Raw genomic sequence first — 144,179 nt, 5'->3', positions numbered from 1 at the left:
CCAGAACCAAAAGGGGGAACAAAGAGACTGTAGGCAACAATGCACATTTTCTAATCAAATTATGATACCGAGAATGTTATGATATGCACAAGAATGAGGGTTTGTGGGATAAGCATAAGAGAAAAGCTGAAACAAGCTGAGTACTTCAACCCCTCTGCTGCCCTTAGGTTGTATGTGCCGTAGCCTTAGGAGACGTGTTTGGAAAGGGCCGTTTAAAAACTATGCAGACGTGATCTGCACCCGGACTAGACAAAGCAGTGCTCACCATACCACAATCTTGATGATTTGCATTTGTGGCCCAGCAACAAATGTCACACTTAGCATCGCTAATGTGTTTATGGTTATATACTGATGTTCTTTCTTACTGGCTCCTTGGTAATTTGTTTACAGGATTGAGGGCCACTGTTACTGCCACAACTCTGAAGTTCAAACAAGCACATGTATAACTAATGCAATATGCCAAACTGAAGCCCCTGAGAGACCCCTACAATGTGATTCCTGGAACAAAAATGTCATTAATGTCCCTTTAAATAAATGTACAGTGGAAGTGTTTATAAAAAATGTTTTTCAGTTGGGGATAAATATAGCTTTAACTATTGTCATTGACCTTTTATAAATATATATATAATATCTTACATTATTCAAGACGTGTTAGTGGATAGCCTGACAGACTGCAAAATTATAAATGTGATAAATAATTACTGCAAAATGGTGCTGTTATCAAAATTTTCTTTTTTTAGACATATCATACATAACGTGCAGTGGACCTCGTTTTACACTACACATCCATAATACCAGGTGTAATACCATAATAACAGGTGATAAAAAGATTGGCAGGTTGGTTTCTTTGTCACACTTGTATACATACTGTACATATGGAACAATGTGGTGGAGAGAGGCTTCAGACAGTATAATAAAGGCCTACAATGACATTTCAGTAGATACAATACCAGTGGAGATGATGTTAAACCCTGAGTCAAGTAAGTGTTTGCCATTGTGAAACCTTTGTTTTCAGTACATACCATGTCAATCACACGATATCAACGACAGGAATCTATTTTAGAATGTCACTGTTTAATCATAGAACAAAAGTATTATGCTTCCCACACCTTTGGTATTAAAATCGTATTTTCAAATGCCATTCTCAGACACTTTACCGCTGGGGGTAACGGAGGAATGAGACGATTTGGAAGCGGATGCTGTTTTTGGTTGCCACTGGTGGAATCTGAACACTGAATTCTTTACAAGCAGCACAGAAATTCAGTGCTTGGAGCAAAGTGAATGCCACCCAAGCAATGAGTGCACAATTTTCAACATACACAAGATTACAGGACATGTATTAATCTTGAGTGCCTTTATTTCGACAAACCACACCTGTCAAACTCAACACAAAACAGGAGTGGAAGCATGTTACTGTATTGGCGAGTTTAGAATCTAATTTCATGTGCATTGTTGCAATACATGACTGTGGGAATATTGTAAAATAAATACACAAAGAAGTATTGTACATTGGGGAAGGAAACATTTACATTACACGGCCTGAATGGACCCAGCCAGCACATTTGGTTCATGGGAAGTTGTGGGAACGTAAGGTTTCCGTTTGGTTCTGGGAATGAAGCCATACATTTCCTGACTGATATAACAGAGCATTTTTTTACTTTCTGAGAACGGACGTGAAAATGTAGCTGGCTCTGGGAACGTATATTTTTATTGATGTTCTGAGAACATTTTACTGTGGTTCCTTTAAAGTTTTCCTGGGAGGTTTTATTCATTTATGCAGTAGAATATTTGGAGGTTTTTGAATGACTTCCTCAATACGAGTTTTAACATTAATTGCTTATTTTAGGTATATTATACTTTTGTATACTCCAAGCACATATAGGACACATGGAAATGTGTTTCCTTAGGCATTAATCATGCAAACACATTTCTTTTTTAATGTAACACAGAGATTTGAACCTATAATCTTCAGTTCTCTATCCATGGAATTAGTCCACTGCGTCACCTGGATGGAGCTACAGAAACATGACATGTTTTTTTACTCATACAATGCAGATGATTTTAGTCTATTCAAACAGACTCAATTTCAAAGGAAACAAGCACTCATTAACATCAGCTGAGGCCAATTAGTGGGTGCGGCCAACACACCTGAACACACTTACAAAGATAGAGTTCGTATATGTTGTATATGTATATGTTGTACAGTATATGTACAGTTGAAGTCGGAAGTTTACATACACCTTAGCCAAAAACATTTAAACTCAGTTTTTCACCATTTCTGACATTTAATCCTAGTAAATATTCCCTGTCTTAGGTCAGTTAGGATCACCACTTTATTTTAAGAATGTGAAATGTCAGAATAATAGTAGAGAGAGTGATTTATTTCAGTTTTTATTTCTTTCATCACATTCCTAATGGGTCAGAAGTTTACATACACTCAATTAGTATTTGGTAGCATTGCCTTTAAATTGTTTAAATTGGGTCAAATGTTTTGGGTAGCCTTCCACAAGCTTCCCACAATAAGTTGGGTGAATTTCGGCCCATTCCTCCTGACAGAGCTGGTGTAACTGAGTCAGGTTTGTAGGCCTCCTTGCTCGCACACGCTTTTTCAGTTCTGCCCACAAATGTTCTATAGGATTGAGGTCAGGGCTTTGTGATGGCCACTCCAATACCTTGACTTTGTTGTCCTTAAGTCATTTTGCCACAACTTTGGAAGTATGCTTGGGGTCAATGTCCATTTGGAAGACCCTTGTGACCAAGCTTTAACTTCCTGACTGATGTCTTGAGGTACGATCTTTGTCATCATGTGAAGTATCCCCAAACCGTAGTCTGGCTTTTTTTATGGCGGGTTTGGAGCAGTAGCTTCTTCCTTGCTGAGCTACCTTTCAGGTTATGTCGATATAAGACTCCATTTTTTTATTGAGATACGTTTGTACCCATTGCCTCCAGCATCTTCACAAGGTCCTTTGCTGTTGTTCTGGGATTGATTTGCACTTTTCGCACCAAAGTACGTTCATCTCTAGGAGACAGAAAGCATCTCCCTCCTGATCGGTATGACGGCTGCGTGGTCCCAAGGTGTTTATACTTGCGTACTATTGTTTGTAAAGATGAACATGGTAGCTTCAGGCGTTTGGAAATTGCTCCCAAGGATGAACCAGACTTGTAGAGGTCTACAATTTTTGTTTGAGGTCTTGGCTGATTTCTTTTGATTTCCCCATAATGTCAAGCAAAGAGGCACTGAGTTTGAAGGTAGGCCTTGAAATAAATCCACAGGTACACCGTCGATTGACTCAAATGATGTCAATTAGCCAATCAGAAGCTTCTAAAGCCATGACATAATTTTCTAGAATTTTCCAAGCTGTTTAAAGGCACAGTCAACAGTATGTAAACTTCTGACCCACTGGAATTGGCATACAGTGAATTGTAAGTGAAATAATCTGTCTGTAAACAATTTTTGGAAAAATGACTTGTGTCATGCACAAAATAGATGTCCTAACCAACTTGCCAAAACTGTAGTTTGTTAACAATACATTTGTAGAGTGGTTGAAAAACGAGTTTTAATGACTCCAACCTAAGTGTATGTAAACTTCCGTCTTCAAATGTGTTATTTAAAAACATTCTTAAAATATATTCTTAAAACGTTCTATGAACGTTACTAACGTTTTTCTTGTGTTTTTTAATAGAAAGTTTTCATAATGGTCTCTTAAAAATTTGAGAACCTGACTTTAAATAGAACCATGAGGAAGCCTGTATGAAAGTTATGCTGAAGTACTGAAATTCTTACGGAAGAACGTTGTTTCTTAACGTTCTTGGAACAATTTGAGAACATGGCTTTAAAAAGAACCACGAGGAAACATGTAGGAAATGTTATGCTAAAGTACTGAAATATAAAAATGAAATTGGGGGGTCAAGTTCCTTAATTGTGCTGCGAATGTTCCCAGAACACTGTGGGAAAGTTGTATGCAAAATAACCATAGGACAACCATGCTCTCGCCAAGCTCTAAGAAGCATATGGTTCTCAGAACATTGTGTGCTAGCTGGGGAGCCCATATTCCTTTATGTCAATGTGCATCATGGCCTCTATAGAAGAGAATAAAATAAAATGACAAGTGCTGGTAGCTTTAATCAATGGCTTGGGACACAAATACGATTTAGCTTCCATTCATTAGAGGTAGAAGAAGGAGGCGATTAATTTGTTTCCCCACAGTAAATGTTTCACCAGTGGAATTAGGTGAAGGGTGCCAAACCAATAGCCAGAGCTGTTTGTCAGCGTTGGTTTGTACTCCGTGTGATATGGAGACATTGCAGGAAAACAGCAGTCCATCAAAAATGTATCTTGTCAATCCCCTGTGTATTTTCATATCAAGCTGAAACGGAGGCCTTCTTTGTATGCAGGTGTTGAATGGGATTAGGCCTGCGCAGGTATTCGTCTCCTCTCCAGCAGGGCCGGGGGAATGGAGAAGTGAAGCACTGAGTTGCCATGGTTTCCAGCTCAGCTCTGCCTCTCTAACCAGCCCTGCTCTATGGGACTTGTGTATCAGCACATCCTGAGCAAGAGACCTGAGGATAACAGAAAATATTTGTTGATACCATGAGGTGAAATGCTGTCGCAAAACATATTTTCAACAATCGATCATGACAGATGCGGACTTTAATGACAACATAACACTGATCATTCCTTCGTATAGGCCTTTCTTTTGAACTCTGAATTAGCTAACAGCCTCCCATCAAGACACCACCTGTTATCTGATGTGTTAAGAAGACGGGGTGAGGAGGGAAAAATGACAACATTCTCTCCTCTCTAGAGAGAGAGTCAATATATTTCAAATGCAACCTTTTGGCTATAAGTCAGCAAAGATGTGTGCATATTAATAGCATCAAATCAAATGAGAAGCTCTGGGAAATGACTACTCTCGTGATGCATAGTTTTATCCCTGTGCCTGTGCTTGGATTCACAAGAGCATCTTAATGTGAATATTAACATTTGAACCCTCTGGGTCATAAAATGATTCTGTGCAGTATGAAGTCATCAAGACATTAAACACTAGGGAGAACCCTGGCTATGCTTACATTATTGCAGTTATCTCCGGAATGTTGTCTGAAAGGAGGTCACAATGTAGGAGGTCAGAATACTGATAGAGGGGCAGTTTGTCCATAATGAGAGGATGGTACCACGAAAAAAAGATGGATTTAGGGACCCCTTTAACAATGCAATAACTCCAAGCTTTGCTATGTCTCACAATTTGCCTCTCATTTCTCATGTGGTTTTTCGCAAATACACACAAGATGAAACTTACCGTCTATCAACTCAATGAAGGGAGGAACATAAATGCATAACAATAATATTGCTTTATCTTGTCATCACTTTGAAAAGCAAGATCATTAAGTTTGATCATACGCACATGAACAGCATGCATGTCAGAAGGTGAGTGTAGCTGGTGCATGAAGTCAGGCGCAGGAGAGCAGAATGAGTGAGCAACATACTTTACTCAACAAGGCACAAGGTAACAATTACACTAGACCAAAACAAGACGGTAAAGATAACGCACGGGTGAACACAGCACCCGTTAACAAAACAGCCATCAAAAATAACCCAAACTGAATATGAAATAATCCCGCACAGCACCATGGGGGAAACCGAGGGTTCAAATACAGGAACATGTCATTGTGAAATGGAAAACAGGTGTGTGAAAACAAAGACAAAACCAAAGGGAAAAGAGAAGTGGATCGGCGATGGCTAGTAGGCCGGCGACGCCGACCGCCGAGTGCCGCCAGAACAAGGAGAGGCACCGACTTCGCCGGAAGTCGTGACAATGCATCAATTCTTCAGCTTTGAGCAAGAAACAGATTATCATATTCAAAATTGCTGTGGTTTTACAAGAAACGGCCTTGTTTTTGGCTAAAATTATCATAACTCTAATAGAGGCAGCATTGACCTAACAATGTTCCTCTCATTTCCTCTCACAGTTGATTTCTAATTTGCTGAATGTAAATTGATTCAGAGAAAATTACTTACCATTCTACTATGATTTTCTGCAAGAAAATGTTGTATTTTTAATTTTTTGACCAAATGTTTTTTGGTTTTGTAATTTTTTGTTGGGGGGGAAATACATACAGAGTTTAAGTAATAATAAATACAATTTAACAGGAAAAGAAAACAAAAAAGAAGTGGGCCTCCACCCCACCCCCACCCTCACTTCCCTTATCCCAACCCCACCCAGACATAAATAAAGAGGCTCTTTAAGAGGAGCTCTGTTGATAGTCTCCAGAGGAGCTACAGGAAACATGTCTTAAACTGTGAGTAGAATTGCTTTCCCGTGTCCTCAGTGGCCCTTGTGGAGTTCTTTCTGTTCTCCACTCGCAGGAGAAAAAGAACGTGTAAAATTTTCACTGTTGAGTACACAAGGACGGGCCAGATTTTGCTCCTAAACAAAAGCAAACAATCTTTAAAATAAAGTGTATCGCCTTTATATTTTTCCTTAACATTGGCTGGTTTGTCTTGTCATATCTCAGATATGAAGACACTTGGTTTTCCCATGACTCACTTCTGACTTGAGATAGGACAAGGATTGTGCAAATTTCTCCCAAAGGTTTTCTCCATATCTAACAATCTTCTGGCAACATACCCAGAATTAATGCACTTTTATTTTGTTGATCCATTTAGCAATGTCATACCAACCCTGCATTTGCAATAATATGAGTAACCCATCAGTAAAGATATATTTGAGATGTCATTTATTCATTGCAGAGTTCATTCATTTCCACCATCATTTCAAGTGTTCTGTTTTGGACTCCTTGAACAGTGCGTGACATCATACAGACCAAAATAGTGCCACATAAAGTAGAAAGACACACAGGAGACATGCCTCCGTCCACTTCTGAGCCTCTGTATCACATGGAGGGGAAGGACATGAAACCTCTAGCTGATGGAGAGACCACGGTTGGATTGAGGAGCCGGGCTAAGTGTTTGTGTCCCTGCCGTAGCCGAGACGGCAGGGGGAGGCACAGAAGCTTTCTGTTTGTTAGTATGGTCTCAAGATGGTTTACAGGGAAGCACATCCCACCAGTAATGGAATGAATAAAATGATTTATTTAGTACATGCTTCCAGGATATTTGATATGCTTGGCTACGTTTAGCCCATAGCCTCATCATAATGAAACAGCAAGCAGTCAGACTTGCAGCAGAGGCATTTCACTGGAAGAGGAGAGAAACTCTGTGCCCCAGGCTCTGTTAAATGATGCTCCTCGTCCACAGTCACTCCCTCATTTCTCTTCTTGTCAATACCCTTCTGAACGCTTGGTCGGATCTTTGTCTGTTCTCGTTCCTCTGTACAGACAAGGCAATGGCAATGATAAATTAGATTTAGGTATATATTGGATATTTGGGTATAAATGAATTTGTGTGTCTCCCCTCCACAACGGTATTCATAGTTTTGGGAAATGCGCAGCGTCTGACTGTCATAAGAATATATTGTATTGTTATTGTTGCCCTGGTGACTTGTTGTGGATACACCTGTAAACCATAGAATGGAATTGTCAAAGCTTGACCTTCTGTCGCCTAACATTTTGTTGTATTCACTGATGCGGTGCAGATTATTGTTGAGATGTGTAGATGCTGCAACAGGATAAAAGAAGGTCTTGGGCTGTTTTTCAGATATGCCTTGGCAATTCTCCAGGCTTATTCTTCCCTTGTAAAACATGAATAAATTGGGTGTGTTAGCTGAAACTAATCTATAAGGCATAATTATGGCAATGTTTTAATTAACTGTAATTACTAGCACTGTGTCTAGTTATTTCTCCTAGTGCTAACAGAACTGGACGAGGTCGCTGTTCAATTAAGGAATGAAATGCTCCTCTAAACAGTTAAAGATGAAAATAAGGACCCATTCCCCTTGAGCAATAGTGAACTTTCTCTGGGTTCATACTGTGTTTCTTTAAAACAAGAGTCCCCAAATGCATGTGGTGAGGGGGTTTTGTAACATCTAGTAGGAACACATCAATTGCAATGTTTCTACCATTATCATGCTTTCCTTTATTGGCCTTGACCTCAAGACAGTGGGAGTGGCCATATTTGAAGTGGCTCTCCATTGGTTGTGTTTTTTCCACAGTAATGTAGGAACAAATAACCATTTCATTGTTCATTGTTGTGTTTACGTTTGTGCCATTTTAATCTTTCAAGTTTAGTTAAATATTTCCCTGCCACTATAAAAAGTTGTAGTGAATATGAAATATGCTTTCCCTTGGTTTCGGTTGCATATTATACATGAAGAAAAATATCTGTATCTGAGAGCAAACTAAGAAATTATACATGCTTAGATCAAATATTTGTTTTCTCTCCTGATGTTTTTGCAATAATATGTTGTATTCTCTTTAAATTTAATGTTGTATTCTCTTTGCACATTACCCAATGGGCACAGACGTCAATTCAACAAATATTCCAAGTTGGTTCAACCTAATTTAATTGAAATTACGTGGAAACAACATTGATTCAACCAGTGTGTGTGCCCAGTGGGTAGCTGCAGTGATTAGGTTGATAGATACTGTACTTTAGTTTTGATTTTTTAGCTTTAAAACTGCAACATTGTCTCTCCAACCCATGGCAAAATATAGAATTTCAGGAAATATGCTTTAAACCTGCCAAATGTTCTCTCAGCCAACAAGAGGAGTCTGAATAGTTTGTGTTGTGTGTGTGTTGTGTGTGTGTGTTGTGTGTGTGTGTGTGTGTGTGTGTGTGTGTGTGTGTGTGTGTGTGTGTGTGTGTGTGTGTGTGTGTGTGTGTGTGTGTGTGTGTGTGTGTGTGTGTGTGTGTGTGTGTGTGTGTGTGTGTGTGTGTGTGTGTGTGAGAGAGGGGGGGTCACGAGGAGGGGGTTAGTTACTACGCCAATAAATTAGAATATCCATCCGGACCTTTGCCTCCTAGGAAATTTGTGTGACTGGACATTCTCAAATTGTATTTGAGTACCACCTGCTGTAAACAGTAGGCCTACTTGAGTGAATGGACTTACGAACAGCCACTGTTAATTCGTCAATATCAGATTTTCACCAGTGACAGCTTGGTAGCTGGGTAGTGGGACATAATAGAGCTGTGTGTACCTCACAGACTGCCAGTTCCATTTCACAGGGTTCACAGAATACATTTTCAAAGTCATTGCTTTTATTTACTCCATACAGTGTTTGTAAAGGTGGTCAGTAGGTCAGTTGCCCTGTATATTATTTAGTCAGTTAAGAACAAATTCTTATTTTCAATGACAGCCTAGGAACAGTGGGTTAACTGCCTTGTTCAGGGGCAGAACGACAGATTTTTACCTTGTCAGCTCGGGGATTGCGATCTTGCAACCTTCCGGTTACTAGTCCAATGCTCTAACCACTAGGCTACCTGCCATATATGTGAGACGAATAGTTCTACAGAGAGGGAGAGGGATGAAAAGTTTATTTAAGAGGCACAAATTTGCCTTTTCATCACATATTATTTGTTATTTTTATTACAGGCACAGGTGGAAGTATAAGCAAATGCTCTTTATTATGAGAACCTTGACGACCTTGTACCTAGACGGTAGGGATTCTGGTGGGGTGCCCCCACCCACCCAGGCAGTGGCAGTGCTGGCAACACTAGCTGCAGTAACCCATGGGGGGGGGATCACACTTGGACATTCAGAGAGGGGGTATATTATTGTGGCCCTGGTGGCACAAAATCCAAAGTTTAACTGTATGGAGATGCTTGGGAATATGGTCAATACGGGGAACTGTGTTGTGGGTGTTTCAGGGAAAAGGTGTACATTTGACCTCCATCAGTTAGGACGTGACAATGGTTCATAAAATCTCTCCATTTCTTCCCATTTTTTTGCACGGTCTTGCAGGCCTTCTCATACAGCTGCAACTGTATATGCATTCGTAAATCAAGACCTTTCTTGAGTTGGGCTCTGGGATGGTGCAACTGTCGAGAATGTGAGCCTATGGTTGTGTGGGGAGAAAGGGTTGAGTGTGTATGAGTGTGTGGGTGTATGTGCGTATCCCCCCACTGTTGCGAAGGAGTAAAAGATGTTAGGGACAATAGAGGATGATTCACAACAACTGTTTGCTAATATAATAATTGCTTGTTATAATTTAATTTTGGTAATGGCGTGACTGGTGAGAGGTAAAATCCTTTGCATAAATTGCCTACATTACTACAAATATTAGTAGCAAATTATGGAAAATAAGAAACTGGATTTTAAAAATATATATATTTTTTTTTTGATGGCTATATATAACACAAATCGGGGTGAGGGCGATGGAAATGCATTTGGCAGTTGATCTACTTCTGTTCTGTAAATGGCACTGTGTGCTCTTTTCAAAGGATGGATCCCAGTCTTTTCAGGGCTATGGGGTACAGGGGGTGGGGGTGGTCTGCCGGGCATTGGGATTTGTCACGGCCGTTGAAAGAACTTGACCAAAGCGCAGCGTGGTGAGTGTACATTTTCTTTTTATTTGAAAAGACGCCGAACAAAACAATAAACACTACAAAACAAACCGTGAAGCTAAATGCTATGTGCCATAAACAAAGTCAACTTCCCACAAAGACAGGTGGGAAAAAGGGTTACCTAAGTATGGTTCTCAATCAGTGACAACGATAGACAGCTGTCCCTGATTGAGAACCCTACCCGGCCAAAACATAGAAATACAAATAATAGAACATAGAATACCAACCCCAACTCACACCCTGACCAAACCAAAACAGAGACATAAAAAGGATCTCTAAGGTCAGGGCGTGACAGGTTGACAACCCAACTCGGGATGAGGAGGGCTTTTAGCGGGTGGAATAGTAGGGACCAATTGGAGGTTTACTTAGTAGCAATGCAAATATCATGGCACAGCTATATAGACACTCGATCATCATGTTACTTTTTAATGGTACGTTTACAAACATAGATTTTGATAAATAGAATTGAATGTTGTGTCTCATTATGGTAAGTGGTGAAATAAGTATAGCCAGTTACAATTGTAATGGCCTAGCAGATAATAAGAAAAGACGATCAGTATTTACCTGTCTAAAAAAGAATGAATATAATACCTATTGTCACGATCGTGTGGAGGATTGATGGACCAAAACGCAGCATTTGGAAAGTAAGCCATCTTCTTTTATTTTAAAAGATGACGAAAAATAAACACGAAACACTTAATACAAACTAACAAAACAACAAACGATCGTGAAGCTAATAAACGATGTGCACACACTGGCTACAAACGTTCTACATAGACAATTACCCACAACCAATGAGAGCCTATGGCTACCCTAAATAAGGCTCCCAATCAGAGACAACCGAAATCAGCTGTCTCTAATTGGGAACTCATTCAGGTAACCATAGACTCTCCTAGACAACTAAACATACATAGACAACGCTAGACACCTGAACTCCACACAAACCCATATACTACACAACAACCCCTTTACCATAAAAAACACCCAAAACCAACAAAACACAAACATTCCCCATGTCACACCCTGACCTAACTAAAATAATAAAAAAAACAAAGAATACTAAGGCCAGGGCGTGACATAACCCCCCCCTTAAGGTGCGAACTCCGGGCGCACCATTACACAGTCTAGGGGAGGGTCTGGGTGGGCTTCCATCCACGGTGGCGGCTCCGGCTCTGGTCGTGGTCCCCACGTCACCACAGTCCCTAACCACCTCCTTAGCTTCTTCAAAATGACCCCTCTCCACATTAACCCCATTGCATTAAGGGGCAGTTCCGGACTAAGGGACAGCTCCGGACTAAGGGCCAGTACCAGGGTAATGGGCAGTACCAGGGTCAGGGGCAGTACCAGGGTAAGGGGCAGTACCAGGGTAAGGGGCAGCACCAGGGTAAGGGGCAGCACCAGGGTAAGGGGCAGCTCCGGACTGAGGAATGGCAGCTCCGGACTGAGGAATGGCAGCTCCGGACTGAGGGACTGCAGCTCCGGACTGAGGGACTGCAGCTCCGGACTGAGGGACTGCAGCTCCGGACTGAGGGACGGCCCATGGCTGGCTGACAGATCTGGCTGCTCATGGCTGGCTAACGGATCTGGCTGCTCATGGCTGGCTGACTGATCTGGCTGCTCATGGCTGGCTGACTGATCTGGCTGCTCATGGCTGGCTGACTGATCTGGCTGCTCATGGCTGGCTGACGGATCTGGCTGCTCATGGCTGGCTGACGGATCTGGCTGCTCATGGCTAGCTGACGGATCTGGCTGCTCATTGCTAGCTGACGGATCTGGCTGCTCATGGCTAGCTGACGGATCTGGCTGCTCATGGCTAGCTGACGGATCTGGCTGCTCATGGCTAGCTGACGGATCTGGCTGCTCATGGCTAGCTGACGGATCTGGCTGCTCATGGCTAGCTGACGGATCTGGCTGCTCATGGCTAGCTGACGGATCTGGCTGCTCATGGCTAGCTGACGGATCTGGCTGCTCATGGCTAGCTGACGGATCTGGCTGCTCATGGCTAGCTGACGGATCTGGCTGCTCATGGCTAGCTGACGGATCTGGCTGCTCATGGCTGGCTGACGGATCTGGCTGCTCATGGCTGGCTGACGGATCTGGCTGCTCCTGTCTGGTTGGCGGCTCTGGCAGATCCTGTCTGGTTGGCGGCTCTGGCAGATCCTGTCTGGTTGGCGGCTCTGGCAGATCCTGTCTGACGGACGGCTCTAGCGGCTCCTGTCTGGCTGGCGGCTCTAGCGGCTCCTGTCTGGCGGACGGCTCAGTGGGCTCATGGCAGACGGGCGGCTTTGCAGGCTCATGGCAGACGGGCGGCTTTGCAGGCTCATGGCAGACGGGCGGCTTTGCAGGCTCATTGCAGACGGATGGCTCAGATGGCGCTGGGGAGACGGATGGCTCAGATGGCGCTGGGGAGACGGATGGCTCAGATGGCGCTTGGCAGACGGGCAGTTCAGTCATCGCTGTGCAGACGGCAGACTCCTGCCGGCTGAGGCGCACTGTAGGCCTGGTGCGTGGTGCCGGGACTGGTGGCACCGGGCTGGGGACACGCATCTCAGGGCTAGTGCGGGGAGCAGGAACAGGGCATACTGGACCCTGGAGACGCACATTAGGCCTAGTGCGTGGTGCCGGAACTGGTGGTACCGGGCTAGGGACACGCATCTCAAGGCTAGTGCGGGGAGCAACAACAGGGCACACTGGACTCTCAAGGCGTACTATAGGCCTTGTGCGTGGTACCGGTACTGGTGGTACCGGGCTGAGGACCCGCACATCAGGGCGAGTACGGGGAGAAGGAACAGTGCGTACAGGACTCTGGAGACACACAGAGGGCTTGGTGCGTGGTGTAGGCACTGGTGGTAATGTGCTGGAGACACGCACCACAGGGCTAGTACGTGGAGGAAGAACAGGGCTCTGGAGACACCCAGGAAGCTTGATGCGTGGTGAAGGCACTGGTGGTAATGGGCTGGAAACACGCACCTCAAAGCTAGTGCGGGGAGCAGGAACAGTGCGTAAAGGGCTCTGGAGACGCACCTTAGACCTAGTGCTTGGTGCCGGAACTAGTGGTACAGGGCTGGGGACATGCATCTCAGGATGAGTGCAAAAAGTAGGAACAGGACACACCGGGTTGTGAAGGTGTACTGGAGACCTGGTGTGTATAGCCGGCATCAAATCTTCCGGAACTTTAACACAAGTTTCAGGCTGAGTACGAGGAACTGACACAGGTGGCATCGGACAGCTAATACGCTCCTCAGGGAGAATGCATTGCATACTCTGCCAAACCAACAGCTCTCTCTCTTCACTCTCCTCCAATTTCGTCAACAACTCTTCGAATGTCTCATAATCTCCCCTTCATTCACTCTCCTCCAATCTGTCCAATAACTCCTCGACACACTCAGACTCACCCCTCAACTTCGCCGACTGCTCCAAGTGCCCCCCTCCAAAAAAAAATTTGTGCTGTCTCTTGGGCTTCCTCCCGTGTCGCCGTGCTGCCTCCATCTCTGCCTTGGGGCAGTGATATTCCCCTGGCTGTGACCAGGGTCCTCTCCCGTCTAGAATTTCCTCCCATGTCCAGGAGTCTTGACATTGCTGCTGTTGCTTTGTTTTCCGCTGCTTGGTCCGATGGTGGGTAATTCTGTCACGATCGTGTGGAGGATTGATGGACCAAAACGCAGCATTTGGAAAGTAAGCCATCTTCTTTTATTTTAAAAGATGACGAAAAATAAACACGAAACACTTAATACAAACTAACAAAACAACAAACGATCGTGAAGCTAATAAACGATGTGCACACACTGGCTACAAACGTTCTACATAGACAATTACCCACAACCAATGAGAGCCTATGGCTACCCTAAATAAGGCTCCCAATCAGAGACAACTGAAATCAGCTGTCTCTAATTGGGAACTCATTCAGGTAACCATAGACTCTCCTAGACAACTAAACATACATAGACAACGCTAGACACCTGAACTCCACACAAACCCATATACTACACAACAACCCCTTTACCATAAAAAACACCCAAAACCAACAAAACACAAACATTCCCCATGTCACACCCTGACCTAACTAAAATAATAAAGAAAACAAAGAATACTAAGGCCAGGGCGTGACACCTATTGTTTACAGGAAACTCATTCAACAATTTTAGATGAAGTTGTGGAAAAACGATAAATATATTTCTCCCATGGGCAAAGAAATTCAAAAGGGGTGATGGTTTTAATTAACAGTAAATTTGATCCAAATGTGCAAATTGTCCAAACAGATCATCAAGGTAGATGGATTATTTTAAATATGTTATTGGACAAAAAACAGATATGGCTAATTAACCTAAATGGTCCAAATAATGATGATCCAAGCTTTTTTGAAAATATATATAATCATTTATCAACTCTACAAGCAACACTAGACTCTATTATTATGGTGGGAGATTTTAATACGGTCTTAAATACCTCTATGGACACTTTTAGAGGCCATGCAATTCAGTACTCATCTATAAAACAAAAGCAATTTAGATCAAAAGAGTCCATATTAACAAAGTAAATTGAAGGACTAACAGTACAGTTGGATAGCAATTAAAAACTGTACCATAGAGGCACAGAATAAGTTAGAGTAAAAACAAAAAGAAATGGAGGAACTTATTCAAGAAAGATCCAGTGTAATATAGTATAAAAAATAAGCAAACTGGATGGAATATGGGGAAAAATGCACCAAATTCTTTTTCAATCTTCAATATAGAAATGCTACCAAAGAAAATTATTGAAACTTGTTACAAATGATGGAGTCATGGATGATTCACTGAATGATATTTTGAAAGAGGAAGTAAAGTACTTAAAGAATATGTTTTCATTTCAGTCTCCTCCATCTCCACTAACTTAAAGAATATGTTTTCATTTCAGTCTCCTCCATCTCCACTAACTGAAACTAATTGTATGGATTTTTTTCCCTAATAATAATGTAAAATTAACATCGGTACAGAAAGACTCATGTGAAGGTCAAACTACAGAGGAGGAACTTCTTGATGCAATTGGGGCCTTTAAGGCTGGGAAAACTCCAGGGCTGGATGGCATACCAGTGGAAGTATACAAAACTTTTTTGATGTACTCAAGGGACCATTATTAGCATGTTTTAACCACTCCTGTATAAATGGTAGATTATTAGACACAAAACAAGAAGGTCTGATATCATTATTACGGAAACAGGACCCAAGTGGTATATAATATAAAGATACAGTCCATTTAAAAAAGTGGAGACCTCTTACACTTCAGTGTTGTGATGTCAGATATTATTCATCCTAATCAGACAGTTTTTTTTACATGGACGATACATTGGAGATAATATAAGACAAGTACTGGAAACAATAGAATACTATGATATATCGGGGACACCAGACCTGGTTTTCATAGCTGATTTTGAAAAGGCTTTTGATAAAGTATAACTGGAGTTTATATATAAATGCCTAGAATATTTCAATTTTGGGAAATCTCTTATAAAATGGGTTAAACTTATGTATAGTAACCCTAGGTGGAAGATAGTAAATAATGGCTACATCTCAGAAAGTTTTAAACTATCTAGAGGAGTAAAACAAGGTTGTCCACTAACGGCATATCTATTTATTATTGCCATCGAAATGTTTGCTGTTAAAATTAGATCAAACAATAATATTAAGGGATTAGAAATCCGTGGCTTAAAAACGAAGGTGTCATTGCAGGCTGATGATTCATGTTTTCTTTTAAAACCACAATTAGAATCTCTCCACGGCCTCATAGAGGATCTAGATACTTTTGCTATCCTCTCTGGATTAGAACCAAATGATGATAAGTGTACTATATTACGTATTGGATCACAAAAAAATGCAAATTTTACATTACCATGTAGTTTACCAAATAAATGGTCTGACGGATATGTGGACATACACGGTATACAAATCCCAAAAGAAAGAAATTATCTCACTCCAATACATTTTTATAGAAAGTTAGCAAAAATAGATAAGATCTTGCTACCATGAAAAGGAAAATACCTGTCTATTTATGGAAAAATAACCCTGATTAACTCTTTAGTCATATCACAGTTTACCTATTTGATTATGGTTTTGCCTACTTTTTAAATTATATGAACAAAAAATATTCAATTTTATTTGGAATGGCAAGCCAGACAAAATTAAAAGGGCCTATTTATATAATGAATATGAATTCGGAGGGCAGAAATGATTAAATAAAGCATTAGACCTCTCACTAAAGGCCTCAGTCATACAAAAGTTATACTTAAATCCAAACTGGTTCTCTAGTAAATTGGTAGGAATGTCTCACCCTACGTTCAAGAATGGCCTTTTTCCCCTTTATTCAGATTACACCTGCTCACTTTCGGTTGTTTGAAAAGGAAATAATCTCCAAAATATGGTTATTTTTTAAACAAGCCTTATAAAGTTGGCTGCAATTTCAGTTTAATCCACCTGAAAAGACAGAACAAATAATACAACAAATATTGTGGGTAAACCCAAATATACTAATTGATAAAAAAAAACGTATTTTTCAAAATATTATTTTTAAAAGTATAATTTTAGTGAATGATATCATAAATAGGACTGGTGGAGTTGTCACACATACAGCTAACACAAACATATGGACATGTCTGCTCTACCCAAAATTACAACCAATTAATTGCAGCATTACCACAAAAATGGAAGAGGCAAGTAGAAGGGGAAAAAGTAAGGAACTTGTATGTCGGCCCTGTATTAAAGAACATAAATGGTTAAAGAAACGTGTGATAAATAAAAACATATACCAATTTCATATAAGGCCCAAAAAACTGACAACTGTGCCATATAAATTGCAAAATACTTGGGAAGAGAATTTCGATGTACCCATTCAATGGCACATTTTTCCATTTAAATTACTATACAAAATTCTTGCAACCAATAGAGAATGTTATATATATGGGGGATATAATCTTCCCAGCTCTGCAGATTCTGCTGTGTGGAGGCAGAGTCATTAGATCATTTATTTTGGTATTGTCCATATGTAGCTCGTTTTTGGTGACAGGTTCAGGAATGGCTGAAGAATTGTAACATTTGCCTAGAACTAACGCTGCAGATAGCAATACTGGGTGATTTGAAAAGCCATAGTCAATCAATCAATAATATAATTATTATTTTAGCAAAACATTTTTTTTTCAATTTACAATCTGTAGAAGCTATGAGAATAGAAAGGTTCAGTATTTTTGTGAAGCATCACAGCACAGTTGAAAAATATATGGCAAATAGAAATCCAAAATGGATGGTGTTGAGAGATAGATGGGAGGGGTTGAATGGAGCTGAAGGGTGGGACTAATAACAAAATAACCAATGTGAAACATACGGGGTCTGTAAAATGTATATAGGTTCAGAAATTTTGTGAAATAGCTACAGTTACAAATAAAAATCAACCTGGGTGGACATCAGAAATAGAGGAAGGACTAAAAACAAACAAAATATAACTATTGTAAAATAGATTGTCTGTAAAATGTGTATAAGATGTGTAAACTGAAGGTAGAAGCCTAAGTGTTTATTAGTTTACTCCAATTGGGGGAAGGGTGGTAGGGTCTGTGGGGAATAATAAAGGTATATTCTTTAAAAAGTATGTATATCTATGTAGGTATGTGTATGTATATATGTGTATATGTATGCATACGTGTATGTATATGGATATATTTACCAAAAATATATGGGGGATTGGAAATGATGCAGACAATTACATTGATGAAAGCAACAATCTTTCCGCAATATTAAGCTGATCCATCCCTTAATTATTATTTTAAAAAGCAAAAAAAAATAAGTAAATGCTTTTTATTAAAGCGGCACAATACCAATTTTACATATTTAAAAAAGATATATCATATGCAGTGACTTTCAATGCAGATACGCTAATCAGGGGTGCGAGTTACAGTGCACTAGTATTATTGGCTCAACATGTTAGTATGATCAGTACCTAGATAACATACTGGAGTAGGTAATAGCAGTTCTTGGTGGGAGTGCAAAGCTTGTGATTCCTCTGTTCATTAGGAAAGAAAAACAGAATATACATCAACTTGACACAAACAGAAGTCTCGCGTTCTGGCATAATGAATCACACTCTGGCATAGTTTCACATTTAATGAGAAATGTAAAATTGGTAACAGCTGATCATGAACATGTGTTTTAAATGTACATTCTGCATAAGTGTATCATGAATGTCACATTTGTATAAACTTTTTCAACAACTGATAAATAAAATATTTACCTTGCAGTTGTACAGACAATGTGAATAAATCTCAGGAAAAAGCTATTAAAACAATTGTAAGTATTGTAAATAATGTGGGAAATATTAGCGTTACAGTGCAAGAGGAAGTGAGGGCACAGGATTGTGAATGAATGCTAGGATATGAATGTGTAATTTGTCAGATAAAGAGTTATTCCAGAAGAGGTAGCAGTAGTTACCAGGTGGAACAACATATGAAAAAATGTAAATAGTACTATAGAAAACTATAACTTCAGCAATGACAGACAGTCATTGTCTAGGTTATGAGAAAGGCTATTAACCCTCCTGCTGTGTTCCGGTCCAATTGGACCAATTTACAAGTTTTCTCTCTAAAAAATGTAGTTCATTTAATCTGATTGTCATAAGGTTCCATGAGTTTGTCCACACAGGTCATCTGAACACACAAAATAAATTTAGATGATTTTCATGAAATTTTGGGTGTTTTATTTAACTTTTGTACACCTGTGGTGTTCCCGGTCATTAGAAATGAATGGGTGAGACTACAATTAATGTAATAAATTCAGTTCAGTCACATGCCCATTCATCAGATGGACACACTTCCTCTCCCAGACCCCCACATGCATGTGTGTTTTCGAGCACACACACACACACACACACACACACACACACACACACACACACACACACACACACACACACACACACACACACACACACACACACACACACACACACACACACACACACACACACACATACATACACCTCACTCCCTTTCTTGGCTTCCATGGCAACCCCCACGGGAACCTTTCCCCAATAGAATCTATCCCCCACGGGAACCACACCTGTTGGCATTCTCACAAACAATCGCAACATTGTTTCAATAATATATAGAACTTTTCTAGCAGCTCTGGTATATAAAGCTTTTTTAAGGCCTTGCTCACAATTCATTCTGTGGCAGCACAATGACCAAACGATATACTGTATGTGAGGCTCTTGATCATATCTTTGATCATGACACTGGTGAGGAGGAGAGAGTCCTTCTTGAACTTTGACACAAAGTAGTCTGTGATAAATAGTACAATATGTTTCATCTGAGTATTTGTTATTGTCAAAATAATCCATACATTATGCTTGTTTTACTCAAAAATGAGTTGTATGAGCTCAGGTCAATGATGCCTTCGTCAATGATGCCTACAGGCCATAAATAGCAAATAGAAGTTCAAAACTTGTAATGTTCACAAGAACTTGAGATTGATAAAAAAAAGATCTAACACAACATTAGGAGATAATATGTGTATTATTATGGATTTATAATCAGCTATAATGGGGCGGTCATTTTGGACCGGGACCACAGAATGAATTACCATAAAACGAACACAACAGGATGGGTAAGAGTGGCTGTACTCAGAGTCCAAAATTCTTCACAAATTAAGACATTTAAATATTTATACTGGTTACAATATCAAGTTTCAGTTGATGCCTCTATATTAACCTTTCCAACAGCAGACCAAATATACTGTAACTGATACTATAATTGTATTTTGTTCAACGTGTATATAAATATACATATATATATATATATATATTATAGCAGGTCTTTGACTTTAAGAATAGGGCATAATACGTGTAGGGAAATGTATCTAAATGACTTACAATTAAGAGTCCTAACAAGACAATGTCCTGGGGATTAGCTATTGATTTGTTGCAAAACGTAATTAGTACACACTTGTCAGGCATTTCAAGGATGAGAAAATACAGTATGACAGATCCCACTGAATGTCAATGAGTTCTCTGTCTAATTCTTTTTGGCTACTCAAATACCAAAATTAAAAATTAAAAAAACTGAAGAATAACAATGACAAGTTGGTGAAACGAGGGACTCAAACGATGGTCTCAAAGTCATGATGCTTCAGGCGTAAATGGCAAACTCACTATGACAGTACTATGATTGACATATCGTGAGAGGATTCCCTAGGAGCAACCTGTTGAAATACTGTCTGTTACATTCGGAAAAGGGGGCAGTAGTGATTGCAGTTAAAGGCCTAAGATTGACTGCTGAGTCATACGGACAAACAAGAAACCTGTCTTGGCAAGTAGCATACAGTCACACAATCTTATGGTCTTGTCTAGCAGCTCTGGGTGTAGTTAGTGTAGGGGCAGGGCACCTCCAAAGATTCAACATAGACCCCCTTTCAACAAATTGTATAGATGTCTCTCTCAGGTAAAAGGAACCATAATATTGTAGTTACAGGACAGGTGTCTTATAAGAAAGGATCCCTATCAAATGAGATGTTAAAGAAAATGTCCTGGTGCATTGTGATCATTAATAATCCCATTCCACATAGGAGGAATCTGAGCCCATGAAGAAAGTCCACCCTTTGTATTATTAGCTGAATAAATCATTGCTACTGCCAAGCGTGCAAAGCAACCAGCCGTGTAAGAGTTTTCTAATGCAAAAGCAGTGGGCCTGTGTCTGAATTTACTATGCGTACTATCCAGGCTCTAGGATTTCACTATGCTAAAATGGGTTGAGAGTTAGAATAAAGATATTGTAATATGATATAATCCATCTGAACACCAAAACAACGGCTGTCAAACTTCCGAGTTTCTGTCAAATATTTTTCTACACGGTTGAGACACACAGTGTTTATGCTTGGCCACATGGATGGAGAATTTTAGCCAGGGAAATTCAAGTTGCTTGTGTGCCAATGGGAGAGCCTCTGGTGCAAATACTGTAAATCCCAATATCACTGTACAGAACAAGGAGACACTGCTTTAGCCTTCACAAATGTGCCGTGGAAATGCAGTCATTACTGTGTTTCAGAGGAGGAAAGAGGATTTTGTGTTGCATAAAAAAAAATCTAAACAGTTCTTTGTGCAAAGCAGAAAAAAATTCAATAAAGACATTTAGTAGGCCCCGACATGACAAATCCAAACACACAAATTCAGCAAAAAAAAATGACAAGCACAGAATAGGCACAAACCAAAATTTACGGAGACAAGACAGAGCAGCATTGAGAACAGACCTCAGAGAAGCAAGGCCATGGGCTGCCGTTCCCTCCAGATATGCCAATGACAGCCTCAACGTCTCCAAGACTCAGTGAGAGGGAACCAAAATATCTTGGATGGCGACCACAATAAGGGGACGGAGGGGGTAGATACTGGGCACAAAATGAGGTTGAGCCACCCTGGAGCTTTCAGCACTGCATGGAGAGCAACAGACCGTGTGCATGAAACTTGGTGAAAACAGAGCATTTGGCAGGAAACCTTACCCTGGGAGCATTGCTGGACTCTATGCAAAATACCTTGGAGGACAATGGAGGAAGAATCCGGTGGAAAGAAAACGGTGGAGAATTTCCAGGCATGCTAACGTAAAAGAATCTGAAATCAGCATCATTACTGGTGCATCTACCACATATCAATGTATTGACATTGGTTTCACCATCCAGGCTGTGCACCGTTTTGACCAACAGGTTGTACACAACATCTATTTCACAATCTATTCACAGCTCTCGAAATGAGAAAGTCTCCTCCCCCAACAGTGGGTATCAGTGACCGAGTGGGACAAGCAAATTACTGTATATCACTTATGGCATGTATGAATTATTAGATTGCTGTATTAGAATTGTTATTTATTAGGAATGAAGCCAGCTAGCTTGCCATATAACTGTCCATTTAGAACTGGTGCTGGAAAAAGTATCCAATTATCGTACTTGAGTAAAGATACTTAATAGAAAATGAAAAAAGTCACCCAGTAAAATACTACTTGAGTAAAAGTCTAAAAGTATTTGGTTTTACATATAGTTAAGTATCAAAAGTAAATGTAATTGCTAAAATATACTTATCTATCAAAAGTAAAAGTATAAATCATTTCAAATTCCTCATACTAAGCAAACCAGACGCCACCATTTTCTTGTTTTTTTTTTATTTACGGATAGCCAGGGGCATACTCAAACACTCAGAAATAATTTACAAATGAAGCATGTGTTTAGTGAGTACGCCAGATTAGAGCCAGTAGGGATGACCAGGGATGTTCTCTTGATAAGTGTGTGAATTAGACAATTTTCTCGTGCTAAGCATTCAAAATGTAAAAAGTACTTTTGGGTGTTAGGAAAATGCATGGAGTAAAATGTACATAATTTTCTTTAGGAATCTAGTGAAGTAAAAGTAAAAGTAGTCAAAAATATAAATAGTAAAGCAAAGTACAGATACTCCAAAAAGTAGTACCTTCAAGTATTTTTACTTAATAAGTACTTTACACCACTGTTTAGAACCATATGCCTCCCATAGATTTGGTGCCATGCCTGCCCTCAGTCCTCAAAACAGTTTTGGGATGGCACTTTGGCCAGGACGGCAGGTAGCCTAGCGGTTAAGAGCATTGGGCCAGTAACCAAAAAATCTTCTGTTCTGCCCTTGAGCAAGGCAGTTAAACAACAGCTGATCCCCGGGCTCCGATGATGTTGATTAAGGCAGCGCCCCGCACCCCTCTGATTCAGAGGGTTAAATGCGGAAAGTCACATTTCGGTTGAATGCATTCAGTTGTGCAACTGACTAGGTATCCACTTTGTACTTGAATTTCACCATAAATGGATAGTTTGGGATTTTGTCAATGAAGCCCTTTACAGTATCTACCTCCCCAGAGTCAGATGAACTTGTAGATACCACTTGTATGTCTCTGTGTCTAAAATGAAGAAAGGTATGCACAAGTTCATCTGCCTCTGGGGAAGTGGATTTAATTGCCAAAAGCCCCAACTATCCATATTGAAATTAACAGAAAACACAGGGAAATATGAATTAGAATGTACCAGATATTTTATAAATGAATGAATATGCCTGACTGAAGTAGTTTTCAATGAGTCACCTTCCTAACCTGGTGAAGGAATGCATTCAGAAAGAAAACATTTCTAATGCACAAACACAAACCAAGATGAACAGAGCAAGACAGAAATTGTAATTGTTCATGCATGACACTTGACTTCTGCTGCTCTATCGAAAGCCATCATCTGCTATATGCGTTTTGTTTTGTCTACATTTTTAAACTGCGGTTGCCTTACTTTCATATTGGTGTTTTGTCAATTGATGTCAGAGAAGACCGCTTGTCTGAAAATAAGTTATGCAAATGAGAGACAACCACACATTGGTACAGGGACACTACAGTTGAAGCAGTAAAGCACCAGTGACAAATAGATGGATCAATTTCTACCGGCTTGTTGCGCTCGGCTGACATTCAGTAGCACGAGGCCTTGATGGAAGGGAGAATTAGAGTAAATTATCACGCACTGACTCTTGTTTCTCCACCAAAGATGGTAATCTACTGTAAATCAATAGGCCCCATACCATCTGCATGCCTGCCCGCTGACACGGCTTAATAACCAGCCAGTCTGTGCCTTAAATCACACCAATGAGATCAAATAAATAATGACCAGTTAAAGTGCCGCTGTCCAAGTGCTTCCATCAAAATCGGCAAGCGCAAATAAACTGCACATTTATGGAAATGCAACAAGCTCCGGAGGAACGTCCTGCGTTTTAGGTGACAAATTGAAAGAGGGGGAATGCCCAGGAACCTTCTGCCTCACTGCCAAGTGAGACAGTTAATATCTACAGAGTCCTAAGTCGCTTAATTCTAACTGAAATGCCGGCGACTTCTCTCCCTCTTTCTCCCTCTTTTCTTCTCCCACCTACCTCTGTTTTTTAGTTTCATTTGGAGTACCTTGATGGTAGCAATTATGACAGAACTTTATTTGCTATTCCTCTGCAGGCTGGTAGCTTACAGTCCTCAGGCAAGGAAAGGAATCGGTATGAAAGGGGGGATATTTGCTCTGTTACATAGATGCCTGAATATCATAGAGTCCTGGCTGTGAACAAGTCTACATAGAGAGATAACAACCTCTATATCATGCAGAATAGCGATGAGTAGATTTCCGCTTTTTTCCCTCCTCCTCCTCCTCCTCCTCCTCCTCCTCCTCCTACATAGTCTGGTGTGCGTTTGTGGTCATTAGACTGCATTTACTGCAAAACTCCAAGATCACATTTGCTGCTCTTGAGAACCAGTTGACAACATGATTTAGCTTAGTTGGTGCAATGGATCCTGAGCTTGAAGTTTGTCAACCGGGCTGCAAACTCAATTTGCAGAACTACATTGATTTTTTTTCTCCCTCCTTTCACACATTGCAAACGGATTTGTGAGGACTTCCATCCCTTTTAAAAGTGGGTCAGATATTGTTCAAGTTGCTGCAGCATGTTTCTGCAGCTGACAGGTTTATTGTGTCATTGTGGTATTTTACGCTAAACTCTCCTGTGCTGGTTTGCGTAATACATGTTCTGCCGAGATAAGTACTGCTCCTGTAATAAAACATAATTTTACCTTGTCTTGCGGACTGCCAGTTGCAAACATGACACACTGCAGCTGGCTTGGACCTGGCCTCAGCAATCCACATGATTTACTAAACACTACTAAACCAGTAGGGTCAAGAAATACAGACAATGGTGTAAAGTATTTAAGTAAAATACTTTAAAGTTATACTTAAGTAGTTTTGGGGGGTATCTGTACTTGACTTTACAATATATATTTTTGACAATGTTTACTTTTACTCCACTACATTCCTACAGAAAATATGTACTTTTTACTCCCATACATTTTCCCTGACACCAAAAAGCACACATTTACGTTTCGAATGCTTAGGCATGACAGAATTATTGTCCAATTCTGGCACCTATTAATAGAACGGGTTGTCATCCCTACTGCCTCTGATCTGGCAGACTCACTAAACACAAATACAGCGTTTGTAAATTATGTCTGAGTGTTGGAGTGTGCCCGTCAGTCAAAAAAAGAAAGAAAGACGTGCCCTCTGGTTTGCTTAATATAAGGAATTTGATGTATAACATTTACTTTTTACTTTTACTCAAGTATGACAATCAAGTACTTTTTCCACCACTGTACTTAAGTACATTTAAAACTAGAGACTTTTAAACTTTTACTCAAGTAGTATTTTATTCTGTGACTTACTTTTACTTGAGTCATTTTCTGTTAAGTTATCTTTGCTTTTACTCAAGTATGACAATGTAGTACTTTTTGCACCACTGTACTTAAGTATATTTAAAACTAAATCATTTTAGACTTCTACTCAAGTAGTATTTTATTGGGTGTCCTCTGCTTTTACATTAGTAATTTTCTATTAATATCTTTCCTCAAGTATGACAATTGAGTACTTTTTCCACCACTGCAGACATATATCACTGGGCACACATTGGTTGAGTCATTGTTGTTTCAACGTCATTTATCAACCTATTGTGAAGTGAAATCTACATGGAAAACCCATTTGTATTTGCAAAAAGTCATTAACCAGTACTGTTTTCGTCTCATTTCAACCAATGTTGTAAACATTGAAATTAAGGTAAATCTTAAACTTAAATTACTTAACCTGACTAACAGGTTCTTACATGCATTTAATTTTAACATACCCTTCAAAACTATTGCATTAAAAACTAATTGCATTGAAAATTCCACGTAGAAATATTCAGATTTTTCACCCTAATTTAAATATACAGGTAGCTGCCAAAATAAAGGAAACACTTGAGTAAATGAGGGATACAAAGTATATTGAAAGCAGTTGCTTCCACACAGGTGTGGTTTTTGAGTTAAATAAACAATTAACATCCCATGATGCTTAGGGCCATGCATCAAAATGCCCAGTTGCCCATTAATTTTGTTACCAGGCCTGAGAAAGAGAGATTGCAGGGACATTGAAAGAGAGGTCTCATAGCAGCATGTGGTGGGTGGGTGGTTGTGTGTGTGTATATGTGAGCTATCATGTCAACACATTTAGTCATTGATCAGCTTCCATCAGTGTTGGGGATTAGTGAACTACATGTAGGCCAACTTGTATTTAACTACATTTTGCAATAGCTTGGTGGGAGTTGAACTCAATTAAAATCTATGTCGTGTTTTCAGTAGTTAATGACTTTTTTGCCATGTAGCAGCTAACTACTGGAACTACACACTACTTCTTTGCAAATAGAAAATAACATGGGTGAAGTAGGCAATCTTTTTTTGTCATCAGACCTGCCTATTTCTCACATGAAACATTGTTTTTGTTTTTAATAGGCAAAATTGTACATTCTGTTAACATATATGACCCCAAAGTTTTTGCCATTTGTAGATTTACATGTGATCATTTTTCACTAAGTAGTTTGGATGTAGTGAATTACTTTTCAAAGTAACTTTAGCTAAATGAATTTTTTTGAAAACAGTATTGGTCAATTACTTTTTGAAAATCCAAATGGGTTTTCCACATAGATTCCACGTCACAATAGGTTGACAAATGACGTTGAAACAACGTTGATTCAACCATTGTTTGCCCAGTGGGATGTTACTCTAAGTATCATTAAGAATCAATTCTCAAAACATCTGGGCTGGGAAAATGATTTCTGGAAGCCAAAGGGACAGAAGAAACATGGTGAGGTGCCCATCCATCTTCCTCATAAAGACAGAAGACGCAAACAGCTGTTTCCTCTCAGGAAAGCCTGAGTAACAAGCCACAGACCTCAGTGTGTTGGGTAGAAAAGAGACACAAAGGTTTTCTGTAGACTCTAACACTCTAATCACGTTGCCACAGGACCCAGCAATTAACTAGTCCGGGACAAATGGCCATGACCGTGGAGAGGTGCAATTACACATGACGCCACATCATTTTTACACCGTTGACCGTAATTGAATGTTTCTGCAGTGCTTCTGTGACTCCCTATGCTTCCCTATGACTGCTCTCATGAGCCAAGTCACACAATGCACATTAGAGGGCCACACAGTGAGACAGTGCTATGTTGACTATTATCCAGTGGTAACAAAGTAAAGTGGAGAGCAGAAGCACCCTTTCATCTGCCCTGTGGGTCATTAAAAGCGCCCGAGGAAATGCCTCTGCCGTGCCCTCATTTATCCATTAATCCCCTGTAATTAATGATCTTTCATTTACCTTGGTTAGAAGAAATCAATACCACAGGTTTCACTTAATTTGACAAATGTTCTTTCTCTTAATCCCTTGGTGACTTATAGGATTTGTGAGAGTTTGAGTGTGTGCTTTTTTAAAGTGTTCCATGGTTAATGACTTAGGCCATCAATGTAACAGGCCACAAATTCCCTACATCTACCTTTTTAGTTGCTGTGGATCATTTTTGGTGCAAGACCTAACTGCTGACCCCTCCTATTGTGTACTTCCTCAAAAGAGAGGGCAGTATGGATAGCATAATTTCCATTGCAAAAGGAATGATTCAGCGTACCGCACTGTGCCACTGTGTGAGGCACTCTACCATTTGCTAACGCCTGCCGTTTGCCAAGTCCTGGCTGCTGCCTCAAAGTTCCTTATTGCATTGGATGAACACATTTTACCTTCAGAACTTTGAGAGAACTGTCACGATGAGAGTAACTGAAGTGGATGCAGTCTTCCTAAAGCTAATTGGTAATCCATATCATGTTTTCCAAATTATGACATTCATGGAAGAGAATATTTAACACTGAATTGAATAATTAGTCATGTTGTATTATGCAATGTTAAACATACATAACACATCATAAAGATTAAAACAGTACTAAAGATACTCTTACGTATACCTCTCATTGGTGAACAAAAGACAGAATCCAGCCATGTCCAATAAGAAGTGAAAAGTATTGTTTCTGATAGTTGGTATATTCCTGACAGGGGAAGGGGAGAGGTTGTAAAGTATTATTTATGATAGTTGGTATATTCCTGACAGGGGAAGGGGAGAGGTTGTAAAGTATTATTTATGATAGTTGGTATATTCCTGACAGGGGAAGGGGAGAGGTTGTAAAGTATTATTTATGATAGTTGGTATATTCCTGACAGGGGAAGGGGAGAGGTTGTAAAGTATTATTTATGATAGTTGGTATATTCCTGACAGGGGAAGGGGAGAGGTTGTAAAGTATTATTTCTGATAGTTGGTATATTCCTGACAGGGGAAGGGGAGAGGTTGTAAAGTATCGTTTCTGATAGTTGGTATATTCCTGACAGGGGAAGGGGAGAGGTTGTAAAGTATCGTTTCTGATAGTTGGTATATTCCTGACAGGGGAAGGGGAGATGTTGTAAAGTATTATTTATGATAGTTGGTATATTCCTGACAGGGGAAGGGGAGAGGTTGTAAAGTATTATTTATGACAGTTGGTATATTCCTGACAGGGGAAGGGGAGATGTTGTAAAGTATTATTTATGATAGTTGGTATATTCCTGACAGGGGAAGGGGAGAGGTTGTAAAGTATTATTTATGATAGTTGGTATATTCCTGACAGGGGAAGGGGAGAGGTTGTAAAGTATTGTTTATGATATTTGGTATATTCCTGACAGGGGAAGGGGAGAGGTTGGAAAGTATTATTTATGATAGTTGGTATATTCCTGACAGGGGAAGGGGAGAGGTTGTAAAGTGTTGTTTCTGATAGTTGGTATATTCCTGACAGGGGAAGGGGAGAGGTTGTAAAGTATTGTTTCTGATAGTTGGTATATTCCTGACAGGGGAAGGGGAAAGGTTGTAAAGTATTATTTATGATAGTTGGTATATTCCTGACAGGGGAAGGGGAGAGGTTGTAAAGTATTATTTATGATAGTTGGTATATTCCTGACAGGGGAAGGGGAGAGGTTGTAAAGTATTATTTATGATAGTTGGTATATTCCTGACAGGGGAAGGGGAGAGGTTGGAAAGTATTATTTATGATAGTTGGTATATTCCTGACAGGGGAAGCGGAGAGGTTGGAAAGTATTATTTATGATAGTTGGTATATTCCTGACAGGGGAAGGGGAGAGGTTGTAAAGTATCGTTTCTGATAGTTGGTATATTCCTGACAGGGGAAGGGGAGAGGTTGTAAAGTATCGTTTCTGATAGTTGGTATATTCCTGACAGGGGAAGGGGAGAGGTTGTAAAGTATTGTTTATGACAGTTGGTATATTCCTGACAGGGGAAGGGGAGATGTTGTAAAGTATTATTTATGATAGTTGGTATATTCCTGACAGGGGAAGGGGAGAGGTTGTAAAGTATTATTTATGATAGTTGGTATATTCCTGACAGGGGAAGGGGAGAGGTTGGAAAGTATTATTTATGATAGTTGGTATATTCCTGACAGGGGAAGCGGAGAGGTTGGAAAGTATTATTTATGATAGTTGGTATATTCCTGACAGGGGAAGGGGAGAGGTTGTAAAGTATCGTTTCTGATAGTTGGTATATTCCTGACAGGGGAAGGGGAGAGGTTGTAAAGTATCGTTTCTGATAGTTGGTATATTCCTGACAGGGGAAGGGGAGAGGTTGTAAAGTATCGTTTCTGATAGTTGGTATATTCCTGACAGGGGAAGGGGAGAGGTTGTAAAGTGTTGTTTCTGATAGTTGGTATATTCCTGACAGGGGAAGGGGAGAGGTTGTAAAGTATTATTTCTGATAGTTGGTATATTCCTGACAGGGGAAGGGGAGAGGTTGTAAAGTATTATTTATGATAGTTGGTATATTCCTGACAGGGGAAGGGGAGAGGTTGTAAAGTATTATTTATGATAGTTGGTATATTCCTGACAGGGGAAGGGGAGATGTTGTAAAGTATTATTTATGATAGTTGGTATATTCCTGACAGGGGAAGGGGAGAGGTTGTAAAGTATTGTTTATGATATTTGGTATATTCCTGACAGGGGAAGGGGAGAGGTTGTAAAGTATTATTTATGATATTTGGTATATTCCTGACAGGGGAAGGGGAGAGGTTGTAAAGTATTATTTATGATAGTTGGTATATTCCTGACAGGGGAAGGGGAGAGGTTGTCTCTTGGCCTCCTCTGCTACATTGTTTTCAACCAGGAAGATGGACTCTGATCTTTTGAGCTCTTTCATAACATTTACATGCTTTTTCTCAAAGCTCACAAAGTCAGTCCCAAAGGTTTCAATTAGAAAAATCGGAAGCATTGTAGTGTATTCACTTTAATATTAGAGACTGATCTCCTGAGTGTTGTGGAAGAGTATTGCTAGAAGTGTTCCTCTGCCTCTAACTAATTGGTGTCCTTTCAGCTTTAGCCAAAAAGAGCACAGAGGAAAAGGAAGAATCCTCTTATTATGGGTTGGAATTGTTAGCCAAGTGTGGAATTTACATTTATATTGTCAGTTCAGGATACAAGCCTCTAATATTCCACAAACGTTGGAAATAGTGTCACATACTTAACTCTGGGAAGGGAGCAGGGCTTTTGAATGCTCTCTGACCTCTTCTGACTTCATTATTTCTCTGTGTGTGTAGGCAGGAGAGACGGCTAAGCCATGCATAGATCCCTTGGGAGAGTTTGTTGAAGTTTTGTAACCAAGGAAAGGAAAGCATTTCTAAAAGTTGCCACAATGAGATGAGGGCTGTTTTCCTATGTTTCAAGGAAACTATTGGTGAATAACATAACCTCAGAGGGCCTGGACCCATCAATATTTATTTTACCTTTATTTAACCAGGCAAGTCAGTTAATAACAAATTCTTTTTTTCAATGGCAGCCTAGGAACAGTGGGTTAACTGCCTTGTTCAGGGGCAGAACAACATATTTTTACCTTGTCAGCTCAGGGATTCAATCTTGCAACCTTTCGGTTACTAGTCCAACGCTCTAACCACTAGGCTACCTGCCGCCCAATGATCTATCCCACTCCAGAGAACCTCTACTGTCAACAAGACAATACTACAGAGATGTGCTGTAAGTGTATCCCCAACTGATCTACAACTACAGTGACGTTTCTCAGACTGCACAACACAGGCAGTCCAGGTGAATAGCAATGTGGGGGAAACTTTTCCTATTTCACCTCTGATGTAAATCACATTCAAGTTCAGTCAAGCATATGACAATTTGAATTTATCATCATCATAGCTCCAGTGCCAAAAAATGGAATGCTTTAACAACGGGCCCGACAATCAGGAAATGTTTGGCAAAAATATAAAATGACAGACAGATTAATAAAATATTATATAACAGTATGTCTTCATGTTCAATTTTGTTTAAAGAGTGCCTTCAGGAACTATTCACACCCCTTGACTTTTTCCACATTTTGTTGTGTTACAAAGTGAGATTAAATTGGATTTAACTGACATTCTTTGTCAACGATCTACACATTACTCTGTAATGTCAAAGTGGAAGAAAAAATTATAACATTTGTAAAATAAAGTCATGAAAAATAAAACACTAATACACTGCTCAAAAAAATAAAGGGAACACTTAAACAACACATACCACCCTCATGGAGTCTGTTTCTGACCGTTTGAGCAGACACATGCACGATTTGTGGCCTGCTGGAGGTCATTTTGCAGGGCTCTGGCAGTGCACCTCCTTGCACAAAGGCGGAGGTAGCGGTCCTGCTGCTGGGTTGTTGCCCTCCTACGGCCTCCTCCACGTCTCCTGATGTACTGGCCTGTCTCCTGGTAGCGCCTCCATGCTCTGGACACTACGCTGACAGACACAGCAAACCTTTTTGCCACAGCTCGCATTGATGTGCCATCCTGGATTAACTGCACTACCTGAGCCACTTGTGTGGGTTGTAGACTCCGTCTCATGCTACCACTAGAGTGAGAGCACCGCCAGCATTCAAAAGTGACCAAAACATCAGCCAGGAAGCATAGGAACTGAGAAGTGGTCTGTGGTCACCACCTGCAGAATCACTCCTTTTTTGGGGGTGTCTTGCTAATTGCCTATAATTTCCACCTTTTGTCTATTCCATTTGCACAACAGCATGTGAAATTTATTGTCAATCAGTGTTGCTTCCTAAGTGGACAGTTTGATTTCACAGAAGTGTGATTGACTTGGAGTTACATTGTGTTGTTTAAGTGTTCCCTTTATTTTTTTGAGCAGTGTATATCTTGATTAGATAAGCTTTCAACACCCTGAGTCAACACATATTAGAATCCCCTTTGGCAGCGATTACAGCTGTGAGCGTTTCCGGGTGAGACTCCAAGAACTTTGCACACCTGGATTGTGCAATATTTGCCCATTATTATTTTCTAAATTCTTCAAGCTCTGTCAAATTGGTTGTTGATCATTGTTAGACAACCATTTGTAGGTCTTGCCATAGATTTTCAAGCAGATTTAAGCCAAAACTGTAACTCGGCCACTCAAGAACATTCACTGTCTTCTTGGTATGCAACTCCAATGTAGATTTGGCCTTGTGTGTTAGGTTATTGTCCTGCTGAAAGGTGGATTCATCTCCCAGTGTCTGGTGGAAAGCAGACAGAACCAGGTTTTCCTCTAGGATTTTGCCTGTGCTTAGCTCTTTTTTGTCCCTGAAAACTCCCCAGTCCTTAACGATTACAAGCATACCCATAACCTGATGCTTCCACCACAATGCTTGACAATATGGAGAGTGGTACTCAGTAATGTGTTGTACTTGATTTGCTCCAAAAATAACACTTTGAATTCAGGACAAAATGTTAATTGCTTTGCCACATTTCTTGCAAAATTACTTTAGTGCCTTGTTGCAAACAGGATGCAATTTTTGGAAAAAAATTATTCTGTACAGGCTTCCTTCTTTTCACTCTGTCAATTAAATCAAATCAAATATACATGGTTAGCAGATGTTAATGCGAGCGTAGCGAAATGCTTGTGCTTCTAGTTCCGACAATGCAGTAATATCCAACGAGTAATCTAACCTAATAATTTAACAGCAATTACCTTATACACACAAGTGTAAAGGAATGAATTAGAATATGTACATTAAAAAATATATGAATGAGTGATGGTATAGAACGGCATAGGCAAGATGCATTGGATGGTATAGAGTATAGTATATACGTATGAGATGAGTAATGTAGGGTATGTAAACATATAAAAGTGGCATTGTTTGAAGTGGCTAGTGATACATTACATCAAGATGGCAAGATGCAGTAGATGGTATAGAGTACAGTATATACATATGAGATGAGTAATGTAGGGTATGTAAACATTATATGAAGTGGCATTGTTTAAAGTGGCTAGTGCTACATTTATTACATACATTTTTCAAGTTGCTGGAGTTGAGTCAGTATGTTGGCAGCAGCCACTCAATGTTAGTGATGGCTGTTTAACAGTCTGATAGCCTTGAGATAGAAGCTGTTTTTCAGTCTCTCGGTCCCTGCTTTGATTAAGTTAGTATTGTGGAGTAACTACAATGTTGTTGATCCATCCTCAGTTTTCTCCTATCACAGCCATTAAACTCTGTAAATGTCACAATTGGCCTCATGGTGAAATCCCTGAGAGGTTTCCTTCCTCTCCAGCAACTGAGTTAGGAAGGACGCCTGTATCTTGCAGTGACTGGGTGTATTGATACACCATCCAAAGTGTAATTAATAACTTCACCATGCTCAAAGGGAAAGTCAATGTCTGCTTTATTATCCCTGGTCTTTGTGGCTGAATCTGTGTTTGAAATTCACTGCTTGACTGAGGGACCTTACAGATAATTGTATGTGTGGGGTACAGGGATGAGGTAGTCATTAACTTCTTATGGCTGCAATCCCGTTAACGGGATGACATGACATCAGCCAGTGAAAGTGCAGGGCGCCAAATTCAAACAGAAATCACATAATTAAAATTCCTCAAACATACATGTATCTTATATCATTTTAAAGGTAATCTTGTTGTTAATCCCACCAAAGTGTCCGATTTCAAATAGGCTTTACAGCGAAAGCACCACAAACGATTATGTTAGGTCACTGCAAAATCACAGAAAAACACAGTCATTTTTCCAGCCAAAGACAGGAGTCACAAAAAGCAGAAATAGAGATAAAATTAATCACTAACCTTTGATGATCTTCATCAGATGACACTCATAGGACTTCATGTTACACAATACATAAATGTTTTGTTCGATAAAGCTCATATTTATATCCAAAAACCTCAGTTTATAATGGCGTCATGTTCAGAAATGCCTCCAAAATATCCGGAGAAATTGCAGAGAGCCACGTCAAATAACATAAATACTCATCATAAACTTTGATGAAAGATACGTGTTTTACATAGAATTAAAGATACACTTGTTCTTAATGCAAACGCTGTGTCAGATTTCAAAAAGCTTTACGGAAAAAGCCCAATATTCTATAATCTGAGAACAGCGTTCAGCCACAAAAGGAAGCCATACAGTTACCCGCCAAATTGTGCAGTCAACAAAACTCATAAAAAGCATTATAAATTTTCACTTACCTTTGCTGATCTTCATCGGAATGCACTCCCAGGACTCCCACTTCCACAAGAAATGTTTGTTTTGTTCAGTAATGTCCATCATTTATGTCCAAATAGCTATTTTTGTTAGTGTGTTTGGTAAACAAATCCAACGTCAGAAAGTGCGTTCACTAAAGCTGACGAAATGTTTAAAAGTTCCGTAACAGTCAGTAGAAACATGTCAAACGATGTATTGAATCAATATTTAGAATGTTTTTAACAAAAAAAAATCAGTAACATTCCAACCGGAGAATTACATTGACTTCAGATATACGATGGAACAGATCTCCCTCTCATGTGAACGCGCATGGTAGACCTGACTATTTCCTGTCTCCTTCGGCCCCACCTCACAGTAGAGGCATCAGACAGGGTTCTACAGACTGTTGACATCTAGTGGAAGCCGTAGGAACTCATCCAAACTCATCCATATCCCACTCTTTGTTCAATAGGGGCTGTGTTGAAAATCTACCAACCTCAGAATTCCCACTTCCTGTTTGGATTTTTTCTCAGGTTTTTGAGTTCTGTTCTACTCACAGACATCATTCAAACAGTTTTAGAAACTTCAGAGTGTTTTCTATCCAATAGGAATAATAATATGCATATATTAGCAACTGGGACTGAGGAGCAGGCAGTTTATTATGGGCACCTCTGTGTACCTTTCATCCAAGCTACTCAATACTGTCTCTGCAGCCATAAGAAGTAAAAAAAATCATGTAAACACTATTATTGAACTCAGAGTCCATGCAACTTATTATGTGGCTTGTTAAGCAAAATATTTACTCCTGAACTTATTTAGGCTTGCCATAACGAAGGGGTTGAATACTTATTGACTCAAGACATTTCAGCTATTCAGTTTTAATTCATTTGTAAAAATTTTGAGAAACATAATTCCGCTTTGACAGTATGGGGTATTGTGTAAACGTTAATCTAAACATTAATTACATTTTAAATTCAGACTGTAAAACAACAAAATGTTGAAAAAGTTAAGGGGTGTGAATACCTTTTGAAGGCACAAAAGTTCCAAAAGACAATTAATTACTTTTCCTGTGCTGACAGTATTCATTTATCTTAGTAATTAAATGGATGATCATTTAAGTGGATCATACTGAAATAATTTTAGTTATACAGTTGCTTTAATCATTTCACGCATTGTAACGCAATGACTTCCATGGCCAAAATGTAAATGTAAATATTGAACTGACTGCACGATTGAACTTGAAGTTACCCACCAAAATGAGAAGGATGTTTTGTGAGTCTGGTTCAACCATAAAGGATAGGGTCATGTTGAGGAGCATCCACAGCTGCATGGTGTAAGGTGTTAACACCCAGTATGGTGGAATAGGAATATGTTTATGTTTATTTAAAAGAAGTACTTCTCAATGGGGAAATCAGTAAACCTCTCACAAGAGATCCTCTGTTAAATAGGGGGATCAGCTTGCTGTGGACTTCAGTTGATGGGGACTGCATTGGTTTGAAATTGCTATATGCAGCACATGATAAAGGCTATTAGAATGGTAAATAGGGCTCACACTAACGTTCAATCAGAAATCCCCCCATGGAAGTCTATTCAACCTCCATCCCCCTCTCAGCATCTGCCTTCAATCAATATATGTGGAGTAATACATTTAATGGAACTGGAACTGTTATAAGCACATCTACACAGCAGAAATGATGGATTCCATTCAAAGGCTTGCTAATTACAGGAATGTACAGCATTCCTCATGAAACATCAGTGGCAAAATAGAGAATGGAGCGGCAGTGCCAGAGACTTCCCATGGAGCAATAAAACCACATGGGCAGAACTGAAGACTGACGATAAAAAATGAATCGGTGGGAGGGACTTCACATGTTTTCTGCTATCCTATTGACATATTATTTCATGGATCGCAGCATACAAACTGTGGCTCGCTTACCCAGTGCCTGGAATTACTGGAACTTCCCATTCTTTAATATGTTCTTTTGATTGGCATGAGGCTGAGGCTGTTAAAGGTTTTCGTCAGGAAGTGGGGGTATGGGGATGCTCCAGTCTGACTTAGTGCAAGTGCCAAAAGCAGGCAGGCAGAGAGGGAGAGGCACATAATCTAAGTCATTATCAGACATAAATGGACAGAATGTGCAACCATCTCAAACGAACAAAGTGATTTCACAGATCGCTGATGCCCTTTTTTGAAGATGGCAAATGAATGGCTACACTATGTATGTTTTCCTCCTCGGCTGTGTAAGTTCTCCTGAGTGCAGTTATAGTGGAGTGCAATTACCTCCAATCATGGTGTTGGAATCGTTGCGTGCCTGAAAATAGAGTGGTAGTAATCTAGATGGAGAAATTCGTTTGCGTCAGCTGACGTTGAGGGATATTGGTCAGGAAATGAATTAAATCAATAGTAATGTGTCATTAATTAAACTAGTCAATGCAAATATGGTCATTGGTCTTGAATTGGATGAATGTTCATACTATCTGTCTATTCCAATGAAGAGAGAAATATTTCACAACAAAATACTGCTAAAACAAATCGGAATATGTTCATTTTGTGTTCTCTTCAATTTTGACAGAACTTTGTAAGAGAGAAATCTTCCACAACAAAATGCCAGACCCATCATCGCCTGGTCGCTGACCTGCTTGTCTAATTCAGGACTGGTTTATTCAGCCAAACAAATGAGAATCAACACCAGTCTGCATTATATTAATACATGATATATATGGGACATAGTTTCTCAATCTCCTCTCTCACACTTCCCAAATACAATGGCAAGTTCTTATCCATATGATTATGTAATTACATATATGCATGCCAATAACTACAAATCTAATTTACCTCTATATCACATCGAATCTGATTAACGAGATTAGAATATGAAATTAGCAGAGAGCGGCACCCCGGGGATATTAAATCGTAACTGAATTTGGTAAAAGTACTGACGTGTCAACTTGTTTTCGAAGTAACAAAAAGTTTTCCTGATCATCACTAAACAGGGTCAGTGGATGGCATCTTGATGCTGCATCTTTTAATACGCATACTTCAAAGGATGTTTGCTATGGCAACTGATGTTTGGCAGTCAGTTACCATAGCTTCATTCAATTGATAAATGTTTATACTTTGTAAAAAAAGATGTACATTTTTGCAGTTGCTCTGTTAATTCTAAGATCTAAACCGATACTTAGAGCCTCATTTGTCTTAGATCTTGAACGCGTCTCACTGCCTTTCTGTCAAATTGTCAGATACTTTGAACTCTTCGCTGGATGAAGTGGACTTCAGCTTCATCTGTTGCCGTAATGATGGATGAAAAGTTGAAACGCCACAATGATGTCATTTCGGGTTTACCGAATAAGAAAATCTAACTATATATGGCTATTCTATTGTAATTCAACTCAAAGAAAATACACAATAACCCATGCCGAGTTCATATCCATGTGGTTAGAAGGTAATGAAGACTTAACAAAGGCAATGGAAAACATTTCACATTTGAATGAAATAGACAAGGTGATAAGAGTTGGTCTTTTTTAAGAGGAAAATGGTCCCTCCCTTTACAGAGAATCTTCTGTGTGTTTTGGCAGAATACTGATTCATTCTGTAAAATACCTTGTTGTGAAGAGATCAGACTCCAAGGTTGAAAAACAACTCTTTAATCATCTTTCTTCACTTCCTTTGAGAAACAAAACAAAGATGTGATCTTCTTAATCGGCAGAGACCCCAGAGTCCGGTGAATATGGTGACCTTTTTATGACAACTAGATACACCTCTACTCACTAGACAGCAATACATAGACCACTTCCTGTTGTTGGATCACCATAAAGACAAAGAATTGTCACACTGCCTCAAATAACTTCTTAGAAGTAAGAAAATTGTCTCTTTGTCTTGTGACAGGTGGTGTCACTCCTATGCCGCACTAGTCCTTAGACTGCTGGGATCAAACTATCTGGGTAACACAATGCATACAACAACTTGGATTGTCTAGTCAACCTCGTGAGAAGACTTTAGAGACTATGCTGTACATGAGACATGAGCATATTCCATCCTCATTTATCAAATGAGTGTTGTCACATCGACTGAGGGCAAATTTGATATGCATTTCTAACGGAAGTAGTTAGAAATGTATGCAAATGTTTTTGAGCAAATGATGACAAACTTTTAACTATTTCATACAAGGGTGACACATTATTAAATTAAAGACATAACATTTTTCCTTTAGCTATTTTTCCACAACATGTGAAGTCCTCCTTCTTGGGTTAAGTGTATTTCTCATATCCCCAATTTCTACACCCTTTACTGGAAATGATTGGATTAGCCTTACACATTTCATCATCAGCATGCTCAAATTCCACCACAATTATTCATGTTGAACAGACAGGGGGGAAACTTAAGCCACCATGCCACAGTCATCGACGACGCCCATATCACCCCATTCACACCAGTTACAGCTACAGAGCTGGGGGTCCTTCTAAGCTTCACACGAACGGAAGACAAAAAAAGTTTTAGCTGTCATGACAATTAGAAGGAGACTGAGCTGAGTTGGGCTTTGGTTAATAGCTAACGGTAATTACGTTTGCATTATTCTCTCCCGACACCAATATGGCTTCCTCTGTCCTCTGTCACTGCAGACAGGGTGTATAGTACTCTGGCTGCCAGAGCTGCTCGGGAGCTGACCCTTTTCTTCCTGGGATATGTTGAGGAACAATGCGTCAGAGAGGAGGGTCTGAATGAGATTATGATTTAGAAGCAGGAAATGAAGGACGATGATGAGGAAAAAACATCTACCTCAAATTCTAAGAAATGTTCAAGTTTAAGGTGGTGAAGAATATGAAAAGCTTAACTTAAGTTCACATCCTGCACTTGTGACATGCCAAACTATGTTGCAACGCAGGGCAGGCTAGAGTGATGCGTGGTGAACAAATTAGTTTCCTATTGTCATGTACCTTCAATCAAATTATGTATGATGTTTGTATATCATTTTGTGCATGTGTGTGTGTGTTTTGTTTAAACCATTGTGTACGTAATTCACACATTTTTATTTATATTGACAGCCTACCAAAAGGCAAAAGACCTCCTACAGGGACGAAAGGCTGAGATATATATATATACATATATATATATATCTTTTTAATGACAAAACACACATCACAACAAGAGAGACAACACAACATAAAGAGAGACCTAAGACAACAACATAGCAAGGCAGCAACACATGACAACAACATGGTAGCAACACAACATGGCAGCAGCACAATATGGTAGCAGCACAAAACATGGCACAAACATCATTGAGCACAGACAACAGCACAAAGGGTAAGAAGGTAGCGACAACAATACATCACGCAAAGCAGCCACAACAGTCAGTAAGAGTGTCTATGATTGAGTCTTTGAATGAAGAGATTGAGATAAAACTGTCCAGTTTGAGTGTTTGTTGCAGTGAACTGAAAAGACAAGCGACCCAGGGACGCGTGTGCTTTGTGGACCTTCAACAGAATGTGACTGGCAGTATGGTACAATAGGGGAAATAAAAGCTTTGATGTGCACCGTTAATGTTCCAACCTACAAATAACATAGAACATATTGGAATATGTGAAACTACAGCAGTTTGGTATTCTGCTTTATATGTTTTCCAAATAAGTATATAAAATTGCAACGAAAACTTGGGGAAAACATGGCAATCACAAACTCACATGGCATTATCAAATGTTATTATTTTCATCTTTGCTTTTCCTGGTAATGTTGCTATGACTGTTCTCTCCCATCCCGAATCACTTAAAACAAAAGCAGTGCATCGTGTTCTCAAGGACATTGGGTTTCTGAGAAGCAGCACTCGTCTGCGGGCTTCATTACATCAGGCCTCTCCAAGGTCTCTCCTCCTCCCCCCAAGCAGCTGCTTACAGAGGTTGGAAAGAGTACTCTGTGCTCTTACATTCTGAAGACACACAGGGACTCAGGCTGGAGAGGCTTACCAATCACTGGGAGATGACAGCCTCAGGTAGAGCAGAGCAGAGCTGTGCAGTTGAAGAGCAGTGGAACGCAGTGCCCAGAACATACTAATGCAATGCTCTGCTATGTCTGCCTCTCCATTAGACACAAAGGTGGCATGCCAATATCATTTGACAGCAGTATGTGAGATTTATGATGCATTCATTATGTTTGTAAAAATGACTTTCTCCACTCATGAACATTAATGCGATGGGATTATTGGTACCTGTAATATTCATATACGTTACATCTTTCTGGTAATTTATGTACATTCTACGTGTAGTCAGGGAGTATATGCTGTTGTGTTAAAATGATTTACATACCGCTGAGTGAGTGACAGCTTTTTATATTGCACATGTTGAATACATGTGTATCTAATGAATGCACGTACAGTTGTGTACTGTAATTTGGATTTGCTTAGTGACCCTCGCCATAACTCCAGTGTTAATCACAGACTAATGTGAAGCTTTGAAGTCCCCCAGATGGTGTTCTGTGTCATTATTCATGTTGACTGTTAGGGCTCCGTGACCTGTAGCTAATGCGCCAACCTGGGCTGGCCTGAATGTCAATAATAATAAACATGTGGGCATCATTGCTTTTGAAACTTCAAAGGGTGTCACGGTTTCAGAACACTAAAAATAACACAAATTACACAAATAATAATAAAAATATAAATGTATATTAAAACGTGAAGCATCAATGTTATTGTTCCTTTGTCCTTGTGAAACGAGGGTAGCATAAACAACAGACTGTTCCGGGGAGGTTTAAGTCACGGTGGTTCTGGTACGGGTTTTATACTGCAGTAATTAGAAAGTGCTCTGATGCACTTTGGGGACTCTCCTGAGTCCAACCCTCCTAATGCACTCTGGGTAGGCCCTGCAGCTGTAAGAAGAAGACACCATTGGGTCAAGGACCATACTTGAAGACATAAATCCAGCTGCAGCCTCCCTTGGAAAATTCTTCCAATTTAAAGGGCCATTTTTCATTGTTTCTGACTGTGGTTTATCTGCCGTTCACATGCTGTTCCTGTTGTTTTGAACAGTTTCGCCGCTCCAGTCCAAGGCATAATAGCTTTCCCCTAGCAATTGTGACACTGGAAAGCCCTGCTTATAGAGGTCTGACACATAATAAATTCCACTTTCACTGACACACATTGACTAGGGAAAATCAACCCCTCATTGGTGGAAACCCTAAACAGCACACAAATACACACTCATACACGCACACATACCCACAAACACACACACACACAGTAAAGTGAAGGTGACAGTGAGGGCCAGTCCCTTAATCTCTGCCCAGCTAATGCATAACGTTCTGAGAACCATTTGTTTCTTTGAGCTTGCTGATAGTGTGGTTGTCCTATGGTTATTTGCATACAACCTTCCCATGACTTTCTGGGAATGGTGCAGGATAGTTGCTTGGCTTTGGAACATTCTCAGCACATTTAAGGAAATGTTTTTTCTTCGTATTTCATTACTTTAATAAAACATTTCCTAAAAGTTCAAACATGGTTAAATTTCATTTGAATTTTGGTAATGTTCTAGGAAGGTTCTATAACTGGTTTGACATTGGGAATGTTCTAGGAAGGTTCTATAACTGGTTTGACATTGGGAATGGTCTAGGAAGGTTCTATAACTGGTTTGACATTGGGAATGGTCTAGGAAGGTTCTATAACTGGTTTGACATTGGGAATGGTCTAGGAAGGTTCTATAACTGGTTTGACATTGGGAATGTTCTAGGAAGGTTCTATAACTGGTTTGACATTGGGAATGTTCTAGGAAGGTTCTATAACTGGTTTGACATTGGTAATGTTCTTAAATACTTAATAGAGCATTAAAAAACAACATTCTTCTGTGGGAATTTCAGTACTTTAGCATAACATTTCCAAAAGGTTCCCTCACGGTTCTATTTAAAGTCATGTTCAACAGTGAAGGGTCCTTGATGCTGGCCTTTTAGACAGAGTTGCAAAGACAAATAAATGCTATTTTGTTATTTTTTTGGCATTTAGTGTAACTTATTTTTTTACTTATTGTGTATGCAATGTTGCTGCTACCATCTCATATGACCAAAAATAACTTCTGGACATCAGAAAAGCGATTACTCAACGCGGACTGGAAGAAACTTTGTCCTTTAACGAGTCCGACGAGAAGGATATCCTGCTTTCACTGGAACAGGCCCAGATCCACACTTCGCCTTTTGCGAGTAAACTCCTTTTGCCTTTCATTCTTCTCGCTAACGTGCAATCATTGGACAATAAAATGGATGACCTACGATTAAGATGATTCTACCAACGGGACATTAAAAACTGTAACCTCTTATGTTTCACCGAGACGTGGCTGAACGAAGATACGGACAATATAGAGCTAGCGGGATTTTCCATGCACCGGCAGAACAGAGACGCCACCTCAGGTAAGACGAGGGGTGGGGGTATGTGTCTTTTGTCAATTATAGCTGGTGCGCGATGTCTAATATTAAAGAAGTCTCAAGGTATTGCTCACCTGAGGTAGAGTACCTTATAATAAGCTGTAGACCGCATCTACCAAGAGAGTTCTCATCTGTATTATTCGTAGCCGTCTATTTACCACCACAAAACGAAGCTGGCACTAAGACCGCTCTCAACCAACTCTATAAGGCCATAAGCAAAGAAGAAAATGCTCCGCCAGAAGTGGCGCTCCTAGTGGCCGGAGGACTTTAACGCAGGCAAACTTAAATCAGTTTTACCAAATCTTTACCAGCATGTCACATGTGCAACCAGGGGAAAATAAATACAAGACCACATTTACTCCACACACAGAGGTGCATACAAAGCTCTCCCCTAATTCCCCTAACTCTCCCCTAACAAAGCTTTCCCATAATTCCATCCTCCCGATTCCTGCTTACAAGCAAAAACTAAAGCAGGAAGTACCAGTACCAGTGACTCACACAAAAAGGTGCTACACTACAGCACTGTTTTGCTAGCACAGACTGGAATATGTTCCGGAATTCATCCAATGGCATTGAGGAATACACCACCTCAGTCATCAGTCATTTTTGAAGCCAGAAGGAGGCTAGTATCAGCTACATTTATGCCTTTACTTGACTATGGGGATATTTTATATATGAATGCTTCCGCTCAGTGTTTGAGATCAATTGACACTCTTTACCATGGTACTTTGAGATTTATTTTAAACTGCAAAACCCTTACGCACCACTGCACTTTGTATACCAGGGTTGGCTGGCCTTCTCTAGTCACTCGTAGGCTCAGTCACTGGTATACTTTTATTTACAAAGCCATTTTGGGTTTACTACCTTTTTATTTGGGCATTTTTATTGTTCAGAAATGTGGTGGGTACTCTCTTCGTTCACTGGACTTTATCCTGCTAACTGTTCCAAATGTTCGAACTGAATTTGGTAAAAGGTCTTTTATGTACTCTGCGCCATCGTCTTGGAACACCATACAAAATAATTTTAAACTGGAAGAACTTGTCCCGATTGGTGTTTTTAAATCTCTGATGAAGGATTTTGAGGCTGATTCCCTGACCTGTCAATGTTTTTCATTTGCTGTTTTTGATATTGTTATACTCTTGTGAATTCATGAATGGTTTTTACTAGATTACTTGTAGTTTTTCATGTTGTCTGTCTGTAATTTTTTGTAATGACTTGGTGCTGCCTATCTTGGCCAGGATGCTCTTGAAAAAGAGATTTTAAATCTCAATGAGCCCTTCCTGGTTAAATAAAGGTTAAATAAAAAAAATAAAAAAATCGACTTCACCAATAAGTGCATTGATGACGTCATCCCCACAGTGACTGTAATGACAGTTGAAGTCGGAAGTTTACATACACCTTAGGCAAATACAATTTAACTACATTTTTCACAATTCCTGACATTTAATCAGAGTAAAAATTCCCTGTCTTAGCTCAGTTAGGATCACCACTTTATTTTAAGAATGTGAAATGTCAGAATAATAGTAGAGAGAATGATTTATTTCAGCTTTTATTTCTTTCATCACATCCCCAGTGGGTCAGAAGTTTACATGCACTCAATTAGTATTTGGTAGCATTGCCTTTAAATTGTTTAACTTGGGTCAAACGTTTCGGGTAGCCTTCCACAAGCTTCCCACAATAAGTTGGGTGAATTTTGGCCCATTCCTTCTGACAGAGCTGGTGTAACTGAGTCAGGTTTGTGGGCCTCCTTGCTCGCACATGCTTTTTCAGTTCTGCCCACAAATGTTTTATGGGATTGAGGTCAGGGCTTTTTGATGGCCACTCCAATACCTTGACTTTGTTGTCCTTAAGCCATTTTGCCACAACTTTGGAAGTATGCTTGGGGTCAATTTCAATTTGGAAGACCCATTTGCGACCAAGCTTTAACTTCCTGACTGATGTCTTGAGATGTTGCTTCAATATATCCACATAATTTTCCGACCTCATGATGCCATCTATTTTGTGAAGTGCACTAGTCCCTCCTGCAGCAGAGCACCCCCACAACATGATGCTGCCAGCCCTGTGCTTCACGGTTGGGATGGTGTTCTTCGGCATGCAAGACTCCCCCTTTTTCCTCCAAACATAACGATGGCCATTATGGCCAAACAGTTCTATTTTAGTTTCATCAGACCAGAGGATATTTTTCCAAAAAGTACGATCTTTGTCCCCATGTGCAGTTGCAAACCGTAGTCTGGCTTTTTTATAGCAGGTTTGGAGCAGTGGCTTCTTCCTTGCTGAGCGGCCTTTCAGGTTATGTCGATATAGGATATAGATACTTTTGTACCTGTTTCCTCCAGGATCTTCACAAGTTCTTTGCTGTTGTTCTGGGATTGATTTGCACTTTTCGGACCAAAGTACGTTCGTTTCTAGGAGACAGAATGCGTCTTTTCTTCTGAGCGGTATGACGGCTGTGTGGTCCCAGGGTGTTTATACTTGCATACTATTGTTTGTACAGATGAACGTGGTACCTTCAGGCGTTTGGAAATCGTTCCCAAGCATGAACAAGACTTGTGGAGGTCTACATTTTTTTCTGAGGTCTTGGCTGATTTCTTTTGATTTTCCCATGATGTCAAACAAAGAGGCACTGAGTTTGAAGGTAGGCCTTGAAATACATTGTCACGCCCTGACCTTAGTTATTGTAAAGGTGTTCCTCCACCTCTTCATCCGAAGAGGCGGAGCATGGATTGAATAAAGGCGCAGCGTTTTGAAATGACATAATTTTAATTAAACAAGACGGGAAAAACACAAAACGAAACCACTTGAAATAATTAACAAAATAACAAAACGAATGTAGACAAACCTGAACATACGAACTTACATAAAACACGAAGAACGCACAACAGGAAAAATGCCTACATAAAACGAAGAACGCACGAAACAGTCCCGTATGGTGCAACAAACACTAACACAGGAGACAACCACCCACCACGAACACTGTGAAACAACCTACCTTAATATGACTCTCAATTAGAGGAAACGCCAAACACCTGCCTCTAATTGAGAGCCATACCAGGCAACCCTTAAACCAACATAGAAACAGAAAACATAGAATACCCACCCAAACTCACGTCCTGACCAACTAACACATACAACAAACTAACAGAAATAGGTCAGGAACGTGACAGTTATCTTTGTTTTCTTTAATATTTTGGTTAGGTCAGAGTGTGACATGGGGGATGTATGTGTTTTGACTTGTCTAGGGGTTTTGTATGTTTATGGAGTGTTTACTAGTCTAGGTGTTTGTATGTCTATGGTTGCCTAGATTGGTTCTCAATTAGAGGCAGCTGTTTATCGTTGTCTCTGATTGGGAACCATATTTAGGCAGCCATATTCCGTTGGCTATTTCGTGGGTTATTGTCTATATGTAAGTTGCCTGTGTCTGCACTTGTTTAATATATAGCTTCACGTTCGTTTGTTGTTTTGCATAGTTTGTTTAAGTGTTCTTCGTTTCGTTAAATAAATAGAAGAATGTATTCTTATCACTCTGCGCCTTGGTCCTCCTCTCTTCATCCAAATGACGAACGTGACATACATCCACAGGTACATCTCCAATTGACTCGAATGATGTCAATTAGCCTATCAGAAGATTCTAAAGCCATGACAATTTTTCTGGAATTTTCCAAACTGTTTAAAGGCACAGTCAACTTCGTGTATGTAAACTTCTGATCCACTGGAATTGTGATACATACGGCCTCCCAATCCTCTTTCTACTCTGGTTAGAGCCAGTTTGCGCTGTTCTGTGAAGGGAGTAATACACAGCGTTGTACAAGATCTTCAGTTTCTTGGCAATTTCTCGTATGGAACAGCCTTAATTTCTCAGAAAAAGAATAGACTGACGATGTTCAGAACAAAGTTATTTCTTTCTGGCCATTTTGAGCCTGTATTCGAACCCACAAATGCTGATGTTCCAGATACTAAACTAGTCTAAAGAAGTCCAGTTGTATTGCTTCTTTAATCAGAACAACAGTTTTCAGCTGTGCTAACATAATTGCAAAATGGTTTTCTAATGATCAATTAGTCTTTTAAAATGATATACTTGGACTAGCTAACACAACGTGCCATTGGAACACAGGAGTGATGGTTGCTGATAACGGGCCTCTGTACGCCTATGTAGATATTGCATACAAATCTGCCGTTTCCAGCTACAATAGTCATTTACAACAATAACAATGTCTTCACTGTATTTCTGATCAATTTGATGTTATTTTAATGGGCAAAAAAATAGCTTTTCTTTCAAAAACAAGGACATTTCTAAGTGACCCCAAACTTTTGAACGGTAGTGTATGTGGTCTACAGTATCTGTGTTTGGAGTTTAAAAAAAGATAGCCCAAAATAATCTAGCAGTTATTAAAAGCCTTTATGAAACATTCAGTGAAAGTGTTAAGGAAGTTATTCACAAACATCCAAATAAGCTATCATTTTTGTTGTCAAAGCATTAATAAAACCTCCCGTGGAAACTTTCAAGGAAACAGAGTAAAATGTTCTCAGACCTCCCTAGAACCTAAAAATAAACGTTCCCAGAACTGGCTAAATTTGTGCATCTGTTTTACCGGGCAGGAAACGTATGGCTTCGTTCCCACGAGCAATGTGAAACCAAAAACATGTGTTCCCACAACTTCCAAGGAACCAAATGTGCTAGCTGGGTGCTTCCCCTTGACGGTGGGGAACATTTTGTTAACACTAATGAAGCGGTGATCTGGCGGGTCACGTTGGGTGAACCAATCACCTCCACTCTGCTGCAATGTGTCACCTTTTAGAAGGGAATGTCATAACTTATTGTGCTGCGTCAGCCATTGTCTTATGATAACTGGAAATGGTTATATCTTGGCCAAAGCTGATGAGTAATATCTTTTCCCTTTTCAGAAGTTATCTGGGGGAAAGGTTAAATATCCAATTTCATTTAGTTGGCAGAAGGTGATTTTGCTGAGTGAAATTCATCTGGACATAAAACTGTGTGTGCTGCATAAAATATGGTTGTTTCAGTTGAACAAAGAATTTAGGGCAGCGATATTCATGTTCTCTAAAACATTGAATGAACTCCGGGACATTTTTGATGATGGGCTAGCTACTGTTAGCCTTTCGCTGCTATCAGATAAAGAATGATACTGATGCACTAGTAAATTGTTTTGAAACATTTACATTATAACACAGTATTCATGACCATTTTGTTGAATGGGGGTATTGTTGTATTTTAGAGACAGGACTATGTTTGCGCAGCTGGGTGAAACAGGCTCTATGACTTGAAAAGTGATTGATATCAGTGAATGTACACTACTTACATACTGATAAATCTGGGCATTGGCAGGGTAGCCTAGTGATTAGAGCGTTGGGTTAGTAACCGAAAGGTTGCAAGTTCGAGTCCCCGAGCTGACAAGGTACAAATCTGTCATTCTGCCCCTGAACAAGGCCTTCATTGAAAATAAGAATTTGTTCTTTACTGACTTGCCTAGTTAAATAAAGGTAAAGTAAAAATGTTCTCAGATGAGCTAGATTATCAAACACTCATCTCTTCACGACTGCCACTTCCTTTGTGTATCATAATTGATGACAGCTCAGCCCTCTATGGATCAGGGAATTTCATTAATATCACAAAGGAGTCAATCTGCCTTCTCCACTGTTGTCTCCAGATATCTCTGCCAATAGTCATGGCTTAAGACTACAATGGTCTGCTCCCACTCTCCTCCCCTTCTACAGCTGAGATTCAAATCTGTCTATGTGTCCTTTCTTTTTACAGCCCTTGTCATTCACGCTACACGTGAGGGATGAATATTTCAGCACATTACATTAATGCGATTGCTCTTTGACTGATCTGAGTATAAATTGTAATATTGAACCACACAAATTAAGGAATCGTCAACTCCTGTAACCTGACAAGGACGACTGTAACCTGACAACGAAGACTTCCAATTCCCACATTACTTTGAATAGTTTTGCAAAAAGTAGACAACAAAGATTAGAGGCCATCTCAGACATCTCACATCCTTACAATGTACTGCTCTAATAAAAAGGTTATATTTCCTCTATTACTCTCCCGGATTGGTCTAAGAAACAGGCATTACTGCATAATGAATTTAAACAAGAATACAACAATGTAGCACGCATAACAATCTAACCAATAGCTTGGCATAAAACCCAAACTCTCACAGCCCTCTAAGGAGACTAAGGTGTTTATCCTAGTCTCAGGCTTGGTGATTCTCCAGGACATTAGGGGAGTGTTTTTCTCTACGGGGCGCACTAGATAAGTAGCCTTGCCATAGGTTCTTGTCATGGGGGTAAGTGTGAGTGATGACCAGTGAAGCACACCTCTTTGGTACATCTCCTTCACCTCTGCCACTGTCCGTAATGCTGCTTAGCCCTGCCTGGCACAGAGAGCTGGTGCCCTACTTGGTTTTTTTTTTGCACACAGTGCGACATTGTCTTGGTGGCACATAGCCATTCATAGCAGTCTCTACATTTGCTCAGTAGTTGCATGTCTGTAATCTATATTGCCGCACTGTACCACTGCATCACAGCTCCTCAGTAGCTCTGGAGGTCATATTACGAGATATAGGAAATATCTAAATAATTACTGGCTATGTCATTTGATCCAATTAAATGGATTTGATGAGGCGCTGTCCTCCCGCTGTCATTGATGGCGGGATATAGGGCATAGATTTCTGTTCATTCATTGCCCATGGTAATTCTGGGAGAATATTAGGATGGCCTTGTCTTTGAGGTAGTAAAGTCTGGGTGAATAGCATTTACCACAAATTGCAGTGAAGTCCCTTCAGAGAGACAAATAACAATCAAAGACCTTAAATACAGATGGATTTTTTTCACAACATGAGCACACCTCTTTTCAGCTGTGCACTTCAAACGAGACCCACAACACTAATCCCTCCCTCTGAGGACGTGACTCCTCCAACAAAGCATGTCTAATTTGGAGAGGAAAAAGGAAGAAAAGGGGTTTAAATGAACCAGAAAATGTCATGCATCTGCCCTAGCTGCTTTGATGGGAGTCCATCCACTTTGATATTAATGTGAGGATTTATGTGGCTGTTTATGTATGCTGCTTTCCAGTTGAGAGAGCACGGCCCTGCTCTATTACATGGGTTAAGACTCCTGTAGAGATCACCTGAAACCTGTTTCAGAAACCCCTCTCCTCTTTCTCTCTCATACGTTGTCACTCTACTGCTGGACTGAGTGCCTGTCAAGCCTGTGACAGTAAAATCAAACATATAAGACTAATGTAAATCACCCAGGCTTAGAAATGGCTGATGTAGGTTATGACTCATTATACTCTTAGGACATCTCCTGCTTTAAGACTTTACTCTAGATAATAAAGACCAGACCAACCGTTTGGACTATATTTCTCTTAGCTATTAGATTAAATGTGCAATAGAATTTGGGGGAAATCGTTCAACATAGCGTAATAATGTGACAGCTATTCAAAAGTGAGTTCAGTGAGTTCTATGGTCAGTAAAACCAGGATATTAAATATTATAACATGTCAGCACAATATGGTCGTAATTTAACCTTACTGGGCTTTTCATAAAAAGACTGATGTAATTGTACCAAAGCAAAAATGCAATTCTACAGTTTACTTGAAATCTTGTCAAGTTAGATGTTTCACACACACTGTCCTCCTGAGTCTAGATGATAGATGGTATTGCCATGTACTGTAAATCCTATTTGCGGAATGATTAACACCTTCTCCCCTGCATTTGTTGTCTATGAGAAAAGGCTATCAACCACATCACAAACCATTGACCAATAAGTTCACATTACAAAAGCATATCTGAAAGTCATGTGAGGAAATCAGTACCACTAATACACAGGTACATTTAAATGGCAGGTGCTCACTGTAAATCACAGTAAAACTAGTAGGTGAGAGAGCGCAGAGATGGTGTCAGCACAAAGATCTCTCAATAAGAGAAGCAGACAATCTTCTGGAAGTGTTGGTAAGTGAAGATGTCAACGTGCGACCAACCAGGTACAGCAGGGAGCATGTGGTGCCAGAGCAGCGGTTGGCGCCTCCTCGGACAACAGGTCTGACACCACACTGTCCGCTAATGGATCTGGGGGAAACAGAGGACATCTTGCATGGGGTTAGGACTCCAAACACATAAACAGCCCTGGAAACCCCAGCAGTTCCAGGATGAGGGAACAGATTGCTCCAATTACAGCAAGCCTCACGCACTACAGTCCCCCCTGACGCATGCATCGGTGTGCTTGGAGTGGGCTCCGGGAAGCTGCACGCTGCTGCGGAGCACTGGGGCCAAACACACATCCTTATACCAATCAGTATTCAGCTTGAACGAAGGAGAGACATCTCCTTTTAACCCCCTCCGCTTCTGTTTCAAATTCTGTTCAGAAACCTGGTATCTATATTCACCAATTTGGGTGATTGGCACCCACTCTCTGAATTTACAAAAAAATCAATTCTCCAACAGCATTCCTGAGCACATCTGAGAGAGATGCTTTCCCAACCACCACCGTCACAGGCGCTGCATGGTTTCAGATGAATCCCTTGACAAAGCAACCCCGTATCGGATCCGAGTCCTAGTGGCTGCCTGGTCCTTTCATTGGCAGCATCAAGTAATGCACAACATGTTAGCATGAACTAGCAGCATTGGGAATCGCATGCGTTATTTGTGGGCCGCAGTTGAACAATTGACTAATTGATCAAGGCCTTTACAAAGGTAGATAATTCATGGCGGCAACACCAGGAGGGAGGAGCCTTGTCATCGATGATTCATGTGTCTCTTGGAGGAGAGCCGGTCTCCGTCGGCTCTTTTGTTCAGCGGGCCAGGTGTGAAGGGTTGTATCATCAGCACCTCCACCCAACTCCTCACTTCTCCCTCTAAATCAGAATTAAAAAGGTGAGCCCAGTGTCAACAGGTTGCCACAAATGATACAGTGTGTATGTCTGTATGCTCCCCTGGATGGAGGCTGGCTGCACTCCCTGTACACCATCACAACACAGGGAAGATGTATGGCTGTGCTTTAATGAAGGGAACCTACACCACGGAGGAAATGTCTCTATCACACAGGTAACAAAGTTATCATGCCCTCGTGTACGTGGTAGCGAATGAAAAGATTGACAACATTGTGAGGCCTGAGGAGGTTGTGGAGGATAGGGAGGAGAGGCTGAGGGAGACTGCTATTGCTGCTGCCTGGTGCTGTGAGCTACACCAACCAACTCCACTGGTAGCACTGTCGCAATGGGACTACTGAACAGGAACATTTGCCTCCAGGGATCTATTTATTAGTCGTATTAGAATAAGGTGAAGAAGACTGTGAGTTATGGTTAAGACTGTGTTACGTAAAGGTTGAGCAGTTGAACAGTCCTATTACGTGTCATTAACTGTGTAAGTAGCAGTGGAAATGGTAATGTTTAGTAGTCGTTATTACTGGTAGGCTTGGAGATGGAGTCTTTTATCTTTCAATTTTGTCCAACATGAATTATTTTAATCCTACTAGTGCCTGCTCCATCATTTTCACAGCCTTTCGAAGAGTGACTTTGCCTTTGATAAGATGATTTGACATGTTGGAGACAGAATAGAGACTTGTTTCTTGTTGAGATGTGCTGTCACTGTGGTTTAAAGACAGTGGTCTGTGGCACAACCTGAGATGGGCACTGCAGATTCTTCAGATAGGGAACTGTTCAAGTCATGCACTGTAAATCAAAGTGTTGTTTTTCCCCTCTTGCCTGTGTCTGGAAGAAAAGACATTGACTGCATTGAAAAAATAGCTTGAGGGGTATGACTTGAATTATTTTTGTAATTTCACACAGGCTCCTTTCTGCCAGCGGCGACCCGCCCATTCGGGCATTAGGAGCGGCACCTGACTTGTGATTGTTTAAAAATCAAAATCAAAATATTATATAATTATTGGATTATGTTTTAAATGCTCATAAAAGTGCAGGAAATGTGTACATTTTCCTGTTTCAAAAAGATATTGTTCAAAACATGCTGATCAGTTACTACTTTGCGCCCCAGTGACTGCCATGGAGGCATAGGCCATGTGAACAATGCTTGGATTGTTTTACCAGCTATTTTCTATGAGTGGAAAATGCAGCATACATTATAACAGTACAAAGTAAATGGACAGTCCTGGGGCACTCAAATGTGCGTCTGGTCCAAATGTATGGGTCTGTTTAAGTTTCCCTCCCCCAATGAGTCTCTCGATCACATCAGACGGCTAACTTCCACGTGAAACTAGATCTGCTCTATCAGGTACAGATGGCGCTAAAGCAAATGTCTAATTGTAATTCACTTGTAAATACACAATCATAACAGTCATGGAAGCCTGGCACCTGATAAACTGGACAGCTATATCCAACAAGAGTCTAAGGACAGAGGGATACAGCCATGTTGTTCATCAGGTTCTACTGGTGACAGGGTGACATCAAATCAAATAAAAGGTTATTTGTCACATACACGTGTTTAGCAGATATTATTGCAGGTGTACCTAAATGTTTGTGTTTCTAGCTACAACAGTGCAGTATTATCAAACACGTAATGTCTAACAATTTCACAACAATACACACAATACACACAAATCTAAAGTAAAGGAATGGAATTAAGAATATAGAAAGATTTGGGTGAGCAGTGTCAGAGCAGCATAGACTAAGATACATCAGAGTAGGATAGAATACAGTATATACATATGAGATGACTAATGCAAAATATTTAAACATTATTAAAGTGACAAGCGTTCCATTATTAAAGTGGCCAGTGATTTCAAGTCTATGTATATAGTGCAGTAGCCTCTAATGTGCTAGTGATGGATATTTAAAAATCTGATGGCCTTGTGATAGAAGCTGTTTTTCAGTCTCTATGTCCCAGCTTTGATGCACCTGTACTGACCTCGCCTTTTGGATGAGAGCGGGGTGAACCGGCAGTGGCTCGGGTGGTTGTTGTCCTTGATTCTTGATCTTTTTTGCCTTCCTGTGACATCGGATGCTGTAGGTGTCCTGGAGGGCAGGTTGTTTGCCCCGGTGATGCGTTGGGCAGACCGCACCACCCTCTAGAGAGCCCTGCGGTTGCGGGCTCTATTTGTCTGTGCTGGTGAAGTTGCCGTACCAGGCGGGGATACAGACCGACAGGATGCTCTCAATTGTGCATCTGTAAAAGTTTGTGAGGGTTTTAGGTGGCAAGACACATTTATTCAGCCTCCTGAGGTTGAAGAGGTGCTGTAGCTCATTCTTCACCACACTGTCTGTGTGAGTGGACCATTTCAGTTTGTCAGTGATGTGTACACCGAGGAACTTGAAGCTTTCCACCTTCTCCACTGCTGTCCCTTCGATGTGGATAAGGGGTGTTTTCTTTGCTGTTTCCTGAAGTCCACGTTCAGCTCCTTTGTTTTGTTGGGTGAGAGGTTATATTACTGCCACCACAATCCCAGGGCCCTCACCTCCTCCCTGTAGGCTGTCTCGTCATTGTTGGTAATCAGGTCTACTACTGTTGTATCGTCTGCTTAATGATGAGCTTGGAGGGTACTATGTTGTTGAATGCTGAGCTATAGTCAATGAACAGCATTCTTACATAGGTGTTCCTCTTGTCCAGATGGGATACGGCAGTGTGCAGTGCGATGGCGATTGCATCGTCTGTGGATCTATTGGGGCGGTAAGCAAATTGAAGTGGGTCTAGGGTGTCAGGTTAGGTAGAGGTGATATGATCCTTGACTAGTATTTGATTGTGAGGTATTCTAGGTCAGGTGAACAAAATGACTTGAGTTCCTGTATGTTATCACAATCCCACCATGAGTAGTTAATCATAAAACATATACCCCCACCCTTCTTCTTCCCGGAGAGATTTTTATTCCTGTCTGCGCGATGAACTGAGAACCCAACCCACAGTATATCCTGAGAGAGCCATGTTTCCGTGAAACAGAGTATGTTACAATCCGTGATGTCTCTCTGGAAGGAAATCCTCGCCCTGAGCTCGTCAACTTTATTATCCAGAGACTGAACATTAGCGAGTAATGTACTCGGAAGCGGTGGGTGGTGTGTGCGCCTCCTGAGTCGGACTAGAAATCCCCCCCGAGTACCTCTCCTCCGCCAGCTGTGTTTTGGGTCAGGCTCTGGAATCAGTTCAATTGCCCTGGGGGATATGAACAAAGGTTAAAAAAATAGATACACTTAGGATACAAGTAAGGTTTAATGAATGACATTAATACTGTTCTGTAATCAGTATAATGTTACATAATAACTCCTACTGCTTTATAGAACCCTTGTGTGAGAATGAAGCTGTCTCCATTGGTGAACCAGTTACATCACCAATGTCAAAATACAATCTCAACTAAACGTTTCAATGGACAGACAGCCTTGCCGTGTGACTGCCCGAGGCTACTCTCCACTAAAGTAGACAGAAGAAAATAATTAAATGGTTTGGGCTTTGATTTCAGAGGAAGTGTAAGAAGCTTTTAGGCAACTGCAGTTCTTTAGCCAGTTCAATTATGTATCTTCACCATCATTTATGACTCTGCCTCTTTTTCCAGAGACTGTCTAAAATTTGCACAATATTTGTTGCATAATTAGTCAAAGCATGACAAAGCATGTTCTTTCATCTCCACTTCTTTTATAATGGACTGGTTGTTTATGTGGACTGGTAAAACATATGGTCTTGCAGATAGATCTAGGAGGGAGAGGAACATCCTATGTTTTGTTGTTTTTGGGAAGGAAAGCAAAAGCAGGAAGTTCTTAGTCTGACTGATTCATTATTACTGTCCAAATGCCATTTTTCATAACAAGAAATGATCATAATCTACAATATGGAAGATTTAAAACAATTTTCATGACACCTTCAGTTTCCAAGGTTACCACAGAGGCAGCTCTATTATTTAGAGTCCTGTGGGGACACCATTTGTGTTACAGAGGAAAATCCACACATGTGGTGTAAGATCATTTGTGCCTTTTTACATTTTGGTCTTTATTTTAAAAACATGATTTGCTTTGTCATTTGTTTGTGTCGTGTTAAGATGGAGTCGTCCAGAACGCAATATTCAGAGAACAAGTGAAAACAGAGGATAATCAAAGGATCCTTACGCAAACATCTGACTGTAATGTGAAAATCAAAGGTCTCATGAAGTCAAAATCTTTTATGTTCAACGCCATCTCAGTCCCATATGAGGACTCACTGATCAAGGAAGTATGGGGGAGAGAGATTCAAGAAATGTGAAATAAATGACTACTCTGTTTTGTCCAATGTACGTTAAAGCACCTCTTTCTGCCAAAGAAAAATAACAAAAGGGGCTTTTATGAAAGTTATTTAAATAATGATCTAGTGGCATGACAGGTGTATGGAATTTATTTATTGTAATGGAAATAAAATGGATGCAAATGATGTTCTTAAAGTCAGGAAGCGTCACTGTCCAACAGCCTTAAGTGAGCAGAGTGGCAATGAGGGGGAGGCTCATTGCTAAGTGAGGATAGAGTAGAAATCATCAAGCTACTCCTTAGATCTCCTAAATCAATAGCAAGCGGTGGCATACACTTGTCGGGATTCTGCACAGCCTTGAACGATGGGAGTGCAGCACCTATAGTAACGCACACGGTTCCAACTGGAAGCTAGACTCTCTTCTGCCACTATGTGTCCTCCTCTTTCTCCTCTGAAATGACCTGGCAGTTGGTGGTGGCAGAAACAGAGGCAGGTCACAGGTGCCAGAGAAATTATCAATCTCCTACTCCCATAGAAAACAAGTGTGAACGTTTACCCTCCCACGAGTACAGAGAGGACTGTGCGGATGCATCCACCCAGGGCATTAGATTGTACTGGTACTGGAGCGAAGAATAGACTCCTCTACACAAGCAAAGGTGACTGCTGACCTTGTTTGAGACTAGGCCCAAGTCATAAGGTCACACTTCCTCCCACACATCCTGAAGGTTTTGCTTGTTCACAAGCTGCCCAAAGCCATTCTTATACTCAGGTGAACACAGGGAAGTGTGTTTTTCTATACACTCTAGGATCATTCTATATAGATAACAGCAACACCTACAGACTACTTTGGGTTTCTGTTGCGGTAGTCATCTTGAGAAGAATGTACTGCAGTCAAAAGAAGCTCTCCGAATTTCAAAGGGAGCTTCTTATTTGTCTGTGCTGATACCTTATCACCTCAAATAATCAGTTCAATTCTGAATGGACCCCAGGACAATTATCTTTCCGACCTCGTATTCAAAATTGAATAAATCCTCTTATCAATGTGAACATTCACTTTGTGTTGCTTTCAAAACAGCTGTTTCCAGCTTCTCGGAGTCCTTCAAGGAACCAAGATCAGTATCCTTTTTGAAAAAACAAATATGGTCACAACAATGTGCTGGGAACTTATATAAAGAGCATGTTTTCTCCATATAGCATGTGACATAGTCATCCAACGCAAAATAAAGCGATCTAAACATGATTTTAAAAACTTTCTTTGGTTTTTGCTTACTAATGCACTTAGCAGTAATAACACAGGAGACACACATGGGTTGACTAGCAGTTTGCTGCCACACTACTGCCCTCTACTGGGAAAGAAGCCTCTTACAGTGTGAAATACCATTTGGAAATGGTGGGAAATTACTTGAAAGTATTTGTTTAAACGAATGCTGGTACTGAGAATTTTGAGATAAAACCTTGAGGTTCCTTTGAAACAAACTGACAGAATAACACTCAAGATGTAATGCACAGCGTGCCTTATTCCATCTTGTGTATGGGGTATTCTATATCCAGATGATCAACCATATAAATGCCTTATCATCCCAACACACCAACACAACGGTGGGGAGGGAATCTAAACATGAGTCAACATAATCCTCACACAGGAGGTCTCTACCATTCTGAGGTCTATAAAACACGAGGCTCCTCATTTTAATGAAAGCGTCTCCACGAACGGGAGTCAATTTGTATCCCTGGTTGAGTGCACATTCCATAATTGAATCATTACTTCATTAGTTAAGATATAATAAAGCATATCTAATTGTAACTGCTATCCACAGTCCATTATTCTGATATATGATGAGAGAGAGACCATCTCATCAACGTCATCAACTTTATTATGATTTTTTACTATCGGCTGGATCTAGGTCTCGATTTCATTGTCCTTTGGTTTCGGTTTTAGGGTTTTGGTTGTCTCTTTCCAGAAGAACGATGGCTTAATAAGAGTGCACTGGTGACCCACTTTGCATTTACAAAAACAGAACTAAATACATCTGTGGATTCCACATTACAAAACGTTTTCGTTTGCACACTTGTCACATTCTCTTTTTTCTCTCTGTCTAAAAACCAAAGAAAATCAGAATGCTAGATGGTGCCCACTCTTCATATATACTATGCCTATTATATGAGTAACATCAAAGCCAGCTTAAACTTTCCCTACCACTCACCACTAACTGTCCCTTGTGGATATGTCCTGCTGTCAGAATGAGTAGGTGAATCCTACCACTACTTCCATTTCCCTCCCTTCAGGCCTCGCTAGCCAATTGCCAGGACGGCCATGCCCACTTTTCCCCCACACAGACAGCTGTCTAAAAAACATTCATCATATCTAGTAAGACAAGCAGCCACAAAAACATCATGTTCTATCTCTCTATACGTCCTTGTTAGAAAGAGAAATACATTTCTCTTTGGCAGAAATATTGAATACACTAAATAATCCTATTGACAAGGACTAACCTGCAATACCGCCCCATTGGCTTTCGTGTCATTGGCCCATTGGCTTTTTGCTTCTCTAACACCGTCAGCGACATACAGATGCCACCTATACTTGATCATTCAAACCACTGATTCAGGCTGTAGAGAGACATGGGACGATTGCCCCTTCTGTCTACCCTGAAACAGCTGTTTTAGCTCTAATTAAAGGAAAGTAGCAGGTGTCACCTGAGCCCCTACTGTGGGGCCACACCTGGTTGCATTAATTTGATCCAAAGTGGTTTAGACGGACTGCCTGCTCTGTGGCGTCTCACATTAGGCCACTGGAACTGAGCACCTGCCTGGATTGAGCTGAGCAACAGCACTACAGCTCTGCTCTACAGTGTGGAGGCATGCCAAACTGGCGGAAGTGTGTTTTCTCAATGACCCCAGGGACGGTTCAGTCATTTCTGCCACCACAGCTGAGAAGTAGCAACATCTGTAAATGAACAAGCGTTTGATGCAGTCCTGTGGTCACTTTGAGATAAGGGCTGGCTGTACCCAAGATAATTGCCTCGTGTTCGGAAAGCGACTGAGGCTGAAATACCTGCTTGTTGTAGGCCTTATGATTTCACAGGACATTTAACTTTATACCTCTCATTTGTTACATCTTCAAGGCATTTACAAATGTCCATTAAGAGTAGCCATGAAGCGTAGGAGGAACCCTTAACCTCAAACGGCTTGATGCATGCATAAATTGTCTTTGTGATGCTCAGAGATACTGCAGTGGTCAGTAGTTATGTTGACATGGCAGCTAGGGAGTAGAACACAGCCCCCTGGGGAGTTGCTTCACTGAGCCAATACATTTTTGTACTGCATGTGCATTACACGAGCCTTAAAGAAATTTAAACTACAAACTAGCCCACAGTTTTCAATTTTGCCAGGATCAGACTTATCAATGCTATATTGTATTGTCTCTTTGACAACCCAATCTGCGACGTACAATTTAACATTTACATCATCCAGGTATGCTCCCATGTCAGTTTGATTGGCTGCTGCCTGAGGTAACACTGTGCTTTTTGTTGTACCAGTTTCTTTTTAGCAAAACAATACATTAATTTCATGAGTCAACAGGCTAAGACTGGCAGCTTGTTTAGAGCTAAACAGTGTTTAATTGGATTCTGATCCACGGCAACACCACCGCAGGGTTAATTCATTCCATTATTTCTTTCAGAGAACCAGCAGTGTAATGGGGGGTGATTTCATCCCTGCGATGGGGCCTTGGTGGTTTAGTGTTGCAGGCCCCTGGGAATGTTCTGTTGACAGTCACGCTCCACGCTGCCCTGATGCCCTGGCTGGCTGGGGTCCTGGCATCCCTCATAATGTCACCAGCAGCGCTTATGCTGCTAATGCCGCTGCTGCAATGGAGAGACAAGCCTAGTGTTGCAGGGATTAACCCACAGTGAGTCCAGCAATTGTCCGTAATACTTTCCGGCTCTATGGTGGCAGCAAACACGCTAAAGGGACTGTTCATTACAAAGTCAATGTATGGGATTTGAAATGGAGTGCTTTCGTGCTAGTAGCAAGGTCACTTGGTTGACTGTAATTTTGAGGATAATGATGATAATAATCTAAGACAAGATTATGTAAATGTGTTACAGTTTAGCTTTTCTGGGGGGTCTTTTTCTACCCCAAGTTGTTTTCCACAGCTGGTAGAGAGACACCAGAGGTAACTATAAATTATGGTTTTACACTACTACGGCGTGTCCTAACTGCCACTAAAAGTTGGAGCAATATTCTGTACCATCCAAAGTTAGTCCAAGAGAGCCAATTGTCAATCACACCAATAGATTCAAAGGAAAATCACCACAACAAAAGGACACCCTGAAACGCATTTCCACTTTCATTTACCATCAGTGTCAGTGCTATTGGTCAGGGTTCAAACTAATATTGCATTCGAGATCGGAGGTTGTTTATCAAAATGTGTTGATCCAGAATAGATAAGCAGTGTATGTTGATGAGTGACACCAGCTAGCGAGTCCCTGGGCATAACAGACACGTTGAGATCTCTCAGCCCTCTCTCTACTGCATGAACCAGGAAAAGGTCAGAGACCCCTGCCGATTAGGACCTGGCAAAACGGCCAGCAGGTGATGTCAGAGTTGACATCCCAGGGAGAAATAGCATTGCTGGGCCTCTGGCATTCACTGCACTCACCCCACCCCCCTCCCCCCACATACAGTACACACCCCTCACCCCCACTGAATAATACATTGCTCTCTCCTGCAGCGACACCCCCACCTCGGACAGACCCAGAGATAAACAAACATGGCATCTACATCACAGTGTGAGCAATGTCTCTCCCACAGCACCTCATGCAAGAATACACACACACACTCTCACTGCATGCCCAGCTGAGGCCAAGTGTATGTTTCCCCATCGTGTTCCAGTGATGCAGGGACTCACACAGGGACTTTGAGCGTGCTACCCCAGCACATTATCAGCCTGAAAACGTCATGGCATATTTTTGCAAAAAAGTCAAATGTCACCGTAGCTGATGTTATCCTCAATAAATTGCAGTCAATTGGAAAAAATGAGAGTCAGAGGGTTGGCGTTTATCTCAATACATTGGGTTCAATGGGAAAAGATGAGTGTCACCAATTTAATCGTATGTCAATAAATTGCAGTCAATGGGAAAAGATGAGTCTCACAGTGTTGATGACTAATTTAATACATTGCATTCAATGGGGCAAGATTAGTTTCACAATATGGACGCATAGAGAAATGCATCACAGAGATGACACCCTCCTCTCTCTTTTTCTCCCTCCCTCCCTCCCTCCCTCCCTCCCTCCCTCCCTCCCTCCCTCCCTCCTTCACCTCCATCCCTTCTTCACAGAAACTAAGAGCCTTGTTATGAATTCTTGAATGAATTCTGAAGAGGATGTTGGTCCCCCAAAAATGTAATGACTTGAAACTTGATACGGTCTGTCTGCCTGTATGCCTGCCTAACTGCATGCCTGTCTGTGTCTGCCTGTATGCCTGCCTAACTGCCTGCCTGTCTGTGTCTGCCTGTATGTCTGTCTGTTTACAGGAAGTGACTTAATTGGGGGTCATAGGGGTGGTTTCGGAGAGTAAAAAAGTTTAAGCTTCCAACATTTTACATATTTGTGACCGGGGGACTGTCATGATCCGGCATATAAAATGTTAAGTCAATCGACCCAAAAGCATTTAAAAAATCAGTTATAGAAACTAAGAGCCTGTCTGTCTGTGTCTGTTTGTCTGTCTGTGTCTGCCTATCCGTCTGTCGCCCTGTCTGTGGGAGAGAGGAGGGAGAGGGAGAGAGAGAGATGAGAAGAGAAGGGGGAGGCAGGGAAAGAAGGAGGGACAGAAAATGGAGGGGTAGGAGAGAAAGAAAAGGGGGAGAGTGAGAGAAGGGAGGGGAAGGAGAGAGAGAGAGGTTGTAGGGGGAGGGAGGGTAAGAAAGAGGGAGAGAGGATGAGGAGGAGGAGGGAGAGCGAGAGAAGGGGGATCGTAAGGGAGGGGGAGAGAGGGGACAGACAGAAGGAGAGGGTGAAGGGGGGGGGTCAACAGACAGGTGGGAGAGAGGAGGAAGATGAGAAGAGCGGGAGGGAGGGAAATAAGGAGGGAGAGGGAATGAAGGGGGAGAGGACGAGAGAAAAGGGGGAGAGTGAGGGAGGGAGAGAGAGAGACAGAGAGGGTGAGAGAGGGTGGATGGGGATAAAGAGGCGGTAGAGAGAGAGAGAGGCATGAGATAAACAAGAAAAGCGTCAATCCTGTGACACTCATCTTTTCCCATTGACTGCAATGTACTGAGAAAAACATCTACCCTGTGGCACTCATCTTTTCCATTGACTGCAATGTACTGAGAAAAACGTCACCTACTGTGACAAATTACCTATTGCAAAAACGTGCCAGTAGGACATTTTCCTATGATATCATGTTGGCTACCCAGCAGCTGATAGCAGCTGATATCTGAGATCAGACTTTCACATCTTTGGAAATAAAAGGTGGGAAATGTGGAATAGGGTATGGGAAATATGCTATCCTTGATTTGTTGAAAATAGAATGTAGTCTATAACTCAGAAGAAGTTATTATTTTATGGAATCATTTCCAAACAAACCTGTGGTGCATTGGAATGCCCCCACAAAGTCCTGGAGAGTGGGGAAACGCAGAGAGCTAAAAGCATTTATAGGGTACTAAAATCTTGCTTCCACTCCAGTAGGTGAACAATGGAGTGAGCTCCCAGAATTCAGGCTGTTTACATAGCGAGCTAGTGAATAGAAATGCGTGAAACATTTTACAGTCCCTTGTGATTCTTAGAAGAACTCGCTGCCTTGTTTTCCATCTGCTTTACATACGGGAACAGCTCCACGGTTTGCTCTGAGATTATTTGAATTTCATGGGGTGTCTGACAGGTAACAATAGTGCTGTGTCTATAGATTATTTTAAGGTCTGTGACAGGAGATTTCCTCTTGTGTTTGTTCAGGTTTCCCCAAAACCATATTATAATGGGTTCTGAGAACTCAAATATCCTCGGATCAGATCAAAGAGACATGCCTATAATTATTTTGTAGCTTTTCTCATTAGCCGAACGAACACATACAAAGATGTCAATCAAATATCAATCTGACTCATCTACTGTACACTACATGACCAAATGTGTGGACATCTGCTTGTCGAACATCTCATTACAAAATCAGGCATTAATAGGGAGTTGGTCACCCCTTTGCTACTATAACAGCCTCAACTCTTCATGGAAGGATTTCCACTAGAATTAGTGAGGTCGGACACTGATGTTGGGCGATTAGGCCTGGCTCACATTTGGCATTCCAATTCATCACAAAGGTGTTTGATGGGGTTGAGGTCAGGGCGCTGTGCAGGCCAGTCAAGTTCTTCCACACCGATCTCTGTATGGATCTGACTTTGTGCACGGGGACATTGTCATGCTGAAACAGGAAAGCGCCTTCCCCAAACTGCACAGAACTGCCTAGAATGTCATTGTATGCTGTAGCGTTAAGATTTACCTTCACTGGAACTAAGGGGCCTAGCCCGAACCATGAAAAACAGCCCCAGACCATTATTCCTCCTCAACCAAACTTTATAGTTGGCACTATGCATTCGGGCAGGTAGTGTTCTCCTGGCATCCGCCAAACCCAGATTCGTCCGTCAGACTGCCAGATGGTGAGGCGTGATTCATCACTCCAGAGAACGCATTTCCACTGCTCCAGAGTCGAGCTTTACACCACTCCAGCCGATGTTTGGCATTGCGTATGGTGATCTTAGGCTTGTGTGCGGCTGCTCGGCCATGGAAACCCATTTCATGAAGGTCCTGACGAACAGTTCTTGTGTTGATGTTGCTTCCAGAGGCAGTTTGGAACTCGGTAGTGAGTGTTGCAACCGTGGACAGATGATTTCTACTCGCTACGCGCCTCACCACTCGGTGGTCCTGTTCTGTGAACTTGTGTGGTCTACCACATTGCGCCCGAGCCGTTGTTGCTCTTAGACGTTTCCACTTCACAATAACAGCCCTTACAGTTGACCGGGGCAGCTCTAGCAGAGCAGATATTTGACGGACTGACTTGTTGGAAAGGTGGCATCCTATGACGGCGCCACATTGAAAGTCAGTGAGCTCCTCAGTAAGGCCATTCTACTGCCAATGTTTGTCTATGGAGATTGCATGGCTGTGTGCTTGATTTTATAAACCTGCCAGCAACGGGTGTGGCTGAAATAGCCAAATTCACAAATTTGAAGGGGTGTCCACATACTTTTGTAAATATAGTGTATATTTACGTTTATGTTGGAGCACCTGCTGAGATGATCCCCCATTTGGTATAATACCTTGTGTTGTTCTCTACCATGAATTATTTTATACATATTATAATAATCAGAGCATGAAAGAAATCATGTCTGAAGAAAATTGATGCAAAAATATGCATTGCCATTGCATCCAAATAGGTATTGTTGTATTTATCTTCAGCCTATGTTTAGCAAGCAATTGTAATGAAAGAGTGATAGAGGGAAGCGAAAACAAATTGTTCAGCATTTCACGTACTAATGACTTCACCATCAATTCCCATGTGTGAGACTTTCATCCAGCATGTCAAACCAACGAGATGATTCTGTGGATGAAATCACGCTGTGCAACACACACCCTGAAGCACAAGCTTTCTCTTTCAAAGACACAGGTGAAGGTGTTCTGTATCTCCACAAGGATTCTGCCTACAGCTACAGGCCCCATAGAGTTGCCAGGATAGAGCTGACAGCTACAGGCCCCATAGAGTTGCCGGGATAGAGCTGACAGCTACAGGCCCCATAGAGTTGCCAGGATAGAGCTGACAGCTACAGGCCCCATAGAGTTGCCGGGATAGAGCTGACAGCTACAGGCCCCATAGAGTTGCAAGGATAGAGCTGACAGCTACAGGCCCCATAGAGTTGCCGGGATAGAGCTGACAGCTACAGGCCCCATAGAGTTGCCAGGATAGAGCTGACAGCTACAGGCCCCATAGAGTTGCAAGGATAGAGCTGACAGCTACAGGCCCCATAGAGTTGCTGGGATAGAGCTGACAGCTACAGGCCCCATAGAGTTGCCAGGATAGAGCTGACAGCTACAGGCCCCATAGAGTTGCCAGGATAGAGCTTACAGCTACAGGCCCCATAGAGTTGCCAGGATAGAGCTGTATGTTCTGTTTGTCAGTGTGTCCAAAATCCTTGATGGAGTGTCTTGTCCTTTCAACATTGATAAACACGTTTATCAGTATGATTGACTCAATCGCTGTGCTTTTGAAACGACAGGACTTTGGCACATATATAGATCAAGGTCGTCTCAGCAGGTGTGTTGAAGTTCAGCTTGAGGATACAGGGGGAGGGGGAAGCTCTCTGACACACTTCTTTTCTACAATGTGCGTCACAACATTAGAGCTTGTACTCTATTAATATTCAATTGTTTGATTTTCTTGTCATCTGGTGCCCTTTCCACCATAATGAGACCCCACTCTCATTTAGCATGTTTATTCAATAGAGCTATGAAACAATCCTCCTGGCCTCCTCACACACACACAATCCTTCCCAGATAATCTAACTGCGTTCCCATCGCCAGTCTCAGGCAGCTGGCCCATTTCCATCTAATAGTCAGAGTAATCGCCAAGGGAGGAATTACCACTAAATTAAGGACTAAACAAATGTTCTAATTTATAGAAGGCTGTAAATGGATGAGCCAAGCTGAGGCTATCCTCCCTATTGTGTTGTCAATATTTGTTGAATTTTGTGCTGCTCCATACCACTTAAATGAGACTTTATGGGCATTGATCGAGGGAGTCTGATGAAATAGCACATTCTGAGGAAATACACTGTGCTTAAAGTCGTCCTCCATTCTAATTTTCAGCTCATTTAACACCTGATTTACTTAACAAAAGGTTGTCCAAGTATGACATAACACAGCTGGGGGGGGGTTCTCTTTTGTTCTCTATTGCTCCTCTATTGTTCCTTAAGGAAGGGGTGAGGCCGATGGCATCACATCAGACTTATAAACCAATTCTTTGAATGCCCTACTCCCAGAAGTTTGCAGTTGTGTCTAAAAAACATTGTTTTTACCCTTTATGTGTGTACTTTTCAACAGAAAATCGCTGGAGGACATCTTTAAGCATGGGTCTGTTGACTCAGTCTCTGATGTTAATTGAAAAATAATAGCATTGGGGTAGAGGGGAATTGATCTAATCTGCATCATATTTTTCTGTGTTGTCTTATCATGTACTTTGTACTTGAAGCATTTATGCACATCATTAGATCAAAACAATATTGTGTATTTGTCTCAAACTTCCCTTGTGAATAGAGTATGACATCAACATTTATCTAATCTGCAGATCATTAGCCATCACAAAGAATGAAGACATGAACCACACAAAGTTCTATTCATTTTACTTTTGGAAATTGTATAGTAATTTCCGGGTGCAGTAAAGTAAAGCATGTATTAAATAAACACTGACAATGGTTCTATTTTAGTAGCAGGTCATACAGTGGGGCAAAAAAAGTATTTAGTCAGCCACCAATTGTGAAAGTTCTTAAAAAGATGAGAGAGGCCTGTAATTTTCATCATAGGTACACTTCAACTATGACAGACAAAATGAGAAGAAAAAAATCCAGAAAATCACATTGTAGGATTTTTAATGAATTTATTTGCAAATTATGGTGGAAAATAAGTATTTGGTCACCTACAAACAAGCAAGATTTCTGGCTCTCACAGACCTGTAGCTTCTTCTTTAAGAGGCTCCTCTGTCCTCCACTCATTACCTGTATTAATGGCACCTGTTTGAACTTGTTATCAGTATAAAAGACACCTGTCCACAACCTCAAACAGTCACACTCCAAACTGCACTATGGCCAAGACCAAAGAGCTGTCAAAGGACACCAGAAACAAAATTGTAGACCTGCACCAGGCTGGGAAGACTGAATCTGCAATAGGTAAGCAGCTTGGTTTGAAGAAATCAACTGTGGGAGCAATTATTAGCAAATGGAAGACATACAAGACCACTGATAATCTCCCTCGATCTGGGGCTCCACGCAAGATCTCACCCCGTGGGGTCAAAATGATCACAAGAACGGTGAGCAAAAATCCCAGGACCACACGGGGGGACCTAGTGAATGACCTGCAGAGAGCTGGGACCAAAGTAACAAAGCCTACCATCAGTAACACACTACGCCGCCAGGGGCGCAAATCCTGCAGTGCCAGACGTGTCCCCCTGCTTAAGCCAGTACATGTCCAGGCCCGTCTAAAGTTTGCTAGAGAGCATTTGGATGATCCAGAAGAAGATTGGGAGAATGTCATATGGTCAGAGGAAACCAAAATAGAACTTTTTGGTAAAAACTCAACTCGTTGTGTTTGGAGGACAAAGAATGCTGAGTTGCATCCAAAGAACACCATACCTACTGTGAAGCATGGGGGTGGAAACATCATGATCCTGGCTGGATGACGGCTCTGGCGGATCCTGGCTGGATGACGGCTCTGGCGGATCCTGGCTGGATGACGGCTCTGGCTGGTCATGGCTGGCTGACGGCTCTGGCTGGTCATGGCTGGCTGACGGCTCTGGCTGGTCATGGCTGGCTGACGGCTCTGGCTGATCCTGTCTGGCGGAAGGCTCTGGCTGATCCTGTCTAGCGGACAATGTGTGAAAACCTTGTGAAGACTTACAGAAAACGTTTGGCCTCTGTCATTGCCAACAAAGGGTATATAAAAAAGTATTGAGAAACTTTTGTTATTGACCAAATACTTATTTTCCACCATAATTTGCAAATAAGTTCATTAAAAATCCTACAATGTGATTTTCTGGATTTTTTTTCCTAATTTTGTCTTTCATAGTTGAAGTCTACCTATGATGAAAATTACAGGCCTCTCTCATCTTTTTAAGTGGGAGAACTTGCACAATTGGTGGCTGACTAAATACTTTTTTGCCCCACTGTATAACCTGGGCACAGGAGGTTGGGGGCACCTTAATTGGGGAGGACAGGGTCGTGGTAATGGCTGGAGCGGAAGAGGTGGAATGGTATCAAATACATGGTTTCCATGTGTTTGATGCCATTTCATTCCCTCCATTCCAGCCATTATTATAAGCCGTCCTCCCTTCAGCAGCCTCCTGTGAACTTGGGAAATGCCATGACTGGCGTTTCCCCTAAACCAGTCACCCATGCAATGTTGGGCTCTTCATTTCCCTAAACAGTCTGGTAAAGCCAGACAATGTATAATCAATTATCTAACAAAAGTGTTTACGGTGTTAAACTATTTTCTATTTGCTTCAGTCCACTGAGCATGCTACAGTTTGTGCAGGCTATCCAGCCAAATCAAGCCTGGCTGCAACAGTCCAAATAAAATCGATGCGACATTGATAGATTGATCTTGTGAGGCTAGAGCTCTGGGAGGTCGTGAGCAGATGTGACTGGGTAAGAGAGCCACGGGTTGACTGGGTTTACAGTGTGGGTGTACTGTGACAAGATGTCACCAACAGGACTTTTCTTTCATGAAGTTCAGTTTTGGTAAAGGGAAAACCTTCCATTTTTCACTGTCATCCTCGCTTTTATTTGCAAACTATGATACTTGAAATTAAGGATTATTAACATACAATTATATTGCTATTGCATGGAATTAAATGGCATGTAAAAGAATGCAAAACTAATTCAATTTAAAATCAAAAATGAAATCCCATGCGCGGATGCTCCTTGTCTTTAGGAATGACTTGGTCAAAAAAGCAACCAAATAACTAGGGCTTTACAATGATGGCAAAATTTGGAGAACGTTTGAGATTAAGTGTGTTAAAATCTTCCTAGAGGTAATGGGTTGAAGGAGGGATGTGTCAGAATGCTGCATTTTGGCACTTTAGCAAGCCTTTATTCATATAAAACATGTAATATAACATGCTTTTAAAATTATATATTGGTGCACAATTTCTACTTAAAATATCAAAGGGACACAAAAGGCCCTCTTTTTGTGAAACGACCCTACTTACTTTTTAAAAACGTAATCATTTTCGTTCCTATGTAGAATATAAGGCTTCCACAAGAGCCTATCTGCCTTTTTGGGGATGGTTTTCCATGACATGCCACAGTCCTTCATCTCCTTCTCCACAGTTCATTGTCAGGTATCCTTTGCTTCAGAATAAGAATATGATTTCAACCTGTCAAATCAAATCAAATGTATTTATAAAGCCCTTCTTACATCAGCTGATATATCAAAGTGCTGTACAGAAACCCAGCCTAAAACCCCAAACAGCAAGCAATGCAGGTGTAGAAGCACGGTGGCAAGGAAAAACTCCCTAGAAAGGCCAAAACCTAGGAAGAAACCTAGAGAGGAATCAGGCTATGAGGGGTGGGCAGTCCTCTTCTGGCTGTGCCGGGTGGAGATTATAACAGAACATGGCCAAGATGTTCAAATGTTCATAAATAACCAGCATGGTCAAATAATAGTAATCACGATGAACAGGTCAGGGTTCCATAGCCGCAGGCAGAACAGTTGAAACTGGAGCAGCAGCACAGCCAGGTGGACTGGGGACAACAAGGAGTCATCATGCCAGGTAGTCCTGAGGCATGGTCCTAGGGCTCAGGTCCTCCGAGAGAGAGAAAGAAAGAAAGAAAGAGAGAATTAGAGAGAGTATACTTAAATTCACACAGGACACAGGATAAGACAGGAGAAATACTCCAGATATAACAGACTGACCCTAGCCCCCCGACATATAAACTACTGCAGCATAAATACTGGAGGCTGAGACAGGAGTCAGGAGACATATGTCATATACTGTATGTCATATAGTCATCAATGAAATTGCCTAAATATTCAGAGTTTTAATACTCATTAAATATTCAGAGATGCTGATGCTGTTGGATGGGGTGACAAGATAAAGAATCAAGATGCCTTCTGACCTGTCACTAGTCCTGCTGTTGCCAGCCGGCGCTATTATTCCTTACGTCTTTTGGCATTTGCCTATGGCCAGTCTCCACTGGGCGTAAAAATCTAATGTTTCTGGGTTTAAGCGGTTAGTCATGTACAGGTCAGCTGTTTGTTCACCCGCAATTGCTAATAACCCACCTGCAACTGCCTGACTATATGTGATAAAGTGAAAATCTGAAGCCCGCTCCAGACCCAAACCCGCAAATATAAAAAATGCTCTGTACCTTACAGCCAGAGATTTGAGAAAGATTTTTTGACAAGAGGGTGTGTGGGGTAAACAGTGGTGTAAAGTACTTTAAAGTACTACTTACTTCGTTTTTTGCAGTATCTGTACTTTACTTCGCTATTTACTACTTTTACTTCACTATATTCCTAAAGAAAATAATGTACTTTTTACTCCATACATTTTCCCCTGACACCCAAAAGTTTTTGTTACATTTTGAAAGGAAAACGGTCCAATTCACGCACTTATCAAGAGAACATCCCTGGTCATCCCTACTGCCTCTGATCTGGCGGACTACCAAAACACAGATGCTTCATTTGTAAATTAATGTATGAGTGTTGGAGTGTGCCCCTGGCTATTCGTAAATAAATAAAAAATATACAAATTGTGCCGTCTGGTTTGCATAATATAAGGAATTTGAAATTATTAATACTTTTACTTTTGATACTTAAGTATATTTTTGCAATTCCATTTACTATTGATACTTAAGTATATTTAAAACCAAACACTTTTAGACTTTTACTCTAGTATTTTACTGGGTGACTTTCACTTTTACTTGAGTAATTTTCTGTTAAGGTATATTTACTTTTACTCAAGTATGACATTTGACTACTTTTTCCACAACTGGGGATAAACATATATACCGTACCAGTCAAAAACATTTGGGCACACCTACTTATTCAAGGGTTTTCCTTTATTTTTACTATTTTCTACATTGTAGAATAATAGTGAAGACATCAAACCTATGGAATAACACATATGTAATCATGTAGTAACCCAAAAACCTCACAACACAACTGATTGGCTCAAATGCATTAAAAAGGAAAGACATCCCACAAATTAATGTTTAACAAGGTACACCTGTTAATTGAAATGCATTCCAGGTGACTACCTCATAATGCCAAGAGTGTGCAAGCTGTCATTAAGGCAAAGGGTGGCTACTTTGAAGAATCTCAAATAAAATATATATTTTGATTTGTTTAACACTTTTTTCGGTTACTACATATGTGTTATTTCATAGTTTTGATGTCTTCACTATTATTCTTCAATGTAGAAAATAGTACAAAATTAAGAAAAACCCTTGAATGAGAATCCCTTGAATGTGTCCTAACTTTTGATTGATACTGTAATTTTATTAACTAATTTATACTGAACAAACATATAAATGTAACACGTGTTGGTGGCATGTTTCATGAGCTAAAATAAAAGATCCCAGAAATTGTCCATATGTACAAAAAGCTTTTGTGCACAAATGTGTTTACATCCCTGTTAGTGAGCAATTCTCCTTTGCCAAGATAATCCATCCACCTGACAGGTGTGGCATATCAAGAAGCTGATTAAACATTACACAGGTGCACTTTGTGCTGGGGACAGTAAAATGCTACTCTAAAATGTGTAGTTTTGTCACACAACACAATGCCACAGACGTCTCAAGTTTTGAGGGATTATGCAATTGGCATGCTGACCGCAGGAATGTCCACCAGAGCTGTTGCCAGAGAATGTCATGTTAATTTCTCTACCATAAAACGCCTCCAATGTCGTATTAGATACGTTGTTTTAGAAAATTTGGCAGTACGTCCAATTGGCCTCACAACCGCAGACCACAACATTTTGGTAGGCTATTTGTTAATAAACGTGTCTATAATTAGATGCAGCTTCACTTCTGTTATTACTTGTTGCACGCCCTAGAAGACTAAATAAACCCTTGTTCATCAGGTACTACGTTAGATACTATGCCTAATCCACATGGATAGAATGAATCGGTGGGCATATAATACGAACATCTAGCAACCCAAAGGTTTCGAGTTCAAATCTCATCAACGCAAACATCTAGCAACCCAATGGTTTCAAGTTCCAATCTCATCACAGACAACTTTAGCTAATTAGCAACTTTGCAACTACTTACTACTTTTTAGCTACTTTGCAAATGTGTAACATAGAATATGATTTGTAATTCTTAAGAGGATAACATATCATATGAAATGGATGATGGACATCCACAAATTAATACATACAATACGAAACATAACATGTCATACTAATTGGAGTGTGATACAAAATAATCTGAGAGAAAAAATGAAGGCCCTAGATATGAATTGCACAAGAATGATACATTTATGGATTTTTTAAAGCATTGTTTTCTCTTTATTCAACCCGCACGTGCATCACCACCAGGGATACAGTCAAATATATTTAAGCAATAAGGCACGAGGCTGTATATGGCCAATATACCACGACTAAGGGCTGTTTTTAGGCACGTTCTTAGCCGTGGTATATTGGCTGTATACCACAAAACCCAGAGGTGCCTTATTGCTATTATAAACTGGTTACCAACGTAATTAGAGCAGTAAAAATAAATGTTTTGTCATACCCATGGTCATACCCATGGTATACTGTCTGATATACCACAGTTGTCAGCCAATCAGCATTCAGGGCTCGAACCACCCAGTTTATAATTATAACTAACCATTGTTCTATCGGTGATGGGAGAATCTGGGGTAAATTACAGTACAGTATTTTCAACCTAAATTTCGTTTCCCCGTAAAAACGAATGTGGGGACAGGCGTCTTTTTAGGCGTCTAAACCTGCTACATTAGGTTAGCCAATGGCAAATTACAAATACATAAAGAATAATAGCGCCATTTGCCAGCTGCAGGGCTACTATGTCACTAGTCAGCACAGCTGGAGAATACAAATTGTCCACTCTTCAGACCGGAGATGGCAGGATAGATGTATTTTGCTTAATAATGTTGTTGTTTTTTACGAAAAATGTGCTTCATGTGCAAAATAATTTGATATTACTGTTTGCAGGATCGAACCCTATCATCACGTCAAGGAACATAAATAATGTAATCGTTTTCTACACGGAGCTCTTTTATCGCAACACCAGCGTCTACACATGTCAACAACGGTAACTAAATGTGTTTTGTGCAATATCCAAATTACTAGACCGTTTACTATTTATTTGTCCACATTTTATAATCTCATTATCGGGGTATTAAAGAGGGCATGTGCCCAGTGATGATACGTTTGCTTGGGGAAGAGCCAAACAGTATTTCATTAGATATCTGATCCATTGTAACAATATTTGGGGATGGTGGTCTTTTTTTCTTGCTCTTACCGGACTCGAGGTGCAGGGGTCTCGCTCCCTGAAAATCTGTCTCTTCAAATTTAATTCAGTGACATGTCACACTTGAGGAAGGATATGGAAAATTGTGGTTTTAATAGAAGTCTTGTGTATTTATTATAGTTAACAGGTACAAAGGTTTTGCAGGTAGGCAGCCCCCAGCTAGCTAAGTGTATGGTTATAACATTAGTGGTTTTCAGACCAGATTGATTGTGCACTTGTAACAGTATAACTTTACGTCGTCCCCTCGCCCCGACCCGGGCGAGAACCAGGGACCCTCTGCACACATCAACAACGGTTGCCCACGAAGCATCGCTCCACAAAGGCCGCGGCTCTTGCAGAGCAAGGGGCAACCCTACTTAAAGTCTCAGAGCAAGTGACGTAACTGATTGAAATGCTACTAGCGCGTACCCGCTAACTAGCTAGCCATTTCACATCCGTTACACACTACCTTTTGATTGGGTCTAACAGTTCTCTCTATTCCACAGCACTAGTCTATGGCAGAACTGTGGTCAGCTATCTCTGCTGCTTTGCCTGTGACGGAGGCAGAATTTCCACTTGACTTCAGTGAAAAAGTTGAGCCCAGTGTGGTGGATGTGCTGAAACGTTGCAGGCAGCAGCTGTACACCAGGAGCGGTCGATGGAGGCAAAACGCTCAGATAATCTTGGACTTTTCCTGGGAGAAGCTCAACACAGGAACGTGGCGTGATGTGGACAAGGAGTGGAGGTGTTTGTATTCATATGGCTGCCTGTTCAAAGTAGCTGCCCTATGCCGTGATGATGCCTCACCAGCTACAGTGCAGGAGGCCATACGGACATGTGACTTGGGCCTGCTCATGGGGGCAGCCATCATGGACAATATTTTACAAACCATTGTAAGGATCCTGCAAAATGAAATCGGGAAGAGGCACTCCAATGAGGAGGATCCTAGTGAAGGAGTTAGTGCCAAGGTGGATTTCATATCTTATACTGTGTATGGTGTGGCCTCTTGCTTTCTAACCAGTCTGTGTCATATCCCTTTTGTTTTTTCTCATAATTTTCTTAAAGGCTAGTAGGCTATTTTATTTTGCTTTGCATATTGCTTATTCTCCAAATCAAATTGTGTGTTAGTTTATGCTATGTTTAAATTCTTCTCAACAGAAAATGAAGGTTGACTGTGTGTCAGTGCCTGTGGTCAAGCAGGCTCTGGCAGTACCAAGGATACATTGTCCATCATTGGAGAGCTTCAAGAAAGATTACTTGGACCCCCAAAAGCCAGTCATATTAGAGGGTATCATAGATCACTGGCCAGCCTTCAAAAACCACCCTTGGAGGTACTTTTTCTATATTTTGTGTCCTTCTCTAGTCCCTTGCCCTTACCTTCTCATAGTCCCCTAGACACCTTTTGTTTTCTCCCTGTGCAAAGCATAGAATACCTGCAAACTGTTGCTGGTTGTCGGACTGTACCTGTTGAAGTAGGCTCAAGATATACCGATGAGGAATGGTCACAGACACTCCTTACGGTCAATGAATTCATTGAGCGCTATATTGTTGTGAAAGTAAGTACTTCCTCATGAAAAATATTGCCCCAAGAATAAGCCATGGATAGACTCTTTTCACTCAATGCCTAATCCTGCTCTCTCTCACTCACATTAGGACACATCAAGTTTGGGATATCTTGCTCAGCACCAGCTATTTGATCAGGTTGGTCATTGCCCTGTCCTGTTTTTTACATAACAAATTTGGGTGAGGATGTCAGTGTTGTTTATATACTCAACAAAAATATAAACACAACATGTAAATTGATGGTTTCATGACCTGAAATAAAAGATCCCAGAAATGTTTCTCTCAAATGTTGTGCAGCAATTTGTTTACATCCCTCTTGGTGAGCATTTCTCCTTTGCCAAGATAATCCTTCCACATCAAGAAACTGATTTAAACAGCATGATCATTACAGGTGTACCTTGTGCTGGGGAGAAAAGGTCACTCTAAAATGTGCAGTTTTGTCACACAATTGGCATTGCTCCCCAGTGGGTGGGCCTATGCCCTCCCAGGCCGACCCATGGCTGCACCCCTGCCCAGTCATGTGAAATCCATAGATTAGGGCCTAATTTATTTATTTCAATTTACTTATTTCCTATATTATCTGTAACTTAGTAAAAATTTTGCAGTTATATTTTTGTTCACTATAAGACCAAAATACAACAAATGTATATTTTACTGGAAATGTAGGATAGTCTTCTATAATCCTTGCTTCCATTTTTGTATTGTACAAAATACATTTAAAGCATACAAGTTTCAGTTACAAAAACAGTTTTGTTCAATGTACTCTTCTCCAAGGTCCCCGAGCTGAAAGACGACATCCGTATCCCTGACTACTGTTGTCTTGGTGAGGGAGATGAAGATGACATCACAATCAATGCTTGGTTTGGGCCAGGAGGTACAGTGTCCCCCCTTCATCAGGATCCTCAACAGAACTTCCTGGCTCAGGTGAGTCCAACACATCCAGCGAGTAGGATCAGACTCGCAGCAATTTAGACCCTGCCAGAGATGTGATCCTGTATTTCTGCCAATCATAATTTGGTGACTGCATGGTTTCCCTATTGTGTAACAGGTGGTTGGGAGAAAGTACATTCGTCTGTATTCCCCTGAGGACACTGAGAAACTCTACCCTCACCAATTGCAGCTCCTACACAACACTAGTCAGGTTAAAATTTAATTTTAAATATTTTCAAGCACCAGGTCTATGATCTAAAAAACAATCTAGCATATAAGTGTTGCATACTTTGAATGGGAGAAATTAGTAAAGTGTTTGCCATTTAAACACAAAGCTTTCTTTAAAGCAGGTGGAGGTGGAGAGCCCAGACGTGGTACGATTCCCAGAGTTTGTGAAGGCTCCCTACCTAGAGTGTGTGTTGCAGCCTGGGGAGGTCTTGTTCATCCCAGTCAAGCACTGGCATTACGTGCGTTCTTTGGAGCTCAGCTTTTCTGTGAGCTTCTGGTGGTCATGACCCATGATGAGGGATCCAGATTCAGGTTGTTTTTAGTCAGAATTTTAGTTATTGCAGTAGTCTTGTAAAATACAAGTCCTGTGCTCACATATGTTGTGACTTAGGTCTGAATGTTATTTTCTTAAACAATCATTAACATGTCTGTCCTTTCATTGCTTCAGCCCTCTGAGCCTCGCCCACCAAATGGCTTTAAAAACAAATTCATGGTTAAGTGTCAATGGTAATTCAAAAAGGAATAAGGTTGGAAACAAGTCTCAATTTACATAGTTCGCAACTTAAAGGCAATTCATATTGAAGAATTATGGGAAATCTTCTCAACTAACATAAGTAGAGGAAAATAGCCTATCACTATAGCTATATTACATAATTAAAAGTATCCCACCTCATATTCATGACAAAGGAACGCCAGTTGTGCTCAATCTGTCAACACTTGAATGTGATTATGGCACACATTGAATGCCAAGCTACCTGCATGATTGGCGCTTGCTTCCACTCATTACTACATTAAATGAAGGAGCAGTTGATGTATGCTCATTTCCTACTGCATATAAAATATGGCGTTGTTACCCATTTAATTTGATAGGGTTTGCTTTTTCAAATTAGCATATTTAATTGTTCCCAAATTATTCCTGCAGATACTCAAAGATTAGGTAATTTCCATAATTTATTCAAATATGGCAGTACTATTCTAATTTAACAACCTAAGGAACCACAGGCACAAATTATGTAAACACCGCTTTCCATTTAAACTGCCTGAAAGAATGATTGAAGTAGTTGCCACACTTCCCAGAATTGCTCCCCTAGAAAGTAACTTAATAAAATTAAGATAATCAAGTTAAGAGTGGAGCTCACGGGAGACCATTGGCGATTCAATGAAAGATGTTCTCCTGAAAGAATCTAACATTTGATATACAATTATAAAAAGGTTTTCAACTTAACTCAATTTATCTGTACGATAAACTGTACATTTGAATGAGGGCAAAACATTGTACTGAAAGTTCTGACAGCTATACATGCATCCGTGAGGTTATAATCTCCTGGTCCTCCGGGTCTGAGCTGTAGACCGAGGAGTGGGGGTGGGGGCCGTGTTCTCTTTGGCTGCTGACTGAGTCTCGCTCTGAAAGGACGGAGGTCTATACACATCTATAGGGAAGAGAAGGGAAAATGAAATCATATGAATGACTAGATAAGGTAGGTAAATATTTGTCGAAACAGATGAAAGTGATATGTATACACAGACCTTTATACAAACTATGATAGATTGTATAGACTATCATGGTACCACTTGTGTTGCAATTCTTTGATCAGTGTAACATTACCTGGGATCTCATGTGGCCAGAAGTCCTCACATGCAGGGCATCGTGGATCAGTCCTTCCTTTGAAGTATCTGGCGACACAAGGGGTGTGGATTTTGATGCCACATGTAGGATTTTCACACATCTGGCACTGAGAGGTAAAAAGACCAGATTATTACAAAAATGATGCATGAAACCAAATGCTTTGCCTAGAAAGCCAGGCTATCAGTGGTGTCAATCCCATTTTAAATTGTCAACATATTTTGAGTAGCAACTACACCATTCATGAGAAGCATATCCAACAAAACATTACACATGCAACATTAAACATTCATATCTACCTTTGAGCAGAGGATTGAGGAAAGTGAGTTTGGGAATCTGACAAAAAGCAGATGTTACACCAATTTGGATTTGACATGGGGTCCAATTTAGCTAGCAGGAGGAATACATTAGATGGAACTTATTTACTGTAATTTAAATTGAAGTTGTATCACTTTACCTGCAAGGCCACATTGTGACAGATGTGGCAGACCTTGACCTGGTCTTGATATAACATCCGAATATATTGCTCCATCTCCATTATACATCGAGTGGAGAGAGAGTAGTCACCATTTTTCTGAAGAAAAGACAAAACACAGATTCCAAGTCAATCAGTGGCACAAGAAAGTGAGTGTGCACAAGAAGCAATAACTACATGCATAGAATGGGTCTTCAGAGACAGCACCTCATTCAGCCACTTATCCTGAACAAGCCTGTTCAGTACATGTTCCGTTTCTCTTTTCTTTAGCTTCTTTGTCTGGAGGCTGTCGGCACAGTTAAGAATGTCTGTGGAAGAGGCGGTTCCATTGTCAGAGTCCACAATCAGGTCCATCTAAAAAAAATAAAAAAGCAACATGCCAGTTATTACAGAGCTATTCAAATGTTATTTAATTCTTAAGTCTTATTGTCAGTCATTTACTATTTACTAAAAAGAGCATACTCACTGTTTTTCGGAATAATTCCAACTCGTTGTCTGCATAATCAGTTGACATCCTGGTCACATCAGTTTCAGCCATGTTCATCTGGACAGGAGAAGATGTCAACGGGAAAAATAAGAGCAGTTCATGATGACGGTAGTAGTAGTTAAAGAGCTTTGTAAATGAATTTGATTAGTGTCACTGACCAAAGCATGGTACTGAAGACCATCCTCCTCAGACATCCCTTTTCTGATCTGCATGAACATGGGCTGCAGCTGGGCATTGATAACCTCAATGAATTCATCAAGTTTATCATGAGCATAGTGTGCTGTATAAAAAGGGGTACATGTGAGTGAGTGGCCCTCAACAAAAACATTTTGGGCCAGTTTCTCAGACCTAGATTAAGCCTATTCCTGGACCTAAAGGCACTTTCAATAGAGAATCTCAATTGTGTCTAGAAAACTGGACCTTTGAGTTTAAGGGTTTAACATACAGACACTTTGCTGACACAAAATAAACAGTAGAGGACCGGGGCAAAATTGTTTGAAGTATGCAGCTATGCTGTTCTTACCACCGTGTGTCTCACAGCAATACCGGTGGAGAGCCCTTGCCTTGGCACCATCAATGATCCCATTGACCATCATGGTTTGCAGGAACCTTTTATGGCTTTCTCCCAGTGGTCGAGCCATGGTGCAAGGAAAGCCCTAGAAAACATTCAACAACTATTTTGAATAAGCAGCATTTGGGGGTGTGAGATTCCATTGGACCCTACACGATGTGGTTGACCAAGAATTGCTAGTGCCTGGGCACACACATCGACAAGCCAATTTCCCTCTTTGCATTATAGGCTGACGTTAGCTCACAGATGAAAGTGCTTAGCTACACTGAACAAAAATATAAACGCAACATGTAAAGTGTTGGTCCCATGTTTCATGAGCTGAAATAAAAGATCCCAGACATGTTCCATACGCACAAAGCTTATTTGTCTGAAATGTTGTGCCAAAATTTGTTTACATCCCTGTTAGTGAGCATTTCTCCTTTGCCAAGACAATCCAACTGACAAGTGTCACATATCAAGAAGCGGATTAAACAGCATGATTATTACCTTGTGCTGGGGACAATAAAAGACTACTCTTAAAAAATGCAGTTGTGTTACAACACAATGCCACAGATGTCTCAAGTTCTGAGGGAGTGTGCAATTGGCATGCCGACTGTCGGAATGTCCACCTGAGCTTTTACCAGAGAATTTAATGTTCATTTCTGTACCATAAGCCGCTTCCAAAGTCGTTTTAGAGAATTCGTCAGTACGTCCAACCGGCCTGACAACTGCAGACCACGTGTATGGCATCGTGTGGGCGAGCGGTCAACGTTGTGTACAGAGTGATCCATGGTTGGTTATGGTATGTGCAGGCATAAGCTACTGACAACAAACACAATTGCATTTTATTGATGGCAATTTGAATGCACAGCGATACCATGATGAGAGCCTGAGGCCCATTGTCGTGCCATTCATCCATCGCCTCATGTTTCAGCATGATAATGCACGGCTCCATGTTGCAAGGATCTGTACACAATTGCTGGAAGCTGGAAATGTCCCAGTTCTTCCATGGCCTGCATGCTCAGACATGTCACCCATTGAGCATGTTTGGGATGCTCTGGATCAACATCTACAACAGCTTGTTCCAGTTCCTGCCAATATCCAACAACTTTGCACAGCCATTGAGAGTAGGACAACATTCCACAGGCCACAATCAACAGCCTGGTCAACTCTATGCGAAGAAGACGTGTCACGCTACATGAGGCAAATGGTGGTCCCACCAGATACTGACCGGTTTTCAGATCCACGCGCCAACAGATGCACGTGTAATCCCAGTCATGTGAAAGCCATAGATTAAGGCCTAATGAATGTATTTCAATTGACTGATTTCCTTATAATGAACTGTAATTCAGTAAAATCCTTGAAGTTGTTCTATGTTCCGTTTATATTTTTGTTCAGTATAGTTCTCTAGCTGTCAAACAGTAATGTTAGTTAGCTAGCTCGCTCAGGGTGCGTGTGTAGCTCACCGGTAGTAATAGACAAAGCAACTCACACACAAACACCTCATAGACATGCAGACACCTGTACTCATACTGATTATACAAAATATTAGGAACACCTTACTAATATTGAGTTGTGCACTTGTCTTTTGTCTTACCCATTCACCCTCTGAATGGCACACATACACAATCCATGTCTCAATTGTCTCAGGGCTTAAACATCCTCCCCATTCATCTACACTGATTGAAGTGGATTTAACAAGTGAAATGAATAAGGGATCATAGCTTTCCCCTGGAATCACCTGGTCAATGGCATGGAAAGAGCAGGTGTTCTTAATGTTTTGCACACTCAGTGTGTGTATGTATATACACTGCTCAAAAAAATAAAGGGAACACTTAAACAACACAATGTAACTCCAAGTCAATCACACTTCTGTGAAATCAAACTGTCCAATTAGGAAGCAACACTGATTGACAATACATTTCACATGCTGTTGTGCAAATGGAATAGACAAAAGGTGAAATTATAGGCAATTAGCAAGACACCCCCAAAAAAGCAGTGATTCTGCAGGTGGTGACCACAGACAACTTCTCAGTTCCTATGCTTCCTGGCTGATGTTTAAGGTCACTTTTGAATGCTGGCGGTGCTCTCACTCTAGTGGTTGCATGAGACGGAGTCTACAACCCACACAAGTGGCTCAGGTAGTGGAGTTCATCCAGGATGGCACATCAATGCGAATTGTGGCAAAAAGGTTTGCTGTGTCTGTCAGCGTAGTGTCCAGAGCATGGAAGCGCTACCAGGAGACAGGCCAGTACATCAGGAGACGTGGAGGAGGCCGTAGGAGGGCAACAACCCAGCAGCAGGACCGCTACCTCCGCCTTTGTGCCAGGAGGTGCACTGCCAGAGCCCTGCAAAATGACCTCCAGCAGGCCACAAATGTGCATGTGTCTGCTCAAACGGTCAGAAACAGACTCCATGAGGGTGGTATGAGGGCCCGACATCCACAGGTGGGGGTTGTGCTTACAGCCCAGCACCGTGCAGGACGTTTGGCATTTGCCAGAGAACACCAAGATTGGCAAATTCGCCACTGGCGTCCTGTGCTCTTCACAGATGAAAGCAGGTTCACACTGAGCACATGAGCACATGTGACAGACGTGACAGAGTCTGGAAACGCCGTGGAGAACGTTCTGCTGCCTGCAACATCCTCCAGCATGACCGGTTTGGCGGTGGGTCAGTCATGGTGTGGGGTGGCATTTCTTTGTGGGGCCGCACAGCCCTCCATGTGCTCGCCAGAGGTAGCCTGACTGCCATTAGGTACCGAGATGAGATCCTCAGACCCCTTGTGAGACCATATGCTGACACATGCACATTTGTGGCCTGCTGGAGGTCATTTTGCAGGGCTCTGGCAGTGCACCTCCTTGCACAAAGGCGGAGGTAGCGGTCCTGCTGCTGGGTTGTTGCCCTCCTACGGCCTCCTCCACGTCTCCTGATGTACTGGCCTGTCTCCTGGTAGCGCCTCCTTTCTCTGGACACTACGCTGACAGACACAGCAAACCTTTTTGCCACAGCTCGCATTGATGTGCCATCCTGGATGAACTCCACTACCTGAGCCACTTGTGTGGGTTGTAGACTCCGTCTCATGCTACCACTAGAGTGAGAGCACCGCCAGCATTCAAAAGTGACCAAAACATCAGCCAGGAAGCATAGGAACTGAGAAGTGGTCTGTGGTCACCACCTGCAGAATCACTCCATTTTTGGGGGTGTCTTGCTAATTGCCTATAATTTCCACCTTTTGTCTATTTCATTTGCACAACAGCATGTGAAATTTATTGTCAATCAGTGTTGCTTCCTAAGTGGACAGTTTCATTTCATAGAAGTGTGATTGACTTGGAGTTACATTGTGTTGTTTAAGTGTTCCCTTTATTTTTTTGAGCAGTGTATATCTCACACACACAACGATACTCACAAACACAGCCAACGTTGCGAGAAGGGGGTAGCTGCGACCCAATATGGCAACCGGAGTATGGGCGTGTGTGGAAAGGAGTGGGTGTGTGGAAAGCACTCTGCTACAGGTTAGACCAAAGACAGAAGAATATGGTTTAGAAACTCTGTGGTTAGACGGTTTTAATTGAGCAGTTCTTTTTTTTCCTTCTTCTGTTTCTTCCCACGCAACTACCATACTTTGAGATACAGTACCGCGATGTTACGCACGCCTCTGAGAAGAGGGAACGCAACTCCCTACTACAACTCAACTCTCTGAAGTGCAAGAGGTATGGACTGTAGGTGCGAGTAAGGATGACACAAAAGCAGAATTTACCGTTTACTAGAATTTATTTTCTTACACGGTAATATGGGGAAAAGGGGCTGGACGGAACCAAAGCAAAGAAAGTAAATATCAAAGTTCCCCCTCTCCTATCTAACCTGCCTACCCACTTAACTTACCTAACTTAGCACCGTCTGGTGCCCTAACCAAAATACAGGGGGTGGTCCGCCCAAATCTTACCTAGTGTGCCTAGACAGTAAATATACTACGGGTATATGTATGCCCTCGGGCCTCTTGCCTAAGCACTCCCAAAGTGCCTTCTCCTTCCCCCCTGGGAACAAATGAAACAGAGTAATTATTAACGATTTCACAAACACAGGACATAGAAAAACTGCTACCAACAACAGCAGTACATACCACACTTTCTGATACACAACCCACACTATATCACAATCTAATTTTTCTCTCTCTCTCTCAATCTCAAAATCTCTACTCCTTATCTCATCTCTTCTCTCTCCTTTCTCAATCTTCTCTTCTCTTGGGGCAGAACACTGGCTTTTATCTTCAGGTGGCAATGGTGATTAGTGTCAGCTGCTTCTTGACGAGGGGGCGGGGTCAGCTCCAATCACCAATTAGCCTGGGGTTGACCAATCAGCTGGTTGGGGAGTACTTCAGGAAGCCACCTCCTGAAACACACACTCAAATACAAAACAAAACATAGAAACTGGGGAACGTAACACGCCCACCACAAAAATTGCAAACATACAGTTTGTAATAACAAAAATCAACGCTTCCCCAGTTAGTAAACCCGTGATAGAGCGTCAGCAACCACATTCACTGAGCCCTTCACATATGCTATCTGTACATTATATCCTTGTACAATCAGAGCCCACCGCATAAGGCGGCGGTTCTGATTGTACATTTGCTTCAAGAACACTAAAGGATTATGGTCTGTGAAGACCATTACAGGCAAGGCACTGGATCCCACATATACTTCAAAGAACTGTAAGGCTAGCAATAAAGCTAGTGTCTCTTGTTCAATTGTGGAGTACCTTGACTGACACGAGTTGAACTTACGGGAAAAGAAACTGACGGGCCGATCCACTCCATCTTCATCTTCCTGTAAGAGAACCGCACCCACCCCCACTATACTAGCGTCAACCTCCAACTTAAAAGGTTTGTCTAAGTTGGGGGCGGCAAGCACTGGGGCACTACAAAGTAGCGCTTTAGCGGACTCAAACGCATGGTTACAGTCCTTGGACCACCTAAATGGTACCTTGGGACTAAGCAGCGATGAAAGGGGAGCTACTACCGTCGAGAAATTCTTACAGAATGTACGATAGTACCCTACCATCCCTAGGAATCTGCGCAACTGGCGTCGAGTCGTGGGAGCAGGAAAAGCAACAATTGCCTCCACCTTGCCAGATACTGGGCGCACTTGACCTCGTCCCACTTGTTTCCCTAAGTAAGTCACCGTAGCCTTCCCAAACTCACACTTGGCCAAATTGAGGGTTAAAGAAGCATTCTCCAACCGCTGAAACACACTTTTCAAAGTGGAGAGATGATCAGACCAAGTAGAGGAATGTATCACCACATCATCAAGGTATGCAGTACAATTTGGCACATCTGCAAACACAATGTTAACTAGACGCTGAAAAGTAGCAGGTGCATTACACATGCCAAAGGGCATCACAGTGTATTGTACAAAGTTATCAGGCGTAACAAAAGCCGATATGTCAGAAGCTCTAGAGGTCAGAGGCACCTGCCAATAACCTTTTAACAAATCTAACTTACTAACGTAAGCAGCAGAGCCAATTCTATCAATGCAGTCATCTAATCGAGGTAGAGGAAAAGAATCAGACTTTGTAACTGCATTTACTCGACGATAGTCCGTGCATAAGCGGGACGTACCGTCAGGCTTAGGAACAAGAATACATGGGGAACTCCAGGAGCTGTTACTGGGTTTTGCCATGTCATTCTGTAATAAATAAGCTACCTCACTTTTCATTACCTCCCTTTTCTTTGTATTAACCCGGTACGGATGCTGACGTATAGGAGCAGCATTCCCTACATCCACGTCATGTTCCAAGATGGACGTGCGACTTGGAACGTCCTGAAACACACTGAGAAAACTGTTTATCAATAGGATAAGGTCCTTAGTTTGATCGTTATCCAAATGTTCCATTTGAGAGGGTAACTTCTTCAGCATCTCTGAATTACATAGGCGTTCACACTGCTGTAACGTATGGCGTAACTCCAACCCATCCTCCTTATCCTCCTCTAGGTCCCAGCCAGGCTTCAGCACCACCGCAGCCACACTGGAGACGGCGGGCTGGACCGGCTTACTTGAGGAGCTGTCTGGAGAGTCACGTACATAATATTCTTTTAGCATGTTAACATGACACACACGGGAAGAACGCCTCCGATCTGGGGTCTTTATCACATAGTTGGTGTCACTGAGTTTCTTTTCCACCAGATATGGTCCAGAAAAACGTGCTGACAGAGATGAGCCAGGAATTGGCAACAAAACTAAAACTTGATCCCCTGGTGCAAAAGAACGGCCAACAGCCTTTTTGTCATAATGCACCTTCATGCGTTTTTGCGAAGAGGAAAGAGACTTTTGGGCTAACGCACATGCGGCGTGCAGTCTCTCCCGCATTTTACTGACATAATCCAACACATTTTTAGGGGCGCTACTGGGTGTAGGAGATAAGATATGCTCCTTCAAAACTTTCAGCGGACCCCGTGGGGTGTGTCCAAACACAAGGTCAGCAGGGCTGAACCCTAAGGACTCTTGTATCGTTTCCCTTATAGCAAATAGGACAAAGGGCACCCCCTCATCCCAATCGGTACTGGTATCCATACAATACTTGCGTAGCATTGCCTTCAGCGTCTGATGCCAGCGTTCGAGAGCCCCTTGACTCTCTGGATGATACGGACTTGAGACCTGATGGGAAATACACAATGTCTTTAACACATTTGAAAACATTTTGGACATAAAGTTGGATCCCTGATCTGTTTGGATTACTTTAGGGAGTCCAAACGTAGAGAAGAACTTCACCAGTGCCTTCACCACAGTCTTAGCCGTAATAGTACGGAGAGGAATAGCCTCTGGGTATCGAGTAGCACTGCACATTATTGTTAATAGGAACTGGTTACCTGACCTGGTTTTCGGCAACGGACCTACACAATCAACTATCACTCTTTCAAACGGTTCCCCCACCACAGGAATCGGGTAGAGCGGTGCTCTAGGAACTGTTTGATTCGCTTTCCCAGTGAGTTGACATACGTGACATGTTTTACAAAATTGGACCACGTCAGACTTCAAACCTGGCCAGAAAAAATGACGAAGGACCCGGTTATAAGTCTTTGTGATCCCCAAATGTCCAGACCACGCCTGGTCATGGGCGAGTGACAGCACTTGCTGTCGGAACGGTGTAGGAACAACCACTTGACACACTTCACTCCAGTCATTAACAGTGTCATGAGCTGCCCATTTACGCATCAACACTCCTGCTTCCATAAAGTAGGCAGTCTCTCTAGTTTTAGCTTCCTCAATGGAAATTACAGAAGCAAAACACTTACGAAGACTGGTGTCTCCTTTTTGACATTCAATCACCTTCTCAGGGGTGACAGACAAAAGAATGTCATGTAATTGGGGCGCGATTTCGCAGTCCCCTTCCTTAGTTTTTACAGGAGTAAAAACTTTCGGACTTGTAGAAGGAATACTCGGTGCATTGTCTTCTACTTCAACATTCTCAAAAATGGAACTAGCCAAATCCACCACGTCGCCAAACTTGCGAGATTGTGCCCTCGTTAACACACAAGCAGGAAAAGCATGAGGAAATGCTTGAACCAATTTCTCATCTGTAGTTCTGATTTCTGGGTTGTCTACTACCTCTAACACAGGAGTAACGTTACCACCAGCAATATCATTCCCTAGTAGCAATGTGACTCCTTTTACTGGCAGTGTAGACACTACACCAACACGGAAACGTCCTGATACCAAATCTGACACTAAGTGGACCCAGTGTAATGGTACAGGTACTGTTTTTGTCTCTATCCCCTGTAATATAACATGCGAGCCACAATACGTTTCAGGAGACCAGGGTAAAGCATCAGTAATAATTACTGACTGCGCCGCCCCGGTGTCTCGTAAGATTTTAATTGGCTTTTGATCAGCTTGTTCTCCAGTTAAGGAAACACAACCGGTAGAGATAAACGGAGCATAAACAGGATCCGGTTTCTCAAATGTTGAATCAATACCTCGGACCAACGGACGAGCCAAAGACTTGACTAAACCCAAACTTTTCCTTTTTGGGGACGGTGACTGGGACTGTTTCGGTTTATTTTTCAAAACTGGGCAGTCCGCAATCACGTGACCCTTTTGGTGACAGTAAAAACATTCACGGATCTCATGAAAAGGCTTGTCAGAGGAAAAGCGACCTGAATGAGGCACTGATGACGTAATCAGTCTACCTTCAAAACGAGGTGCACCAAAGACAGTCTTGTGTGTCAAAGCGTACTCATCTGCCAACACTGCTGCCTGGGCCAATGTCACCACTTTCTGTTCATTTAAATGAACTACAATTCTATCAGGGATGTTGCTTTTAAAATCCTCCAACAGCATCAACTCCCGAATATCAGCAAAGGTGTTAGCTTTGCTGGCTGAACACCATCGATTAAACAGAGACTCTTTGTCCCTAGCAAACTCAACAAAAGTACGGTGAGAGGGTTTCTTGTGGTTCCTGAAGCGCTGTCTATAAGCTTCAGGCACCAACTCATAAGCCCGCAACACGGTAGTTTTAACTGTATCATAGTGTAAACTGTCTTCCAGTGAGAGAGCAGCTACTACTTCCTGGGCTTTCCCAGACAATTTACATTGTAACAGGAGAGGCCAAACCTCAAGTGGCCAATGCAGCGCAGCGGCCACACGCTCAAACGCAGAGAAATAGGAATCAACTTCCGACTCTCGGAATGGTGGGACTAAAGCTATATTTTTACTTACATCAAAGTGGGCTTGATGATGAGCAGCTTTTGGAGTCGTACCGGAGCCAGCATCTAGCTCTAGCTGTCGGATCCTCACCTCCTTGTCAGCTTCTATTTTCCTAATTTCAAGATCAAAATGCATTTGTCTCTCTTTATCTTTTTGCTCCATTTCTAACCGGGCCAGCCTCACCTTTAGCCTAGCGGTCCCGTCTGAACGACCTGAAGCAGAAGATAAAGGATCGAATCGAGGCAATGTAAAGGGGGTACGAGCAACCCCTTCCTCCGCCATGTCCTCCGACTTGGCATCGGAAAGTCTACCCGTCTCCTCTCCTTTCAATGAGAGAATTCTTTCTCTTACTAAACCCTCCCTGACTAGCACCAAAAGCTCAGCCTTTAGGGCTTTCTCAGGGATAACAAATCCATAATGGTCAGCTATAGCTATAAGGTCTACTTTTCGAAACCTCACCAAACAATCAATAGAGGGCGCATCAATGAACTTGGAGATGGCTGAGGCAGCCATCTTGTACACAGCAATCTACTGAAAACACAAACTAAACAAGTCATCCAAACTCACAACCTACCATCACACCTCAATCACTAACCACAGAGAGCTCAGTGCAGCAGGGTCCGGTGGGTTTAATGGAATCCCGGATGAGCCCCCATTATGTTACGCACGCCTCTGAGAAGAGGGAACGCAACTCCCTACTACAACTCAACTCTCTGAAGTGCAAGAGGTATGGACTGTAGGTGCGAGTAAGGATGACACAAAAGCAGAATTTACCGTTTACTAGAATTTATTTTCTTACACGGTAATATGGGGAAAAGGGGCTGGATGGAACCAAAGCAAAGAAAGTAAATATCAAAGTTCCCCCTCTCCTATCTAACCTGCCTACCCACTTAACTTACCTAACTTAGCACCGTCTGGTGCCCTAACCAAAATACAGGGGGTGGTCCGCCCAGGTCTTACCTAGTGTGCCTAGACAGTAAATATACTACGGGTATATGTATGCCCTCGGGCCTCTTGCCTAAGCACTCCCAAAGTGCCTTCTCCTTCCCCCCTGGGAACAAATGAAACAGAGTAATTATTAACGATTTCACAAACACAGGACATAGAAAAACTGCTACCAACAACAGCAGTACATACCACACTTTCTGATACACAACCCACACTATATCACAATCTAATTTTTCTCTCTCTCTCTCAATCTCAAAATCTCTACTCCTTATCTCATCTCTTCTCTCTCCTTTCTCAATCTTCTCTTCTCTTGGGGCAGAACACTGGCTTTTATCTTCAGGTGGCAATGGTGATTAGTGTCAGCTGCTTCTTGACGAGGGGGCGGGGTCAGCTCCAATCACCAATTAGCCTGGGGTTGACCAATCAGCTGGTTGGGGAGTACTTCAGGAAGCCACCTCCTGAAACACACACTCAAATACAAAACAAAACATAGAAACTGGGGAACGTAACACGCGAGAGTTTGGACTTCTGTTTTGAAGCCAGAGGATGAGTCTTGAGTCGTATTTCATGGTTTTAAACAAATCATTTTACATTAAGTTTTATTAAAAGTATTGCTAATGGGTGTACTGTTGCTTCATGCGTTGTATGTGTGTGCTTACTAGAGGTTGACCGATTAATCGGAATGGCTGATTAATTAGGGCCAATTTCAAGTTTTCATAACAATCGGAAATCGGTATTTTTGGACAACGATTTGGTCGATTTGTTTTTTCACACCTTTATTTAAACTAGGCAAGTCAGTTAAGAACACATTCTTATTTTCAATGACGGCCTAGGAACGGTGGGTTAACTGCCGTATTCAGGGGCAGAACGACAGATTTCTACCTTGTCAGCTCGGGGATTCAATCTTGCAACCTTACAGTTAACTAGTCCAACGCTCTAACCACCTGCCTCTCATTGCACTCCACGAGGAGCCTGCCTTTTACGCGAATGCAGTAAGAAGCCAAGGTAAGTTGCTAGCTAGCATTAAACTTATCTTATAAAAACAATCAATCAATCATAATCACTAGTTAACTACACATGGTTGATGATATTACTAGTTTATCTAGTGTGTCCTGCGTTGCATATAATCGATGCGGTGCGCATTCGCGGAAAAAGGACTGTCGTTGCTCCAACGTGTACCTAACCATAAACATCAATGCCTTTCTTATAATCAATACGCAGAAGTATATATTTTTAAACCTGCATATTTAGCTAAAAGAAATCCAGGTTAGCAGGTGAAATTGTGTCACTTCTCTGGGCCTCCCGGGTGGCGCAGTGGTCTAGCTGCGCCACCAGAGTCTCTGGGTTATACACTGACTCTGCATGCAATGAACGCAAGAGAAGTGACACAATTATTCTTTTTTTTTTTTTACCCCATTTTCTCCCCAATTTTCGTGGTATCCAATCGCTAGTAATTACTATCTTGTCTCATCGCTACAACTCCCGTACGGGCTCGGGAGAGACGAAGGTCGAAAGCCATGCGTTCTCCGAAGCACAACCCAACCAAGCCGCACTGCTTCTTAACACAGCGCGCCTCCAACCCGGAAGCCAGCCGCACCAATGTGTCAGAGGAAACACCGTGTACCTGGCCCCCTTGGTTAGCGCGCACTGCGCCCGGCCCGCCACAGGAGTCGCTGGAGCGCGATGAGACAAGGATATCCCTACCGGCCAAACCCTCCCTAACCCGGACGACGCTATGCCAATTGTGCGTCGCCCCACGGACCTCCCGGTCGCGGCCGGCTGCGACAGAGCCTGGGCGCGAACCCAGAGTTTCTGGTGGCGCAGTTAGCACTGCGATGCAGTGCCCTAGACCACTGCGCCACCGGGGAGGCCCCGAAGCCACTTCTGCGTTGTCTTGGCTGTGTGCTTAGGGTTGTTGTCCTGTTGGAAGGTGAACCTTTGCCACAGTCTGAGGTCTTGAGCTGGTTTTCATTGAGGATCTCTCTGTACTGTGCTCCGTTCATCTTTGCCTCAATCCTGACTAGTCTCCCAGTCCCTGCCGCTGAAAAACATCCCCACAGCATGATGCTGCCACCACGCTTCACTGCAGGGATGGTGCCAGGTTTCCTCCAGACTTGAAGCCTGGAATTCAGGCCAAATAGTTCAATCTTGGTTTCATCAGCCCAGAGAATCTTGTTTCTCATGGTCTGAGTGTCTTTTGGTGCCTTTTTGCAAACTCCAAGCGGGCTGTCATGTGCCTTTTACTGAGGAGTGGCTTCTGTCTGGCCACTCTACCATAACAGCCTGATCGGTGGAGTGCTGCAGAGATGGTTGTCCTTCTGGAAGGTTCTCCCATCTCCACAGAGAAACGCTAGAGCTCTGTCAGAGTGACTATCGGGTTCTTGGTCGCCTCCCTGACCAAGGCTATTCTCCCCCGATTGCTCAGTTTGGCCAGGCGGCCAGCTCTAGGAAGAGTGTTGGTTGTTCTGTGGCTCAGTTGGTAGAGCATGGCGCTTGCATCGCCAGGGTTGTGGGTTCAATTCCCACGGGGGGACCAGGGTTCAATTCCCAAGGATGAATATGTATGAACTTTCCAATTTGTAAGTCGCTCTGGATAAGAGCGTCTGCTAAATGACTTAAATGTAAATGTTGTTCCAAACTTCTTCCATTTAAGAATGATGGAGGCCTCTGTGTTCTTGAGGACCTTCAATGCTGCAGAAATCTGTTGGTACCCTTCCCCAGATCTGTGCCTCGACACAATCCTGTCTCGGAGCTCTACAGACAATTCCTTCGACCTCATGGCTTGTTTTTTACTCTGACATGCACTGTCAACTGTGGGACCTTATAGACAGGTGTGTGCCTTTCAAAATCATGTCCAATCAATTGAATTTACCACAGGTGGACTCCAAATTAAGTTGTGGAAACATCTCACGGATGCTTCACCCACCAACCCCTCTTTCACACTACTGCTACTCTGTTCATCATATATGCATAGTCACTTTAACCATATCTACATGTACATACTACCTCAAATCAGCCTGACTAACCGGTGTCTGTATGTAGCCTGTCTTTTTACTGTTGTTTTATTTCTCTACTTACCTATTGTTCACCTAACACCTTTTTTGCACTATTGGTTAGAGCCTGTAAGTAAGCATTTCACTAAGGTCTACTACACCTGTTGTATTCGGCGCACGTAACAAATAAACTTTGATTTGATGATCAATGGAAACAGGATGCACACGCTCAATTTTGAGTCTCATAGCAAAGGGTCTGAATACTTGTGTAAATAAGGTATATGTTTAATTTTAATACATTTGCAAAAATTTCAAAAAAACGTTTTTTGTATTTATTTCATCCATTGTATAATAAGCCTGTAACATAACAAAATGTGGAAAAAGTCAAGGGGTCTGAATACTTTCCCTTGGCACTGTATGCATAGATTGCATATTGATTACGATGACCATGTTACATGCACACCTAATCTCCCATTATTATACAGGATACTCAAGTATTCTGTTTTTGAGTTGACGCATATAAACATTATATCCTGTTTACAAATATATATATATATATATATATATATATATATATATTGCAGTTATAGCAAACCCGATAACATGCCTGTGATATGCTTATGTTAGACGGGATACTGTGGCATGTAAACATCTTATCCCGTTTACTGTAGTTTTTTTGCGCAGGCTCAGTTTTGCATATCATGGGTGTTGTTGTGTTTTTATCTGATTGTTATTAAATAAATCACTTCAAAAAGTACGCTACTTGTGCAGTTCGATCCGCCATAATAATTAATGTAGCTGATACATTGAAATACTGTCTGCCTGCATAACAGTGTCGAAGATATCACATTACACATGAATTACATTTTCTCAAGAGATGAAAGAAATCATTTCTCCACTCCTGTTCGAGACAAAATTAACATTTGTTGTACCATTAAGAAATGCACAATTCTGCCTGAGTTATAATATATTAACCTCTAGAACATGTGAGAGGTTATAGGCCTACAGTCAGTGTCCATATATCAGTTACGATTCCATTTAATCCTTGTGAATTTAAAGGAGGAATATATTGAGCGGGATATCAAAGGTGCATGTAAACAATTTATCCTGAATAATACTGGGATATGAGCTACTATCCGGAATACTGATCAACGTGGTTATACAGGGGTTGTTAGAAAACTGTCTGGAGATGTTCTGACAGTATTTTTGTTTTTTTTATTATTTGTGTAGTTTGACATTTTTGCTTCACTGTTAGGCGCTAGTAACACAAACATATCGCTGCATCCACGATAACTGCTAATTTACTGTGTACGGCAACGCGACCAATAAACTTTAATTTGGCTAGTCAGTTAACGTTAACCAACTAGCCAACGATAGCTAACCTGCAGTAACACAAATGTTCCTGCCAAAATAGACCAGCACCAGCGTATATCAAAAATAAATATATAACAACTTTAAAACAACTGCACCCCCACTCACCAAGCAAGTCAGTCCTTGCTCTATTTTGTTATGCTGGTTCTTCTACTTCTGTCAAATGTTAGCTAGCTAGCTTTGTTTACGCGGGTTGTGCGTGAGACTTGAAAGGGCCTACCTCTTCCTCTGTAGTTACATTAACGGTGTTTATGGAAAACCTCCTAGAAGCAAAGGTGCTACCGCCACCCAGCGGACTGGTAGACCAAACATAGTACAGTAGCTATGGTTTCGATTGGAAACTCAGTGGCTCAGTGTTCCATGTCTTTATCTGCAACCGGACTTCCCGGCAATAGATCAAGTTGCAAAAATATTGCAATATTATTAAGATGTTATTGTTGGAATTCGAACTTGGTAATCAACCATAAAACAAAAACAAAGCGTGCGTGCGTGCGTGCGATATGGTCATACAAGGAAGGAGGACGACCTTCCCATGAAAGGTGTGTCCTGTTGGAACTGTAATTTCCAGTAAGCAATTCGTAGTTGTCAAAACCGCAGCTATTTCTATTTGCCTAAAGTGACAAATGATTGTTATCACTGTAGATCGTATGAAGACTATATACTGTATTATAGATTCATTGTTTTTTGTTTGTTCTTTGACAGGAATGAGTAAGTCCTCAAAATTATAATATATCATTGTGTGGGTGAGTGACATTCTATTTGCTATATCTCTATGTAATCAAGGAAATCCAGTGGGAAAGTTAGATCTATTACCAAAAGCAACAACTGTTCACCCACAAAAACCGTATTATTGTATTAATAATCACTTCTTCACATTTAGGCTAGCATGTAGCCTATTTTAATGTGCAGGAATTTAAACACTAACAGGAAACATTTTCTCTTTCTGATTTCAGATTGAATTATACCGTGTGGTTTACTCTCAAGTATTCAGCAACAATGTTTCTATTGCTTATTATAGTCACAAACCTTGGGACTTTGATAGCGGATGATGGTAAGCAGTCTTTTTTACATAGCCTATAAACATGTAAGTATATTTAACCACAGTATTTTTGCCGGATCATGATTAACATTTGACAAGCTTTTTGTTTGTTAATTACTTGTAGCAATGAGTGATGGAAATCTTCAATGCTTCAACGATTATGACAAAAGTATGGTTTGTCATTTTACAACTGACAAGTCTAAGTGTGCTGAATACAGCATGACATTGAAAGAATTGGGCACACAAAATATGTAAGTTTATGATTGTTTAAGTTGTTCTATTGTCGATGTTAATCTCACCAAGAAGTCATATTTCATTTCAAAACTATGTTATTAATCAACTTATTTCCCTGAGGCAGGAATGATTGTACTTTCAAGGAAAAGGAGAGGTCCAATGATGTTTCCAAATGTGGATGCTCTATTGATTCAATGCCCTTTATTATTGGGGAGGAGTTTAATGCAACACTTTGGAATTCTGGGAAGCGCCTAAATTCCAAAGTCCTCTGTATCAAATGCAGCAGTGAGTTGCATCTACATATGCAGATTGCTACTTGAAAATGAATTACTGTTATAAAGAATATTGCGTGAACTTAAACCATGCTTTAAATGATTGATGTCAAACCATCCCTATCGTTGCCCTGTACAGTAAAACCCAAAACCCCCACCGTCCAAGAGGTGAAACCAACAGAAAATGGGAATTTCCTGGTCAAATGGAAGACAAACTACCCTGATAATGCACCATTTGCTAAGGTCTTGATTGCCGAATTGAGCTACAGAAAGAAAGGAGAAACAGATGAGGTAAAGGAGGGTGATATGATAAATCCCTCATATTACAACATTCACGGGTTTGCTGTTACATCACAAAGACAACATTCCCTCTAGCCCTTTCCTTTGTTCGTACAGGTGTCCAAAAATGACTCAACAACTTCCTATGAATTACTTGGCAGAGACTTGGAGCCAAACACCATTTATGCTCTGAAGGTCAGAACCTATACTGACTGGAGTGGCCGTTTCAGTGACTGGAGTGAAGAGTTGGAATTCACTAACCGTAAGTGATTAAATGAGATTTATCATCCATGGGTTTTCAAACCTTAATTTCACTTTCACCTTGTAGCTCACTGTATATTCTTCTCTGCTCCACAGCTGCATCATCTCGGAAAGTGCTCCAGATTGTCATTGTTTTCAGCTGCATTGCTGTTATCATCATCACAAGTGCTTTGTTTTGGTGCAGTGTTAGGTAAGTTGTCCTGACATGTCTGTAGGTGACAGTATGTCTGTTTCCACAAACATTTATTATCATACAGCTTCATATTGGCACTATAGGCTTTCAAATCCTCCTATTTTCCCCCTCTGCAGACTCAAAACCAAGTTGTGGGATAATATTCCTAAATGTTCAAACCCAGACCTTTTGTATATGGTTCCAGGAGTACCTAAGGTGAGGCTCTATCTCCAATTATAAACTGGGTGGTTTGAGCCTTGAATGTAGATTGTCTGAAAGCCGTGGTATATCAGACCGTATACCACGGTTATGAAAACAAAAATATTTTTACTGTTCTAATTACGTTGGTAACCAGTTTATAATAGCAATAAGGCACCTCAGCGGTTTGTGGTATATGGCCAATATACCACAACTAAGGGCTGTGTCCAGGCACTCCACGTTGCATTGTACATAAGAACAGCCCTTAGCTGTGGTATATTGGCCATATACCACACCTCCTCAGGCCTTATTGCTTAAATATTCTATGTTTAAATAAACTGTAAACCTTCATTACTTTCCTACTGTAATTCCTTCCATTTGTGTATATTTGCATTTAGTGATGTTTGTTCTCCACCACAGGTATTGTCTCCTCCCAAAATACTTTTATCCTCCATCTATGTTGATTCTTCGAAAATGGACACTGAAGGAAAAACATGGTGAGCATATTGATGCAATATAAACATAGCAAAATTAAAAAGGCGTTTTAGTGTTCAGTCCTATTCGCGTCGGCATTCAAGTCCTTGCAATGAAAATAAGCTTTATTTCACTGCAAATTTCCCGCTTGTCTTTTCCCTACAGGACAAACCCCTCGACAGTAGATGGGAGCAGTGGAAGAGGCCGTGGCTCAGAGCTTGACACATCATCTTCCCTGGGTCATGCCGACACATTTTCCATGAGCCCGGAGCCTAGTAATGTGCAGATCATTAGCCATCTTCAAGAGGCCCTGAGCAAAGTCTTTCCCAGCCTTGTTCCTTTGGACGGGAATCCTCAGTCATTGCTCTTAGCCCCTCCTATGACAGATGATGGTACAGAAATGAACTGCCCTGAGTCAAATCGAGACATTGGTGTGTGTTCATCTGACTACAATCCTCTTCATTTCATGAGTGAGTCTGGAGGCTCTTGTGGGTCGTCTTGTTACAACAATTTGACCTACTCCCCCTCAGTGCCCCTCAACTCCCTTCAAGAGTTAACAACAAGCAAGACATCCTCATTTCCTACGCAGCCTCTGCTCTTTTGTAACTCCTCCTACTATTCTGGTGAGGCTGAAGTGTTGAAAAATGGCCATCCACAGCTGTTTCTTGATACTGGTCAACAAGACCTTAAGTTGTCCACTAACTGTGCAACCTTCTTGCAAACCGACAATTCATATCACCCGTGTGATGGCGCCAGTAATGATTCAGAGACTACCACGTCATCAGAGGACACCAGTCTGATCTACGGTTCTAACGTGTCCGATGTTATCAGTGTCGTTACTAGATATCAGAGCTTCAGTGAGGCGGTTGGTAAGGACAGTGAGAGAGGAACTGATGCCTTCATAGATGTGCCACTGCCACTTAAGGGTTTCCAGGATGTAGACAGAGAGCCACTGATTTACGATGTGGATCCATGTTGCCACAGCCTGCCTGACCCTGGATGCAGCCTCCCCCCGAGTGATGGCAATTATCAGGCTTTACAGAGCCTGGGACAAAATAGCCCAGATCAGTGGGTTTCAGACAAACTGCTGAACAAGTGTCTGGAGACTGAGATCCCTCAAAGCTCCATGGGGAACATGCCTCTAAATGTCATACCCAACTCACAGGGAGGACAATGTCCGATACCTGGAAGTCCCTTTCTTACTGCTTTCTGTTCAGACCAAGCCATGGAAATAGACAATGACAACTCTTATCATTGTGTGTGATTATACGGTAGACACTTTTGCACTTCACAATTTCTTTTATTTTGGGGACTTGAGCTCATATATATGTTTTTTTCTATATGATACAAACAGTTTGAATACCATTCTGCCATGAAAATGCTGTAGCCTCAAGTCCAGAAATGTTCCACATTTTGGATGTACTGCTTCTGTAAATAAACATTTGTGTTTGGGAAACTGCAACAGTTAATTGTTGAAGAGATATAACATGTCTTGTCTTTGCCTCATCTGTAGTCAAATAGTCAAATAGTATATAAATAGCCAAAATAGTCAAATAGTCAGACAGTTTCATTGCATCTGATGTTTGATACACAAAAATGTTAACAGTAAAACCCTCATGCAAACATTGAGGTTGAATTTCTGAAGAAAAAAGTGGTAGGCCTACTTCCTTATTGCGCTGTTCCTTGAAACAAGTACATTGCAGCTTCCATGGAAATACACGGCCACAAAGTAGAGCCAGCGTCTGATGTCATAGATGTGTTGCGAATCATATCAAACAAAAAATGGGCTTTGTTTAGGGTTATTTTCTGAGGATGAAGTTCATGTTTTGTAGTGTTTATTGTAGAAAACAAACACTTTTCCCTTCAAAGCTCTTCACTTAACTGGTGAAGTTTGAATAAAGATTACCTGACTAGTGACACACATAGCGATGGTTTATCATGCAGAAAATTGTGAGGCGCTTGCCAGTTTAACCATCAATAATAGTATACGGTTGGAATGACTGAGGCATTCAGCATAATTTCTTTCACAGTATTGTGGCGGTTTTGTGACAGGCTGCTTTTGAACAAAGGCCAAAATAGAAGTGTGGAGACACAGGAGGGGATTGTGAAAGGCCATTTTCACAGAGCCACAGGTCTGCTTTGCCAACTTGTCATGCTTATATTGAGCAAGTATACAGGAATGCATGGTGGCATTCACAGCTATGTCATACTTCAAATGCTTTGGACAGGCAATGCAAGTGATGGAATTTACTTTTCACAGGCTTCCTTGCAAAATTGAATTTTGTTGAGGACAAAAAGGCAGATCAAAGGTTATCTTGAAAATGTGAATTTATTGAGTTATTCTGTCATGGGCACCACTTTCTGTCATGGCCATTTAATAGCTCAAATACCTACAATTGAAGTCAGAAGTTTACATACACCAGATACACTTAAACACAGATTTTCACAATTCCTGACATTTAATCAGATTAAAAATTCCCTGTCGTAGGTCAGTTAGGATCACCACTTTTATTTTAAGAATGTGAAATGTCAGAATAATAGCAGAGAGAATTATTTATTTTAGCTTTTATTTCTTTCATCACATTCCCAGTGGGTCAGAAGTTTAGATACAATCAATTAGTATTTGGTAGCATTGCCTTTAAATTGTTTAACTTGGGTCAAACGTTCCGGGTAGCCTTCCACAAGCTTCCCACAATAAGTTGGGTGAATTTTGGCCCATTTCTCCTGACAGAGCTGGTGTAACTGAGTCAGGTTTGTGGGCCTCCTTGCTCACACATGCTTTTTCAGTTCTGCCCACAAATTTTCTATTGGATTGAGGTCAGGGCTTTGTGATGGCCACTCCAATACCTTGACTTTGTTGTCCTTAAGCCATTTTGCCACAACTTTGGAAGTATGCTTGGGGTCATTGTCCATTTGGAAGACCCATTTGCGACCAAGCTTTAACTTCCTGACCAATGTTGCTTCAATATATCCACATAATTGTCCTACCTCATGATGCCATCTATTTTGTGAAGAGCACCAGTCCCTCCTGCAGCAAAGCACCCCCACAACATGATACTGCCACCACCTTGCTTCACGGTTGGGATGGTGTTCTTCGGCATGCAAGCCTCCCCCGTTTTCCTCCAAACATAACGATGGTCATTATGGCCAAACAGTTCTATTTTTGTTTAATCAGACCAGAGGACATTTCTCCAAAAAGTACGATCTTTGTCCCCACGTGCAGTTGCAAACCGTAGTCTGGCTTTTTTATGGCAGGGTGGAGCAGTGGCTTCTTCCTTGCTGAGCGGCCTTTCAGGTTATGTCGATATAGGATATAGATACTTTTGTACCTGTTTCCTCCAGAATCTCCACAAGGTCCTTTGCTGTTGTTCTGGGATTGATTTGCACTTTTTGCACCAAAGTACGTTCATCTCTAGGAAACAGAATGCGTCTCATTCCTGAGCGGTATGACGGCTGTGTGGTCCCATGGTGTTTATATTTGCGTGCTATTGTTTGTACAGATGAATATGGTACCTTCAGGCATTTGGAAATTGCTCCCAAGGATGAACCAGACTTGTCGTCTTGGCTGATTTCCCCATGATGTCAAGCAAAGAGGCACTGAGTTTGAAGGTAGGCCTTGAAATAAATCCACAGGTACACCTCCAATTGACTCAAATGATTCTGGAATTTTCCAAGCTGTTTAAAGGCACAGTCAACTTAGTGTATGTAAACTTCTGACCCACTGGAATTGGGATACAGTGAATTGTAAGTGAAATAATCTGTCTGTAAACAATTGTTGGAAAAATTACTTGTGTCATGCACAAAGTAGATGTCCTAAATGACTTGCCAAAACTATAGTTTGTTAACAAGACATTTTTGGAGTGGTTGAAAAATGAGTTTTAATGACTCCAACCTAAGTGTATGTAAACTTCCGACTTCAACTGTATATATTTCTCTGTGTTGCAGGTATGTTAAGCTGCGGTCCAGTTAGTGTTAGAAATACCAGGTGAGCGAGCACTTGGAGATTCCAATAGGTAATGTACATTTCAGGACTTATACCACACATTCTTCTTTATGTTTGTATGCAAAGGATCAAGTTGCACAATCGACTAGAAAATAGCACAAAGGAAGAACACTCTAGGATTCTGATTATAATGCAATCAATACTCAATTACCTGTGAAGTACTGTGGGACCTCTGGTGCCCTCACTGGTCCAACGCTTCTCTAAGGCTCCTCATCCACCTCTATGATTTATGGGCCCTGCTCTTGAACCTTGCTTGGAAAACAAATGAACTGTAGTGATGTCACATCTTCCTGCCAGTGATCAACATTAAAATGTCCTTTTCAGAGGGAGAAAATATGCATCACTTTTATGGAGTACTAACAATTAAATCACTTTTATCCGTTTCTTTATAGCTTTCTATCTAAATTGTTGCAAGTGTAATAAAATGTTTGACATAATGGCATTTTAAGGTGAGCATTTGTAATGGAAAATATTTTAGGCTGAAAGTCTGCATCACCTTTAGCAATATGTACCCAGTGGTGTAAAGTACTTAAGTAAAAAAGACTTTAAAGTACTTAAGTAGTTTGAGGTATCTGTAGTTTCCATTACTATTTATATTTTTGTCAACTTTTACTCCACTACATTCCTAAAGAAAATAATGTACTTTATACTCCATACATTTTCCCTGACATGGTCTAATTCACGCACTTAAAGAGAAAATCCCTGGTCATCCCTACTGCATCTTATCTGGCGGACTCAATAAACACAAATGCTTCGTTTGTAAATTATGTCTGAGTGTTGGAGTGTGCCCCTGGCTACCCATAAATTTAAAAAGCAAGAAAATCGTGCCGTCTGGTTTGCTTAATATAAGGAATTTGAAATGGTTTATACTTTTACTTTTATTTTTGATACTTAAATATATTTTAGCAATTACATTTACTTTTGATACTTAAGTATATTTAAAACCCAAAACTTTTTTTACTTTTACTCAAGTAGGATTTTACTGGGTGTCAGTCATTTTATATTAAGGAATCTTTACTTTTACTCAAGTATGACAATTAGGTACTTTTTCCCCCACTGTATGTACCACAATTTACTATGACGTACAGTACCAGAAAGGACTTGCAATAGAAAACAGCACACGCAACCTATTGCCATGGTAGGAAAAAAAGAGAAGTGCATTATCATGAGGATGCAAATGTATCTGCTTGGACTGAGTTTTACATTTACATTTACATTTAAGTCATTTAGCAGACGCTCTTATCCAGAGCGACTTACAAATTGGTGCATTCACCTAATGACATCCAGTGGAACAGCCACTTTACAATAGTGCATCTAAATCTTTTAAGGGGGGGGGGGGGGGCAGAAGGATTGCTTTATCCTAGGTATTCCTTGAAGAGGTGGGGTTTCAGGTGTCTCCGGAAGGTGGTGTTTCCTGCATCTAAGAAAAGGAGAACCGCAACAGTATAGGTGCTACCTGACAGTCTTAAGAAAGGAATAGTTGTAATAGGAGTTGAATTAGAGTGCTTTTTATTGTATGATCAACATTACTGTGTTTCCTTCATTCTAATCTAAATTGATGCCTACAGTGGTATTTTAGCACCATCTCCTGAGCATAATGTGTATTGCATGTCGTTGTCCCACACAATAACCTCTGATATTGAATGTGCAATCTAAGAACTTCAATTCCCACTAAAAATTAAGTGTTGCACTTGCCCAGTGACGTCTACCAACACTTAGGAAGACACAAACCCGAAGAAGAGGTACAAGTAAGCGCACTAGTTGGTTTAAATTAAAATAAATATATATATATATATATATATATATATATAAGGTATAAATAACCTATTTGCAATATGAGTTCCTGTCCTCTGTGGCAACAAACACAATCAGATTTTTTAAAAGTTTACAATAGACATTCGCTTTATTTATAACAGATACAAACCACTAAACCATTAACATGCACTTAGTATGCATGACTGACAACATATAGAATTGTAGAGCCAGTGACACATCAAATCATTGATTGGGTTAAGACGAACCGTCACTCCAAAACTAGCCGACCAATGGAGACTCATTGTCTACGCCTCCCTCTAAACCCCTCCCTTCACGGAAAAATTATGCCAAAACTCGCATTTGAAAAGACTGGCATCGAAAGCAAAGATACGAGTAGCGTAACCAAAAGGTAGTACATGCAGGCAAGAGCGTAGGCAAAATATATTCAATAGGATTGGTTGCTGGTTAACCGGAAACGATTTTTGCATTCGTTTTCAAATATTTTTTTTAATCATTTGTCATAGAGTTTTGCTCTCGCTTTAAAATTATTTGCTTACAAGTTTTGCTGTTTTGCTTTTGATGTCTTATTTTTGTTTACAATTCTATACATTTTGCTTTCAATTGTTTGGTTTCTGATTTCAACATCCATTATTTCACCCATCATTGAAAATATGTTTACATTCTCTACTTTATTTTTCATGTTCATGATTTATTTCATTTTGAATTCAATACATATGGCGTGAAATTGACCCCATAGTTGTGTTATGTTATCATCTGATTGTCAAACAAAACACTTCAAAAAGTACACTACCTGCGCAGTTCGATCCACTATAATAATTAATTTAGCTGACACATTGAAATACTGTCTGCTTGCATAACAGTGTCAAAGATATCACATTACACATGCATTGCTATTTTCTCAAGAGATCCTCCAAGAAATAAATAATTTCTCCACTCCTGTTCCCGAGACAAAATTAACATTTGTTGTACCATTTTAAGAAATTCATATTTCTGTCCGAGTTATATTATATTAAGCTATAGTACATGTCAGAGGTTAAAGGCCTACAGTCAGTGTCCATATCAGTTACTATTCCATTTAATCCTTAAGAATTTAAAGGAGGAATAATCATGGTTACAGGGATACTTTTGATCGGGATATCAAAGGTGCATGTAAAGAGCTTATCCAGAATAATACTGGGATATGAGCTACTATCCGGAATACTGATAAACGTGGTTATATAGGGGTTGTTAGTAGGCATGCACGATATATCGGTGAACATATAGGAATCGGACGATATTAGCTAAAAATGCCAACATCGGTACCTGCTTAGCTCAACCCGATGTTAAAAACCGATGTCAGAGCTACCGTGCATACCTATATAAACGTACGTACATGGCGTAATGACGCCACGTAAAATTTTGCGCTACACGTGCAACACAGCATTCCTAACCTAGCCCACAATGCCTCCTGTGTGGATCGAGCAGTCAACAAGTCGAGCAGTCATTTGAAAGAGTAAGAACATTTCAGCGAGACAACTCAAAGGCGAAATCTATTCTCTGTCGTGGGTGATGTTGGCTTTCGCCAACTGGTCGAGCACCGGTACACACTACCAAGTGCGCTATTTTTCAGATGTTGCCCTACCGGAGTTACACAGTAATAGCGTCACTGCTATTAGCTTCACAACATACATACTATGGAATGCCGTTTGGGTCTTTGTGTGTCAAAAAAGGCACAGTAGCACTGTCAAAGCTGTACAAAAAAGTCTACAAACAAGCAAACACCGGCCACAAACGACGGGGTAGCTAGCTTTAGCTTGGTACCTAGCTACCACCAATACAACCAGCCTAAAAACAATGACCAGCAGAAACTGCAGTCATTTTCATTATTCTTAGCAATGATTTGGGAATCCTTGTGAGTAAGTATTAGCTAGGTTGCCACTTGTTGTTCGCCTATTGAAATTGTGCAAGTAGAGATACTGCAACCCAGTATCTCTACTTGCACATCATCATCTGCACATCTATCACTCCAGTATTAATGCTAAATTGTAATATTTTCGCCTCTATGGCCTACTTATTGCCTGCCTCCCTACGCTTCTACATTTGCACACACTGTACATAGATTTTTCTATTTTTATTTTGTTTTATTAACTGTACGTTTGTTTATGTGTAACTCTGTGTTGTTGTTTTTGTCGCACTGCTATGCTTTATCTTGGCCAGGTCGCAGTTGTAAATGAGAACTTGTTCTCAACTGGCCTACCTGGTTAAATAAGGGTGAAATAAAAAAATTACAAATCATAATAATTGAACTTCAGTTCATGAAAATAAAACTACTTTACCCTGTTGCCCAAAGCTAACGTTATAAACTAGCTTCATCTGGCTAGTGAGGCTCGACCGGAACGGGTTATGTGTACTGAAGCTAGCCACAACAAGGATTAGGCACAATAGTGGAATTTGTGGTTTGCCTTCAAATTAAAAGTCTGCCATTGACAGTGATGCAAATGAATAGAAATAGTAGAATTGTGCCATACTTGTATTTTGAAGGCTAACCGCAAAGTCCACTATTGTGGCTAATCCTTATTGTGGCTAGCTTCACATATATGAGTCCGACCACCATTAATCAAATAAGAACTGTCTTACAAATGAGGGTTATTTTAGATGATGACACCTAGCTATGTAGTCAGCTAGCTAACTATAGCTACTGAAACAGATGTCGTTTGCTATGTTTTTGGGGCAGAACATTGTTTGTATCCATGAGCTAGCTAGCTTTTTTTTATGACCGCACTGTAGGTGCGCGAGACAACTTTACCAGCATCATAATTTACGTATCGATTAATCGTTGTGACATATGAAATACGAGTGATTGTGTAATAACTACGTAAAACAATATTGAATGCGTTAAAGTATTATGTGACGTGCAGTCATATTCAGGTCCTGATTGGTCAACAAGCTTATCTGACACGTCAAAGACCCAAATGGCGTTCCATAGAAATCCTGGTTGAGAATGAAACGACTGAACAAATGAACAAACGAACAAACGAAACAGCACAGCAAGTAAGTGAAATAAATAGGTTTTGATGATGTTTCACTGATAATGGGGACATGCGTAAATGCCAACAAAATAACTTTTTGGTCAGTGTGGTGTGTGTGTGTGTAACCTGATTTAACTAGGCAAGTCCAAAGTTCCATTTAAACTTTCTGCTTTTCATCGGCAGGTTTTCTTGTCATGGTCCTTAATTTATAAGCATAATATATGGAATAATCCGGATATATTGTATAAAAATACTTCTTTGTATTTAGAATATTGGTTCCGAAATAATATCCTATTGGTGAGCCTACTGGTAAATGCAGAGTCTTTTACTTAGTTATAAGGAATACTTATAACTGTAACACCAAAAGATTTTGCAATTGTTTTAGATGCCATTCCCTCAGGTGTTGCTTTATTATTCAGGAACGTGTCAAGACCTGACCCTCAGAGCCTACCTTCCATTCACCCAGTTGACTCATCAGTGGGAAAGATTTGTTTCTCTTTTGGTCCATTCAACAACAGAACGATACGAACCTTGTTTCAGCAGGATGTTGTATCTATCTACCTTATGTCATGCCTTATTGGAACGGATTTATTGATCATATCTGTTGGGGAAAAGTTTGGATGTTGCCACACACATACCTACTTGCTAACAAAATTAAGGAAGTTTCCTTTAAAATTATTCATAAATATTATCCTGCCAACCACCATATGAAGAAGTTTAAGGAAAACATTAACTCAAATTGTTCCTTTTGTAATGACCACCCATAAACAGTGTTGCATCTATTTTGGCATTGTATTCATGTAAGAAAACTGTGGCAAGACATCAGTAGATTTATAATTGAACACATTTATGAAGATCTTACACTATTGTGGAGAGATGTACTGCTTGGATTCCTTACCTACGATAGAAATAAGCTGAAACAATTTTATGTAATTAATTTAATTATTCTTTTTGCCAAATTTCATATTCACAAATGTAAATTTAGGAACAAACCACCACATTTTCTTACCTTACAAAAATAAATTGAACTGTATTTTAAGACAATTAAGTACTCTACTAACAAAAAAGCTGTTCGAATAATAAGTGTATGTATGTCCCTTACACGGAACCCAAACCGGCTGCGTGCATCGCCATCGTGCCACATCGTGCATACATTTATTTTGTCCCCCTACACAAAACGCGATCACGACACGCAGGTTAGAATGTCATAACAAACTCTGAACCAATGACATTAATTTGGGGACAGGTCGAAAAGCATTAAACATTTATGGAAATTTAGCTAGTTAGCTTAAACTTGCTAGCTAATTTGTCCTATTTAGCTAGCTTGCTGTGGCTAGCTAATTTGTCCTGGGATATAAACATTAGGTTGTCATTTTAACTGAAATGCACAAGGTCCTCTACTCCGACAATTAATCCACACATAAAATGGTCAACCGAATCGTTTCTAGTCATCTCTCCTCCTTCCAGGCTTTTTCATCTTTGAACTTATATGGTGATTGGCATCTAAACTTTCACAGTATTACCACGACCACCTGCAACACAGTTCGTCTTTCAATCACCCACGTGGGTATAACCAATGAGGAGATGTCACGTGGGTACCTGCTTCTATAAACCAATGAGGAGATGGGAGAGGCAGGACTTGCAGCGCGATCTGCGTCAGAAATAGGAATGATTTCTATTTTAGCCCTTGGCATCGCAGAAGCTTGTTGGCGCGCAATAATTGAATAACATGGATTTCTACATTTATTTTGTGACCCTCGCGCACGCGACGTGTCCGATCTGGTTAGCCCTTGGCATCGCAGACGCGCGCGAACAGTGTGGGTGCAATAATTGAATAACATAGATTCCTAATTTTATTTTACAACGCGAGCGGTGTAGTCAGGGTATTAAGGTCCTTGTGTAATGTGATATTGTACCCCCTAGCCCAATTGTACTTTGTATATTAGTTGTGTATACTTGTGTTCCCACATGTACTTCCTATATTGATTTGTTGTTAATAAAAGAATGCAATAAATGTTTGCAAACGGAAAAAAAGATAACATCGGCTTCTGTGTAAGGCAACGCCACCAATAAACTTTGATTTGGCTAGTCAGTTAAAACTTATTTGGGAAAGGGGGGCAGTATTGAGTATCTTGGATGAATAAGGTGCCCAGAGTAAACTGCTTGTTACCCAGGCACAGAAGCTATGATATGCATATAAGTAGTAGATTTGGATAGAAAACACTCTAACGTTTCCAAAACTGTTAAAATAATGTCTGTGAGTATAACATAACTCATATGGCAGGCAAAAACCTGAGACAAATCCAACCAGGAAGTGGGAAATCTGAGGTTTGTAGTTTCATTTAAGTGATTGCCTATCCAATATGCTGTGTCTATGGGGCCAGATTGCACTTCCCAAGGCTTCCAGCAGATGTCAACAGTCTTTAGAAAGTTGTTTGAGGCTTCTATTGTGGAAGGGGGTCGAATAAGAGCTGTTTCAACAAGTGAACTAAGCTGTGGCCAATGAGTTGTTTACTGCGAGGTCACGCGGGCGCGCCGTTCCTTCTTGTCCCTCTGTAATGTACGCTATTGTCCGGTTGGAATATTATTGAAAATGTATTATAAAATGACCCTAAGGATTGATTGTAAACATCGTTTGACATGTTTCTACAAACTGTAATGGAACTCTTTTGACTTTTCGTCTGGATTTTGCGCTCGCGCATTGTGCCTTTGGAATAGTGAACTAAACGCGCAAACAAAACGGAGCTATTTGGACATAAATATGGACCTAATCGAACAAAACTAACATTTCTTCTCGAAGTGGGAGTCCTGGGAGTGCATTCCGACGAAGATCAGCAAAGGTAAGTGAAGATCTATAATGCTATTTCTGACTTTTGTTGACTCCACAAATTGGCGGGTAACTGTATGGCTTGCTTTTGTGGCTGAACGCTGTACTCAGATTATTGAATATTGTGCTTTTGCAGTAAAGCTTTTTTGAAATCTGACACAGCGGTTGCATTAAGAACAAGTTTATCTTTAATTCTATGTAAAACACGTATCTTTCATCAAAGTTTATGATGAGGAATTCTGTTATTTGATTTGAATCTCTGCAATTTCTCCGGTTTTGGAGGCATTTTTGAACATGGCACCAATGTAAACTGAGGTTTTTGGATATAAATATGAACTTTATCGAACAAAACATATATGTATTGTGTATGGGTCCTAAGTCCTATGGGTGTCATCTGATGAAGATCATCAAAGGTTAGGGATTAATTTGATCTATATTTCTGCTTTTTGTGACTCCACTCATTGGCTGGAAAAATGTTTTTCTGTGATTTGGCGGTGACCTAACATAATCGTTTGTGGTGCTTTCGCTGTAAAGCCTTTTTGAAATCGGACACTGTGGTGGGAGTAACAACAAGATTACCTTTAAAATGGTATAAAATACTTGTATGTTTGAGGAATTTTAATTATGAGATTTCTGTTGTTTTGAATTTGGCGCCCTGCAATTTCACTGGCTGTTGGCGAGGTGGGACGCTAGCGTTCCGAACGTAACCAGCAGTAACAACAGGTCAGCAAATGTTACGGACAAAATAGACCAGCGTACAGCAAAAATAAATATATATATTTTATTTTTTTACTTCAAACAACAGCACCCCACTCACCAGGCAAGTCATTCGTTGCTCTGTTTTGTTAATGCTGGTTCCTTCTAATTCTGTCAAATGTTATCTAGCTAGCTTTGTTTACGCGGGTTGTGCGTGAGACTTGAAAGGGCCTACCTCTTCCTCTGTAGTTACATTAACAGTGTTTCTGGAAAAACTCCTAGAAACAAAGGTGCTACCGCCCCCCAGCGGACTGGTAGACCAAACATAGTACAGTAGCTATGGTTTAGATTGGAAACTCAGTGGCTCAGTGTTCCATGCCTTTATCTGCAACCGAACTTTCCGGCAATAGATCAAGTTGCAAAAATATTGCAACATTATTAAGATGTCATTGTTGGAATTCAAACTTGGTAATCAACCATAAAACAAAAACAAAGCGTGCGTGCGTGCGATATGGTCATACAAGGAAGGAGGACGACCTTCCCATGAAAGGTGTGTCCTGTTGGAACTGTAATTTCCAGTAAGCAATTCGTAGTTGTCAAAACCGCAGCTATTTCTATTTGCCTAAAGTGACAAATGATTGTTATCACTGTAGATCGTATGAAGACTATATACTGTATTATAGATTCATTGTTTTTTGTTTTTTCTTTGACAGGAATGAGTACGTCCTCAAAATTATAATATATCATTGTGTGGGTGAGTGACATTCTATTTGCTATATCTCTATGTAATCAAGGAAATCCAGTGGGAAAGTTAGATCTATTACCAAAAGCAACAACTGTTCACCCACAAAAACCGTATTATTGTATTAATAATCACTTCTTCACATTTAGGCTAGCATGTAGCCTATTTTAATGTGCAGGAATTTAAACACTAACAGGAAACATTTTCTCTTTCTGATTTCAGATTGAATTATACCGTGTGGTTTACTCTCAAGTATTCAGCAACAATGTTTCTATTGCTTATTATAGTCACAAACCTTGGGACTTTGATAGCGGATGATGGTAAGCAGTCTTTTTTACATAGCCTATAAACATGTAAGTATATTTAACCACAGTATTTTTGCCGGATCATGATTAACATTTGACAAGCTTTTTGTTTGTTAATTACTTGTAGCAATGAGTGACGGAAATCTTCAATGCTTCAATGATTATGACAAAAGTATGGTTTGTCATTTTACAACTGACAAGTCTAAGTGTGCTGAATACAGCATGACATTGAAACAATTGGGCACACAAAATATGTAAGTTTATGATTGTTTAAGTTGTTCTATTGTCGATGTTAATCTCACCAAGAAGTCATATTTCATTTCAAAACTATGTTATTAATCAACTTATTTCCCTGAGGCAGGAATGATTGTACTTTCAAGGAAAAGGAGAGGTCCAATGATGTTTCCAAATGTGGATGCTCTATTGATCCAATGCAGCTAATTATTAGGGAGGAGTTTAATGCAACACTTTGGAATTCTGGGAAGCGCCTAAATTCCAAAGTCCTCTGTATCAAATGCAGCAGTGAGTTGCATCTACATATGCAGATTGCTATTTGAAAATTAATTACTGTTATAAAGAATATTGCATGAAATTAAACCAAGCTTTAAATGATTGATATGTCAAACCATCCCTATCGTTGCCCTGTACAGTAAAACCCAAAACCCCCACCGTCCAAGATGTGAAACCAACAGAAAATGGGAATTTCCTGGTCAAATGGAAGACAAACTACCCTGATAATGAACAGTTTTCTAAGAACTTGATTGCCGAATTGAGCTACAGAAAGAAAGGAGAAACAGATGAGGTAAAGGAGGGTGATATGATAAATCCCTCATATTACAACATTCCCCCGTTTGCTGTCACATCACAAAGACAACATTCCCTCTAGCCCTTTCCTTTGTTCGTACAGGTGTCCAAAAATGACTCAACAACTTCCTATGAATTACTTGGCAGAGACTTGGAGCCAAACACCATTTATGCTCTGAAGGTCAGAACCTATACTGACTGGAGTGGCCGTTTCAGTGACTGGAGTGAAGAGTTGGAATTCACTAACCGTAAGTGATTAAATGAGATTTATCATCCATGGGTTTTCAAACCTTAATTTCACTTTCACCTTGTAGCTCACTGTATATTCTTCTCTGCTCCACAGCTGCATCATCTCGGAAAGTGCTCCAGATTGTCATTGTTTTCAGCTGCATTGCTGTTATCATCATCACAAGTGCTTTGTTTTGGTGCAGTGTTAGGTAAGTTGTCCTGACATGTCTGTATGTGACAGTATGTCTGTTTCCACAAACTTATGTTATCATACAGCTTCATATTGGCCCTATAGGCTTTCAAATCCTCCTATTTTCCCCCTCTGCAGACTCAAAACCAAGTTGTGGGATAATATTCCTAAATGTTCAAACCCAGACCTTTTGTATATGGTTCCAGGAGTACCTAAGGTGAGGCTCTATCTCCAATTATAAACTGTGTGGGTTTTTTTTTTTACTATTCCAATTACATTCGTAACCAGTTTAGAATAGCAATAAGGCACCTCAGCGGTTTGTGCTATATTGCCAATATTCCACGGCTAAGAGCTGTGTCCAGGCACTCTGCATTGCATTGTGCATAAGAACAGCTCTTAGGCATGGTATATTGGCCATTTACCACACCTCCTCGTGCCTTATTGCTTAAATATTCTATGTTTAAATAAACTGTAAACCTTCATTACTTTCCTACTGTAATTCCTTCCATTTATGTATATTTGCATTTAGTGATGTTTGTTCTCCACCACAGGTATTGTCTCCTCCCAAAATACTTTTATCCTCCATCTATGTTGATTCTTCGAAAATGGACATTGAAGAAAAAGCATGGTGAGCATATTGATGCAATATAAACATAGCAAAATTTAAAGGTGTCTTCTGTTTCAGTCCTATTCGCGTGGACAGTCAAGTCCTTGCAATGAAAATAAGCTTTAATTCACTGCAAATTTCCCGCTTGTCATTTCCCTACAGGACAAACCCCTCGACAGTAGATGGGAGCAGTGGAAGAGGCCGTGGCTCAGAGCTTGACACATCATCTTCCCTGGGTCATGCCCACACATTTTCCATGAGCCCGGAGCCTAGTAATGAGCAGATCATTAGCCATCTTCAAGAGGCCCTGAGCAAAGTCTTTCCCAGCCTTGTTCCTTTGGACGGGAATCCTCAGTCATTGCTCTTAGCCCCTCCTATGACAGATGATGGTACAGAAATGAACTGCCCTGAGTCAAATCGAGACATTGGTGTGTGTTCATCTGACTACAATCCTCTTCATTTCATGAGTGAGTCTGGAGGCTCTTGTGGGTCTTGTTACAACAATTTGACCTACTCCCCCTCAGTGCCCCTCAACTCCCTTCAAGAGTTAACAACAAGCAAGACATCCTCATTTCCTACGCAGCCTCTGCTCTTTTGTAACTCCTCCTACCATTCTGGTGAGGCTGAAGTGTTGAAAAATGGCCATCCACAGCTGTTTCTTGGTACTGGTCAACAAGACCTTAACTTGTCCACTAACTGTGCAACCTTCTTGCAAACCGACTTTTCATATCACCCGTGTGATGGCGCCAGTAATGATTCAGAGACTACCACGTCATCAGAGGACACCAGTCTGATCAATGGTTCTAACGTGTCCGATGTTATCAGTATCATTGCTAGATATCAGAGCTTCAGTGAGGCAGTTGGTAAAGACAATGAGAGAGGAACTGATGCCTTCATGGATGTGCCACTGCCACTTAAGGATTTCCAGGATGTAGACAGAGAGCCACTGATTTACGTTGTGAATCCATGTTACCACAGCCTGCCTGACCCTGGATGCAGCCTCCCCCCGAGTGATGTTGATTATCAGACTTTACAGAGCCTGGGACAAAATAGCCCAGATCCGTGGGTTTCAGACAAACTGCTGAACAAGTGTCTGGAGACTGAGATCCCTCAAAGCTCCATGGGGAACATGCCTCTAAATGTCATACCCAACTCACAGGGAGGACAATGTCCAAAACCTGGAAGTCCCTTTCTTACTGCTTTCTGTTCAGACCAAGCCATGCAAATAGACAATGACAGCTCTTATCATTGTGTGTAATTTTGCACTTCACTTTACAATTTCTTTTATTTTGGGGACTGGAGCTCATATGTTTTTTCTATATTATACAAACAGTTTGAATACCATTCTGCCATGAAAAGGCTGTAGCCTCAAGTCCAGAAATGTTCCACATTTTGGATGTACTGCTTCTGTAAATAAATATTTGTGTTTGGGAAACTGCAACAGTTAATTGTTGAAGAGATAGAACATGTCTTGTCTTTGCCTCATCTGTCTGAAACATGTTGTTCAGCATTTGGGATGGGGAAAAAATAAGAATGTGTACTTCAGTTGAAATCTAGATTACACATCAAAGTCGTTAAACTAGTCTCCAGCCTCTAAAAGTTACTTCTCTTCCAATGGCTTCCCAAAATAGTCAAATAGTCAGACACTTTCATTGCATCTGATGCTTTATAGACAAAATAGTGTTAACAATAAAAACCCTCATGCAAACACTGAGGTTAAATTTCTGAAGAAAAAAGTGGTAGGCCTACTTCCTTATTGCGCTGTTCCTTGAAACAAGTACATTGCAGCTTCCATGGAAATACACGCCCACAAATTAGAGCTAGCGTCTGATGTCATAGATGTGTTGCGAATCAGGCTAAACAAAAAATGTGCTTTGTTTAGGGTTATTTTCTGAGGAATAAGTTCATGTTTTGTAGTGTTTATTGTAAAAAACAAACACTTTTCCCTTCAAAGCTCTTCACTTAACTGGTGAAGCTTGAATAAAGATTACCTGACTAGTGACACACATAGCGATGGTTTATCATGCAGAAAATTGTGAGACGTTTGCCAGTTTAACCATCAATAATAGTATACGGTTGGAATGACTGAGGCATTCAGCATAATTTCTTTCACAGTATTGTGGCGGTTTTGTGACAGGCTGCTTTTGAACAAAGGCCAAGGTAGAAGTGTGGAGACACAGGAGGGGATTGTGAAAGGCCATTTTCACAGAGCCACAGGTCTGCTATGCCAACTTGTCATGCTTATATTGAGCAAGCATGCAGGAATGCATGGTGGCATTCACAGCTATGTCATACTTCAAATGCTTTGGACAGGCAATGCAAGTGATGGAATTTACTTTTCACAGGCTTCATTGCAAAATTGAATTTTGTTGAGGACAAAAAGGCAGCTCAAAGATTGTCTTGAAAATGTGTCATGGGCACCACTTTCTGTCATTGTCATTTAATAGCTCAAATACCTATGTACTTCTCTGTGTTGCAGGTAAGTTAAGCTTCGGTCCAGTTAATGTTAGAAATACCAGGTGAGCGAGCACTTGTAGATTCCAATAGGTAATGTACATTTCAGGACTTATACCACACATTCTTCTTTGTTTGTATGCAAAGGATCAAGTTGCACAATCGACTAGAAAATAGCACAAAGGAAGAACACTCTAGGATTCTGATTATAATGCAATCAATACTCAATTACCTGTGAAGTACTGTGGGACCTCTGGTGCCCTCACTGGTCCAACGCTTCTCTAAGGCTCCTCATCCACCTCTGATTTATGGGCCCTGCTCTTGAACCTTGCTTGTCCTTTTTAGAGGGAGAAAATATACATCACTTTTATGGAGTACTAACAATTAAATCACTTTTAGTTTTCTATCTAAACTGTTGCAAGGGTAGTAAAATGTTTGACATAAAGGCCTTTTAAGGTGAGCATTTGTAATGGAAAATATTTTAGGCTGAAAGTCTGCATCACCTTTAGCTAAATGTACCCAGTGGTGTAAAGTACTACTTAAGTAGTTTTTTGAGGTATCCGTAGTTTACTTTACTATTTATATTGTTGTCAACTTTTACTTTTACTCCACTACAATCCTAAAGAAAATAATGTACTTTCTACTCCATACATTTTTCCTGACACCCAAAAGTACTACATTTGGAATGCTTAGCAGGACAGGAAAATGGTCTAATTCACACACTTAAAGAGAAAATCCCTGGTCATCCCTACTGCATCTGATCTGGCGGACTCAAACACAAATGCTTCGTTTGTAAATTGTCTGTGTTGGAGTGTGTCCCTGGCTACCCATACATTTAAAAGCAAGAAAATCGTGCCGTCTGGTTTGCTTAATATAAGGAATTTGAAATGGTTTATACTTTTACTTTTGATACCTAAATATATTTTCAATTACATTTACTTTTGGTGACTTTAACTTGAGTCATTTTATATTAAGGAATCTTTACTTTTACTCAAGTATGACAATTAGGTACTTTTTCCCCCACTATGTACCACAATTTACTATGACGTACAGTACCAGAAAGGACTAGCAATAGAAAACAGCACACGCAACCTATTGCCATGGTAGGAAAAAAAGAGAAGTGCATTATCATGAGGATGCAAATGTATCTGCTTGGACTGAGTTAACATATCCGTTTCCTGCATCTAAGAAAAGGAGAACCGCAACAGTATAGGTGCTACCTGACAGTCTTAAGAAAGGAATAGTTGTAATAGGAGTTGAATTAGAGTGCTTTTTATTGTATGATCAACATTACTGTTTCATTCTAAACTAAATTGGTGCCTACATTGGTATTGTAGCACCATCTCCTGAGCATAATGTGTATTGCATGTCGTTGTCCCACACAATAACCTCTGATATTGAATGTGCAATCTAGAACTTCAATTCCCACTAAAAATTAAGTGTTGCACTTGCCCACTGACGTCTACCAACACTTAGGAAGACACAAACCCGAAGAAGAGGTACAAGTAAACGCACTAGTTGATTTAAATTTAAAAAATCTGATTGTGTTTGTATCTTCTCGTTACCACAGAGGACAGGAACTCATTGCAAAAGGTTACTTATACCAATTTTTTAATTTTAATTTTAAAGTTTACAATAGACATTCGCTTTATTTATAACAAATACAAACCACCAAAACATTAACAGGCACTTAGTATGCATGACTGACAACATATTGATATGTAAAATATAAAAAATGGAAGTAAAAGGATACCATAAATGTTAATACATATGGATGTATTTTTTAACTACTCTTCTACATGCTATGGGTACGGAAAATAAGTTGTACAGTAATTGTATTATTATAAGGCAATATAGTTGTTTTTTTTATCACTGGATAGCTCTTGTAAGCTTTGGCATGGTGTATGTGGAGAATTGTCATAGATTAGATGAACAATTTTGTCTGTCGATACACATTTCAACACAGCATTAAATTTGCCGGTATACATCTATATCGTTTCCCATACATAGCTAACGTGTTTTTGTCACTAATAACATATTTTCTCAAACTGTAAGATCATTTAATAAGCCTCAATATGAGCATTTCTTCTGTTTCTTTTGCATCTTAAATTCTAACAAACATCTAAAAACAATTCCATCACGTTATGAAATGTATGATGCATTATAACACTACCACAGAATTTGCAACAATGACACTCTTAAATAACAACCCTGAGAGCAATGCATAAAAACAGCTAATACATCAGGTGAGTGGTTACAACTTATATTACGCATACACAATCCTATTGGAAAAGTTTCAAAATGACATTTAATCATGATATAATTAGTGTGTTGTGCAAGATAAGTTAAAGCTCAGACATTGAAGGTGCAAAGTATCTTTCCTGTTAAAAAACCTAGAAATGTAAGTCTGACACCCATGACTGTGCCAGTGTTGAAATGACGGGTCCTAATACTCTTGTTGTAGGTCTACAGAGAAGTTCTGTATTCTTTCCACCATGAAGAAGCAGAGTGTTCCAGTGAAGCCCAAGATGACCATAATGAGCAGTTGCCATGTCAACAGCAAGTAGCCACTGTAGAAGAAGGCAACTGCTGCAAAAATGGACTGGCAAAGGAAAGAAGAAAACAAAAACATGTTGAAAGTAATACAAAGAGTTGACTTTGTGTTAATACTCTGTCACAGTAATGTATGAATTGTGTCTTAGATTGTGAGTTCTTACAGAAAACTAATGTAATAAAAGAATTGGTACATACAGCTATAAAATAACAATAATGCATGTTTGTGTGGCTAAATAGACCGACACAAGAAGGCCTTCAATCGTCCTTCCCTCTAGTTATTCTTACAATATAGGGATACACTACCGGTCAAAAGTTTTAGAACACCTACTCATTCAAGGGTTTTTCTTTATTTTTACTATTTTATATATTGTAGAATAATAGTGAAGACATCAAAATTGTCAAATAACACATATGGAATCTTGTAGTTACCAAAAAAATGTTAAACAAATCTAAATATATTTTATATTTGAGATTCTTCAAATAGCCACCATTTTCCTCGATGACAGCTTTGCACACTCTTGGCATTCTCTCAACCAGCTCACATGGAATACTTTTCCAACAGTCTTGAAGGAGTTCTCACATATGCTGAGCGCTTGTTGGCTGCTTTTCCTTCACTCTGTGGGTTGACTCATCCCAAACCATCTCAATTGGATTGAGGTCAGGGGATTGTGGAGGTCAGGTCACCTGATGTAGCACTCCATCACTCTCCCTTTTGGTAGACTAGCACTTACACAGCCTGGAGATGTGTTGGGTCGTTGAAAAACCAATGACAGTCCCACTAAGCCCAAACCAGATGGGATGGCGTACCACTGCAGAATGCTGTGGTAGCCATGCTAGTTAAGTGTACCTTGAATTCTAAATAAATCACAGACAGTGTCACCAGCAAAGCACCCCCACACCATAACACTTCCTCATCCATGCTTTACGATGGGAAATACACATGCGGAGATCATCCGTTCACCCACACCACGTCTCACAAAGACACGCCTGTTGGAACCAAAAATCTCCAATTTGGACTCCAGACCAAACGACACATTCCCACTGGTCTAATGCCCATTGCTCATGTTTCTTGGACCAAGCAAGTCTCTTCTTCTTATTGGTGTCCTTTAGTAGTGGTTTCTTTGCAGTAATTCGACCATGGAGGCCTGATTCACACAGTCTCCTCTGAACTGTTGATGTTGAGGTGTCTGTTACTTGAACTCTGTGGAGAATTTATTTGGGCTGCAATTTCTGAGGCTGGTAACTCTAATGAACTTACCCTCAGCAGCAGAGGTAACTCTGGGTCTTCCGTTCCTGTGGCGGTCCTCATGAGAGCCAGTTTCATCATAGCGCTTGATGGTTTTTGCAACTGCAGTTTAAGCAACTTTAAAAGTACTTGAAATGTTCCATATGGACTGAACTTCATGTCTTAAAGTAGTGATGGACAGTCGTTTCTCTTTTGAGCTGTTCTTGCCATAATATGGACTTGGTCTTTTCCCCCCCCTTTTTCCCCCTTTATTTAACCAGGTTGAGAACAAGTTCTCAGAACAAGTTCTCTTTTACCAAATAGGGCTATCTTCTGTATACCCCCTTACCTTGTCACAACACAATTGATTGGCTCAAACATATTAAGGAAAGAAATTCCACAAATAACTTTTAAGGAGGCAAACCTGTTAATTGAAATGCATTCCAGGTGACTACCACATGAAGCTGGTTGAGAGAATGCCAAGTGTGTGCAAAACTGTCATTGCAAAGGGTGGCTATTTGAGGAATCTCAAATATGAAATAGATATTTTGATTGGTTTCACACTTTTTTTGTGACTACATGATTCCATGTGTGTTATTTCATAGTTTTGATGTCTTCACTATTATTCTACAATGTGGAAAATAGTAAAAATAAAGAAAAACCTTGAATGAGTAGCTGTTCTAAAACTTTTGACCGGCAGTGTACATCAGCCTACGCAATACCTAAACAACAGCCATAAGTTATTAATTAACTATACTGCAATGAACTACACCCAGCTCACCACAGAATCAGTTGCTGTTACATATGTTTTAGTAAACGATCAGCTGTATCAAACTCTCTCAGGGCTTACCTGGATGAATTTGAAGATGGCAAAAGCAGGCGCGCTTTGCTCAGCATAAACACGCCCCAAGATGCTGTACAGTTGAGTGTTGAAACAGCTGTCACCGAGTCCAAGCAGGAAACTACACAGCAATGCGATGGAGATACTAGGAAACAGATAGGAGACGCTCAACTGTGAGGGGGTTACAACAGGTCGTTTTTAACTGACATGATTTCTGATTAATATTCAAACATTATACAGCCCTGCTTTTATTGTTTTTTTATATTAAAACGATACCTTGGTGTCAGATATGGCTTGTTCAGTGTGCTAGTTTTTAAAACCACAGGGGCATCATCTGGGATGTTGAGGTAGATCAAGTAGAAGGCGACAAAATGGACGACCATCCCCAGGAAGACTACAGATGTCCGTCTGAATCGGTTGTTCTTACATGCTAGTCCAAAGACGCCTCCACCTGACAAATCACATCAGATTACTGTCAAACTAGTTCCTTGTTAGATAGTAACACCAACATAAGAGTGACGGGTAAAAGTTACACTGGGCAACACAAACCTACCAACTATCTCTCCAATCCCCACCACGATTCCGGAGATCCCAATCAAGCCTTTAGCTGCCGCTCCAAACTCTGTTGTAGCCCCGATACATGTCCCATACACACCACTGTAGAAAGATAGCTCCAGACCTACGATGACAACACACTGCTAAAAACACTATTCCTCTGAGGGAAATGTCTGGACTTTTGGTTGTGCAGTACAATCTACTTACCACTGTATGCCATGCAACAGCTCAGGAGCAATATGGTTTTGGTTTTGAGCAGTTGCAGGATTGTCTCTGAAGAGAAGGTAGACACACAAGGAATTACTTTGGATGCCTAACAGGATAGTAAACAGTGAAACGACAACGTCAACGAGGTAACAGAGGTGTCCTTTAACCCAACGAAATAGATCAGTGATGGATTGTATAAAAACGAATGTGCCTGTGAAGCTACGTTAACTTACTGAACTCTGACTTTGCATCTTGTACTGCAGAGTTGGCTCTTTGCTTATACCTGCCAAACGTTAAGATGGAAAATGATCAAATTAGCAAGACAAATACATGATTTATTTTCAATACGGTGATATTCAAATTCATAGCAGAATGAATAACCACCATTTAAAACAGAGACACGAACGCTGTGCCATGGATTCTCATTGGAATAAGGGTACAGTGAGAAAGTACTGTCAATTAATTAGGAAACGAACATCATGCGAGACGAGAGCAACGGCTGGCCTTCCTCCTCATTGAGCATCTCCTCTTCTGTTGGAGGAGTCTTTCTCAGAGCCAGGAAGCTGAGTGTTCCCAGCACTGAGGTAACCAGGAGACCTATAAAGATAGTCTTTCTGCTCCTATCTGAGAGGGACATCAAGAACAAAAGAAACAGTGTCAAACAGAGAACACACACCATTACCAAGCAGGGCAACAATATTCTAAGGACATATGAGTCATATCCTAAATGAAAACAAAGATGCAATTGCAAGTTTTCATTAATGTTAGTTCTATTTTCTCTATATTTTCCCATTGGATGATCTTCACATGCACATACCTGATATTTCTAGCCTTCCATTCCAATCAAAATAAATGTAAAGATTGCCAAATAACACGCTGAAAAAGAAAACAATGTGTTACAATTACACCTTCTGCTCTAAGCCACCAAATAATGGAAATGATTGCCATTATTATATAGCCTACCATTAATATATACTATTAATATACCTGCACTGTAAAAGGGCCCAAAACATCCCTGTGTTCCTATTGATGGTGGAAGCATCAGAGTTCTCCACAAGGAAGTGTCCTTGGGCTGTCCAAAGCACTGATGAAAGGAATACAAAGAGTGAGTGAGAGAGGCTGATTAGGAACTGCAGATGTAATGAATAGAGATGGTTGCTATTTGATGACATTTGAATAGATCAAAATGCATTATCGGGGAACTATTCAGGGAAAATGTGTCCATTTTGTTTAGCACAAAACTAACATTATCAAAAATTCGGTTCATCTGCCCTAAGAATTCTCATTTAGCTCTCCCCTTTGTAAAATGTTTGCTTTGCTTGCGATCAGAGATAACGAACATAACCCAAGCATTTCCCTTTTCTGTAAATCATTAACAAGCTCCATTTCAGACATCATAACCATGGTAACCTTTGTCCAATGCTCAGCAACTGACAAGACAGACTCAATACTCTTTACCATGCATACAGGACATATGCTCCTCCTTGATTTGATCTGCCGTACCCATATTGATAACTGTTTATAATACTGTGTAATTACTATGGCATTTGATCTACTTACAATTTACAAATCATTATTCCGACAGCAAAAAATGGGTAAACTCAGTTTACAAATTTGTTAGGAATGAATGGCATGCGTAAGAGAATAGCAGACTCCAGAGGAGTCTTTGGATTGGATTAGGCATATGCACAAAGAGGTGAAACATACACTACGTGACCGAAAGTATGTGGACACCTTCTCGTTGAACATTTCATTCCAAAATCATGGGCATTAATACAGAGTTGGTCCTTCCTTTGCTGCTATAATAGCCTCCACTCATCTGGAAAGGCGTTCCACTAGATGTTGAGACATTGCTGCGGGGACTTGCTTCCATTCAGCCACAAGACTATTAGTGAGGTTGGGCGTGATTAGGCCTGGCTAACAGTCAGCATTCCAATTCCTCCCAAAGGTGTTTGTTGCGGTTGAGGTCAGGGCTCTGTGCAGGCCAGTCAAGTTCTTCCACACCGGTCTCAACAAACCATTTCTGTATGGACCTCGGGGCATTGTGCACAGGGGCATTGTCATGCTGAATTAGGAAAGTACCTTCCCCAAACTGTTGCCACAAAGTTGGAAGCACAGAATTGTCTAGAATGTCATTGTATGATGTAGCGTTAAGATTTCTCTTCAAGTAAATGGTCTAGCCAGAACCATGAAAAACAGCCCCAGACCATTATTCCTCCTCCACCAAACTTTGCACTAAGCATTCGGGCAGGTAGTGTTCTCCCGGCATTCGCCAAACCCAGATTCGTCCATAAGACTGTCATATGGTGATGCGTGATTAATCCCTCCAGAGAACTCGTTTCCACTGCTCCAGAGTCCAATGGCAGCGAGCTTTACACCACTCCAGCCGACACTTGGCATTGCACATCATGATCTTAGGCTTGTGTGCGGCTGCTCGGCCATGGAAACCCATTTCATGAAGCTCCCGAAAGAACAGTTCATGTGCTGATGTTGCTACCAGAGTTTGGAACTCGGTAGTGAGTGTTGCAAGCAAGGATGATTTTTACGCACTACGTGCTTCAGCAATCGGCAGTCCTGTTCTGTGAGCTTGTGTGCCCTCCCACTTCGCGCCTGAGCCGTTGTTTCTCCTAGACGTTTCCACTTCACAATAACAGCACTTACAGGGCAGAAATTTGAAGAACTAACTTGTTAGAAAGGTGGCATCCTTTGACGGTGCCACGTTGCAAGTCACTGAGCTCTTTAGTAATGCGATTCTATAGACAATGGGTCGCTATGGAGACTGCATGGCGGTGTGCTCGATTTTATACACCTGTCAGCAACGGGTGTGGCTGAACTAGACAGATCTACTAATTTGAAGGGGTTTCCACATACAGTCCTTTGTATATATAGTGTTTATGACTTTATACCAAACTGTCATGTAAATCATGAGAGTTCAATGTAAAAACATATTTGTACCAATATGTAATGATGTGAATGATTCTGTAGTCGGGGAATGGTAACCAGATACCAGAGGGAACAAAGGAGAGATCCCATGAAACCGGACTTACTGGCTGCTCCTATGCCGATTAGTACTGAGGTGAAGTAAAAGGACCATGTTGATGGGGTGATGAATACAGCTACGTAACCACTATGAAAAAGAATGGAACCATAACAAACAACAGCACATGACCTTGTTATAACTAGACAACTACTTCAGACAGAAATATCAATCAACTACTGATCTGCAAATAGAAAATGAATGGGGGTAATTCCTTTAGAATTCTTGATACTCACCTGTAAAGAATTCCACTGAAAAACATTGTAAACTGTGGTCCAATTATTGCAACAACAGTTGGAGCTAACAAATTTGAAAACGAAAAAATTCCATAGATGATTCCAAGGCTGTTGTACAAGGACAGAAAGAAAACAGTAGGAAAAAGTTTAGTGTCTGGTATAAGAGTCAATGATTCTGAAAGACGCACATTATCTCCCCCACTCTTTTCGCTGGCATAATGTGGTTTTCAAATATTTCACCTATGGTAACACCATCCAACTCACCTGTGATAACCACTTCCAGTGAAGGTATCATTGTCCAGGCTTTTAACTATGGTTTGCTATAAAATAGAGGAGAAATGGGATATTAATGTGAGCGAGCATAGAAAATATGTTCTCAAATATTGCTGCCACCACTACCAATGTGCCCTGTGGATATTGACCTTTGCAATTACTAATTTGAGTAATTCCTTTGGCATGACAATCTATTGACTGATGAAGAAATTGGAAACACAAGATGCGTCTGACCCAGGACTCCAACAATGCACCACTGACAAGGCTGCTGAGGACATCATGCTGGAAGATGCAGAGGGAAATAAACTGATGCAATTTATCATGGGGTAAAAGTTCTTAAACTTGAGAGTCAAAGGCAATGGACTTGAAAAAAGCAAAGCATAACTGCAAAATGACAACAATTCCAATCAAATTTTATTGGTCGCATTCCCATGTTTAGCAGATGTTAATGCTGATGTAGCGAAATGCTTGCGTTCCTAGCTCCAGCAGTGCAGTAATATCTAACAATTCACAACAATACACACAGATCTAAAAGTAAAAGAATGGAATTAAGAAATATATAAATATTGATGTACCATGAATGATAAACAATTATGACATGTCTAATGTAACCAGTTTTAAGATATCAAACAGCTACCAACATTCGATAGCAGTTATCAATGGGTAACAACTGCCCATTGTCTCAAGTTAAATTGACTATTTAGCAACAAAAAAAAACTGATCAGTCAATATATTACAAACATGTCAAATGACAACAGATATTATATTTCTGATTAATTAAGAGTATGTAGCCTACATGACATGTAATCTGAAGGGGAGATGTCAAACAGCTGTCAATTTCAGATAAATTAGCTAGCTCGGGAAGTTGCTAGTATCTGAAATATGATTGAGTAGGCGTGAATTGTCTCCAGTGATATTGACTCTAGCAAACAAAACAAATTACCGGTAAATATAGTTTGCCTAGGTAACGACTTCAGCTACGGTCACACAAGTGAAAGTGTGTTTTTTGACTTACTTCAATGTTTCCACAGGTGGTGAAGGCAGTGAAAATTAACAGAAATCCTAGTCCCAGAATGACAACGTTGTAAATCCTGAGGTCTGCCATGATTATATTATTCTTGCACCACCATCGACCTCTTGGTCGATGTCCCAGGTCGCTACACAGCACTCAATGCAATGAGATCAGATTATTCCAACAGTTACACTTCTTGCGTCGACCAGACATTTCTGAGATGGCTAAGCAAATACAAAAAGCATAGAATATAGCTAGAGACCCCCAGGCTTGTGTTGGACAAGCACTTTTCGGCTACTCTTCTTCAAAAGTCCATATGGTAACTTTTCTTCCGCACGCTCTCTGTCAATACGTTATCAGCACGAGCCAATTCAACAGAACCCTACCATTAGCACATTTGGTAGAATGTTGTAGTTAGTAGGCTATGTATCTAATAGCTAGCAAGCGACGTTTCTCGTGATCGCATACAATACGACCCAGCTTTATGTCGTTGTTGTGAGGGGGGACGGGGGGGGACTTTCATTAGAAACCAAGCATACAGTTGAGATTTATCAAACGCTTTACAGTCAACGGAAGCCCCGTAGGACCAATACACGTCAGCGTGTACGTTTCCCAGCAGTCTCACTTCATATTGTACACAATCATCATGGCGACCCAGGATGGTAGGTATTGAAAAAATATAATGCTATGCTTTCCCACATATCTATGCGGTGCAATTTAGCAATTTTCAAGTCATTATTGTAGGCGTTTAATTGTATTTCTGGCGTTGGTGCAAATTCAACATGTCAATGGGATTTAAAATCATATTTTCTTCATAATCCAATGTTCGCCCGGTTATCCTGGTCACTGGCTAGCTGCTAGCCAACCATATTTAGCTAGCTAACGTTAGCTCTTTCGATTTTGTTACATAGCCAAAATAACTAGAGCTACTGTTACATAAGTTGTAATTTGATTCTAGAAACCTAGGGCAAATGTAATAAGTGTAGCTATCACTATGTTATTTTGTAGCTATCAACATTAGCTATATTAGGCATTTATAAGCTAGCAAGTTATATTAAATAGCTAGCCAACTCTATCTGACTGCAAATGTAGCTTGGTTGTGTCAGCTAACTTAGCTAGCATGACTAGGTAGCTAGCAAGTTAGCGCTATTTGCAAATAAGCTACAGTAGCTCGCTAACAGCCACGTGAGATGTCAGACTTAGCTAACGTGGCTAAACGACCCACAGAATACCAAATAGGTCAACCAGCCAGTTGCTTGCAGCTGCTTTGTCATAACAAATGAACTGCATGAAGCCATACTTGCTAGTTATTACTTTGCTGAGGAGACTTAATGTGACAAACTATTCCCAGACATTGAGTTTTGACCAACTATGGCTTTGACATAGCTGTGCCTGGCTGAGAATTCTTGTGAAGCTGAGAATTGTCAGCTAACGTTAAGCTATGCCTTTCATAATCCTTTCATAGGAAGTGAAGAAGTCGTAATGGAAACTGAAGCCACGTTGAAAGAGCCACAACCACTGTGTGAAAATGTTGGCAAAGGGAATGCTGAAGTATTGGAAACTGTGTCTCGGACAGATAATGCCGGGGAAAGCTCTTCAACTCAGGACCCTACTGTCAGCAATGGAGATGACAGTGATGAAGGAAAGGAGATGGTGGATCTAAAGATTATTTGGAACAAGAATAAGTATGATCTCAAAATTCCGTTAGATGGCACTGGAGCCAAACTGAAAGAGCGAATCCATTCACTCACTGGTAAGTAGTTGTTTAGGCTTGCGTACTAACTACTTGGATATGTATAACAGTCACAGTGTTGATTAATGTCTCTCAACCACCCTTTCTTTTTCTCTATGTTAATAGGTCTTCCTCCTGCTATGCAGAAGGTGATGTACAAAGGCCTGCTACCAGAAGATAAGACGCTACGTGAAATTAAAGTTACAAATGGTGCAAAAATAATGGTGGTTGGATCTACAATAAATGATGTACTAGCTGTAAATACTCCAAAAGAGGTTATTCAGCAGGAAGTTAAAGCTGAAGAAAACAAAAAGGAACCTTTGTGTCGGCAAAAAGTAGGACTTTTCAACGTCTTTTGAGTTCCATATTTGTAAATAAACAACTTATTTGCCCAAGGTATAGTCACAGGTTATGATATGTTTTATCCAACTGTGAACTTAAAATAATAATGTATTGAATTTCAGCAACACAGAAAGGTGTTGGACAAAGGCAAACCAGAGGACATAATGCCATCTGTTAAAGGAACGAAGGTGAGTATTTTCAACAAAACCCTAATGATGGTTGGGAAAGTATGCTTTTAATGGTTGTTTTACACTGAGTATACCAAGCATTAGGACACCTTCCTAATATTGTTGCAGCCCCTGTCCCTTTGCCCCCAGAACAGCCTCAATTCCTTGGGGAATGGACTCTCAAGGTGTCCACAGGGATGCTGGCCCATGTTGACTCCAATGATTCCCACAGTTGTGTCAAGTTGGCTGGATGTCCTTTTGGTAGGGGAATATTCTTGATACACACAGGAAACTGAGTGTGAAAAACCCAGCAGCGTTGCAGTTCTTTACACAAACCAGTGCGCCTGGCACCTACTACCATACCCCATTCGAAGGCACTTCAATCTTTTGTCTTGCCTGTTCACCCTCTGAATGGCACACATACACAATCCATTTCTCAATTTTCTCAAGGCATAAAAATCCTTCTTTAACCTGTCCTCCCTTTCATCTACACTGAATTTAAGTGGATTTAACAAGTGACATCATTAAGGGATCTTAGCTTTCACCTCGTAATTCTATGTTATGGAAAAAGCAAGTGTTCCTAATGTTTTGTATACTCAGTTTATATTGCCCTGTTTGTAATTTTCTCACAGATATTTCCACTGTATCACGGTCAGGAGCTTGGAGATGGTTCATTGTGAATTACTTCCTTGTTCTTCCACTAATGACCAGCAAGTGATCTCTCATTTGTTACACAGGAACGCTTACCAACAGTGCCTTTAGCTGGAATGTACAACAAATCTGGTGGAAAAGTTCGTCTCACCTTCAAACTGGAACAAGATCAACTGTGGATTGGAACTAAGGGTGAGATGACCCCCTGGTTTGGTTGGATTGTGTATAAGGAAAAAGTGTTATGGCACTCACCCTTATCTGTGTATATTCTCTCCTACAGAGAGGACAGAGAAAATCCCAATGGGCTCCATCAAACATGTGGTGACTGAACCCATTGAAGGCCATGAGGATTATCACATGATGGTAACACGTTTCCTTACTACAAACTGCACAAGCCAGAATGGCAGTTGATGTAATGTATGTTTTTTTTCCATAAACACATACATTATTTTGTTAAAAGTAGATATCTTACTGGCATTTATGGTGCAATTAATTTTCTGTCATTCACTTTCCTAGGCGTTTCAGTTGGGTCCAACAGAAGCCTCTCAGTATTGGGTCTACTGGGTGCCAATTCAGTTTGTTGATGCAATCAAAGACACAGTCCTTGGAAAGTGGCAGTATTTCTAATGTGCCTCTATTATTGACATTGAAGAACTGTGATCTAGAACAGGAACATATGAAAATGGGGATCTGGAGACAACAAGGAGTCCTAAGGAACTTAACATTGAAGCATATTAGAAGCAAACTGAAGGATGCCTAAGGACTAATCATATTATTTGGGGTTTCAAGTGCACTATGAGGCAGCATCATATTCCTCAGCCCAGTTCATCATCCATTTTTTTGAGCAAACCCAAGGGAAAACAATAAAACTAAATGTACAGAGATTGCTGATGCATTTCTCAGTTATTCTTAAAGTAATAAAATATATTTAAGAAAAAATCATATAGCTGCACTTGTATGGTAGCCTATGTTTATTTATTCTATGGCTCAACACAAGCAAACTTGCCAAAGTTGAATACGGTTTCTAATGGTCTCAAGATACTGGTTTACCTGTAGTCATGATAAATGTTCATGTTAACAGAAATTATTGAAACATCTAATGAAATTTATGAAGATTCCCTCAGCAGAAATAGATCACTATATAATTTAAAGTAGTAAGAAACTTATGTAAGTTTTGCTATTTACAATCATCATTTATAGTTGAGGTGGGATTTCTGTTGATTATTTAAGAAGAAGGGTGGGTGCTGTGGTATGGTGTGGAATAATCTCACAGATGATTCAGAACATGTTTCTTTTCAGCATCAGGCCAGATATTGAGCATTACTGCAATCCAATGTCGTGCTATCATGAGGCCTCTGTCACATGCAAAGGGAATTAGTATAGTCACATGGTTTAGATCAGGGATGGGCAACTGTTGGGGTCACAAAAAATCTGAACTCATGGGCCGCAGTTTTTATTCACCTTTATTTAACCAGGTAGGCAAGTTGAGAACAAGTTCTCATTTACAACTGCAACCTGGCCAAGATAAAGCAAAGCAGTTTGACACAAATAACACAGAGTTACACATGGAGTAAAACAAACGTACAGTCAATAATACAGTAGAAAAACAAGTCTATATACAATGTGAGCAAATGAGGTGAGATAAGGGAGGTAAAGGCAATAAATAGGCCATGCCACCCCCGAAGTAAATACATTATAGCAATTAAAACACTGGAATGGTAGATTTGACAGTAGATGAGTGTGCAAAGTAGAAATACTGGGGTACAAAGGAGCAAAATAAATACAGTAGGGGAAGAGGTAGTTGTTTGGGCTATTTATAGATGGGCTATGTACAGGTGCAGTGATCTGTGAGCTGCTCTGACAGCTGGTGCTTAAAGCTAGTGAAGAAAAAAAGTCCCCCCCTCATCACCACATTAGCAACCTCCCTCTTGACAGCGGATATGTCATTTTCCTTTAGAGTTTATTTAGTACAATTCTAAACATGTTTCAGAGAGAAGATCTTGCAATTATATAACACATTTTTATATAATTCTACAAGTTTTGCCCTGGGGCAAAGAGGAAAACGTACTGTTTTCCTCTTTCCTGTAATTCTACACATTTTGCCATAGGGTGGACAGAGATAAATGTTTTTAAAATGATATCTGAGTAAGACTGACTAACAAAATCAATGGGGGCCTCCCGGACGGTAAATCGACCATGATTACTAAGTTTAGATACTGTAGCTGGCCGCTACACTAATTTACCAGTCTAAAAATGGTTAGCTGAAATGGGCTATGTGAGTGACTATCAGTGACTGACATAACAAGAGAAAAACTGCTAATGCTCAACCAAATTTTGAAATTGCACTTTGTGTATTCTACTATTCTAGCTTGCAACAGTAACTGAGACACCCACTGAATTAAAAATACATTTGATCCGAGGGCCCATCCCTGGTTTAGATGCACTATGCTGTTCCTACAGGAGAGGGACAGAATGTCACACTTTTACATTTCTTGTTTATAGCAATATCATCTGCCGTGGGTATAATTTCTCAGAAATGCAAAGGCCTTAATGTATTTAATACAGATAAAAACTAGTAACTGCAACATTCATATACATTGTTTTATTTAATTTAAAGTATTTAAGAAGTATTCAAACACTGAAAAGCATACAAAGTCCAAGTTTGCTTTGCATTTGCCAATGTCCATACAAATTTCCAAAGCATAAAAATGTATTTTTTCAAATCTGTAAAAAATGTACAGACACTTTAAAAGCAAATAACTGAAATAAGTTGTTTGGGACTGGCATTGTAGTGATATTAACTGGTTATACCTTTGCCAGTGTTTCTAGCATATATTGGAACCATCTCTTGGAGTTGTCAGAGAACCGTCAATTTAAACATTGTACTTGACACACAACTATGATGCATATAATGATAATATTACAATGGTTACAGTTGTTATAATAATATTTCAGTTTCCAGTCTATGAATATAACGTCATTTTTATTGACATTGACATGGCTAGAGAAAGACCTGACCCTTTAACCCAGGTGGCTCCAAGTTTCCAGTGAAGATCATCACCCTTTCGTATACTCAATGGGTTATTATTCATCCTTGGTTGTATCTCCTCAGACCTTATTAATATAAAAAATGCACCTAAGTAGTCAGCAAATGCAGTCCAGTAGTCTTACACATTTTCATAATAATGATTCAATCTGATTGCGCAAACAGCCCTCTCTTGTCAGTATATTTGTGACATCGTACAGGCTGGTTTAATGGCTCTTTCAAACTACCAAACGTAATGTAGATTCTCTGAAACATGGTCAATGATTTTGTGTTATATTAGCTATACAGTAGTGAATAAATTGCACAGAAAAAATATATAAACGCAACATGCAACAATTTCAAAGATTTTACCGAGTTACAGGTCTTATATTGAAATAAATTCATAGATTTCACATGACTGGGGAATACAGATATGCATCTGTTGGATACCTTAAAGGCATGACTATGAGCCTCAGGATCTCGTCACAGTATCTCTGTGCATTCAAATTGCCATCAATAGAATGCAATTTTGTTTGTTGTCTGTAGCTTATGCCTGCCCATACCATAACCCCACCGTCACCATGGGGCACTCTGTTCACAATGTTGACATCCGCAAACCGCTCGCCAACACGACACCATACACGTCGTCTGCGGTTCTGAGGCCGGTTGGATGTATTGCAAAATCCTCCAACAATGTTGGAGGTGTCTTATGGTAGAGAAATGAACATACAATTCTCTGGCAACAGCTCTGGTGGAAATTTCTGCAGTCAGCATGCCAATTGCCCCCTCCCTCAAAACATGTGAAGTGTGGCATTGTGTTGTGTGACAAAACGGCACATTTTACAGTGGGTTTTTAATGGCCCCAGCACAAGGTGCACTTATGTAATGATCATGCTGTTTAAACAGCTTCTTGATATGCCACACCTGTCAGGTGGATTGATTATCTTGTCAACAGAGAAATGCTTACTAACAGGGATGTAAACATATAAGTACACAAAATTTGAGAGAAATACGCTTTTTGTGTGTATCGAACATTTCGGAGATCTTTTACTTCAGCCCATGAAACATGGGATCAACACTTTACATGTTGCGCTTATATTTTTGTTCAGTGTAGTTAAAAAATGGCCCCAAATCACTACAGGTAGCAGTGTAAGCCGCACTTATTCGACAGTCAATGGTTGCCTAACTAGTGTGTACCATAATCCATTATCAACAGTCTCCCTGATCTATATAAAGTTCCAGAGCTCAAACAAAAGGTAGATATGAGTGTTGGACACCTTTCTTTTTACAGGCCAAAGAGTACCATCCAATATGCCACGTACAAACCTCATGTGTTGTCTAAGTGAGAGACTCTGTACCAGGTTTTTGTTCATGTGTTATGAGGAAAAAGCTACAACAATTTTGAGCATGTTGATTTTCCTCAGGTAAACCAATATTTTTTTTTACAAAGGAAATGTACTTCTGTTCATGTGATTCATTTATGGTTACTACTTAAAGTATGTTGATTGAGCTTCACTGCTTGAAATGTAAAGGAATAAAAACGATAATTGTTTACATTTCTGATGATGTTTTGTCATTCTTAGTATAAAAATGGTTTAAGTGGGATGCCATAGGCTAGGGACATTTCTTATGCCATGTCCTATAGAGATCATGCACGCTGAAAGGTGATCTAATCAGTAGTTCAAAAGGTTTATTGTAAGACTTTCACCACAAAGATACGCTTGTTCAGGTTAATTTGAGACAGTAGAGCAGTGGACTTTTAATGGGTAACGTCCAGACATAAAATATTAAAAAGTTTAACATTAGATGCAACGTCTTTTATAACAGGTGTTTTTGTTTTCCACTGGTTTCCACCCTAAAGAAGAATGTTGTTAAAGGACGCGGTTGGGTCAGGAAGTGACCTCATGAAACCTTCTTTCCATCTCGTTACCTGACAGTACACACCCTTGGTTCATTTTCTTAACCAAAAATAATGAAGATTTGATTTGATGATATGATCGACTACTGTAGCTACATCTGGCTTGACCAGTTTAAAAGGCACTTTTGTATACCAAATGGAAAGCTCAAGTGCTTATTTTACAACACTCTTGTCAGACCACATACTTTTCACATGATAAATGGAAACCAGCCAGCCCAATGTCTGTTTTGTATATAACTATGTTTCAGCATGAGGTGTTTTACCATTGCACATTTTGTTATGGAGACTGAACATACTCAATGATAGTTACAGTGTCATAGAAAGTATCCACACTTCTTACACAGTTGTCACATGTTCAGTGGCTTACAGCCTGGGCTTTCAATGCATTTCAATTATGTGCATTTCCCACTGAACTACTCAACCTAGAAATTATTGAAAATGTGTTGTTTTTCAAAACAAACTTGCTTGTTTGCGGTTAATTCAGATTTGTACTTAATCATCACGTTCACCAGTCTCATTACAATTAGTAAAAAAAAATTGTGTTTAATAATCGTTTCTAAGGAGTCAGTAATGCATAACAAAAACAAAAAAATTGCGTAACCTTAACTATCAGTGAGACAGTCTTGCATTTCTCATGAAGATTGTTATGAGATTATCACAATGTCCTAGACCTACACCAAGTAGCATGACCTCTCCTCCTAGATGCACATTTTCTGATAGCTTCATCAGAGACACGTTACCTAACCTAACCCACTGTTGTCTAAGGACGTAATCCTTCTGAACCCACGAACATAGAGCAGTAGCCTATTGTATTTTGTGAATGTTGTCAACCATTTAAATCTATGTCAACCTTTTTAATGAATATCCTTGAAGTTTTTGGAACTGCCACCTTGACAGAATACACTTTTACTAATGTCTAGGTCCCTAGACTGATGTGTTGCGCATAACTTGAAATTCCAACAGTTAAAACATTGGAAGATGTTTGAAGCATGATATTGTGTAACCAAAGTGGTGACATTAATGACTATCTAACCTAAATCGTTTTGTGATAAACATATTACTGTAAAATAGTGTAATCTTTCATCCCAATAAGGGTCTTAGTGCATATGTCCTATGTCCTAAATCATGTTCTCTGGTACTGTAACTTTAGATTCAGTATCACATTCTTGTGTGACGTTCACAACCTGCATGGTGTTGTTCATAGTTTTGTAAAGTACAAGAACTTGGTAATCTGTAATCACCTTCGTAACAACCCTCATACAAATAGGGTCTTGCAATGCATTGTTTTCTCTCACCAAGGAGAATGCATTGTTTGATTGTGTTTCTTGATCCAGTTTGTTCAAGTTTATACCTATAATTGTCATTCACAATCACATTGTTTTCATTTCAGGTACCTACTGGAACTTAGTGTACTGTACAAGTTCCCAGTATATTTGTTACAGAATGCCCCTTGAAACCCCCCATGTTAACCACACTAAACCACCTTTGGCAAAAGAAGGCAAAGAAGATTAGCAGAAAAATGACATGTCTATAATGAGCAGTAAAGCATTGTCAATTCAAAGTGATGTTGGCCCTGTATTTATCATGTAAATTAGAAGCTGAAGACGAACACTCAACAAATGTTAATGAGGTACATATTAACAGATCATCAACTTAGAAAAATGTTAAGAAAGTAACACAATCTATAATATTCCTAGATGTTCTGTCTATTACATAACTGTACCACTGTTTTGGCACAGAGTGCCTTCGGCAGTGTCATAAAGGTTCGCTCATACAATTAAATAAAAACTAGGCTTTATAGAGTGCACATTTCTTTATTTTTGGCCTTGTGTTTGTTTCGTATAAATATACCCTAGCCTGGAGAGAAAAGAGAAGCTGTGTTGTTGGATCAGTATTTACATCGTTTTATTTACATATTACAAATTCATTATCATTTTATTGTATTATACTGTATTCACAGAGTGTACAAAACATTAGGAACACCTTCCTAATATTAAGTTGCACCCCCTTTTGCCCTCAGAATAGCCTCAATTTGTCAGGGCATGGACTCTACAAGGTGTTGAAAGCATTCCATAGGGATGCTGGCCCATTTTGACTCCAATGCTTCCCACAGTTGTGTCAAGTTAGCTGGATGTCCTTTCGGTGGTGGACCATTCTTGATACACACCAGAAACTGTTGAGCATGAAAAACCCAGCAGTGTTGCAGTTCTTGACACACTCAAACCGGTGCCTGGCACCTACTACCAAACCCCATTCAAAGACACTTAAATATTTTGTCTTGCCCATTCACCCTCTGAATGGCACACATACACAATCTCAATTGTCTCAAGGCTTAAAAATACTTCCTTAACATGTCTCTTCCCCTTCATCTACACTGATTGAAGTGGATTTAACAAGTGACATCAATAAGGGATCATAGCTTTCACCTGGATTCACCTGGTCAGTCTATGTCATGGAAAAAGCAGGTGTTCCTAATGTTTTGTACACTCAGTGTACATGTATGCAAAAACATGTACTGGAAGAATTACTTTTTGAATCATTTTGTCAGTTTATTTATCCAGATTTTTATAACTTTATGTTGGTATAGCTTGTTTGTCAACTTTGGTTGTCCTTACATCCAAATGAAATCTCATCTTAAGCTGTGTTTTATGTTGGGTTGCTTGTTGATCACACCCTTCCCCACCCTTTTTGAAAAATGTTCCCTGTGGGTGTCTCATATGTCACCACTTATCCATTCTCGCTCAGTGGTACCTCACATCGTCAGCCAGTAAGGTCAGGTGAGCCCTTCATTGTCCTTTTACTATTGTGAATATGACCAAATGTTTATTATAAACTTAAAGGATTCAGTTTTCACTTTGCAAATGATGAATAGATGGATGAACATAAGGATTTATTCTTGAAAGAGATTAGTTTTGCCAAATGATTGTATGTCATATATTTTGACAGATTTTCCATACCTATAACGGTGTTTCATATTAGCTGTAACTGACAGTCAAAGGCTTTTCCCCTGGATATGATTCATGAGAGTACATGCCTGGGGATACTCTCATGTAAATGTAAATGTAAATGTAAAAATGATAGATAGAGTTACCCTGTCTTTACAGTGAACTCTTACTTCAGTCATCTTTATATAGGAATACTTCAAATCATTTTTGGTCTCAGGAAATTGCCTTTGAATTGTTAAATAACTTTTAGACAAAGTTTTAGTTACTTATTTGTTTTTGAACACACACAAGATGCCCTTGAAAACAGATTGCTGTTTTAGAGGCTGCATGGGTGGCATTGTACTGTTATCACAACAGATGACCAAACTATCGCTAAGTGGGTGAAAAAGGAAAGGCAAAAGACAATGAGAATAGAAATAGCTAACAAACCATCTTTTCAGTGACTTGCACAAATCAAGAGATTCTCATGTAAGATCTATGTCAATATTCAGCATCAGTACAACAATTTAACATGAATATAATCTCTGTAAGGTGTCCGTTTTATTACGGCTTTTTGAATCTCTCTGCCCCTCTATCATTGGTTGTGGTATAGTATGGGAAGAAACACTGTGAATTAGGTGTGAATCTGTTGTGACTTTATCCTGACTGTCTTTTTACATAAAGGTAGTTATTGGATGAACCAATGACTTGTGGTGCCAAAATGAGACATCATGGGTATTGTCTTGCCCTAATCTTAGCTGTCCTGGGATCAGGTGGGTAAACGTCCTTCTCTTCCATTGTTAACTTGGGTTCTTAATTGATCTAAAACATGCATATGAGACTTTTTTTTGACACACATAACATCAGAATATAAGGCTGGCACTCAATGTTACACTTAAAACATAGCCATGTTGCCTACTGTTTCATGCTTTCATTTGAATGTTCTGTTAATTGTAGGTTTCTTCACCGTTGGGTCAGCCCAGGTAACATACATTCTTTTCTAGACAGAACAACAGGATTTTCAAGATCTTAAACAGTTGGTAATGGAAAAATACACTAGCTAGCTCTTGTTCCTAAAAATCAAAACAGGTTTTGCTAAGAGCCTCTCAATTGATGAATGGTGGGATCAGTTGTCGAGAACGTGCTTATCGTGGTGTACTTAGTCATCGAAAACCAGTTTGATTCTGACATTTTGATTAAATCCATGTGATAATGTCAATGTTTCAAGCTATGCTAATATCACAATGTCTTCTTTTTTTACCTCAAGTGTATTACATTGTGCGATGGGGGAAATAGGTAAGTTAAATCAAATTGAGTATGTTTCTTGCTTCATTGCCACTGTGGTCATGTAACACTGATTAGACAGGGGGCTAAGAGATTGATTTAACTTGCTATCTATGTAATCACTAGCACCCATGGAAACTCCACCGGTGGAATGTGTAACAGGACTGAGGGTTCGTGTGCTCCCGTGAGTTTCCCCCCTAAATGTTACACTTCAATATAAATCCCCAAATACCTCACTGAAAATTGCTAAACAAGAGATTCATATTTGCATCTCTGTATCTATATATTTTTTAGTTTTCAAATGCTACATTTGACAGCTTCCTAAGCTGTGCTGGGCTGAGGAGGATTAACAACACCCAGGAGCACATTAACAGGCTCAAAGAAGTTATGGACATGGCCTTTCAATTCTACTCAGACTCCTTCATGGTACAGTACAACAAGAGAGAAACATTTGATCAACAGTTTCAGGGGGAAATTGACCAAATACTTTGAATGTGTTATGAAAGCATGAAGTGGACTTTGTGCTTTATGCTGACATCACTGTTATATCCCATACAGAGTTTGAGCAGGGATCTGCAGCCCATCCTGGAGCTGATCAAGGGGCTCAGCTTCAATGCCTCTAAGCCCATGTTCCACGACGTCAACTTCACCAGAGTGTGGTTCAAGCTCAAGCTCAGGCCACGCCTGGCATCTGTCACCGAAAGCCTCCTCGCCTGCCTCAGCACCAGCGACCTCACCTGCCAGACCTACCAGGCTCTGTGAGTTTCCCATTTTCCCAGTGATTTCCCAATTATTATTTTGTTGTGTTTCCGATACTAACCACCATTATGGAGGATATTGATTTGTTGTTGTTTTGATCATTTTTAGTGTGAATGAATTGGATATGAATATCCTGAGTATGGACCCTCAACGCCAACGCATAGTCTACACGTCCTTCATGCGCAGGTTTCTAGAGAGAAATGATACAGCAGGTAGGCTATTTATTTAATTATGAATGGATATTGTCACTCACTATATTGGAATTGTTGACATTTTGATGAATGTGGTAATCTGTAGGATGTGATTGAGAGTTCTGTTTGTGTTCTGAATAAGGATGCCTCGTCCATGGGAACAGCAGTGAGCAGTGGCTGATGCGGAACTTTGGATCCTTCTCCACCTTGGTTGACTATGAAGACTTCTTTGCACTGAACATTAATTTCAGTGGTGTAAGTGTTTAACTTTATGGGGGTTAGGGTTAGGGTTAATAAAGCAGGGACTGTAATGTCGGGAAGATACAAGATGCCATTAAGATGTTATAAGATAGCACAGGAAGTTCATGACCAATCAAGACCAATGTTCTCTCTCTCACAGCTATCAGTCCTGGCACTGCTGAGCCCGGAACAGAAGGCTGAGTTGGTTCTTCACCCTGGAAATGGAGACCTGGACAATGGCACCATCAGCCTGGTCTTCCAGAGTCTGCTTGGGCCTCTAATTAACAATGTTCAACTGAATCAGTCAATGTACAATGCAACAATGATGTCCAACATGACTGCTGGCAATGCCACAGGACCACATGAACTTGATAGAGTGGGTTATGTGTTTTTTTATTTTTTTTATTTTTTACTTGGATCCCCATTAGCTTTTGCAGAAACATCAGCTACCCTCCCCGGGGTCCACAAAAAAACACAAAACATGACAAGTAACAAAACACTGATGGACAAAGACAGCCACACAAATTTCAAATACAAAGATGTAGAAACAATACAACTAAAAAATAATGTGTGTGTTAGTGAGTCTGTGTGCGTGTGTTTATCGGTCTCTTTTCTGGGGTGGCAGGTAGCCTATCAGTTAAGAGGGACTAGTTAAACAATCTGTCGATGTGCCTTTGAGCAAGGCACTTAACCCTAATTGCTCTGGATAAGAGCGTCTGCTAAATGCTAATGTCAAACAAGGCTATTTCTTTTGCTGTCATCAACTCCATGTACAGTATGAGCCAACTAATGATTACAAATCTGTGGTTGCAGACTCTAAACGACTTCCTGTCATTCCTGAGGCCCTTGGGTAGTTTCATCAAGACTTTGGTGGGCAGCATTCAAGCGGTATGTGTTGTTTTTTACAATCTCACAAGTATGAAGAAATGATTTAATTTTCCAATCTGAAACTATGTACTATGTACTATGTACTGTCTACCCACAGAGGAATGTGAGCTCTGAGAGACAGCATGTTCTGGCCCAGGCAGTAGTGAACTGGATCCTGGCAGAGCTGGCTGGACACATCTCCCCCAACTTCACACTGACAAATGAGACCATCCCCAACCAGGCTCCCTCTCTCAGCAACTTCAACATCACCAGCCTTAAGGGCTGGTTCCAGCATGTGGTCCTCCCTGCCCTGAACCGCTTCCAGCTCAACAACCAGACTCAGATCCCACACGACCTTACTGCTGTCTTCAACCAAGTCTTGTGAGTTGAATAAATATTTTACGTTATTAGCCTTGTGGACTTTGTAGACTTTGTCTAGTTCACGTATTCCCAACCTGGGGTACACATACCCCCAGGGGTACGCACAATGCCGTCGGGGGTACGCCAAATAAAAATGTGATTCACCTTTAAAAAATATATATATATTTTCCAACTGGGCTATACATTTGGGTGCGATTTTTTCTCTCGCCTAAGTAGCCTCGTTTCACTGCCGAAAATAAAATTAAACCATCTAGTGTTCAGCGAAATAACAACACAATGATTAATACAGGTAGCCTAGTCAAATATTTAACATCCAATCACATTAACCTTTACACTCTTGCGGGAATTCCATTAACGGTCCGTATGTAGCCAAACGTAGCTGATGTTCATGTTGGTATCTGTACTGATGGCGCAAAAGCCATGACAGGGAGACATAGTGGAGTGGTAACGCACGTGCAAGCAGTTGCTCCCTACGCTACTTGGGTACACTGCAGCATCCACCGAGAGGCTCTTCTTGCTGCCAAGGGAACGCCTGACAGCTTGAAAGACGTTTTGGACACTACAGTGAAAATGGATAGCTTTGTTAAAGCAAGGCCCTTGAACTCTTGTGTATTTTCTGCACAATGCAATGATATGGGCAGCGACCGTGTAACACTTTTACAACATACAGAAGTGCGCTGGTTATCAAGAGGCATAGTATTGGCACGTTATTTTGAATTGAGAGAGGAGCTTAAGGTTTTCTTTACTGACCATCATTTTCATTTGTCTGACCGCTTGCATGATGATGAGTTTCTCACGCGACTGGCCTATCTGGGTGATGTTTTTTCTCATCTGAATGATCTGAATCTAGGATTACAGCGACTCTCCCCAACTATTTTCAATGTGTGGGACAGAATTGACGCTATGATTAAGAAGTTGTCTGCAATAACAAGGACAACATACAGGTCTTTCCATCATTGTATGATTTTTATTGTGTGCAAATGAACTCAAGCTTACGGACAATGTCAAATGTGATATAGCGAAGCACCTGAGTGAGTTGGGTGTGCAATTACAGAGGTACTTTCCCAAAACAGATGACAAAAACAACTGGATTTGTTATCCCTTTCATGCCCTGCTTCCAGTCCACTTACCGACATCTGAACAAGAGCCTCATCGAAATTGCAACAAGTGGTTCTGTGAAAATGTATTTTAATCAGAAGGCAATACCAGATTTCTGGATTGGGCTGCGCTCAGAGTATCCTGCCTTGGCAAATTGCGCTGTTAAGACACTGATGCCCTTTGCAACCATGCACCTATGTGAGAGTGGATTCTCGGACCTCACTAGCATGAAAACTAAATACAGGCACAGACTGTGTGTGGAAAGACTGAGACTCTCCAATACAACCCAACATTTCAGAGTTATGTGCATCTTTTCAAGCACGCCCTTCTCATTAACCTGTGGTGAGTTATTAACAATTTTCGATAAACAAACAAGGTTTTATATGTGAGATGGTTAAATAAAGAGCAAAATGATTGATTATAATTATATTATAATTTTTGCTCTGGTCCTATAACAGCTCTTTGTCACTTCCCAAGAGCCGGGTTGTGAGAAACTCACAGTGATTCTTATGTTTAATATATGTATTGTATAGTTTGTGTGTGGCAGGCTTACAATGATGGCAAAAAATAACATTTGAGAGTGCGCTGACCCCGGTGCTAGAGGGGGTACGCAGCTAGAGGTTGAATGTTTGAAGTGGTACGGGACTATAAAATGTTTGGGAACCACTGGTCTAGTTGATTCCGATCATTTGAATATGATAATTTGTAATATTTTGCACTAAATGTTATGCCTCTATAATGTTTTTCAGCTCATTAAATCCTCCAATGGGTTCTAACTCTTCCATGAATTCAATGGTTGGTCCCATGGATGTCTGTCACATTGGCAACAATGATGATATGTGCTCGGTGAGTTTTATTTGCCACTATGTTCACCTTGGTTAAGTCCTCATGATCTCTTATTCAATATGGGATCACTATCTAGAGAAGGCTTTGTGGTTCATAGCCAAAGTATTTCAACAATCTAGACTGTTCTGACAAAAACATTTCAACCAAATACACTGACGTCAAGTAGGCCACTCCTAGTTGATAAGCATCATTTTTCTAGACGCTACGATTATGGGTGTTTGTTCTTTCATTGTTGCTTATTATCTTAAAGGTCGACTCAGCGATATGACGTAGGTGAACAAATTTAACAGCATAGACTCTTCAAAAAAAGGTGCTATCTAGAACCTAAATGGGTTCCTCTGCTGTCCCCATAGAAGAACCCTTTGAAGAACCCTTTTTGGTTCCAGGTAGAAAGCTTTTGGTTCCAAGTAGAACCCTTTTGGGTTCAATGTAGAACCCTTTCCACAGAACCCAAAATACTTCTACCTGGAACCAAAAAGAGTTATCCTATGGGGAGTGCCAAAGAACCCTTTTGGAACCCTTTTTTCTAAGAGTCTAGTAGGTCAATTTGCGCAACAACTAAGGGTGTTGAAGAGCAAAGCTCAACTCCCCACATGTTTTGGTCCCGTACCTACGGGGCTCTAACAACGTGAAGCAAATCCATGTACATGCAAAGATACTGTGTGTGACGGTGTGGGAGCAAAGTCTTGCATCTCTCTCCTCATCTGCAGAGCTGCTCGTGGCAACATCATTTTGCTGAGTATACCTTTAACTTAAAAATGTTCTTGCACTGGGGACTTCCAATTCCAAAATCCTTTTAAACTATATTGACTTCATGATGACATGTCTTATTCTGTCACAGGTATCCCATGCAGCAGAAAACCTGGCTGTGGTCCTGAGATGTGTGCCCCATTCTAACCTGAGCCTCACTGGAGAAAATCTGAAACTATTGGTCACAGAGCTATCCAAGATACTGACAGAACCACACACAATGATGGTAAGAATATCAGAGATTCAATTAAAGTCAAGACAAATGTCATGTTACTGTGGCATTTGACTCATTGTGAAGTCCTTCCCTTTTAGAATGGCAGTTCGGGTTGGCCCAACCTCACAGACTTGTTTGGCCAGCTTCCGACAGATGGCTTCAGTGCTGAGAACCTTGGTGATGAGAACTTCATCCGCTTCTGGTTCCTGATCAGACTGCAGCCCCTCCTACCTTCAGTGTCAGAGGAGTACCTATCCTGCCTCAGCACTAGAAACTTCAGCTGTCGAGCCTACCAAGCCCTGTATGTACAACACAAAGACAGCTACAAATACATTTTTCAGTTCATAGACATATATAGAAATGTTACATATGCTATTGATAAAACCAAAAGTGTGTATTCTGAAATCCTGATTTTCTCATTACTTACAGTGTCATGGGGCTGAGTGATCACATCTCATCAATGGATGAGATGAGACAGAACCTGGTCTACACACGCTTCATTCACCCATTCCTCTCACAACACAGATATTCAGGTATTTATTTTGATATGGCGATTTGTTTAATTTAGGACTGATTTTGTATGTCTTTTTTCAAATAATGCATTGAATGCATTGAACTGAGTGAACAAGCTAATACGATACATTGTATACTTTTCTTACAGATATGATGGGATGTCCTTCAAATGGGAGTTTGGATTCAATTAAGAGACATTTTGGGCGATTTTCAATTTTCGCACCGCTACAGCACTTCTTTGATTTGCAAAGAAACTTTTCTGCAGTAAGAATTTACATGACATTCTACCAACTCAGAACATTTCTAGAACTGGATGTCTTTAAGGGATCAGGAACATGCTACGTGATCAGGTCTTTGTAGCACAATATTCATCAGTATTACAATGATGTGTGTGTCTCCTCTCTCTATCAGCTGGAGGCCCTGCCAGCTCTCTCTCCAAAGCAGATAGCAGAACTGCTGCTGATGCCCCTCACTCCACCTCCACAGAGAGATGACATCATCAACAGAGTCTTTGACCACCTCCACAACGACACCAGACTCAGAGACTTCCTCCGTGAGCTGCAGATGCTAATACGAGGGGTACTGTCGCTACTTTAAGCGCATGATATATTTGTTTGGGCATATTTAAGTTTTACTAAACTCTGTCTGATTTTTTTTTCTCACAGGCTAACCTTGAGTGTGAGTCTTTCACAAGCATGTAAGTATCAGGAATGTTTGTGAAAAAAAGATAACACCCACAATGTCCAAGTTTGTATGTTAGCAGAGTTAATTACATCTGTTTTTATTGCTCATCAAAGATTCAACAGGCTGGACAGGGCTGCTACATCTGCCCCATCTGATTTGGGACCAGTCATCAGAGACACACAGGACTCCGTGCTGGATGCTGCTCCTCCGGGTGAGTCAGAATTTAGATATGATTATGTGATTATGAGCTGTGACTTAATGTAGTATTTTTCCTTGTCCTGACATCTATTGTTGGTTTTGTCTCACATCAGGTTGCAACGTCGTTCCCTTTAAGTTTGGGGTGAGAAATCTCAACGATGTCATTATATTATCATTATGTTTCAACAATAAATGCACTATGGTCCAAATTAAATATACATAATTGAATTCTATGAGATTGACATTATTCCGGTTCTTTCCACCAGTGCTCTATGACCCCCCCAGTCAATGGTGAGGCAGTATTTCTAACACCATATCAGATTTTGTTTGATTAACTTATAACTCAGAACGTTGATAGTAATTCATATTAATCTCCTATTGCAGAGAGCCACATCTGTGCTGGAGTGAATACGTGAGTGCTACCGCTTACCCTATAGAATAGCCATAACAAATGTAAAGACACAGTTTATTCATGCATGTCTTGTTTCCCTTCTCACAGAACTAATCTGGAACACTGCATTGCTGGCACGAATATGACCCATATGCTCTGCAACTTTACCATCCAACAGTATGCTTGCCTACCTCAGGTTTGACACTAGTCTACGTTGTGTGTATTTATGAACCCCACATTCTACATGCGACATGCTTGCTTTGATTGATTACGTTTTTGAGGTGGTGATTGAATTGATTTCCACAAATGAATGTCCTAATGTATGTGTTTCTTTGTGCCCTCTCAGCGTACCCAACTAAAACCAGAGCAACTCTCTGAGATCCTGCAATGCAAACTGTCAGGCAACATGACCTATCCCCAAAAATTCTGGAAGTTGTTCTTCACCAAATATTCTGCAATTCTTGATGAGGCTCTTCAAAGGTTTTCAAACATGGTAAAAAAAAACTCAAAAAGAAAGGAGGACCAAGGCACTCTTCATATACTTAATTAAAATGCCTTTATTTGTATCCATGTTCAATGGAAACAAAGTTTAAAAACTCTGATGTGTTTCGGCTGCATGGCCTTTGTCAGGGAGTACAAAGATATGATAGTACTTTTGAACAGCTCCTTTTGAAACATATTCTTTAAGAGTTTCTTGAATTTGTACTCTTTAAAAAAGATATGTCAGAAGATTGTGGGTAAAAGTCTTTATCCAAGAGAACATCTTCTGAGTTGTCTTTGTGTTCAGTCTTACCAGCCCAGCGGCCCATCCATCTCTCTGGTGCTAGATGTATTTGGGGAACTAGTAGTTGACCAGTTTAATCAGCAAGACCTGAGAAGCCCAAACCACACCCGCAAGTGGTTCCTGACGAATCTTCAACCCTTCCTCCCGCAAGCCTCCAGAGAGTTCCTGTCCTGTCTTAG

The 144,179-nt window shown here is 40.6% G+C and overlaps 6 protein-coding genes across 18 annotated transcripts; 4 read left to right on the top strand and 2 right to left on the bottom strand.

Moving 5' to 3' along the window:
• The first annotated feature begins 73,237 nt into the window (after positions 1-73,237).
• Positions 73,238-76,808, top strand: LOC129833075 (lysine-specific demethylase 8). The gene is made up of 8 exons (XM_055897361.1): positions 73,238-73,464; positions 74,169-74,630; positions 74,821-74,993; positions 75,086-75,218; positions 75,316-75,363; positions 76,000-76,149; positions 76,274-76,366; positions 76,506-76,808. Exons 2-8 carry the CDS (start codon positions 74,178-74,180, stop codon positions 76,668-76,670), a joined length of 1,215 nt encoding a protein of 404 aa, XP_055753336.1. The 5' UTR covers positions 73,238-73,464; positions 74,169-74,177; the 3' UTR covers positions 76,671-76,808.
• Positions 76,809-77,316: 508 nt separating this feature from the next.
• LOC129833073 (non-structural maintenance of chromosomes element 1 homolog) lies at positions 77,317-93,823 on the bottom strand. 6 transcript variants are annotated; one of them, XM_055897350.1, is made up of 9 exons: positions 93,639-93,804; positions 79,493-79,625; positions 79,128-79,249; positions 78,949-79,026; positions 78,690-78,836; positions 78,465-78,581; positions 78,307-78,343; positions 77,990-78,057; positions 77,317-77,813 (listed from the first exon to the last, which is right to left on the bottom strand). In XM_055897350.1, the coding sequence occupies exons 2-9, from the start codon at positions 79,608-79,610 to the stop codon at positions 77,610-77,612; spliced, it is 891 nt and encodes a 296-aa protein (XP_055753325.1). In that variant the 5' UTR covers positions 79,611-79,625; positions 93,639-93,804; the 3' UTR covers positions 77,317-77,609. The 6 variants fall into 6 exon arrangements, with proteins under 6 accessions (XP_055753325.1, XP_055753330.1, XP_055753327.1 ...); XM_055897355.1 differs by lacking the exon at positions 79,493-79,625 and adding an exon at positions 82,926-83,025 and having other exon boundaries at positions 93,639-93,801; XM_055897352.1 differs by lacking the exon at positions 79,493-79,625 and having other exon boundaries at positions 93,639-93,800.
• Positions 93,824-93,887: 64 nt separating this feature from the next.
• LOC129833074 (uncharacterized) lies at positions 93,888-97,915 on the top strand. 5 transcript variants are annotated; one of them, XM_055897357.1, is made up of 10 exons: positions 93,888-94,238; positions 94,484-94,581; positions 94,694-94,820; positions 94,928-95,088; positions 95,215-95,366; positions 95,451-95,616; positions 95,712-95,805; positions 95,925-96,003; positions 96,406-96,482; positions 96,625-97,915. In XM_055897357.1, the coding sequence occupies exons 2-10, from the start codon at positions 94,527-94,529 to the stop codon at positions 97,721-97,723; spliced, it is 2,010 nt and encodes a 669-aa protein (XP_055753332.1). In that variant the 5' UTR covers positions 93,888-94,238; positions 94,484-94,526; the 3' UTR covers positions 97,724-97,915. The 5 variants fall into 5 exon arrangements, with proteins under 5 accessions (XP_055753332.1, XP_055753331.1, XP_055753333.1 ...); XM_055897356.1 differs by having other exon boundaries at positions 93,888-94,273; XM_055897358.1 differs by having other exon boundaries at positions 93,890-94,273; positions 95,472-95,616.
• A 5,753-nt stretch (positions 97,916-103,668) lies between these two features.
• LOC129833072 (uncharacterized) lies at positions 103,669-113,080 on the top strand. 3 transcript variants are annotated; one of them, XM_055897347.1, is made up of 11 exons: positions 103,669-105,268; positions 109,483-109,523; positions 109,734-109,831; positions 109,944-110,070; positions 110,178-110,338; positions 110,467-110,618; positions 110,724-110,868; positions 110,964-111,057; positions 111,177-111,255; positions 111,590-111,666; positions 111,808-113,080. In XM_055897347.1, exons 3-11 carry the CDS (start codon positions 109,777-109,779, stop codon positions 112,901-112,903), a joined length of 1,986 nt encoding a protein of 661 aa, XP_055753322.1. In that variant the 5' UTR covers positions 103,669-105,268; positions 109,483-109,523; positions 109,734-109,776; the 3' UTR covers positions 112,904-113,080. The 3 variants fall into 3 exon arrangements, with proteins under 3 accessions (XP_055753322.1, XP_055753321.1, XP_055753323.1); XM_055897346.1 differs by having other exon boundaries at positions 110,703-110,868; XM_055897348.1 differs by lacking the exon at positions 109,944-110,070 and having other exon boundaries at positions 103,670-105,268; positions 110,703-110,868.
• A 2,607-nt stretch (positions 113,081-115,687) lies between these two features.
• On the bottom strand, positions 115,688-124,599 carry LOC129833070 (UNC93-like protein MFSD11). 2 transcript variants are annotated; one of them, XM_055897344.1, is made up of 14 exons: positions 124,045-124,131; positions 123,179-123,311; positions 123,021-123,076; positions 122,757-122,864; positions 122,531-122,610; positions 120,471-120,567; positions 120,301-120,359; positions 119,960-120,107; positions 119,717-119,766; positions 119,484-119,549; positions 119,275-119,400; positions 118,998-119,172; positions 118,731-118,866; positions 115,688-116,701 (listed from the first exon to the last, which is right to left on the bottom strand). In XM_055897344.1, the coding sequence occupies exons 2-14, from the start codon at positions 123,212-123,214 to the stop codon at positions 116,546-116,548; spliced, it is 1,293 nt and encodes a 430-aa protein (XP_055753319.1). In that variant the 5' UTR covers positions 123,215-123,311; positions 124,045-124,131; the 3' UTR covers positions 115,688-116,545. The 2 variants fall into 2 exon arrangements, with proteins under 2 accessions (XP_055753319.1, XP_055753317.1); XM_055897342.1 differs by lacking the exon at positions 123,179-123,311 and having other exon boundaries at positions 124,045-124,599.
• Positions 124,597-127,875, top strand: LOC129833071 (ubiquitin domain-containing protein UBFD1-like). The gene is made up of 7 exons (XM_055897345.1): positions 124,597-124,703; positions 125,507-125,794; positions 125,900-126,108; positions 126,238-126,303; positions 127,020-127,125; positions 127,214-127,296; positions 127,450-127,875. The coding sequence occupies exons 1-7, from the start codon at positions 124,688-124,690 to the stop codon at positions 127,558-127,560; spliced, it is 879 nt and encodes a 292-aa protein (XP_055753320.1). The 5' UTR covers positions 124,597-124,687; the 3' UTR covers positions 127,561-127,875.
• The last annotated feature ends 16,304 nt before the right edge of the window (positions 127,876-144,179 follow it).

The sequence above is a fragment of the Salvelinus fontinalis genome, chromosome 34, assembly GCF_029448725.1.
Source record: "Salvelinus fontinalis isolate EN_2023a chromosome 34, ASM2944872v1, whole genome shotgun sequence".
Classification (NCBI taxonomy): Eukaryota; Metazoa; Chordata; class Actinopteri; order Salmoniformes; family Salmonidae; genus Salvelinus; species Salvelinus fontinalis.
Note: the sequence above shows the minus strand (reverse complement) of the source record. Positions and strands in the feature narration are given on the sequence as shown.

What these genes read in the sequence shown, in the direction of transcription:
- LOC129833075 (XM_055897361.1), top strand. Translation starts at nt 74,178, where the DNA reads ATGGCAGAACTGTGGTCAGCTATCTCTGCTGCTTTGCCTGTGACGGAG. An exon ending in AGCACCAGCTATTTGATCAG is followed by an intron (nt 75,364 to 75,999) that starts GTTGGTCATTGC and finishes CTCTTCTCCAAG; the next exon opens with GTCCCCGAGCTGAAAGACGA. An exon ending in AACAGAACTTCCTGGCTCAG is followed by an intron (nt 76,150 to 76,273) that starts GTGAGTCCAACA and finishes ATTGTGTAACAG; the next exon opens with GTGGTTGGGAGAAAGTACAT.
- LOC129833073 (XM_055897349.1), bottom strand. Translation starts at nt 88,731, where the DNA reads ATGGCTGCCTCAGCCATCTCCAAGTTCATTGATGCGCCCTCTATTGAT.
- LOC129833074 (XM_055897357.1), top strand. Translation starts at nt 94,527, where the DNA reads ATGTTTCTATTGCTTATTATAGTCACAAACCTTGGGACTTTGATAGCG. An exon ending in CCTCTGTATCAAATGCAGCA is followed by an intron (nt 95,089 to 95,214) that starts GTGAGTTGCATC and finishes TGCCCTGTACAG; the next exon opens with TAAAACCCAAAACCCCCACC. An exon ending in AGAGTTGGAATTCACTAACC is followed by an intron (nt 95,617 to 95,711) that starts GTAAGTGATTAA and finishes TCTGCTCCACAG; the next exon opens with CTGCATCATCTCGGAAAGTG.
- LOC129833072 (XM_055897346.1), top strand. Translation starts at nt 109,777, where the DNA reads ATGTTTCTATTGCTTATTATAGTCACAAACCTTGGGACTTTGATAGCG. An exon ending in GACTTTGATAGCGGATGATG is followed by an intron (nt 109,832 to 109,943) that starts GTAAGCAGTCTT and finishes AATTACTTGTAG; the next exon opens with CAATGAGTGACGGAAATCTT. An exon ending in TGGTTCCAGGAGTACCTAAG is followed by an intron (nt 111,256 to 111,589) that starts GTGAGGCTCTAT and finishes TCTCCACCACAG; the next exon opens with GTATTGTCTCCTCCCAAAAT.
- LOC129833070 (XM_055897342.1), bottom strand. Translation starts at nt 124,134, where the DNA reads ATGGCAGACCTCAGGATTTACAACGTTGTCATTCTGGGACTAGGATTT. An exon ending in AATCGGCATAGGAGCAGCCA is followed by an intron (nt 120,568 to 122,530) that starts GTAAGTCCGGTT and finishes TCCTTTCATCAG; the next exon opens with TGCTTTGGACAGCCCAAGGA. An exon ending in CTGTTGCATGGCATACAGTG is followed by an intron (nt 119,401 to 119,483) that starts GTAAGTAGATTG and finishes TTGTCATCGTAG; the next exon opens with GTCTGGAGCTATCTTTCTAC.
- LOC129833071 (XM_055897345.1), top strand. An exon ending in AACCTTTGTGTCGGCAAAAA is followed by an intron (nt 126,109 to 126,237) that starts GTAGGACTTTTC and finishes ATTGAATTTCAG; the next exon opens with CAACACAGAAAGGTGTTGGA. An exon ending in CATCTGTTAAAGGAACGAAG is followed by an intron (nt 126,304 to 127,019) that starts GTGAGTATTTTC and finishes TTTGTTACACAG; the next exon opens with GAACGCTTACCAACAGTGCC.